Source organism: Pituophis catenifer, unplaced genomic scaffold (genome assembly GCF_029215685.1).
Source record: "Pituophis catenifer annectens isolate HBS135680 unplaced genomic scaffold, rPitCat1.0.hap2 SCAF_7, whole genome shotgun sequence".
NCBI classification, from domain to species: Eukaryota; Metazoa; Chordata; class Lepidosauria; order Squamata; family Colubridae; genus Pituophis; species Pituophis catenifer.
This window is the reverse complement of record NW_027256887.1, coordinates 77,694,176-77,816,071: the sequence shown is the minus strand read 5'-3', so window position 1 is coordinate 77,816,071 and position 121,896 is coordinate 77,694,176. Positions and strand designations below refer to the sequence as shown.

The window sequence follows — 121,896 nt, the reverse complement described above, 5'->3', positions numbered from 1 at the left end:
TCTGCACCTCCACCTCTTTCTCCCCGTGTTTTATTTTGTGCAACACCTGGATTTTTGCAAGGCATCCTTTGGGCCCGCAGGGTAAACAAATTCAACCCAGTAAAATGTTTGTTACGGCCGCCTCGATAGGATAAGAGGCGGGAGGGGGGTATTTTTAGATGGTTGCATCACCCCCCCCCACCCCTAAGAGCCACTGAATCCCAACCCCGACTTTCAGCCCCACCCACCGGAGCGCACCCACCGAAAGGAAAGGGAGGAGCGGAGTCCTGTCGTTTTTAAAAGGCGGCTTTGCTCAGCTCAGCGGACTCGGAGGAAGTGAAGTCAAGCCCCGCGGCGGCAAATCCACAGCTTGGGGCGGAGAAAGGAGGAGGAGGAGGAGGTGGCTGGCGCGGCACCGCTGCACACCGACCGACCAACCTACCTGCGGGTGCGGTAAGCGCTTTCGGAAGCCGCCTTCTCCGTCTCTCGCTCTCGCTCTCGCTTTGCGCGCCTTTCTGCCTTCCCCGCCGGCGAAGCGCGAGGGAAGCCGACGAGTGCGCGTGTGCAAACAGCTCGAGGCCCCTTTCTCCTTGCGCGCGCCAGAGGGGGGGGGGAAAGGAGGGCTTTTCGCGGGGGGGGGGACAACGGACGATAACGTGCGGCGAGCCAACCGAGCCCCCCCTCTCCAATTTTCCCCCCCCCGCCCGCAGGCAGGGATGGGGCGCTGGAGGGAAAAAGGATCCCGCGGACAACGAGGCGGGTGGGGGGTGGGAGCGGGGGGAGGGCGGGGATGCGCCCCTCGCCGAAGCAAAAGGCGTGCGCCTCACCCTCGCCCCTCCCGGGCCAGGAGGAAATGGGATGCTCCGGCTGTGCTTGAGCAAAGCTTGACAAAGAGTTCCCGCCTTTTAGCAGCCGGGGGGGAGAGGAGGGGGGAGAGGAGGGGGGGGACCCCAGAAGTCAAGAAGTGGCCGTTCTTGAGAGACGGATGCCGTTTGTTCGCCATGCCCGGTGTTCCGCCCCTCAGAGCCGGTGGCAGGGGAGAATGGGGAGGGGGCAGCGTCTGGCTGGGCGTGAGGGTCCTGAGGGCTGAGACCAGCCTGGCAACTGGGGTGCCTCCTTCAGTCCACCGCCTATTGACCTCCTGATTTCCGCCAAGGCTCCCGTGCCAGCGGTGCAGGGTGGGGGATGTGTGTGATGTCACCAATAAATGAGATGATGATGATGATGATGATGATTTTTAATTTGATTTATATGCCGCCCTTCTCCGGAGACTCAGGGCGGCTTACAATGCCTTAAGCAATAGCCTTCATTCTTTTGTATATTTTATACAAAGTCAGCTTATTGCCCCCACAAACTGGGTCCTCATTTAACCTACCTTAGAAAGGATGGAAGGCTGAGTCAACCTTGAGCCTTGGAGAGATTCGAACCAGCAGAAATTGCAGGCAGCTGTGTTAATGACAGGGTGCACCAAACCACTGTACTATCAAGGCTATTATTATTATTATTATTATTATTATTATTATTATTATTATTATTATTATTATTATTATTTGGATTTCTATACCGCCCTTCTCCCGAAGGACTCAGGGCGGTGAACAGAATAAGATTTCATATACATATAATATTTTTTTTTTATAAACAGTAAATAATAAATTGAGTCAACTTAGTGTATCTGCTAAAACCTTGGCATAGAATATTTGTAGTCCAGGGTTAAAATTAGCTGGGGTGGTGGTGGTAGTCCTTGGTGTTCTCTGAGCTTGCTTTTTTTTTTTTTTTTTTTTTTGAAAAAAAAATTATTTTTAAACAAACAAAACATAAAAAACATCCATTATCCATTACAATTTCAAACAGTGTGTCGGTGGGTTACAAATCCCTTGTGCTTCTTCCCCATATTCATATTTTAATAATTATCTAATTTCTCATATTATCAACCTGATATATATCTTTATATCATTATCCTCATTTGTCATGTATTTAACAATGGCATTATCATTCCCAAAAAATTATTTTTACATAACATTCATTTTATATTTCATTTCCATGTTTTATTATCTAGCCATTGGTAAAATAAATCCCATATCTTATAATATGGTTTTATCTTCTTGTTCTTTAATTTCAAATGTCAATTTACTCATTTCAGCACATTCCATGATTTGCTTAATAACTTCCTCTTGCGTTGGTATTTTCTCTTTTTTCCAGTTTTTAGCAAACACAATTCTAGCTGCTGTCAATACAGTCAAATCAAATATCTCAATTCTCTATTGTATGTTTCTGGCATAATTCCTAATAAAAGAGCTTGCTTGTTTTCTTGCAGATGTTCCATTACCCCAGAGGTCTTCAAACTTGGCAGCTATGCTGGCTGGAGAATTCTGGGAGTTGAAGTCCACAAGTCTTAAAGCTGCCAAGTTTGAAGACCTCTGCATTATCCTGAACTAGGTAAACATCTCTAGGGTGTGATGTGCTTTGTAAACCATGGTTTGGGATGAGGTGTGTTTCCAGCTATCGATGGTTTGTCTTGCACAGGACGGCGATGAGTTTAACTCAGACCTTTCAGAGGGCTGTGGGTTTTTTTTTTTTTTTTTTAAACTTAGTTTCTCTGGCCTTGCAAGTGCATCATCTCAGAAGAATTGCCCTGGCCTCTTTGCAGTTTTAGGGCAAGCGCTGTGGGACTCATGAAGTCCACTGCCCTTCTGCTGATCTTGGGGCACCCCAGGCTGACAGAAAGGTGTATTATATTTCATAAAGCATGACTGGATGATGGATAGCCCAGATATGCTTTTTTTTAAATATAATTGACAACATTTTTAAAAATATAATCGACTGGGTTTTGCTATGCTCAGGAATTGATTTGCAGAAGAGACTTTGGAATGTACAAAAGTACAAATTTCACATTTCCCAAAACTCATTAAAGTAGCTGTGTCTGTACTTGCTGTGAGGAGGGATCCTCACTGCGCAGCCTTAATAAGTAGGGTATCTTTCATTTCTGTAATCAAAGAGTAGATGGAAATGGGTTTATGCATGTAATGATAATTCAGACAAGACTAGATGAGCTAAAAACTGTTCAGACCATAATTGTGTTTCAAAAATAATGTTCTGTACATTCTCGTAGAGTTGTGATTGTAAACCTACCTTGGATATAAATTAATCTGAAAAACAAGTACTCAGTCTATTTTCTAATTCAACCTTTCTTGACTCCAAATCTTGCTTTGTCTAACTATTCTTGATATTTGCTTCTCCCATTGAGAATCAAGCTAGATTTGATGGGAGGAACAGGGAATTAAAGTGCTTTGCTCAGCCTCATGGGCCTTCCTTCCGATCCTTTCTTTGCTTATAGCTGTAGCAAAGGTATTCAGTGAGGCAACGCCTTAATATGTTTCAATGGGGAGTTTTAAAATATATGTGGGTGATGGGCCTGTATGACTTAAAATCCTGTCCCTGTAAAATTTTAGATGAATAATTATAAAAATATTTTTTTACCTGTTTATTTGCATCTCAAAACAATATACTTGGTTGCTGTGAGTTGGCATACATAATATTAATGTGTTTTATTAATGTTTTTGGAATTAATTTGGATGCTAAGTATGGTCATATCAAGCAAATTGTAAATGGCTGATATGGGCATTTTGTTTGGTAGAATTTTATTTTAAAACGGTCATTCTGTATTTTGAATGGTGATTTGTCACTTATCTTGCTTTTGGCATTACTGTTTTTTGAAGAGTAGCAACTGGCAACATTTTGTGTTTCTGTGTATGAACACATGCATTTTCAAGACAACCCTGTCTCTTGGCAACTGCCTGAACCCCTGGGGGTTTTTTTGGCAAGGATTTTCAGAAGTGGTTTGCCATTGCCTCCTTCTTAGAGCTGAGAGGAAGTGACTGGCCTGAGGTCACTCACCTGACTTTATGCCTAAGAAGGACTAGAACTCAGTCTCCTGGTTTCTAGCCTGATGCCTTTAACCACTACAGATAGTCTTTGAGTTATGATTTTGACTTACGACTTTTGAAGACCGTTTGAAGCTGTGAAGCTCAGAAAGGGTCTCTAAAGCATTCTGGCCATTGTAAAGTGTTGCACTAACTCCCCTTGCTCTGCGCAATCACATGACTGGGATTTGGGTGCTTGGTTAACTTATTACTGGTTGTCAGTGTCCCCCAATGATCATGTAATTTTCCTTTGCAATCTTTTTCTCCTGTCTTCCCCAGAAAGTCAATGGAGAACCCAGCAGGGAATGTTGCAAGCTTCTCCTGCCTTCTGAAGAATTTCCTTTCCCCTCCCCTCCATAAACAGGGGGAGGGAGAAGCTTTTGTTAGGCCTTCAGGATCACCAAACTCAGGCCTTCAGGATCTCCATTTCATCTCCAACAAAAGTTCCCTTCCACACACAGAGGGGAGCTGATTGCCCTCCTTCAGCAGGCATCTGTCTCATTCCATCTACTTAATGACCCAAGCAATCATTTAACAATTGCAACTGGGAGATTTGGCATTGCTGTACTTCAACAAAGCAGTCAAAATGTGTATACCAAATCAGTAGTGGGTTTCAAATCCCGGCACTACCAGTTCGCTATTGATAGTGCATGTGCAGCGCTTCTGCGCATACACAGAGCGTTTTTGATGATATCTGGGCGGGTGGGCGGAGCCTCCCACCACCGCCATTACCGGTTTGCCCGAACTGGGGCAAACCAGGAGCAACCCACCACTCTACCAAAACCCTCTTGGCATCTAACTAGCTAAAATAAAAAATATTGGTAATATATATCTTTTGCAAAATAAAAGATTTCAATGGTTGAACTTACCTCAGTGTTTAATTGTAGTTTTAGAAGTGCTTTTTGCTTAAAATAATTGAAAATTGTGGGGTTTTTTCCCTTTGAATAAAAATAGTATAACTTATTTTTTGATGTAGTGATTAAGATGCTGTCCTAGAAGCTGGATGACTGAGTTCCAGACCTCCATTAGGCATGAAAGTCAATTGAATCACTGGATCAGTCCCTCTTTTTCAGTCCAAACCACCTCACAGAGGCAGGAGTATTAGTATGTGTTCGTTGCCTTGAATTACATGTGAAAAAGATGGGTAAAAACCAGTACAGGTATTCTTCATGAAACAACGGCAACTGGGATCAGAATTTGTCATTAAGCAACACAATAATAAAATATGGTGTCCTGTAACTTTATTTCTGAATAAACCTTTAATAAAATTTATAATTATTTTTAATGTAACTTGTGCCTTAATTCTGTTTGGTTTTATAATTGTATTACTTTATTGACTTATTAACCCTTTGCTATTTTGGAATAGATAGGCATCAAAACCCCAAAGAAAAAATGATTTAAGACAGCACTTGTGGCTTAGCTACAGCTTTTATCTATCACAGTGATTTCCTGTGGCTGTGGCAAGTTTAATTCAGTAAAATTTTCTGAGCCAAAATTCCCCCGTCTTGCTTAAGAAGATTTAATGAACTAAAATAATAAACTTTGCATAGAGTTTTGAAAATAATTCTTTGTAAGATACTTGTACTAAGACCATTTAGCTCTCTTAGCCACATTCAATTTTACTTCCAGGAATAGTTTTCCTGGTACTTAGAAACTGAATCTTATCTAATTCTGACAGTTTATTTCCTTAATAAATCTAGTCTTTGCTATCTGAGTCATGCCATGGAGTTTCTGATTACGATGACCGGTATGGTGACAGATTTTGCACTGTTGTTTCACTTATGTGGCCTAGCTTAATATCTGTCCTATACAATTTGCAATATTTAGAATTGCTTAGAAAATAATGCCTGCAAAAAAAAACGGCAAAATTAGATGACAACAGATTATGGTGGTAATTTAAGTATTGAGTATAAAATAAATATTAAAGTTTTAATACGTTTTGCTTGACTTACTGCTTTATTTTTTTAACCCATTTAAGCCAACCAACAGTTAATAATTGAAGCATTAGTAATGATAGCACTGTAAAACAAAAACAAAAAAATCAGCAAGTTCTCATAATTAAAAGCAGGAAAAGGATCAAGAGAGATAACAAGCAATCTATATATTTCTAAGTCTCATGTCTATGACTTGTAATTGGGTGATACAAATTGCTGTTCCATAACACACTGTTTTTGAACTAAGGTACTTCCAATGGGCTAAATTACAGAATGCGTCAATATTTTGAGACCCATGGCTCCTATGGGATTGAAATGTGGCAAATTTGTGGTCACTTCAGTTCTGCCACACTGCCACCTGGAGGCTCAGTAGACCAGATCTGGACCAGGCCTCTGGAGGCCGGATAAACTGGCCTTTCCTTTGGCACCTGGAGATCAGCTAGACTGGTCTGTCCCTAGCCTTCCACAGCCCAGATAAACTACTCCTACAATTTGCTGCTAAAGAGCAGTTATGGTCAATCTGGCAGGAAGTCAGAAGTCACTTCTGCAGTATGTAAATATTCATGAAGTAAGTTTCTTATTTACTTCTTAATTCTTTGTTCATGAAGTACAGTAGAATGATAGATGATGGGCACAAGAGGTCTTTCAGGATTTTTGCTTGAATTTGGCGGTGACCACTAGCAAGAACTGTTTTGCTATAGTAGCTAAGATAGATTTTTCAGGCCAACACCATGTGATGTACTACATTGCACTTTTAGATTTTTCAGCATTCTTCATGTACCATACATTATTTTTACAACCTTGTGAAGTTACTTCTGTGAAGTTTTTTAAAAAAGTGACCCAGACTATGAAAACAGTTGATGTCTGGGAATTGATAATTGAGGGAGATTCAAATCCACTTCATGCTGTAGCTTCTGCTTGAGAGACACCTTGTTCTACCTGTTATAGTATTACTGGTTTTCTTTTTGATGAAATGCTGATTTCTTATAAGCTCCTAGGGTTTCTTTCTTGAGGATTGATTACAAATTTAAATGACCCTATTGCATTTTTATTCTAGTCTTTTTCCAAGGATTTTAAGAAGATAGTAGATAGTGATCCTTATTTCTCTGTCTGCTTTATCTTTGGAAGAGGGTGGCAAGTCACCCCAATAAATCTCATGACAAGGGGTATGAACTCAGATCTCTCACTTCTCCTAGTTTCGTTCCTCTAACCACTTTATTATATTGTTTGTGAAAGTGTGTAACCCAACAAGAAACTTACGGTTTTTTAGTAATGTGTCATTCGGGTTGTGACTTGTGTACAATTCCTAGAAAAAGGGAATGAATGAATCACAATCTTAATGTAATACAGTAATAATGCCATGTAGGCAGCAGAGCAAATAAATGCTCTGATTTGTATTTAAGTTTACTTAGGAAAAAAAGTACTTTTTTACTTACTTGTGGGAAAAAAGAGTCAACATCTCGGAGACCTGACTCATTTTATGTAGGTTTGGTTGGTCCTAAATATCCATATTGTTGACTGAATTTACTATGATTTTTTTTCATTTTCTGAAATAAGTTCCAGGTGTGAAAGTACTTAGAACTGCCAGTCTGTTTCCCTCAATCCCACTTAGAGAATTAATGAAGCAATAGCAATAGCTCCTTCTTAAAGTTTTACAGCCCTTTCAAGCAGTTTCTATGCATCTTCATCCAAATGACTAGACTCCAACCATCACCCTACTTTTCATTTATATGAGAGCCAGTGTGATGTGGTTAAAGTATTGGTTTAGGAGTAGTGGGAACCAGATACTAGTTCTCCTTTGACATACAAATCAGTTGGGTGACCCTGGACCTACTCTTAGTCCTAATCAGCATCTGGCTCCGGGACTTGTCCGCTGATTAAAAAAAAATCCTTTGCATCACGCATTGATAGCCGTAGAACTAGTGGTAAGTGCAGTAGAAGAACACATGGGTCCTGCATGAAGCAGGACAAATGCAAAAATAATAAAATGAAATATAAAATGAAATGAAAAGATGAAATGAAATGAACACAAAGCAACCCTATTTCTCACATGTTGGTTTCAATGTACACATTACTCCTTTAGTTTAAAATTGTGCCTTTATGTTGATTAATCCTACTTCAAAAAAGAAAATATGAATTTGGATAATTCTAGCACCTTTTTCCTAATAAGTGTGGCCTTAGTAATACACAACAAATGTATTTCAATGTTGTGCTAATTTGTGATTGTTTTACTTAAAAAAAACTTCTAATTTAGAGAGATAGCTGAGAACTTCCCATAAATTCTTACTTAGAAATATAATTCTTTGGAGAGAAGGAATAACTGTTGAATCAATCTAATGCAAAACATGGCTTGTTTCCGTTTGGCTTAGCTTAATATGGATACCCATTCACTGTGGTTTGTAAATTGTGGTTTCTTTGAAAGAGGCTGCATTTTATGCTAAACCATATTGTGGATTTGTCTGACATAATAACTAGCTTTGGTGAGTACAATTTTGCTTTTTATAACTATTCTATGCATCATCCATTTCCTGTATCTGTATTGGTTTAGTTTCCTTTAGTTAGCAATTTGTCTGTTCTGTGATAAACTGAACATGAGATATATAGCAGAAAATGGGATCAAAATGAAGCTTTGAAATACAACTTTGTTTAGAAAACTACATGCTAAATGCTGAGAGTTCAAAACTTCTAAAGTTTCACGTTTTCCATAAGAAAAGATTAGTCACATAAAGAAAATTGCAATCTCCGGAGATGTTCATTCTTACTCACTCAAAAAAATCTACCCACAGAATATTGACTAATGCTTCTCCTTCAAGTTACTTATGTTAAACAATTATTTGTGCTTTTGTTTCTTCACTTAAAAATTGTATATTTTCAGCTTTATATGAATTTCAGGCAGTTTAGACTATTGACTGCATATGATGGTTTCCTCCAGTAATTTCACTTAGAGAATTTGCAAGTCTGTAAATGAAATACCTTGGGTGTATCCCAGCTTTTTCAGTTAGTTTCTTTCCATTTTTTTACGTAAAGTATTTGTGCCTGTCTCATGCATGCATGGAAACTCTCTGGCAAACACAGGCATATCCTATAATAATCACTGAGCTGGATTTATAGTTGTTATTTCTGTTATATTTATTGAGGTTTTTTTCTGGCATTTGGTTGGCATTCTCCTACAGATATTGCACAATGCTTATACTCAAAATTAGTATTTGTGGAATTTAACAAGTAATTTGAAGTTCTGAAATGCTGACTTCATTTTCTGATGCTTGCCAGATATGCAAAGCAATCCACTGAACAAAGTAGTTGTAAACCCCTGACTTGTCAGAGGAAGTGTTTCTAAGCCATATCGTGATGATTGGAATACTCCTCTCCTTTGGTTCTCAGTATCCTCAGAGTTAGGTGCATTTACTGACTGTTCAATTACCTTACATTCCTTCTTGGTTTAATTACCTCCAATTTCTTACCCTTGGGGATGAGCCTGTTAGGGTTACTGAACAATTTGGTTCTGTCAGTAAGAAGAAACTTCATGGAATAATATGAAGTTATCGATGGATGTTACTCTGAGGGCCATTTTTCCCCCCTTCAAAGTAGAGTAGAATAGAATCTTTATTGTCACTTCAAATGTACACTAATCAGCATACATTAAAATGAAATTTCATTGCATTCAGTTCTCAAAAGGTAACCATTATGCATATATCCACATACACACATATATATGACACAAACATTACAGTCTAGTTCGGATGTTTACATATACAAAGAATCCTGCGAGTTTACAAGACGGATGGCATAAGGAACAAAGCTACAACACTGTCAAATAGTTTGCTGTCAAATAATTTCAGAAAAGTAAAACACTAAAAAATATTTAAAAAAATAAAAAACACTGTCAAATAATTTCAAAAAATTCCCACAACACTGTCAAATAATTTACTAAGACTGTATTACTATTATTCTTCTCTTCCTTACTAGTATCTATCTGATACTATCTGATCACACTTATTATTATAACCAAGTTGCTTGTATCTTTCAATTGTATTGTTTTTATTTGTTTCCTAGAACAATTTGATAGCTTATGAGTAACCTTGACTATTACTAAGTGTTGTATCTCTTTATTCTTGAATGTATTTTATTCTCCTTATGTACACTGAGAGCATATACACCAAAGACAAATTCCTTGTGTGTCCAATCACACTTGGCCAATAAAGAATTCTATTCTGTTCTGTCCTATCCTATCCTATCCTATCCTATCCTATCCTATCCTATCCTATCCTATCCTATCCTATCCTCTATTCCATTCCATTCCATTCTAAAGAATTCTATTCCAGTATCTAGTAGTCCTGCTATAGATACTTCAAAACTTCCTCCCAGAGGGGAGCAACAGAAACAAGACCATGAAATGGGTGTGTGGGGTCTATAAGAATACTTCAAGCTCTAAGCACATAGCACTTATAAATTGTATCCTGAATAACAGGAAGTGAGCTTCCTATAATCTTCTCGGCTGTCCTTACCAGTCTCTGTATGGATCTTGTAGCTAAGGCACTGCTGCCCCCAACCAAACAGCGATGCAGTTTCTTAAAACACTCTCAATCATGCCTCTGTAAAAAGTGGCCAGAACAGAAGGAGAAAAATCAGTTTTGACTCCTGGGCAAGATCCTGCCGTTTTCTTGGCAATGTTTTCAGATGTGATTTGCTGTACCTTTCACTCTTCTGAGCGAGAGTACCAGGCCCAAAGTCACCCAGCTGGCTTCATGTCTAAGGCGGGACCAGAACTCAGGGTCTCCTGCTGTCTGGCCTAGAAATTTTTTTCTTATTTATTTTACTTCTTTAGGGTTTTTTTTAAAATGTTTTTATAATTAATATTGATAAAAGGTAGGAGGTAAAGGAGTCCCTGAGGATTTTACTTTGCTTGTTGTTGTTGACTATAGGGGCAGTGCTCATCTCTATCAAGGCCATTGAGCCAGTGCTGTCCAAATTTCCACAGACATGGGACCAGCATGTGATGGAGCACTGTTACCTTCTCACCAAAGTGGTACCTATTTATCTATTTGCATTTGTATGCTTTCGAACTACTGGTTTGGCAGGAGTTCACCCTGTCATGTGGCGCTTGGGTCTTGAACCTGGGCTGCTGGCTTTCCAGCCGACAAACCCAGCATTTTAACTGATGAGACAACATGGATGCTTATTAATTGTGATTATTGATTATTATTAATATATTTATTAATACCGATAAGTGGTTTTATATATTTTATTTGCTTTTAACCTTCTTGTATGCCAAGAAAGTTGAGTCAGTTTGGTGAGTTGGGCAGCTATAAAATGTAAAAAATTTAAAAGATAGATAGATAGATAGATAGATAGATAGATAGATAGATAGATAGATAGATAGATGATGGATAGATAGATGATGGATAGATAGATAGATAGATAGATAGATAGATAGATAGATAGATGATGGATAGATAGATGATGGATAGATAGATAGATAGATAGATAGATAGATAGATAGATAGATAGATAGACAGTTAGACAGTTAGACAGTTAGACAGTTAGATGTGTCCTCCATAAGATTGTCTTCTGTTCTTGCGGAGATATGATTGATAGAAGAACAGATTATCTCCATGTTACTGCCTGTACTTTAGATATTTGAATGGTGCTTGCAGGATACCTTTGGTGAAGAGAGTAATATGGGAAGAAACAAAATTTAACAGAATAGCAGAGTTGGAAAGGACCTTGGAGGTCTTATCATCCACCTCCCTGCTCAGGTAGGAAACCCTATACCAGTGTTGGCAAACCTTTTTGGCACCGAGTGCCAAAACGGGAGCGCATGCGCATGTGCCGGAAACCAGACGAGCAGCCGCCCGGGGCGCATGCGGAGTTTTGTTACTGGGGAAATGATTATATTTGCTCAGCTGTTGTTTTAAAGGATTTTTTTAATGTGGCCCTTGAAACTTTAGTGAAAGTGTTAAATCAGTACTGCTTTTAGGTGACACACAGTGAAAAGTGAATTGGGGAGAGGAGGAAGGAAACAATCGTTACATTATATTGATAGACATTAAAAAGCCTTTAATCTGCCCAACTCCTTTTAACTGCCTTCTGATTTGGAGTCGAAGAAGCCCACCTCTACTCATAAAATAGTGTTTCCTTAAAGGCAATAAAATAGCTGAAATCTAATCAACATTTAAAAGGCTCAGGAATTTAGCACCTCTGCCTGGCCGGGAAGATCTTTCCTGATGAAGGAGATAACAGACAAAATATTTTCTAAGTTCCTCTGACCATAAAAGTATCAGACCTGGGTTTCCTATTTCTTTGTGGCCATAAAACTCATATCACGCTCTTGTGATCTCATGTCTTACACCGAGGGCTCAAAACGATATAAAAACCTTATTGGTGTGCCAGTCTGTGGTCAGTTGTCCCAGAAACAAGCCGTGTACTGTTTCTGATCCAAATAAAAAAGTGAGCCATTTTCCCAAGCAGCTGCCTTTTGCATCTTCTTTCCTTGGTCTTGCTCAGAGAAAGGAACCGAGGGAAATTTCCACGGCAATATATAAAGTTCTAAGCAGCCCATTCTGGATGAGAAGAGAGGAAAGTTGTTGCAATCGCTCCTTTTATGGCTCATAATCTTGAGAGCGAGGAAAGACAACTTTTTGGAGAGGTCTTTGTCCCTCTGGATCAAAGGAATTTAAGAGGTACACTGAAAGCCAGACAGGCTTTTCCAGAGTAGCATTCTGCAGGTAGATGGCACTATTTAAAATTATCTTCTCGAAGATATTTATAGATCATTTTTAAATGGAACACTTGGAAGAGATCCTAGAGGGCAAGGTGGATAAATATGGGAAAGGTCTGTCATCTGCACCTCTATAACTGTCTGGTTTGGTTCTGCAACCAAACAAGACAGACACAGACTTCAGAGGATAATTAGAACTGCAGAAAAAACAATGGCTACCAATCTGCCTTCCATTGAGGACCTGTATACTGCACAAGTCAAAAAGGGGGCTGTGGAAATATTTACAGACCCCTCACATCCTGGACATAAACTGTTTCAACTCCTACCCTCAAAACGATGCTAATAGAGCACTGCACACCAGAACAACTAGACACAAGAACAGTTTTTCCCCGAACACCATCACTCTTGCTAAACAAATAATTCCCTCAACACTGTCAAACTATTCACTAAGTCTGCATTGCTATTGCTATTGGTCTTCTCATCGTTCCTGTCACCCATCTCCTCCCACTTGTGTCTGCATGACTGTAACTTTGTTGCTTGTATCCTTGCGATTTATATTGATATTGATTGTTTCCTAGTATGATTTGATTGCTTATTGTACCGTATGACTGTCACTGGATGTTGTGCCTTGTGGTTCTTGATGAATGTATCTTGTCTTTTTATGTACACTGAGAGCATATGCACCAAATTCCTTGTGTGTCCAATCACACTTGGCCAAAAAAGAATTCTATTCTATTCACTTAATCTTCACTTCTTACCCTCATTTGAGGGATTGAAAGAAAAGTTGGGTTCTTTTAAGGTACCTTCTACTTTGCCCATTGGGATATTCTCAGGGTACAGCCAGAACAGTCAAGATGGCAGCCACAATAGTATAATTGAATCTCCACTTATTTTTAATGTACATCCTATATATGCTTTATGTAAATCCTCACCTTTCTAGTAAACACTGTAGCATGCTCTTATATAGAGCCAATTATAGGACCTGAAGGTAGATTTGGAGAAGTTTGACTTACTACCATTACCAGACAGGTTTTATCCCCCTTTCTTCTAAAATTTGTGGAAACTTGCCCCCTTGTCAGCATTTTCACAACACTTTTTGTTTGTAATTTCTCTTTTCCAGATAGATGATATACGGCTTCTGCAAATCAAAGATAATCTGGTTGCCTTGTTTCAGCAGCTACAATGAATCAGGTTGGATTCAAAATTACTAACAAATATCACATGGGTTTGTCTTTTGATTCAATGCTTATTGTTTATTCAGGAAGAATTTTCTTTTTAAAAGTTGTACAATTTGCTTTCTTCTCAATGTCCAAGGTGTTAGTGGTACTAACGGGCAACATCCCTTCCCACTAGCAGCCAGTTTAGCAAAGACTGAGTCCATTCAGTAGCTATGAAATGAAGAATTAAATATTAGCTGATGAGATAGTGGGGGGGAAAGGAGCTGTTAATGTTCCAATTCAAAATTATTACAGGTAGATTCCTATTTGTTATTAATAATAAGAAATGAATGTTTTGTGTCTCTCCAAACAGAGTGGCCATTATGATAATATAGAAGTTGCCAGTATTGTTCTCTACTCCTTCCTGGAAAACTCCTCGGGTGTTACTTTTGCTTCCAAGCTTTGTAATTTGAAAAAACAGTTGTTAGTACCTTACAGTGTATATGATGATGGGGAGCTTCAGACAGATGGCAATAATTTTGGACGAGTAGAAGACAGAACATTGGGTGAGCAAAGTTCTTTTTCTCCTACTTTTCAGTTTGAATAACAAAGGAACTGTTATTAACACCTGGGTAACAACTTTGTTAGGCTCAACATGTGTCCTCTTTCCAATGATGAAATTCTGCCAAAATTATCAAAACCTCATGAAATTTCAAACTACACCCAAATGTTGAACTCTTAAAGTGGATAGCGGGTGGCATATTTTTAACCATATTTCTATAAAGCAGCCAGTGTTTTGAAGGTAAGTGGACTAACATCTGCCTGTAGATACTAGGTTGTCAATTGTTAAGAGCAGAAAGAAGCAGGTTTCTAGGAGAAGGAGCCCTGTACACATCCATCCTTGCTCACAGATTTTTTTTTTTTTTTGCATTGACGTTAATTTATTGACCGTTGAGCTGAAACACTGGTTCAATGGTACAGTGGCCTTCTACACCTTAATACAGGTAGTCCTCAGCATGCAGCCATTCGTTTAGTGACCGTTTGAAGTTACAATGGCACTGAAAAATTTAATTTACAATTAGTCCTCATACTGACAAACATTGCAGCATCTCCACAGTTACGTGGTTAAAAACTCAAGTCGTTGGCAACCAGCGTGTATTTACAATGGTTGCAACATTGGTCATGCAATCACCATTTGGGACCTTCCCAGCTGGCTTCTGAGAAGCAAAGTCAGTGAGTGGAAGCCTGATTCATTGAATGATCATATGATTTACTTAAAACAACTGTATTGATTTGCATAACAATGGTGGCAAAAAAGGTCATAAAATCAGGCACAACTCAGTAACCAAGAGAAATTCTGGTCCCCAATTGTGATCATAAGTCGAGGACTACCTGAATATTTCTGCAGATGTCTTGAACTCCCACCTAATTTGTTCCTTCCAAAGTATGTGACCTCCAAATGAGATGAACTAAATCAGTGGTCTTCAAACTTGGCAGCTTTAAGATTTGTGGACTTCAACTCCCAGAATTCTCCAGCCAGCATAGCTGGGAGTTGAAGTCCACAAGTCTTAAAGCTGCCAAGTTTGAAGACCTCTGAACTAAATGCTTATTTTCCTCGTGGGTGGGAATTAAGAGTCCTCCACAACTAGAGGACACTATTTTTTTTTGCAAGGGATGGCATTAGAATTCCTTTGCCTCCTTCCAAAATGAAATTAATTTAAAAGCTATCTAATTAATCATTCTCATTAGGTTGTCCATCACTGCAATTTAATTCACTTGCTAATGTTGGAGGGTCTTTAGCTAATGCAAAGCATCAGTGCACTTCCAGCCAAACGCCTGGTTTAAAGCTGGGATGGGCTTTAAAACATCTCCGTGTATTCTGATATAGAAATCATATGCAGTGTCCAATCTTGTCCTAAATCCAGTGTTCTAACGTTAGCTATGATCTGTAGGTTGCACAATGTTCTTGCATGCTTGAAAGCCAATTTGTTCCTTGTTTTTTTCATTCATGGATTTAAATTCAGTGGCCAATGAGGAAACTTTCCGGAAAATAGGAGCGCGGTTGGCTGTAATCGGTGATCAACTGGCTGATGAAATTGAGGACTCATTTGTGAACAATCTGGCACAACAATTCATGATGGAAAATGTGTCCAGTCAGGTGAGAAAAAGAAGAAACTTAGAGTTTAATAAGATAGCACTGGAGGACTTTAATGAGAAAATGAATCCTGTATTTGTGAGGTTTTTTTAAGGGTTTTCTTTTTGTCAGTCGTGACTTCTTTTTTCAAATACCACCTGTGTACCTAGTAAATGGCATTAGGTGATTGGAAGTAGCTCAGTGTTCTGCAACTTAATTGAAGAATGAATTGGGAGGGCAGTTGTGTTGCAGAATACAGCTAAAAATAGAAGTTGAATTTGGATGATCTTTGAAGTATCTCCTTAGCTGATATAAAAGGGATAGAAGACACAAAACTCCAGTGAAGGCATGAGGATACATCCCTCCATTCATACATGCTGGAATGGTACAATTAACTGTAATTAGTAACTGAACGTTGTTACACTTTGTAAATAATTGAAACTATAAGGCTTCTCTCATAGTTAACAGTGACCATTAATTTACATTTTATTTGTAAAGTTTTTTAGTTGTAGTCTTTATTACAGTCAGAAGAAAAATCTAGCATCTGACTGGATTAGAGTTCAAGAGGCCGGAGGAGCAGCATTTTAGAAATATTTGTTCTTCTGCTTCTGTAGGTGATCACAAATAGACACAAGAACAGTTTTTTCTCGAACGCAATCACTCTGCTAAACAAATAATTCCCTCAACACTGTCAAACTAGTTATTAAGTCTGCATTACTATTAATCTTCTCACAGTTCCTATCACCCATCTCCTCCCACTTATGACTGTATGACTGTAACCTGGCTGCTGGTATCCTTGATTTATATTAACTGTTTCCTAATATGATTTGATTGCTTATTCGTTCCCCATGACTATCATTAAGTGTTGTACCTTATGATTCTTGACGAATGTATCTTTTCTTTTATGTACACTGAGAGCGTATGGACCAAAACAAATTCCTTGTATGTCCAATCACACTTGGCTAATAAAGAATTCTATTCTATCACCCAGCATCTGTCTGAAGCAGTGAGGAACGTTGTGGCAAGGATGCCTCCGGATATGGAACAGGAAAAAGCCATGTTAATGGCCGCAATGATTTTGGCCAAGAAAGTAGTCAACGTAGTCCCTGCGTTGTTGCAGCAGGTGTTCAGCACAACAGTGAATTATATCAACCAGAACCTCCACGATTATGTGAACAATTTGGGACCTGAGGTGATTATAGATCAAATCACAGCATTACATTCTAGTTATATTCATCTCCAAATCAGAGGAGATGGTTGGCTGATTGAGGAATTGAGAATATAAGGCCATGTCTTAAAAGCTGCCAAGTTTGAGAAATGCTGATTTAAATACATTTATAAGAGTGATTCTTATGCCTCTTTCAAGGAGGGTTCATTTAAAGTCATATAACCTAATGCTGAAAAGGTGGTGTGGGAAATTTCCCCTTGGGGTTTAGATCCTGCTCAGCCCTCCTACCCAGAAAGCCAAAAAGCGGGAAAACAGTTTCTTAGCTGCAAGGTGTTGGGAAAGCCTGGAAACAGTGGCAGCCTAGGAGTTTTGGCTTGATCCACTTCTACATGTAGTTCTAGATTTATGACCACGATGGAGCCCGAAATTTCCATTGTTAAGCAAGACAGTGGTTAAGTGAATTTTGTGACGTCTTTGCATAGTTGTTAAGTGAATCATTGCAGTTGTTAGGTTAGTAAATTGTTGCTAAGTGAACCTGGCTTCCCCATTGACTTTGCTTGTCAAAAGGTCACCAAAAAAAAGTCACAAAAAGTGATCACATGACCCCAGGACACTACAACCATCATAAATATATGCCGCTTGCCATTTTGATCATGTGACCATGGGGATGTTGCAATGGCCATAAGTCACTTTTTTCAGTGCTGTTATAACTTTGAATGATCACTAAACAAATGTAAATCAAGGACTACCTGTATTACACTGACTCCGTGAGAGCTCTTTGGAGGCCAAGAAGTGGTTCCAATCCCTGTTAAAAGCAGATCCAATACTGTATTGTATATTTAAACGGCTAATTCTGTAGCTGTAAGTGGTATCCTTAAATGACCTAAAACATGTCCTGAATTTGTTGAGAATTAACATTTTATGCAAAACCTCTTCAATACACTCTTAATTAGATCAGGGAGTGATGGACAAAGGTCACAAATTAAACATGGTTTATTCAGTTAATTCAACTCAATGAATTATACATTAACTAAGTAAACTAGGCTTGCACTATGTCCGAGGATAAAATGCAAGTTGTCTATGTCTATTGTGTGATATCTAAGCACTATACAATATATTGGATCTTACAGGGGACAGAATGTGCAATCTTGTGCTGATTTTCAGCTTGTCTTGATACATTCTTGGTTAGCTAGTTTAGAAAATATCTGAAGAATCATTTTCTTAATGTAACAGTTGTAGTGGATGCATCTAATTCTCTTTCTCTCTCTTCTAGAACTGAACAAAATGGATGCACATCTGCATGCACAAAGTAATTTGTTTTTTTAAAAAGTTTTTAAAGATTTAAGAAAAATCGTGTCATTTTGGTATTTTAAGACGTTTTTGAACTTTTTATCAACAGTAACTTCATTATTCTACATAGTTGACTGAAATATGAATTGGCAACCTTTTCTACTTGAAATCTTGGGCCATTTTTTATGTCCCTTGTAGAAAAAAGCAAAGTGGTTTATTATTCTCAGGAATAAAATTAATATTCTCAGGTGTTGATGGCATCTCTCCTTGAAGAATAGAAGCTAATGACCACCTTACAATACCATTAGACAGTCTGTTCTGCCACTTGCTATTTAAGTGAATAGTTGATGGAATATGCTTGATTTATAGTTGCGAATTTTTTTTTAAAGTGCATGCTATTCTGTTCCATTTATCTGCCATTTAAAAATTGCCATAATATAAAGTCTTAAAAAATTAAAATGTGTATTGTTTTTCATATTTAATAGCATTAATGCACAAGCCAGAAACAATTGGTGTTCTCAACTGAGGCTGATTATCTTTACTATGGGTTTTGTAGACATATTAGGAAAGGAAATTGCCTATTTTCAAATGACACCAATACAGTAAAGGTCAATTGCATTTGTAATTCTTTCTGCTTTGGGTTTGGCCATTGCTGGAATATAGATTTTAATGGGGGGGGGGGGGGAGAATAATTGACAGCCATAGTACAATTTTTAAATATTTGATGGTCTCTGTATTAAAGTTAGGAATGAGTTTGGAAATTGTTTACAAAAACATTACATTTTATCAATTGACTTGAAAGGTTTATATACTTGTTTTTGACACTGTGATTTATATTGATAGATGTTTGAAAAGTAAACTGAAAAATTCTAGCGTGTACTGGCAAGAACAATGGAATCTCACTATTTATTGGTTGAGATATTGGGTCATTGGAATGAACATAACTCTAAATATTTAAATAGATATGGCTCTCTTTTTTGTGCTTTGATTTTTCAACTGTGTAGGCTTTCTGACCCAAGTATGGATTATATCTGAGGCAAAACCAACTTGTGGCAGGTCAAAGCCGTTCTTTTTTTACAGCTAATACATTTTTAAAATAGTATATTTTGCGCCAGCTAATAAAAACCCACACTCTTTTTCTTCAAAATTTAACTTTAATAAAATACAAATAAGGGCGTACTCTTACTTGAGATTATTGGTCAAGCAAAAATACACATAATCTTTTATAAACAGTAGGAACACTTGTTTTTAACACTGGAAGCAGTATTTTTCAATTCATACAGTAGAAGCCTGTAACAGTAAGATGGTGATTATGTCTGCCCTCCTCACCGTGTTTCTTAAAATAGCTCCAGGGAAATAATTATGGTCATACAGCTTAAGGAAATACCACTCTGCCTTAACACGTCCAATGCTAAGAAGAGTTGTGCATCCTCATGAAACTGTTAGCGCAAAGTAATAATAGTACTGTAGTTCAAGAAGAAATCATCAAATGGCTTAATTTTTTAACTAGCATGGGTTATTTTAGGGCTCTATGAATTCTTGGTAAGGTTTTCAAGCCATAAATACAGGCAAATCTCTCTTCCTGGATCAGTGTACAAACAAGGTCAGACAGGCAGCTTTCCAACCAGATTAAAAGTCACAATGTAGAAATGCTTCAGATATGCACAAGCGGGTTCTGAAGCATCTATTTGTTAAAATAATTGCTCAGCTCCAGCTTATTGTGCAAAACACTAAGCAAGCATGACACTTATTTTGCTTTCAAGAACTCTTGCAGGTCATCCACAGCAGGTAGTTCAGGAACCAAAAGTATATTCACAGGAAGGAAACGAGTATTTCAGTAGGCAGCAAAACTGTTTTTACTGCGTCTTTACTGCAGCCTTTTTCCCCAATGGAAGCAGCAGGAAGGAGAAAGTAAGTGTAGTTTGCAGCATTTAGTCCAACAACATTGTAGAACTTCTATTGCAGAACTATGAAATATTTTGAAGTGACAGTTATATAACACATATTATTGAAATCCTACTGGTATAACTTTACTTTGTCTTCATTTCACTAGCACTGGGAAGGATATGGTAATGTTTTCTACAGAATTAATGACTGCAGTTCCAAAAAACCAAATACAAGTTTTCACATCTTAACCAAGGTCTAATCCATTATGAAGCACCAATAGTCAAAACTGGAAAATTTGCCCCTTAAATTCAGAAATTAGGTAATCTATAATCAAGTTGTAATATATCCGTATTTGAAAGGGTTAATTCATCATTCTCCCTAATTCTAATCCTTAGCACTCTAACATTTTACTGGCTATGAAAAGTAAATCATCTCACTGTTTATTGGTTAAGATATTGGATCATTTGAATGAGCATAGCTATAACTAAGTAATCATCCTGGAAATGAAAGAGAAGGTATCTCAGGTGTTCAGTCTGTTATCTTCTGTTCAAATAGACACGGCTGAAATTGGACAAAATGGATTGATATTTAACCTTACACTGATTACAGGTAGTCCTCAACTTACGACCACAATTGAGTTCAAAATCTCGTTACTGAGACATTTCTTAAGTGAGTTTTGCTCTATTTAACAATTTTTCTTACAATTTCTTTCAATCAATCTTTCTTAAGTGAATCTTTGCAGTTGTTAAGTAACCTGGTTGTTAAGTGAATCTGACTTCCGCATTGACTTTGCTTTGTCAGGTCACAAAAGGTCATCACATGATCTCAGGACACTACAACCGTCATAAATATGAGTCAGTCTCCAAGTGTCTGAATTTTGATCATGTGACCACTGGGATGCTGCAACAGTTATAATATGAAAAATGGTCATACATCACTTTTTTTCAGTGCTGCTTCGAACAGTCACTAAATGAACTATTGTAAGTCGAGGGCTACCTGTATTTCCTCCGTCATTTACTGTAGATAAGAGGATAAGCTGCAGCCGAAATCTATAGCGATCTTTTAGCAACAATGCTTCTATCAAAACATAATTATTTAATATGTCCAATATCAGTTTCCTCCCCACCCCACTCCCACCCCTACACATTAAAAAAATGTAACTTGTGGTTACAGCTAGATTTTTGATTTTGGGGCAGAAAACAGTTAACCCCACTGGAACACAGAGGCACTTCATTCTGAAAAATGCATGATGAGTACTATGAAAAAGTGCATGTATTTAATCAAGACTTCCTTGTAAATACTTATATATTACACCAAGTGTCCTATAGTATGTGAACACAAATGTTTATAGGTGTAGCCTCTCAGACATGCATACTGACTAGAGATGGGATGTAACTACCGTGTTTCCCCGAAAATAAGGCCGTCTTATATTTTTTTGAACCCTGACATAAGCACTTGGCCTTATTGCCATGCACTCAAAAAGCCTGATTGGGCTTATTATCAGGGGATGTCTTATTTTTGGGGAAACAGGGTAAAACACTCCCAACTCTATCATCAAATTTGATTTTTTTAATAATAGGTTTAATGGGAAGGGAAAGAGGAAATTGTAGCTCATCTCCAAAATATGTAAAAAGAGGCTGCTGCCATGTTACTGTTCAAGTAAAAACCTGTGATACTATGTTACTGATGACAATGTCATCATCAGAGCTTTCCAACACACACAAAATAACAATTTGACATAAATGATCAATTTTATTTTTTTTTCCTGGGCCCAATTATAGCTGATGGAATAAAAAGGAATCGTCTACACATAGAAAAGAAGTTACCTGAAAAGTTACATGAGCTTTACAAGACATGGTTTCAAATCATTTTTCCTCCAGTGGCCAGGAAACTGGAAATTGGAAACAAATGCCATTTCGTGTCTATGGACATTCTCAATCATCCAGGTCATGGTTGCCCCAAAGGCGCTTTTCCAAAAGGCAGCTGGACTTCCTTGGTTTTTTTCCTTGAAAATGTTTTGCTTCTCATCCAAGAACTGAAGAAGCTTGGATGAGAAGCGAAACGTTTTCAAGGGGGAAAAAAAAAGTCCAGTTGCTTTTTGGAAAAAGCACCTTTGAGACAAATGCTATTTCAGTTAACTGCTGAGTCATTTCCTTGAAGATTTTGAATTCATTACAACGATAAAAGTAAATTTAAAAGTGTTCCAATCTTGCAACTGAATTAACAAATCAGATTTTAATCTATAAGTAATCAGATTTTAATCTACTAAATACTGGAATTTCGTAGGGCCATACTGCTTCAAGTTTAGATAGAAAAAGTGTTTTGGAACTTGCAGAAGTGCATCACAGCACTTGTTTTGAACTTTCTAAAGCAACTATCTTTTTCTGAGAAACAGCAAATCTAGAGGGAAATCATCCATATTGCTTTAAAGCACAATTGCTTTAAAGAGTTGCAGACAAGTTTTCTATTTATACTTCATACATTTTGAAACAATTTTGAATTAAATCTGTAGTAGTAGTACTCGACGTATGACCATAACTGGGCCCAAAATTTATGTTGCTAAGCAAAACAGTTAAGTGAATTTTGTCCCACTTTATGACCTTTCTTGCCACAGTTGTTAAGTGAATCATTGCAGTTGTTAGGTTAGTAAATTGTTGCTAAGTGAATCTTGCTTCCCCATTGACTTTGCTTGCCAAAAGTGATCACATGACCCCAGGACACTGCAGCCGCATAAGACATGCTAGCTGCCAAGCACCCAAATTTTGATCATATGACCCTGGGGATGCTGCAGTGGTCGTTAAGTGTGAAAAAATGGTCATAAGTCACTTTTTCCAGTACCATTGTAACTTTGAACAGTCACTAAACAAATGGTTGTCAGGTCGAGGACTACCTATATAGTATTCAATTCTTGACCTTGTACTTTTTTGCTTACTACATGGAAATATTTTCTTCTTTTGCATTCATCAAAATGGTGATAGGTACTTACATGAAAGGAGTGTATCTTTGATAACTAAACTGACACGATAAAGCTGGATGAATGAGGGGATAGGGACAGAGACACAACAATAGCAGATCACAAAAATGCTTAATGTACAATGATAGAAAAAAAAACATTACCTTTCTCCAAAATGCATTATACTTTCATCCTTACATGGAAGGCTTTCATTTCATAGCTTTAGAAGTTTAATCATAAAATTTGGGAGCAATGCAGTACCTGAGGAAGCTGAGACAAAAGGGTATGAAGGAGCCTCATGCTACATGATTAGAGAACCTCTCATTCAAGAGGTGGAGGTGAACAAAGAAGCTGCAATAGCAGCTACATAAAGGAATTCTCCAGGGTTAACAATTAACTTTTCCATTGCCCTGGGATTTCCTGATCCGATTTCCAGTGTATAAGCAACATCCCACCCCCCACCCCAATTTTTTCAGATATATTGAGATACTTAAATGTGCAAGGGAGTTCCAATATTACCCCTATAATTAAAGAGGAAGATCCAGTCCCAGGCCACTAAAAACATGATTGTCCTAGAAATAGCAGTAAACTCATGCCCCACCTTCCTGTCATGTTACACAGATTTCTCATTAACAGGAGGCATAGCAAACCTTAAGTCAATGCAACCAATTCAGGCAGTATTTCCGAAGAGAACAGTTGACTACTTCTTCCTCAGTGTCAGCACTACACCTACTGCGACAGCCAGGATAGCTACTGCAGCTGCCCCACCATAGAGCAGAAGTGATTTGCCTTCTGGCAAAAGAATGGGTTTCTCCTCTCCATCAGACGACTTCTCTTCAGAATAGCTCTCTCTCGGTAGTTTTGCTTCTTCTTCTGGTAGCTGTATTTTCTCAGGCTTGGGGGAAGCCTTTTCACTTGAAGGAGTTAGTTGTTTGGCAGTTTTACTCAACATCAAAGGATCAGGATCAGGATATTCCACTACGCTCCCTTCTTTGTGACCCTCAGTGGGCAAAGGTGCAGAAGGGCTTAGTCTTTCGATCAATAAGCTTTCAGCCTCTGACTCCGTTTTCAGCAATGCAGCTGGGACTTCTGGCAAGCTCAATTTTTTAGCACTTGCTTGCAGGCCCACTTCTGACACTGCTGCCTCAACACTCTCTTGTATCTCTTCCTTTTCAACATGTACAATATCTGAATTTGAAGAGTTGTTTTCACTCCTTTCTTCACCACCTTCATTGCTGTCCAAGCTTTTGATTTCTTCAGGATCCATAGCTACTTGCTGCCACGACTCGGGCCCCAACGAAACTGGCAAGCTCTCTGTATGCCAGCTCTGGCTGGCCGACAAAGAAACAGGTAAGCTCTCCGACTGCCAAGATGTTGTTACTGTGGGTGACTCAGGTGGGCTCACCTGGCCTGAGTTGTCACTAGTTAAGATGTAGATGTCATTGCTGTCTTCAGCAATGATTCCATGGAACTCTTCCTCTTCAGAATCCAAACTAAAAACAGTTCCCTGGGTGGAGGGGAAAATAGCAGTCATCAAAACCATCAGAGTTCAGAACATATACTTTTAAGCAATATATATTATTTAACAGCTAGAGGAATCTGAAATACTGGTAGTGCTCACTTGGCAGTCCCAGAAGTCCTGATTGTGGTCATTCAGTGAAGACTGAACCATATTTAGATGAAGATCTCAAGCTTCTTCAGCCTTGTGCAGATGAGGCCTGGCAGTCTTGCAGTTGCCTCTGCTTCAACTCTCCCCGCTCCCATCTTCCCTCATCTCTTCTCTTTTGGCCACCCCACCCTCTGACCTTCACTGTCTCCTTCCTCCCACTGCTGGCCCAGGATCCAGGCACTGGCCAAAGCTGCAGCCAAAGGATGTAGGTAGCAAGCACAACAGCGCCTTGTCTGCCAAAGGGAACTCACTGAGCCCAGCCAAGGAGGAAGCTGTGGAATGGAGCTAGTGGAGAAGGCAGGATGGTGGTGCAGGCAGAGGTTCCCTGGGTAAAGATGGCAGCAAGTCAGTGCCTCATCACTGCCCTGCCTCTTCTGCTAGCTCCACCCTTGCACAGCGCCTGGATCCCAGGCCAGCAGTGGGAAGATGTCAGCTAGGAATGGCGGGAGTGGGTGACTGTGGTAGAGTATAGAGTGGAGATAGGGGGGGAGAGCAGGTGGGGAGAGTTGAAGTGCTGCACTTGTAAATGACGGCTGGTTTTTTTAATCATGTGACCAACAGGAGCACTGCAACTACTTCAAGCACTGGCCACAACTATCATTCATTCAGCGCCATCAGAACTCTGAATAATCACTGGACAAATGGCTGTTAAGCAAAGACTAACTGTATGTAGTAGCACTTACTGGTATTAGAACCAAGTTCTGAATTTTAATAAACAAATTAGAAGAAAACTATGTTACTACTGAATAGGCAATTTATAGTCATAGAGAAAGTGATAAAACTTTGGAACTATTTTTTACTTTGTAGTGCATTTACGCAAACTCCATGATATGGCATTTAAACCTAAGAATAACTTATTTGTTCTATTTGGGTCAGTACCAGATTTCCAAATCCAACCATGTTTTAATTCTATTTACCGATCAATACATTTGAAGAGATTATTGGGTAACAGAGGATTTAGAGAAATGCAATAATAATACTCAAATGCTTTAGCTGAAAAGACAAAAGCAGGTTAAGTATTTGAATCTCAGCACACAGCTTCAAAGAGCTAGGAACATAGCTGGATTGGTTAGAAATCCTATGGTAGACTTTAAAGCAAATTTATCTTTTCCTAAGCTTACAGTGCTGCCCTCCACTGTTCATATGCAATCCTGAAAAAAAAATCTCAATTTGTACAAGTTATTCCCAATATATACTATGTGCATGTTTAAATTTTATCCTCCATAAATTCACATCTTTGCCCAGCTCTACATTCTAATACCTTCCAAAATTAACAATAATCTCATGATCAAACAAAAAAAGTAACAATGTTTCCTGTTTATTTTTTCCCAATTCTAGAAACCTATTATAAAATTTCATCACAGTTTTAAAAAGTTTAATTTACTTTATTTGAATCAGGAGAACTTAAATAATTATTATGCCAACACAGAAAAATAAGCTAAATGCACAGACTATGCAGTCCTGTTTGCCATTAGGACAGAAACATTCATCCATTATTCAGGGAAAGCTCTTAGAACTTCCACTGATGGCCACTTTTCACATCCATCCATCTGTGCTAATAGAATGTAGCACATTCAGACAGTTGCACTGGGACTGGCCGGCAGCCATCCAGCAAGCATTTATTTGCAAATCCCCTATCATTCCTTTTCAATGATCAAGTTGTCATATGGGCTGAATGGCCTAACAGAGAAAAGTACACGTTATTCACTCATGAACGGTTCCTTTTCCTCTGAGCTCTACATGTTTCTAGGCTGGCTTGCTCTACTCCCTGCTCTACTGCCATGCCCCCCCCCTTGCTTCAGCACAGAAAAACATAAAATGAATGAAGTGCGCAATAGCATTTATAATTGTGACAGCACCTTGTGGGGAAAAGTTCCCATAATTCTCTCTACTTTAGGGCATGGCATGGATAGGTTTTCCCATCAGATATTACTTTTACTAAGGAAAACTAAATCAGAAGAAAACTCAGGAGGGATATGGATAATACATCAGAAAATCTTTTCCTGGAGGCGATATTCTACCACTCTGCTTAATTTGTGAATATATGTAAATCTAGCTATTTTTTAAATTCCACATATCTACTAAAATAGAGTACCACTATAAAGAAGCTTAAAAACAGGTTAATTTTTCAGTACTACTATTTATGTTTTGGAAACAACGCAATTCATTATCCCTAGGAGAACAGTACAGGTAATTCATTTAATTGTTACACATTTCAGGAGCCAGATTCTCAGGGAAAATAGCTTTTTACTATATCAATAAAAATATAGACATAAACATTTATTTCTATGAGATTTATTGCAAAAAATTGAAATGTATTTGGTAAAACACTTGACAATTTATATATATTTAATCAGAATCTCAAATACTCAAATACTTTGGCCACCTAATGAGAAGGAAGGACTCACTGGAGAAGAGCCTAATGCTAGGAAAGACTGAGGGCAAAAGAAGAAAGGGACGGCAGAGAATGAAGTGGCTGGATGGAGTCACTGAAGCAGTCAGCATGAACTTAAATGGACTCCGGGAGATGGTAGAGGACAGGAAGGCCTGGAGGAACATTGTCCACGGGGTCGTGAAGGACACGACTTTGCGACTAACAACAACAAATCAGAATCTAATGTCTATACTTCATTTGTTGATGGGATCCCAACAGACTACTGTACATTTACTGCAAAATCCTCTCTCAATGTAAAAAAAAAAAAAAAAAAGACTAAAGAGGCATGGTGATAAAACAGACATAACTGCAATTCTTACATGCAAATTTGCAGGTTTCATGGCAAGAAATCAAGTAAAATAAGGACGGGAACAGAATCACCTATTCCTTATAGGTACAATATCCCACAAAAAGAGGTTCTATACAAAGTTAAAGTTTGCTAGGGAATCTACAGCCTTTTCTACACAAGTATGCCTAAAGTTTAGAACATTGAAATATGTGTACAACAGATGTACATGAAACGTAAAGCTGAGTAATTTAATGCAAATTATATTTTTGAGGTCACAGAAGAAAGGTGTACAGTTCTTCCATTTCAATTAAAGCTGCATCACAGGCTACAAAAACCTTAATGAACCAAACTACAGGCTTTTTATTGTCTCTAAGATGTCAGTAGAAGAAGATACTGTATCCAAAGATGCCCACAGTAATGTCGCTATCTAACGAACGCAAAAAACTCCAGTGTTCAACTGTAGCTTAACATCAGGAACCGACTATCAGCAAGAGCCAGTAGGATCAGATGTGGGTCATATCCATACGTTTACATAATCATATTGTTGTTGTTTTATGTTATTTATTTTATATCCTATATTACATTTTTACCTCAATGTTTTATGTTTTTAGTATTGTTAGTCAACATTTCTTTAAAAAAATGAATGTAAGGGCAATTAACAAAAGCATAAATATTGTATTTTTAAAAAGCAATATGTCCATCCAATCTCAGGTTGCCTTATTAGAATTTTCTAAACAATTTCAGAAGTGCTGTAATCAAAACATGAGGAATATCTAAATTTATTTAATATTTGCAAGTTATTGTACCCAAAAACAAGATGTTTTCATATAAGTTTGCACAAGAATAAGCTATAATATAGGCTTCTTTCTATCAAATATGATACATCAAGCTGATTAAAATCCACTATCTTCCATTTTAAATCACTGTGTGAAAGAAAGAACTAAACAAATAAATCAATCCCTGAAAAACATGAGTAGCTGTTGGAAACATGTAGTATAAAATATTTCACATGCCAAATGAAAGTCAGGTTTCATACCAATTGTTTCATAACAATATACCAATTTTCCTGAAATAAGTATCTCATTTCCATAGCCAAATTAAACCTGAGTGCATATTATTATTATTCTACTAGTAAGTGCACACTATCCTATCTAAATATCTTCAAAGTATATTGCTATCTTGGTTTAGCATTACCTCTAATAATTTCTGCTGCGTCATTTAGAGTCAAAATCTTAATATTAAGTCTCAAAAAACTCATAATATTGTTAGACCCTGGAAAGTAAACAGATAGAAATAGGAATCAAACAATTATGGTTTAAGTAGAAAATAAATGTTCTCCTTATAATTTACTCACCAGAATTTTAAACACTGTCAATTTTAGAACCAAAACAAACTAAAATAACACATCATATTTAACAATCAACCATACAATCATGTACCAGTGAAGGAATCTTTAGATCATTCTATGAACTTTCATCCAAAAACAAAAAATACTGAATTATGCACTGCCAATTCCATTTTGTCTTTTAAATTCAAATATATTTAAACGTTCCAAAGATTTTAATGATGCAAAGAACTGAAAAGCAGTACAACCCACAAGTAGATACCTGACATTAGAAAAATAACGTTCAAGTAACAATATTTAGTCATTTTCACTCCTGTGCTAATTCTCATGTCCTTTTCCAAAAGTCTATGCAGCACTGAAAATAAGGAAAAGGGTGATATTTAAAGCATGTATCACCTCAGTAGAAAAACCTTACCCAAGCTTACTGTTCCTATTCTGCAGTTTTCCAAGAGAAGCTTCTCATGAAACAGATGCTACCCACAGAGGAGAGTGAGTGAGTGAATGGAATAAGGGAAAGGGAGTGTACGTACATCAGCTTGTGCCTTAATACTGCTTTGGGGCATCTGTGAAGCTAAGCTGCTGCCAAATTAGAGTGGACATTTTTAATTTACCCAAGGAGAAATACTAAACCTTTCCCTTTCTAAGCACTGCTTGCAAAATAACCTTTGTCTATAAAAATGCTAAAGGGCTGGTCTCTTATCTTATTAAATTTCATCTCTGAAAATACTTGCATGCTACCTTAAGAAAAACAAACAAGATGAATGAGTCAACAGAAATCACTCCCCTTCTCTGCTTTTTAAAATCTATATGTTTGGCAACAGAGTAGATTAGTGGACACATTAATTTAGGTCAATACCTACTGCTTACATAGACATGACTGAATTGCAACTACATCTCCGCTGCCCTTCAATATGTAGAGATAGTTTTAAAACCTTTATACTGGTTTATCCTTATTGCTGACTGTTTCTCAATCTTTATGCAACTATTATTTCGGTTCAAAAAATTAAAAGCAAAGCATTTCAGTATAAAGAAACCAATTACAAAGAAAACAAAATGAGTCTTTCTTCTATGAGCTGGGGTCAATTCTGATTGACCTACTATTCCTCCCTTGTCAATTAAAATTAGTTAAGCATGTGGAAAGTACTTGTAGAAATAGTCTTATTTATTTTTTATATCACCACACTTCCAATAGACTCTTGGGGTACACAGCCTAAAACCATTTAATTTTGGTATCTTAAAATACCAAAATCCTACTATCATTGGCAGCTCCAATAAAATATAACTATTAAAAGGTCTTCTAAACAGCATTTTTGAGTACCCTTCAAAATATCAGCACACAATAGGGAACACTGCTGAAAAGAATTAGCTTCTGACCTCTTCCATCTTTTGCTGAGAAAAAAACCTTCAACTTCCCCATATGTGACATTTAAACTGAACAATTATGTTGCGTTTCAAGATGGTCCTTAAAGTACTTGGTCCAAGCCATCTAGGCCATCATAGGTCAAAAATGGCACTTTGAACTGTACCTGAAAGCTTACTGTAACCAATGCAGAATCTGTAACACTGGTGTTGTGAGAAGCAGTTCTCACCCACCAATAAGTGAACTACTGCGTTATGGAAATTGCTAGGAATGGCCCATCTTTGGCCACTTCCTGCCTACCAGACATTCCCCAGCTCCAATGTCTCTTTGTCCTCTGAGAAAGAGCCCTCCCCCGCAACCCCAGACAACATTCCACCACAATTGGGTTTTTGCATAAACAGCAACTTAGTCTTGCTTGGATTCAGCTTCCCCTAGTTTCTTCTCATTCAGACCTCGACAGCCCCTATATGAGAGATCAAAAGTTCCACTGCATCAGTGGCCTGGCCCAAAGTGAAGATCTAAGTAAATGTCAAAAGATAGTGAGAAAAAGAAAAGCCTCATAGCAATCCACATTTGGCACAATCTCCAAACCAACCTCTCTCTTCTCACGCTAACTATTAAAACTCCCATTTAGTAAGGAATAGAAGTGCTACATCAGCACCACCACTAAGCCTCACAAATAATCCAGAAAGTCCAAAGGGTTTAATAATGATAGTCAATTCAGAAGGATTGATTCCACCTGAGTCCTTGAATTGAAGCAAGATTTGCTCCCTTTTTCTATTCCAACATTACTTTCAGCGTTTCTAAGCAGTACTATTAGTTTAAAGTCCTAATTTACAGAAGAGTTTTAGCAAAAGTAGTTACGTGCAAAAGGCTTTAATAATTTCAAAAATTCTGTGAAGCAGTTTATTTCTTTCGGGCATCCAACGTTTTATGAGAATGAAAAAAGTGTGTTTGGAGCCGATAACAGCTTACTCTTTTTCAGTTAACTAAACTTGACAAAGTTGTCCAGATGCTCTAAGTCCAAGTGATAGTAACATCTGTGTGTCTTGTTTATGCTTTGGCTCTTTATCTTACATCCATCCATGCTGGTACAGATGCAGACCAACCCAGCACCTTTGGAAAAGGATTATCTTTAACTACAAGATGAGACTTTTGAGATCACAGCTCTTCTGGAAAGTCTGTCTAACTTGTTAGCTATCCATCCCAGTATAAATAGCCAGTTCATAAAGACATTAAGCAACCCTTGTATTTGAGTGAGAACTGAGATTTAATAATTAAAATAATTAAAACCAAAGTCATTACAAACAGTGTTCGACAGTAAACATTCCTAACTTCTTAGAAGTAAAATTCCCTAAATTTTCATGAACAGCTATGTAGTATAGCACAAATATGGATAAATATATATCAAATATATTGAGGAATGAAAGCGACCTGTAAACCCATCAAAATGAATTATTGAATGGGAGATATGACTGAACAATTACACATTCACACATCTTAATCATTTAACCACATACAGGAAGTCCATACAATCACAATTAGAGGCAGAACTCCCTTCACTAAGTGATGTGGTTGTTAAATGATTTGTAAATCAAGAACTGCCTGGATAGCTAAAATGTCTTACAAGTGACCCACACGGATGAAATAGACGGATGAAATTCACGGATGAATTACTCCCTTCTAATCCAGTAGCAATTGAGTATATCTAATTGCAGATTTATACTGCATGTAGTAAATTAGTTCAATGCTAAATTTTAGTGACCACCCAGATTTTCTCTGGTATGATTTGTCCCTGGTCTGGTCCTTTGGGGTGCTCCAATGGCGAACCTAAAATAGTCATACTGCAAACCACAGCATGATTTGCTTCTGTTGGAAATAGTGTGTGCCCTGCATTTATATTAGAAGCTGCATCTTCTCCAACCATTTGTGGAAAAGACTAGTAGACATTAAGATTGCTAAAATAGTATATTGGCTGCCTAATAATTCTACTGTTAACTATGACATGAACATACAAGCAAGCCCAAAGTTTTATTTGCCTGCCAAAGGCAAACTGGAAGCTAACTTTCATTCAATTTAAAACTCAAGATTGTAGCTGGATATATGAATCCTGCTTTATACTTCAAGGCAGGCGTGAAAACCAGCAGGTTGACAGGTCCTGGAGAACTGGTAGCAGAAATTTTGAGTAGTGCGGAGAACCAGCAAATACCACCTCTGGCTGACCCCAGAGTGGGGAGGGAATGGGGATTTTGCAGTATCCTTCCCCTGCCACGCCCACCGAGCCATGCCCACAGAACCGGTAGTAAAAAAAAATTGAATTTCACCACTGCTTCAAGGGTAGTTTAAAAAATGAAATCTAAATCATGTGTTATACCAAGGCAGGGAAAAAATGGAGGAAGGGGAGAGAATGAGAAAAAATGTATAACAAATCAAATAGAACATAACCTACATAATAGCATAATCTATATTATCAAATATAGAGGGGTTTTAAAACTACTTGGAGATAATTTCACTAATCCCAGATTAATTCTGTTTAAATCTAGTGTTGTTCTGCCTCCCAGTAAGGAATAATCTGGGTGCTCTCAGCTCCACTTCACAATTTTTGCAAAAATAGAAGAGAAAAAGGAGGAAATGAACTGTTATGTTTCAAGCGGGCTTCATTATACATTCAACATTACTTTAAATAACGTTTTAAATGAAACTGATTTCTTGCAGAACAATAACTATCCATATTTTAGAAGGGTAATTTCCTAATATTATAGAAAATTATAATATAATTTTTATAAAAAAAAATTATAGAATTTATCACATTCACAAAATTTTAGTATAAATGGATAAAATAGAATTGCTTTTTGCTGTTTGATACTTCTTCCAAAATCTGAAGATTAGATTAGTTTAAACTCCACAAGAAAAAAAATATTTATTTAGGAATAAGCTTTGTCTCATGCAGAGACCAGTGAGAATTTTAAAGCCAGTTTTAACAAAATCTTTTATCATTCTCTGCTATTTTCAAAAGGAAAGCTATATGCTTTATGTTAAAGCCATTGTCACGCTAAAATAAACATATCTGAAGCTGTCATTTCAGAAGAAATATATAGTCAAATATTATTTGTCTTACCCATCCTCCTTGCTGGATGATGTAATCTGCAACATAATCTTCAAGATAGGTCACTCCAAAATTCACAAGTGCACCAAGTGGTTCTTGGCCCCGTTTGGACAGCTCTACCAAGAACCTCTGAAGAATCACCAAGGGCACTAAAACCTAGAAAAAGTAAGGACCAGGAACTGTAACATTGTGGCATAATGACAAAATTGTCTACATTTAAAGCATTTTATGCATGTTATACATTTGTGTGTGGGCATACAGTATTCATGCAAGCATACCCAGTATACTTACATGAACAAAAGCCCATCAAAATATACATATATTATTTATAAGAGGAGCAAAAGTTAAAACCTTAACATGTTCAAATCTGAAAGAATATTAGAACACTCAATAGAATACTGGTCAATTATGTTATTGTCCAGAAGGCTAATTTATCTCATAATAAGTTTCTTCATTCATTGCTTATCAAAATTAAGCTTTTTTTTTTTTTTTACATTATTTCAGAATTTCCTCCAAGCATTTGTTTTGAGTTTTGCAGGATTATTGGGTTAAAAGTAGCCCCCATTTTTAAGATTACTAAATAGAAAGAAGATAGGACTACATCTAATCAAAATATTACTGACACTTTAACCTAAACCTCTAGATGACTTCTCCAGTCATTTCATGAAGAAAATGAAACAATATTGCCCAAAAGTTGTTTCATTTGTTTTCTGCAGTTAATGCAATGAGGTGTAGGTGAAAGCTACAGCCAACTTACAATTTTTGGGTCAGAAAGCAATGCTAATATTTCTTTGTTGATAAGGCAATAGACTGAAAGCCTTGCCTTAAAAAAAAACCCCACTACTGGAATCAAACAGGACCTTTCTGGATCATAATTTTTAGTTTGCATTACTGATTTCCGTTTATCCTTCATATCACCTACTCCAATGTCTTCAAGCTTCATATATATGCATTAATATGCACTGTAAATAAAACATATTAAATATGTAATGTACTTACTCAACAATTATTTTTCCCAACTAATTATTAGTGAATCGGAGTTGTCTCAAAGATGTCCCTGAAAAGGAATGAATGCTGCAGACATCACTAAATAGCCATGTTAAATAAATCTGTCTGTCCATCCATTCATCCTGAATCTAATTAAGAATTAAGAAATTGGGTATTTTCAGGTAACTCAACTGGCACTGACTCAATATCCACTGAAAAGAAGTTTTAAAAAGTGAGCTGGTCATTCATTACCTTGCTCCATCCACTGGCATGACTTGCTGCTTCCTGCGTCCTCTCTTTATATTCCTGATAATTCACTGATCTGAATGAGAGAAACCAAAAGGGAAGATAATGAAACTAAAGAAAGGCAAAATATAGCATTTTTCATGATATCTGTACACTACTAAACTAATCACATTAACCCAATCAAAAAGGCCAAAGCAGTTCTTTGGTTTCAAGAAGTTGGTCCAATCTATTAACAGCTTAAACCACAAAACTGATGATAAAAATGATGATACAGACTTTGAAAAGCAAACAGCAAAAGTATAACACTGTGTTAACCAAATTTTGCCACGCTTCATGTCTTGAGCAGGTGTCAACTGCCCTCCACTCATAAACGGACATTGTCAGAAACTTAAATATTTTAATTTGCAACCCATCATTCTTATACAGAATTCAGGGTGTAATGACTTCTTAAGAAAAGTTAAATAGTTCACTCAGGAAAAAAATTGGAAGATTCAAATTCTGTTTTTAATATATGTATCTTATGTAACCTAGATTGAATTAGCTACAGTTAAAATCCATTATTTAACCACTATACACCCTAGTTAATTAAAAATCAGGTTCACATTGTGTATTTAGAAGCTGGTTTATTTAGAAGCCAAAATTTTCTGATTTGTATGATAAATCACAGATATTAATACAGTTTAATAATAGAAGCAAACCACTTCAAACTCTTCCAATCACTTACATTTTTGTTACATAGATATAATTCTGCAAGCAACTTAATTTTATTACTTCTACGATATTAACTATCCCATCACATTGTTTTCAAGGTTCTCACAGAATGACCACTTCATGATAATCTATAGAATCTTCCCAAGTATCAGTATCACATGCTCCCTTGCATGAAGATAGGGACAATTCCCACCTCTAGTTTCCCACAATTCATTTGTTTTTCTCTTCAATACAGAATATTTAACCAAACCAACAGCATTTCTTCCATGCTGCAGAATGCAATTCATTTTGCCCCAAGGATTTAAACTCATTCAAAATAAATAAGCATGTCTTGACTGTATTTTTGTTAACTTCAAATTTCAATTCTGCCTACTTGTACTAAGCGTCACACATTCCTATGGGAAGACAACAATCTCATAGTACAGGAATAATATAATACATGAGTGAACAAAGATTTTTCAGTTAAAATTCAATTTGGATGCATCCTTTAAAGACACAGGACACACCAGAAGGAATGTGTTGAGCATAACATGTGGATTTGTATATCAGACACTTTCTGCTTAGAGCAACTAGTTATCAATTTAAATTCCACCATTGCTGTGAGTCAGCTTTAAGCAATACTGAATCTGGATTCAGCTAACTGAACCACAGTGTTATGGCTTCCAATTTGTAGTTTGACATGACCTTCTTCTGGAATATTTTTCCAGTTTCCCAGTCTAACCTTCTGTCCTGTGACTTCCTCCTGAGTTCCCCTCTAATAACTAAATGGCTCTGACATTGCTTAGATTTTCCAGATTAACCAAGTTTGGATAGGTATTGCATCGCCTGTAACATTATATTTAATAGGTCCAGTCCTAATTAAATAAACCAAGTTTACAGTGTCACCTAGTATGCGTCCCAGATTATCTGGACCTATGGGTTTAATTATAACATCTGGTTGACATCAAGAAATGAATATTTAGCCCTATGTTACATATAATTGCTGTTTTTCCAACATAGGGCTTTATGGAATACTGTAGAACATCATTTTCAGCTGTGGAAAGTATTTTTCTGACCAACTGTATGTTTTTCAGAAATTATTTTTCTAATTTATGGAGATTGGCTGTATTACAGGAAGTCCTCAGATTACAATAGCAATTGGGACAGGAATTTCCATCACTAATCAATGTGGTCATAAACTATGATCTCATGTGACTGCATCACTTAATGACAGCAATCCTGGCAGTCCTTGTTGTTATTATTAAGCAAGAACTGTTAGAGTTGTTAAGCAAGGACTTAAATGTGGGAAGAGGCACTGAAACTGTGTCCCAGGCAAGCAGACCAGTGGGTGAGAGCTATGGGCAGGTACTGTGGATGGGCACTACCGAGGGCTGGTTCTGTAGGCAGGTAGACCCAACCAAGTATGAATTCTCCATGCCACCTGGGGCTCCTCAGGATTAAAAATAGCAGGAGCAAGAGCAGAAGCAACCTGTGACCTCCTGCCAGCTTCTCAACTGACTTTGTTTGTGGGAAGGTGGCAGAGAACCTTGCAAAGGGCACTCACATCATCAGAGAATGCTGCGCATTGGTTGCCAAGTGCTAGAATTGCAATCACAAGACCACAGAAATGTGTGACAGCTGCATCTTTGAGGACTGATCAAAACTCCCCCTTACACAGCACCAGCATAACTTTGAACGGTTATGGCATAACCTGAGGACTATCTTTACTTTAAAAAAAAAATTCCTAAAAACAATTTATGAAAACCTTGACTGGCTTGACCCCATCCTTGCGGTTTTAAATTTATAATTGGTTTTAATTGGGTTATTTTAAATTGATGGCCAAAATTATTTAATGTCTTTTAAATTGTTTTTAAATTTTATATGTTGTGTTTTTACCGTGGCTGTTCACCGCCCTGAGTCCTGTTGGAGAAGGGCGGTATACAAAATAAATAAATAAATAAATAAATAAATAAATAAATAAATAAATAAATAAATAAATAAATAAATAAATAAATAAATAAAACAAAACCTAATTACAATATTTAGTATACCTTAGCACATCTTACTGAGAATTTAGTGAGAGAAATAAATTGCCACTTATACTGCATAAATGAGTATATTATAACTGCATAAATTATACAATAGCTACTATATATCAAACACTAGAGACAGGCTTTTGCTGTTGTCAACAAACTGACAGAAAGTATATATACTCTGAAATACTGAAAGTATATATACTATCTGAAATCTGTCAAGTAGTTACTATATTGTAAATCACACAGAGCCATTTGGAATTGAGCAGAATACAAATTAGTGTTTCTTCACTCCAGTGACAATATCAGCCAATAATTCTATTGTGATTTATTTATGTACCTGATTTTAAATGAACAATGCTAATAGAGAATTACCCTAAAGTCATTTGTATGACGGAGAAGAAATCACTATAAAATGGAAAATTGTGTTGATGATCTGTTCTTAAATGCAATATCATTTCTCAAATTTTACATATCATGTTTTTCAGGATAATCAGAGAAATCTCAACTGTAAATCTTCCACTGCCATATTTGGTTCTATAGATGCTTTATAGACTGCAAGCTTGTTTAAGAAAGACATTAGTTTTTCTAGATAGAATAAAACTCCAATGCCTTTTAAAATTCTTTCTTTTACAAATTATTGCAGTTTGAAATTCCATTCACTGCTGTATCTATCTCACAGACCAAAATAAAATGGAATTGAATTTGTAATCTATAGTATTATATAACACAGAGGTGCTATCACATATAGCAAGTTATTGTGATACTTTTTATCTTATCATATTAACATTCATAGTATTAACAACATTAATGCTTGGATTTTATAATATCTCAATTTACATATCAATTTTTTCAACCCAATCAAAGTACGAGTGTACTATATCTGATCATGCTTTGCTTTCTGAGACCAATTTGCCAACGTTATAACTTCTTTAATAAAGTTAGATAAAGACATCAGGATAGGAAAAGGAAACCAACAAGTATGTATATATGACAGGTTCTTGTATATGTAAAGTTTAATAGAATACTTCAATGACCATACTGCATTATCATTGTTTATACCTGATCTATGCAAGCATAAGTAACTAATAAACAGTGTAGTTTTAGCAAAGGTATCAATTTCCTACCTAATATTAACACATATTGATGACCTACATTACAGCAAGTTCCACTTTTCTACTTGATACCTTATTAAATGTCAGGAGTGCTTCCCCTATGAAAATAGAGAAGCAATTTTAATAGAAAACGTACACCCGCTATGTGTTTGGCAACATTTGTGGTTTGTAAAATACAAAGATATCAGTATTAGCCCTACAGTATAGCATCCAGTATTGAATATTTGGGATGAAAGATTCATCTAATATGAATAATAACCTGTATTTTTTTTAATATAAACAATGCTGCACTTCAGTGGTTAGATGCTCTAGACCAGGGGTGTCAAACTGGATTTCTTCAAGGGCCAGATCAGCATTGTAGTTCTCCTCCGTGGGCTGGCAGGGCAGAGAGGGCGGGGGGAATGCCTCCTGCAGCACTCTGCCGGCCAAAATGGGGTGCAGGGAGTCCACATGTGGCCTCCATGCACCTCTGCCGGGGCCGTTTTTGGCTCATTTTTCCAGCCATTTTAAGCTGTTTTTCGGACCATTTTTCAGGTAGTTTTTGGGGCCGTTTTTCAGTTCATTTTCAGGGCCCTTTTTGGCTTATTTTCCAGGCCATTTTCAGGCCATTTTTGGGCCTTTATTGGCCCATTTCCAGGGCTGTTTTTGGCTCATTTTTTGGGCCATTTTCAGCTGGCAGAGTGCTGCAGGAGACCATGGAGGATGAAAACAAGGCACAGGGGGCTGCACGCAGCCCGTTTTAACCGCCAGAGGGACTGCAGGCTGGTTCTTTCATATTTCCAGGCTGGCCTCGCAGGCCAGATTTAGGCACCCCACTGGCCAGATCCAGCCCACAGGCCTTGAGTTTGACAACCCTCTTCTAGACATTGATATTTGAACATAGATCTTTTAAACATTTATATTTTACTAGGTTGTACTTATAGTTGAAACGTTAATATATATTGCTAGTCCATGTATGATATGCCATATGTTAATAAATAACCTTTTATTTTGTTGGCCATTTCATTTTCTTGGCCACTGGGTATGACAAATGTGCTTTCTTTGTGTTGGATCAAAATTCCAGGTTTAAATAATAGAAAAAGTGCTAGTTCATTTCCTGCAATAATCAGCAAGCACATACTTTTGAGAGCAAGTCAATTAAGGTAACAAAAAGCTGTAGCAAAATTCAGTCACATCAGCATTATCAAAATTGTGAGAATTTTAAGAGCAAGTACCTTCCTGCTGAGCAAAGCAAATGAGAACTCACTTGCTAAGTAGGATCTCTAATGCCTTTTCAATGGGTTCTTTCAATTCTTGGAATACTTTCTCTCCAAGATGAGCTAAGCAGTCTTCAATTGAAGTCTCAGGGTTTGCAGGACTAAATACTGGAGACGTGTGGCAGTCAAAGCCAGTTGTAGTGAAAGCTGAAAATAAACAGCAGAATTCATTTAGCAAGGATTTATATCACGAGTGAAAACAATATATTATAAAAAGAGGAATTCATTCAAGTGTACATTATTAAGAATACAACTAGGAAGAATACAATAAAGGTACAGAAAAATAAAAGGTAACCCATCATATAATACTAAAATAAACAGAGTAATAATACGTAGGAATTCTATTTTTATTCACGCCCGCTCAACCTCTAATGAAAATTGTCAAAACAGTTAATTTAAATCTTGTTGGATTATACCTTTATATCAAATATTTCAAAAGCTGTGATTAACAAGTTAAGTGAGTGGTCAAATCATGGTAGTGATTGTTTTAAGAGTCCTTCCTCTGGGAAGAAGGAAAAATAATACCCCCTCATAGCATTAACAATACAGGAAGAAAAGTATACCAATATGTACAGACCTTCCAAAATTTCTTCATCAAGATGTTTCAATTCTTCCTCAATTTCGGCTTTAACTTTCTCCAAGATCTCTTTTTCTACAGCTTGTGAGAACGTAGATGGATCTGTGCATGGATGAGCAGCAAAGATCAATCACTAGTACATATATTTGCACTAAAGCAAATGTACTTTATTTTATCATAAACTTAGAAAGTCAAGACTGTACTTAATACATGGAAAAATTTAAGCAAACTTTTCAAACAGCAAAGCATAACTGAAGAAAACTAATCATAAGGAATACTACACCTATTATTGAATCCTTTTACATTTACATTAGTGGGATAGTGCTGTAAATACATATTTAATAATGGGAACTGCAAGAAAATTAAGACTAATTAAAGTGACGTCTTTGGGGATCAATACCTATAAATATCCGCAAATCTGAGATATTTAATTTCCTGGAAGATTATTTATTTTTAAATTTTTAAGCTATCCATCTCACCAAGGCAACTCTAGGCAGCTTACAGTCCTACAATTAAAATACCATATAAAAAATTAAAACAATAAATAAGAACCATACATTTGAAATTCATTTAATTAAAATAGAAAGGAAGGGAGCAATGTGTGCATGGGGAAGAGGTGGGGTCTGGCTAAATCCATTAACTAACTCCAAGATACCACTTGTTAATTGGGGCTCCAGGTCAGCTAGCCGAACCAGATCTTGAAGCCCTTCCGGAAGGCCAGAAGGAAGGGTATAGATCTCATCTCGGGGAAGGGGGGGCAGGAAGTTCTAGAGGGCAGGTGCCACAGCAGAAAAGGCTCTTCTCCTGAACTCCGTCAGCCAAAGTTCCTTGATCGATGGGGCCCTGCAGTATGCCTTTTCTGCCAATTTGGGTGGGGCAGACTAATCCCATCAGGATGACCTGGTTTCTCAGATAACTTGGACTCATGCCACAAAGGGTAGGGTGTTGCCATTAAGGGCTTCCAATACCTTGAATTAGACCCGGAAGCAAACTGGCAATCAGTGCAGCTCACAATGGTGTAACATGGGCCGTCCTAGGGGCACCAAGAACTGCCTGCACAGCTGTGTTCTATACCAGCTGAAGCTTCCAGATACACTTCAAGGGCAGCTCCATGTAGAGTGTGCTGCAACAGTCCAACTGAGAGATGAAGAGGACTTGAGTGACCGAGCGCAGGGACATTCTTAGAATAATGCACGTTAACTCTTAGAAGTGTTTTACTTGCATTTACTATTTAAATAGTATACTCTCTTAACCAGAATATTCTACTATTCTGTTATTTTTTCCTTCTTATTCATGTTTGCAGAAGAAAACATGCTTCCCACCTCTAGAAAAGTTTCTGACTGCCAGACTGGTGCATATATAGCAGTGTCTCATTTCACAAAAAGCTTAATTTTTTAATTTTTTTTTTTGCTATGAAGAAGAAACACTGATTCTTATGTAACTACAAATTTCTGCAACAGTACTTCCATTTTAGGAGGTCGGTGAAAAGACTGAGACCACAAAGTACCCTTTTTCCACCATGGCACCAATGCTCTAGAAATGTTTTCCTCTAGAACACAGATTGGCTCCTCAGTGGTTGGCTTCTGGAAGTTGCTAAGATCAAACTTTTCTGCAGGACCTTCAAGGAATGGGCATCAACATTTGGATGCTTATTCATTCATTTACTTATTCTTTGTGCATTAATTACTGTTTTTGGTTATGAACCCGAGGTGTTCTGTTCTTTACAACAAAATGTTATTGTGTTTTGCTATGTATCTACTGCCAAGTTTCTGTAATGATTGGGCACCATACAGGTAAAATATTATATAGAACAACCTGCCCTGTTCCAAGGGTATTATAAAATTTCCTCTTCTTATTGTAGGGCAGTACTAAAATAACATTCATCTGCACAATACTCACAAAACTGGAAACAAACTGTTAATGTTCCAGAATTGTTTGATGGTTCCCATGTACAAAATATGTATTAAGGGTATTTTTTCTCTAGAGATAAAGCTAACTCTTACGATTACTACCATAGATGATTTAATAAGTTACACATTACTCATATGCTTAACATTTAGAATTAGTATTAAAATTATTTTGATGACCAATCCCAATGGAATTACTTATTAAAAGTAAAATTAAGATCCTTTCAAATATAGACAATGCTACTTAAGTGAAAAATATCAATACCTTTTTTTCTCGGCACCAGACTTTGGTGTATTATCTTATCATTCAGTAAAATAATGTTCACAATTTACATTTTAAAAATATTTTAAAATTCCATTTATTACATATTTAACTGCAGCTGAACTGAATATCTTACCTTGAGTGGACAGAGAGGGCTGTTCCTGAGGCTTTTCCTGTGACAAGAGACCCAAATAATTGAGGACAACATATTTTGTTTCATAATGAAAACCTACAGGTACAGCAGTAGAGGATGCCATTGAGTTGGCTTCCAAAATTCCGTAGGATTATGACCCACGTAATGTTTTCTTCGTTTATAATCTAAATAAGGAAAAATACAAAAATTTAATTTTTGAAATTTGCAACCACACAAGCAAAATTATGTCAGCACACATTTATTATTATACTTCAGGTTCACATATCAACATAAATATCTAAAGAAATAAGAAATTATATAAACTTTATAGCAAGTTGTCAAATTTATCATTAGATGTATTTTAGGATCACCTGGCTTGCTGACAGGACTTGTGAAAAAAGATCTTGGAATAGCAGTAATAGATTGCAAACTGAACATGACTCATAGGTGTGACAATGTTTTAGAAAAAGCAAATGCAATGTTAGGTTATATTAAAAGATGTATTTTATTCTGTATTGGTCAGATTTTATTCTAATAAGTCTTAAACTACCTGGAATAGTTTAGAGGAGGGTAATAAATGAAAAAAATAAGAGTTTAGGATGAACTGTTTAGGATGAAACAACTTCCCAGAGAGCTGGAACAGCTCTTCATTAAATATGTTCAATCAGGGGCTGGACATCTACTAGTCATGGATAGTTTAATTTGGATTCCTGCATGGAATGTGATAATATAAACAACTCCTTTGAACTCTATTCTACTATAAAATCCTCTACAGATTGACACAGCTTTACTAAACTCTTTGCCTGAATAACATAACAAGAAATTCCATCACAGATTTCTGTTTAGAAATTGATAAACAGGAAAAACATACAAATAGTATGAAAGTCACTTTTTTATGTTTACTATTTCTAATATTCACACTTTCTTACTGTAGGTTTTTTGTAACTGCAATAACATGAAATATAGAAGGACTGGAAAAAATGTGCGTTCAGTTCAAATAGCCTTCTTGAAAATTAATAAGCAACTTGAGATCTGAAATGGTCCTTGGCAAAGAATACTAGTGGATTTCCTAATTAGGTGACTTGCACCTATACCAGCCTCTAAAATACTTCATTACAGAAATTGTAATAATTATATTAAGGTCCTTGTAGATGATTAAAGGTCTTTCCCCACTTGCCTTTCAATACTGTACAAACAATTCCTACTGTGCTTAATTTTGCCATATTTCCATGTTCCTCTTATCCTCAATCTTGCTAAGCAATCTTATATTGTGGTTACAAGTATTGGTGTTAAAGAGTTTCCCTAACAGCAACTGATGACAATTTGCAGATATGCACAATCTGCCTTGTTTTGCCACAGATGAGAGTTACATGACCTATAAGGAACAGGGTGAGTTATAGTGACCTATTGATCACTTTGGGATTGTCTGTTCACATCTGCATTCTCTTCTCTTTAGGTTTTGGGTGTTTGCCTCTGACCCATTCCTCCCCCCCCCCCGATAGGGGCACAGAGGGCACAACTACCAGTTCCATTGTATCTGAGTGTTCCCCACAGCCTGCTGAATAGTTGATCAACAACTGGAGGAACTGAATAGGAAAGCAGGAAAGTCAGCTCTCTGATCAGGGCTTGAGAAAGCCCTTTATAGCAATTAGCTGCCTGGAAATGCTGGTTTAGACACTCTGTACAACTAATAAATTCCAGCCCAAGAATTGCCTGCTGAAATACATTTAAAAAACAGACGTTATGTGAACTATATTTCAAATTTCTAATTAAACAAATGAACAGCATAATATATTTCAATAATACTATCAGCTATTATTCAAGTTATTTTGGAATTTTGTAAAGATAAATCCAATCTGGCCATGTTTGTCATTCTATCACTTATTTTACTGAAGCAGTCTTTAGATGCAGGTATTCCTACCATAATTTGTACTATAAAATTTTCTGTAGGAAATAAATTAGTAATATGTTTGCAGCTTTAATCTAGTAAGACTGCTTTCTCTTCTAGCCCTTAAAGCAGTTATCTTTTTCCTGGAATTGTGTATCTATCCTCCATATATAGGCTGTGGGTTTTAGCCTCAGTTTACATGAAGTCATCTGGGTGACCTCTTACCAGTCACTCTCTTTCAGCCCTAGAAAGCTGTCAATGGCAAAATGTTTGTGAACTCTTGTTAAGAAAACTGCATTAAATAGTCCAGTCAGTTGCCAGGCATCAACACTGACTTGAAGGCATGCATAAACTTATGTGCACACACAGACACATAGTTAACTATTTCATGACACAGAAGTAGTCCTCAGTTAATGACACCATTTGGGACTGGAATTTTTGTCGCTATATGTGATTGTAAAGCAATATACCATGTAATCGCATGACTTAGCAGTCAGTTATTTGAGTTTCAACCAAAAATCATGGATAATCAGATTGACAACTCCAGATGCTGAAAAGAGTTCCAATACCCAAATAATTCACTCAATTATTGTTAAGTTAAAAAAAATACCTATCTGCTAGCTCTCAGTTTAATAGTGTATATAATTTTCCTATTACTATATGACTATATAAAGCTAATTAACATTATGAAGGAAAGTGAGATAGACAAAAAAACCTTTTTAATGTCTAAAGGATCAATTTAAATATATCAAACACTTTGAGATAAGAAATCTGTGGCATGTTTTACAATGATTGTAAAATTTGTTACAATCGTAACAAATTTTGGGATGTTACAAAATGATTACAATAGGGGAAATGGCCAATCACAAAAAAAAAATCCATTTATATGAAAGCAAATATATGAAATTACTTCCCACAACACTTCTAGATTTTTTAACTCACTTCTTCTCGGGATAGGTGGCCTTACTGTTCTATAGATATCATCATTTTTATTTAGGCAGAGCAGGAGAGCTCAGCCTCTATTCCATTCAAAACTTTATACCCATATTCAGTTATCAAGTCACAAACAGCAGTCCTCTTGGTTTTTTTGTTCCTTTTCTGCCCATGCAATTTTTTTTTTTATTTTTTTTTGCCTGCAAGATTGTTCTATATCCCAACTGATTATGGTCAATTATTTTGTCTATCTTGTGCTTTCTTCTAACCAAATGAGTTAGAGTTATTATAGAGAGTAAGAAAGGTTACTTTTACGGAAACATGAGAGAGTTGTTATTTAGGCAAAAAGGAGGACGAGGGATGAGGAAACCAGCAAAATCAGACATGCAAATTTCTGTTATTATGGCCAATAAATTTCTTTCTTTCTTTCTTTCTTTCTTTCTTTCTTTCTTTCTTTCTTTCTTTCTCTTTCTTTCTCTCTCTCTCTCCTTCCTTCCTTCCTTCCTTCCTTCCTTCCTTCCTTCCTTCCTTCCTTCCTTCCTTCCTTCCTTCCTTCCTTCCTTCCTTCCTTCTTTCTTTCTTGTGGTTTCTTGATCTGGTCTACCTGGAGGCCTTGATTAATGGTTAACAGTTACCTCTGCAAAGGTATGTACTGTATGTACTCCCAGCATAATCACAAGGCTATCCCACCAACTGATTCTGCCTCTGCCAGACAAAAACTTATTTAGTCCACAATATTTTTAATCCTTGTGGCAGGCAAAACAGAAACAAGAGCTATCCTATATCAGCCCACAAAGTGGACCACCTTATCCACGTAACCAAATCATAGACCATGTACCCCCTTTTCCATTCCATTCCTTCCCTTTAAGTGAGGAAAGATATGGAGGGGGGGCTCCACAGTCTCCCAAATGGCTGCAGTTCACAGAAACCTTGGGGGGAGGGGGGTTGGCAAGAGGAATGAGCCCCGCCCTTCCCACCGAGGCTCACTGAAGGCACCAGGCCAGGCCAAGTTCCACCTGCTGAGCCCAAACGATGCTCCCACCCCTCAGCACAGAACCGTGACTACTAAACCCATGCTCCACAGTTAACTCTGAGGAGGCCGGGGCGCACAAGAGATGAAGGGAAGCGTTTGGTGACTGGGAAGGGACGGGGGGGGGGTCTCAGCGGGCCTCGTGGGGCGACCTGAGTAAAAGTGGGGAGGGGGAAACCGGGAAAAGGTGGGGGGGAAAGAGAAAGGGAGAAAGATGATAGGGAGTAGCCCTCTCCAACGCACCCACGAATCAGGGCTCCGGCCTCCTCACCCACCCACCCCCGCCTCCCGGGTCAGTCACCCCCTGAGCGCGCAACTAACCGCCCAGCACCCTCGGGGCGGCACGCGACCAAAGAGGAACCACGCGCGAACGAACCCTGAGGCAGCTTTTCTTTCCACTCCCCTTCTGGGAAGTGAACTGGGAGGATGAGGCTTTCCTGGCCGTTCGGCTTCTTACCTGAGTCTCGCGAGGATAAGACCGATTTAAAAAAAAAAAAAAAAAAAAGAGGCAGAGGTCAAAGCGAGGGAAGGCGCGCGACGCTCCCTCGAAAGTGACCCTTGCCGCCTGTCGGTGCTGCGCGCGCAGCAACATCCTCCTTTCTCCTCCCCTTCCCCCCACCCCCACCCCCACCCCCGCCGTCACTCCTCCAGAAAAGCAGCTGCCGTGGCCGCCATGCCGGGCGAGGGCAGAAGAAGGGTTTTTTTTTGAAGGCGGCGGGCGCGCGCGAGGGCGTGTGACGTCACCCGTGGTGAAGCGGAGGAGGTGACTAAGCAGATTTACGCCGCGAGGCTTAGCGAGAACGACGTGGTTTAAACGCTCGGACATAGAGATAGAAATGTAGAGTTGTACGATTTTTTTTTCTTCCTTTCAATAGTCTCAGCGGGCCAGCTTCATACTTGGACGATTTGTTTGTTTATTTCACAGTTTTTGTAACCTATTCCTACTTATACATTTTGCGTCGTGGATAATAAGATGCAAACGCAGTATAGAAGCTAAAAGAGAAGATATGCAATTAATACACACCCACCCACCCCATGATACTCCTAGTTACAGGCACAATTGTTGTAAACTAGTGTTCCTTAAACTTGACAACATTAAGATGTTTGGGCTTCAAATCCCAGAATTCTCCAACCACCATGGTTGAAATCTATATATCTTAAAGTTGCCAAATTTGAGAAACACTGGTAAGTTTTTCAAGTATTTGGAATAGAAAGGCTACTCAAAGCTACAGAAGCAAAACCTCTGAGTCTCCAGGTTAACTTCTGGCCTACGGTCTCCTAGATGTCATTGTCTCTTCAACACTCCACAGTTTGGGGAATCTGCAGTTTCCTGGCCATCCCCAAAGATTGCCCCACTCTAAGCATACTAGCAATCCAGCCCAGGAGCCTCCTGGTTCAAAATGGGTTGTAAGTGGTGCGCCAGCCATTGGTGGTTTCAATTTTTTTTACTACCAGTTCTGTGGGTGTGGCTTGGTGGGCGTGGCATGGTTTGGTGGGCGTGGCTTGGCATGGGCATGGCAGGGGAAGGATACTGTAAAATCTCCATTCCCACCCCACTCCAGGGGAAGGATACTGTAAAATCTCCATTCCCTCCCCAATCCGAGGGAAGGTTACTGCAAAATCCCCATTTCCTTGGTACTACAGTGGTTTAAAGCACCCTGTTATTAACACAGCTGCCTGCAATTTACTGCTGGTTCGAATCTCTCCAAGGCTCAAGGTTGACTCAGCCTTCCATCCTTTCTAAGGTAGGTTAAATGAGGACCCAGTTTGTGGGGGCAATAAGCTGACTTTGTATAAAATATACAAAAGTATGAAGGCTATTGCTTAATGCACTGTAAGCCACCCTGAGTCTCCGGAGAAGGGCGGCATATAAATCAAATTAAAAAAAAAAAAAAAAATTCCTCCCGATCAGCTGGGATTTGGGAGGCAGAGAATAAATGGGGACAGGTACAGTCAGAATTTTTACTACCGGTTCTCCGAACTACTCAAAATTTCCGCTACCAGTTTCTCCACAATTGGTCAGAACTTGCTGAAACCCACCTCTGGCGCTAGCCAATACCGGAAAGCCACTCATGACAGCAATCTACCGGTAAATGTGCAGCTTAAGTGCTCCACCTCCCCATTCACAGGAACTGAGCGTTGAAGCTTTGTCTGCTTATTGACAAAAGACAACCAGGGCTTGGAGAGATTCAGTGTATTTCAACCCATCTGGGCCATGACTGACTCCGGATAAAGGTTCAAACTTTCATAGTATTCCTGTTGCGTGACCTGCAACTGCCTTTCTATTATTCAGACATTAAAAAGCAACAGATGGTTTTCTTCTACTGTCCTCCTACTGGTACTAACAAATCTACATATCTCACAAGGGGCTAATTTTAATAGATTTTAGATTTTGAAAAGTTTTTAGAAGAATCAATTCCTGAAATAGAATAGAATAGAATAGAATAGAATAGAATAGAATAGAATAGAATAGAATAGAATAGAATTATTACAGAATAGAATAGAATAGAATTAACACAGCCTTTACAATTTCCCTATTTATTTTCCCCCCCTTAATTATGTAACTTGGGGAGATCTTGGAAACTCGGTAATGAACAACAGTTTTGCCAATCAACTTGCGTTAACTGTATCCAGATTCAATCTTTAAAAAAAATTAATAAAGGAGGGGAGCGAGGAATTTTTGGACAGCCTTCCATCGCTTTCCTTAATATAGAAAATCCTTAAATTGTCTCGGGCAAAAATTATTTAATTGGGTTTTAATCATGTTTTAACTTTTGTATTTATGTGTTTTATTTCGTGCCTGTTCACCGCCCTGAGTCCTTCGGGAGTAGGGTGGTATACAAATTTAATGAAATGAAATGAAAAATGAGATGGGTTATCCGACATGAGCTGGAAAGGACCTGTATACTGCACGAGTCAAAAAAAGGGCTGTGAAAATATCTACAGACCCCTCACATCCTGGACATAAATTGTTTCAACTTCTACCCTCAAAAAGACGCTATAGAGCACTGCACACCAAAACAACTAGACATAACTAGACAAAAGGACAGTTTTTTTCCCGAATGTCCTCACTCTGCTTAACAACTAATTCCCACAACACTGTCAAATAATTTACTAAGACTGTAATACTATTCTTCTCTTCCTTACTTGTATATATACTGCTCAAAAAAATAAAGGGAACACAAGCAGAAGACATCCGAGATCTGAATGAATGAAATAGCCTTATTAAATACTTTGTTCTTTTACATACAGTAGTTTATACACTGCTCAAACAACTAAAGGGAACACAAAACTACTGTATGTAATGAACAAAGTATTTAATAAGGCTATTTCATTCATTCAGATCTCAGATGTCTTCTGCTTGTGTTCCCTTTATTTTTTTGAGCAGTGTATATCTCTTCCCGCTTATTATTATAACCATGTTGCTTCTATCTTTCAATTAATATTGTTTCTGTTTCCTAGTGCGATTTGATTAACAGATTAACAGAGTTGGAAGGGACCACTTGCAGGTCATGGAGTCCAACCCCCTGCCCAAGCAGGAGACCCTACATCTGCCTCTACCTGGGATCGAACTTACAACTTCCTGATTGTGAAGCAAGAGCTCCATCTCTAGGCCCCCTGGTCTTGAGAGCTTATTAGTAACCTTGACTATCACTAAGTGCTGTATCTTTTTATTCTTGATGAATGTATTTTATTCTCCTTATGTACACTGGGAGCATATACACCAAAGACAAATTCCTTGTGTGTCCAATCACACTTGGCCAATAAAGAATTCTATTCTATTCTGTTCTGTTCTATTCTAATTCTATTATAGTATCTATCTCTTCCCACTTATTACTATAACCATGTCGCTTGTATCTTTCAATTATATGTTTTTATTTGTTTCCTAGTACGATTTGATAGATTATTAGTAAATTTGACTATCACTAAGTGCTGCATCTTTTTATTCTTGATGAATGTATTTTATTCTCCTTGTGTACACCGAGAGCATATGCCACCGAAGCCAAATTCCTTGTGTCCAATCACACTTCGCCAATAAAGAATTCTATTCTATTCTATTCTATTCTATTCTATTCTATTCTATTCTATTCTAGTATCTATCTCTTCCCACTTATTAATATAACCATGTCGCTTGTATCTTTCAATTTATATTGTTTTTGTTTCCTAGTACGATGTGATAGCTTATTAGTAACCTTGACTATCACTAAGTGCTGCATCTTTTTATTCTTGATGAATGTATTTTATTCTCCTTGAGTACACCGAGAGCATATGCCACCGAAGCCAAATTCCTTGTATGTCCAATCACACTTAGCCAGTAAAGAATTCTATTCTATTCTATTCTATTCTATTCTATTCTATTCTATTCTATTCTATTCTATTCTATTCTATTCTATTCTATTCTAGTATCTATCTCTTCCCACTTATTACTATAACCATGTCGCTTGTATCTTTCAATTTATATTGTTTTTGTTTCCTAGTAGGATGTGATAGCTTATTAGTAACCTTGACTATCACTAAGCGCTGCATCTTTTTATTCTTGATGAATGTATTTTATTCTCCTTGTGTACACCGGGAGCATATACACCGAAGCCAAATTCCTTGTGCGTCCAATCACACTTGGCCAATAAAAGAATTCTATCCTATCCTATCCTATCCTAAAGCGCGCTCTTCCTTATTACAAATCCCGAAGTCCCTTGAGTGAAAGACGGCCCCTTCCGCGTTGATGACGTCACCGAGTCCTTCCCATTGGTGTAACGCGAGCAAATGAGGGACCGGGGCCGGGATGACGTAGTATGTCAGCTGCAGTAACCCCTGAGAGTGACTTAAACCGGATCTGATTGGGCCCTTCGATCCCTTTCAGCCTGCGGGAGTCCCGGTTCGAACGGACGCTTCTCCTTCTGTTCCTTTCCTCGAGCCTTCGCTTCTCTAGCCCGCGTTCAACATGGCGCTGAGCGATGCCGATGTTCAGAAGCAGGTACGGCGGAGTGCGGGGTCGGTCCCGGGAGTGGTGGTGGTGGTGGGGGGGAGCCTTTAGCGCCTTTCTCAAGGCGGGCGGTGGTCGTAACCACCGTGAATGGGCTTGTAAATCAGCCCATCCGGAAGGCGAGCCGGTTGGGCTCGGCTGACGGGACGCTGGAGAGGTCCTCCAGCCTGGATCGCAGGCAAGGAGGGGCGGAGAGTCAGCCGAGGGTGCCCGTTAGTCAAGCGCAGTTTACTGCACAGGGATCCCCCACCGGGAAAGGGCATCGTTTGGGAGCCCGGCTGTATCCAGATCTGTCTGTGATTTGAAGAGAAAATCTTCCTCTGCAAATGTCCGTAGAGATTCCGGGTCACCCAGGTCATGGTTGTCCCGAAGGTGCTTTTCCAAAGGCAATTGGACCACCTTGGGTGTTCCTTGCAAGCTAAGGATCGACCTTCACAGTGATAACGGAGCAGAGGACTGCAAAGAATATTATAAACCCACCTATTCCCCCACCATTCAGTCAGGACTAAGGAGCTTCTTGGATGAGAAGCGAAATGTTTTCAAAGAAAAAAAAACAAAAACCAGAAAGTTGAATTGCTTTTTGAAAAGAAAAAGAAAAAAAAAAACACTTTGTGGGACCTTTTCCCCGTTGCAAGCTTTGCAAAAGGACAAGATATATTGTATTTGGTTCCATTTGGAAATGAGCAAAGTTAGTTCTTAAGTCTCTTTTGGGTTTCATCCATTGGGATTGGCTTCTGCATAAAAAAGGTGCAGCATTTAATGTGTGCCATGTCATTTTGGTTATATTTGCACAGGAGTACAACATGTGATTCAGAAGTGATTTTAGAGTTTATTCCCAAACGTGCACAAAATTGAGAGAGTTCCTTTTTCACATGTTGGGATTCTTAAGTAAAATGGGGTTTTTTTTATGGCATTGTCACAACATTTATTTTCTTGAAACTGGTACCTGTTGATTGAGAAGAAAATAGGGCGACACTAGACTTTTCTGGGCCTGTCGTGCAATATCATGCTGGTTAATTCTGCAAATTAATATAGTTGAGCAATGGCTTCTCTAGTTCAATTCAAATAACCTTGTTAATTCTGGTAAGTTTTTGACACACATGAAAAGTGACTGCATTTTATTGTCATGATTGTGAGTATAGAAGTTTGATGGTAATGGGTATGTACTGTCCAACATCTGACCTTGAATTTATGTCCTTGGAGAGTGAAAGATTGTTTTAGAAGAAGACCTCCCAAGAATGTCTTTTGGGCAAGGCTGGGAGAATAGATAGAATGTCAACAACTATTTGAATTCAATCCTGATTACTTTTTTAAAAAATTATCTGGTGTTATATTCAGAATTGTCAATATGGGGTTCTATATGCTATGAAAATCTTATTGAAGGTTAGAATGAAATTTTGAGATGAGGGGAGATGGAAATAGAGATATTCCTGAGTGGCTTGGATTATATATAAATCTGGAAATAGATAAGAAATAGATAAGGTAAAGATTGCTTCTGTTAGGGATTATACTTTAATTAGAAGGGACACGCTTGAATTCCAGTAGCAATTTATTTCACAATAAAGAATCCCCATAAGGAAATCAAATGAGGATTGATTGATATTAGATACGTTTGTTGTGGAATCTGCAAAAGATGTGTTGTCTTGATAGCACAGGGAGAACTGTAAAGGATTAGTTGATCTTGCAGTTAACTTGGATCTAAACTGTGCAATGTTTTGTACATCCAAATGGACACCTTGAACTGGGCTTGGAAAGCAACTGGTAACCAGTACAGTTGTTTATACATAAATGTGATAGACACTTCCACCTCATCGGCTTGGGTTTTGGGACAATTTTGGACCATCAATAACCCACTTGAGATTAAGAAGTTTCAGCATCAGCTATATATTTGTAAACCATCCAGAGACATGCAAATATGATGGATGGTGTAGAAATTTGATAAATATTCCTGTAATGTTATATATGGGTTTGATGCTCACTTGTAAGATGTTTTAATAACAGTGACTTCATATGGAGCATAATTTATATTACTTCTGTATAGAATATTTGATTAATACATAAAACTAGAAGTGACTGGAATAAATCTTGTCCTAACAATTTACCAGGAGAGACCTAAACTGCAAGAGAGCAATGAAAGATCCTCATATCATGGAAAGGAAGAACTGAAAAAGCTAATGATTAATGTTCACATTCATGAGAAAACAGGAAGTTCTGCCTCCACTGAACGGTTGAGGGAAGAACAATCTTGTGAAATTCCGGCATTGTGTTTTTAATTGGTCCCACCGAAGCATTGTTTGATACCAGTATTTATCATTACTAATGCATCTATTGATAATTAAATACTGGAACTGCATATGTGTCACTTAATGGCATATAGAAACCAGTACAAAAGAGGGTACTGTAGGAAGGAAAATATTGTTTAACATATGAATATGTCTTTAGGTGCAATTGTCCCTTCATATGAATGAACTTGAAAATTCAGGCCATAAGATAACTGCTAATTATTAAAACATACTGAAAAAAATAATGGCTTTTGGTTAATGAAGAATGTCGAGGACATCTGCAAAAATATCACTTTTAAGTTCATACTGGCAGACTATTTTTTTTTTAATTTGTAACTTCCCTGCAATGTGGTGGAATTTTACATGATACAATACTGTATGTGTGATTTGGTTGTCCTTTAAAGCTTATCTTGTTGACTGTAAATAATGCCCTTTAGAGTAAAACCAGCCTGAGCTGGGTTTGAGTTGGAATATTTCACTGACTGTTGCAGTGAGCCAGCTGATACTGGTAAAGCAATGTTCTCTTGCAGTCCATAAACTGGCCATACTTGGTTTCCATGAATGTCTTCTTCCTTAGAATTGTTGATGTCTCTCTACTCTCACTGAGAGGTTTTTTAACCTGCACATGGAAGATTCTAAATCTGTGTTTCTCAACCTTGGTAGCTTGAAGATGGGTGGACTTCAACTCCCAGAATCCCCCAGCCAGCAGCGCTGGCTGGGGGATTCTGGGAGTTGAAGTCCACCCATCTTCAAGCTACCAAGGTTGAGAAACACTGTTCTAAATGGATCAGGCTATTTGTCCATCAAATTATTTAGTCCTTTGAAAGCAAAATGTGATATATGGAAATAATTTGTACCCATGTGACCCACAAATCATCCAGGACAGGGATACCAACTTGGCACTGAAATCAATGGGAATTTAAGTATACCTCAGTAGGCAATGTAATCATTATTTGCTTGTAATATTTACAACAGGGTAGATATTTTCTGTTCCAAAAAAAAAAAAAAAAGCCTGCCTATGATGTACCAACCTACACCATCTTTATATGTATAGTAAATGTCACCTAGGATCGTGTAGCAGGTCACAGTATGTAATTTTTGTTTCCCATCTTAATTATTTTTACATATAACTCAACATATCCAATACAACTTCCTCCTCCTATTGTCCCCACAACCTCCTTGTGAGGTGAGTCCGGCTGAGAGAGTTACTGGTCCAAGGTCACCCAGCTGGCTTTCATGGCTAAGATGGGACTTGAACTCATTGTCTCCTGCTTTCCAGCTTGAGGCTTTAAACACTAGACCAAAATGGCTCTCTTTAATTGTGAGTCGCATTCATCTTTAGGGCCCTGTTGCTTGCAAGTGGAAGCAGGCTGGTAACTACAGCAAGTATTTCCTGCTTAAGAACTTCTCATCAGTGGTGGGTTGCTACCGGTTTGCCCCGGATCAGGCAAATCAATAGCGGCGGGAGGCTCCGCCCATCCACCTGGATGCTTTGCGCTTGCGCAGAAGCATCGCGCATGAGCGCCCAAGAGCACCTACGAGCAAACTGGTAGCAATGGGTTTTGAAACCCACCCCTGCTTCTCATCTCTGGAAACTGATGAATCTGTTGTTGAAAGGTTACATTACAGGATGAATTTGGTTTCCCCTGTCCTTTTCCTATAAAGTATTAAATTATCTGCCAGCTGAAATAGTAATCCTATCTCTAAAACTGTAAAGCAATATCGGTTGGAATGCGGTTTCACTTCTTAAGCTTCTGTGAACAATAAATATCTGTAACTACAAGGGTATCCAGTTAATAACAAATTGGTCTTGGAAAGTCTTTTCTTATTATTTTTTAAAAAAATACACCGCTTGTGAACTGGGAAATTCTGTAATGTTCAGCAACAAATATATCTGCTAGTTTCCATGGAAAATATTATTTTTGTTACAGATTAAACACATGATGGCTTTCATTGAGCAAGAAGCCAATGAAAAGGCAGAAGAAATAGATGCTAAGGTAAATGAAAAGCATTTCAATCTTTCCTGTGTATAAAATCCCATAGAGGGCCTGCCTGGTTTCTTCAAATACCTAAAATTCAATTGTGCCCTGCCAAGTTATGATTTTTTTAAAAAATCATTTTATTTACCAGTAGCTAATATGTACTTAAAGCAGTTATATTGTATTTCACATAAGTGAAGGATATTTGTTTTAAAAATTGTCATTCTGTTCTGTCCTAATCTATTCTGTTCTGTTAATCTGTTCTGTTAATCTATTAACACAGATTAAACTCACCAAGTATTTATTCCAAACTAATATGCATGAAATTGCAGTTTAATTGATTACTTTGTCTTTTTGGAAGACAGAACTTGTTCTATATCACTAATGATAACAATTTGAAGCCAGCATTTTTAAAAAAGCATTAAAATGTGACTTTATATTAGCTAAACAAACTTGGTGGTATGGACTTCTATATCTATCTTAGGATATATGATAATAATATGTAAAATTATTCCTATTGGGGTTTAGTTTGTTGGAACTGATTTTGATTGCTAGCGCACTGTATATTGTTAATGAATATTAATTACTATTCCATTCTTTCAGAATTCTAGTCAATGCTTTAGGTTCTTCATATGACTAAATATTTTTTTGAAGTTTTTTATTTTATAGACAAACGAACATACAATACATAATCACTCATTCGGTGCATCATCTGAGTATATTTTTTGTGTCTTCTTCTTACTCCTCCAATGTTTATCATATCTTAATATTTTCATTACATTTATTATAACATTTCCCCCACATTTCTTACTTTTCTATTAATACATTTATCTATCTTCTCTTCACTCATTTCATTACAACATTACCCTATATATTATCTCTTCTCTAACCAATGATAAAATTGCCCCCATATCTTATAATATTCCGATTCCTCTCTTTAATTGTCAAAGTAAATCTATTCATTTCTGCACAATCCAATATTTTCTTAATTACTTCTCCCTCTGTAGGGATTTTCTCTGCTTTCCATCTTTACGCAGATACTATCCTCGCTGCAGTTATTACATGTATTATATGACTAAATCTGTGGGGTTTACTTGAACCTGTCTGCTTTCCTTGTAGGCTGAAGAAGAATTCAACATTGAGAAAGGTCGACTTGTTCAGACACAAAGGTTGAAGATCATGGAGTACTATGAAAAGAAAGAAAAACAAATAGAACAGCAAAAGAAAATGTATGTAATGGAAGATGTCTAAGCTGATTTTAGACTAGGAAAAAAAATAAAAGAACTAGCCATGAGTTTAAACTGATTAGTGAAAGCATACAAACATTTGTTTATTGCTGCCCATTTCCAATGTTTACTGGTTTATATGATATATATATATATATTTTTGCTTAAGACATATTTTAAAATCGGTAACTATGTAGCCCAGGGGTGTCAAACTCACATCGTCACAGTAGTGTCATGTGATATATCAGGACTTTTCCCCCCTCGCTAAACAGTGTGGGCATGGCCAGTGCGTGACACATCCGGCGTAGGCTGGGATTTTGACAGCTTTGTTGTAGCCAATGATGTAGAAAATAACTGAGGTAAATGCTTTCAAGAGACAATTTGGATATCACATGTATAAACAGAATGTTGTTGTTTACACTTTAGGGCTGAAGTTAATAGTTTACAGACTTGAGTCTTTCCCACATTAAAAAATTATGAGATTTTTTTCACTGCAGAAACAGTAATATTTCAGGATACAATTTAGGTTTGCAAGGTTTCTTCATCATCAGTACGCACTGCTAATTAAAACCAGAATGTAGAACCATCATTTTGGGGATTGAGTGGGAATTGAGAGCTTTTAAAAATAGACTAAAGAAGGAAGGCTGGCAGCAAGGTTTAGGAAAGGCTACTTCTGGTCATCACATAGAACTCACAAGAGGCCTACTAAACACCGGCTTTGCTACTTGAGCATTTTGGGAGTTAGTCTGGCACGTGCTTGTGAGAATGCATAATTAGTGTCTGGTGCTTCACTCTTTGACCCCTCTTGTACTCTGTTTCATTTTTTCCATCTGTCTTACAGTCAGATGTCCAACCTGATGAATCAGGCAAGACTGAAGGTTCTCAAAGCAAGAGACGATCTGATTTCAGTAAGTCTGGCCATCTCTTTATAAGAATTTTTTTTCATTGTTTGCCTGAAAAATACACTGCAATTTTTACCTTCATTTGTTCTTCTAATATATCTTTCAAGAAAATATTTGTAATATATGTCTTATTGCGGAGGGCAGATGTGCCAGAAATATAGAATAGTGAAATTATTTCTACATCATTGATTTCGTTTGTTGAAGAAGGGCAGGGGTGAAATCCAGCAGGTTCTGACAGGTTCTGGAGAACTGGTAGTGGAAATTTTGAGCAGTTCGGAGAACCGGTAGTAGAAATTTTGAGTAGTTTGGAGAACCGGCAAATACCACCTCTGGTTGGCCCCAGAGAGGGGTGGGAATGGAGATTTTGCAATATCCTTCCCCCAGGAGTGGGGTGGGAATGGAGATTTTGCAATATCCTTCCCCCAGGAGTGGGGTGGAAATGGAGATTTTGCAGTATCCTTCCCCTGCCACACCCACCAAGCCACACCACACCCACCGAGCCACGCCCACAGAACCGGTAGTAAAAAAAAATTGGATTTCACCACTGAAGAAGGGCAATAGTTAATAGTATCTTTTTCAGCCTATTATTAGCCAGATAGTGACAAACATTTCCACTGAATAAGTACTAGATGTTGCACAAAGGGAAAATTAAGGTTTGGGAATATTAACACTTCGTATAGGATATGTTCTAGTTCTTACTGAGGTTATATGCTTGTTACCTAAATTGTACTACTTCAGGTTAAGATTTTATATGCCTGATTGCTTTACCCTCAAAACAATTCTTTGCCTATAGAAAATATTGCTTAACGCCTCTAATTACTCAAGTGAAGACATAGCTTTGTAATTGTAATTACCAGCACTCTTGAGTGCAACCCAATTAATTGTATGGGGACATATTGAGATGTACAAGTTGAAGGAAAAAGGTTAAGACCGCAAAATAATCCCAAATTATGCTCTACTAGAGGCATTCACTTTTTAAGCTAACCCTAACCCTAACCTTGCATTATAAACCCACTACTTAGAGAAGTAGCTATGTGCAAAAATACAACATCTGGTATTTAAATAATGGCATCCACTGAATTTTGTTTGTGAAACAGAGGCATAAAGGATAAGCAAATTCGGTCTGCTGGATAACATACAGTAAATTCAAGAGACATCACAAATATACTAATAGTCCTCACTTAATAATCCTAATTGGAACCAAAATTGCTGTTCCTCAGCAAAACAATTATTAGGCGAAACTTCATGTGGCCACACTGCTTAGCAACGGCAGTTCCGGTAGTCCCTTTTGTGATCATTAGGTGAGGACTGCACCACAGAGAATCGTAGTCATGTGACCAGAGAATGTTGTGACCGGTTGTAAAGCTGATCTGTCCAATATAGTCATGTGAATAGCAATAGCACTTAGACTTATATACCGCTTCATAGCCCTCTCTAAGCAGTTTACAGAGTCAGCATATTGCCCCCAACAATCTGGGTCCTCCTTTTACCCACTTTGGAAGGATGGAAGGCTGAGTCAACCTTGAGCCGGTGAGATTCGATCTGCTGAACTGCAGCTAGCAGTCAGCTGAAGTAGCCTGCAGTACTTCACTCTAACTGCTGAGCCACCTCGGCTCTTATGCTCGAATAAGTAACAGTTGACCTATGGTGATGAGGTTCATGCTTCTTCCATCCTCAATTCTATTGGTATCATGGTCCCTGAGAGATGTTGCATTCATAGGTATCAATTGCAATTAAATTTCTCACTTAAGGCTGGAGGGAGAATAAGAGTTTTCTCACTTGATTTTTTTTTCCTCCCCATAATATAGGACTTGCTGAGCGAAGCCAAGCAGAGACTGGCTAAAATAGTGAAGGATACAGGCAGGTACCAAACCCTGCTGGATGGCTTAGTACTACAGGTAATGGGATCCTAGATATATAGCAATAGCAGTTAGACTTATATACCACTTCACAGTGCTTTATAGCCCTCTCTAAGTGGTTTACAGAGTTAGCATATTGCCTTCAACAATTTGGGCCCTCATTTTGCCAACCTCAGAAGGATGGATGGCTGAGTCTACCACGAGCCACTGAGACTCAGAACTGCCAAACTGCAGTCGGCCAGCAGTCGGCAGAAGCAGCCTGCAGTACTGCATTCTAACCACTGTGTCACCACAGCACATATGTCAATATCACTAGATGAAACTTATATTGGATGTTATACTGGATGTTAGTTATATCTGCCTTTACTACAGTATTTTTTAATAGTTCGTATTTGTAAAATGCTAAGCTAAAATTTGGAGCTTACTGTGTTTATGTTTGAAACTACATTGAGCTTTCCAATGAAGACATAAATTCTGTTCTCTTTTATAAAGGGATTGTATCAATTACTTGAGCCTAGAATGACTATCCGTTGCAAGAAACAGGATCTTCCCTTAGTAAAGGTAAGGGTTTTATGTATATTAGACAAAACGGAAATGAAATAGAATTTGACCAAAAAAAAAAAATCCTTATAGCTATATTACAAAAACCACAAAATCCCATATCCTATTATTTCTAATTTTTGTTAAAATAAGTAAATGGTGATAGTCCTGTAGTGATGCCCAGGGCATGATCAAAGCAGCAACACAAGTTGTATTGTTCCCATGTGAAGTCCTTGATGCTCACTGAGCTTGATTATTTTCTTGCAGATATTTCATTACCCAACTAGGTAACATCATCAGTGCTAGCAAGGAATGGGGTTTACTCTCACTTTATATTGTATTGTATCCATCCTCCAATTGTTGCTTATTCTGCTAAATGAAAACACATCAATAGGTAAACAGTTCTGGTTCTCTTGGTCTCTGTAGATGTAGTGTGTGCTACAGCTAGCTCTCATTGGGACCTCATCAACAATGTGTTTTATCTGCAATGCAAACAGCATGTGTTAAAAACTGAATTGGATAACCTTACTCTGTTAGATCAGTTCTCTCTCTCCCTGGCAATGGCATTTAAAAATGTTTCTTCATCATTATATGCCTGTGTTGTTTTACTGGAAATATTGACAAGTGATTCTAAGCCTGCAAGGAATGATACAAAGTAGATGTTCTTTTGTTGACCTATTCTTATTATTTATTGAATTTGTATACCGCCCTACTCCCGAAGGACTCAGGGTGGTGAACAGCCGAATAAAATACATATAATATAAATGTTAAAAAACCATTAAAATACAATTAGATAATTGGCCCGGAAAACAAAATTTAAAACACCCCAAGTTCATAAGACAAGTTTAAAATTTAAATTTTTTTTAAAATTTTAAAAACAATTTAAAAGAGAGGTTAGGCCAGTATTTATTATTCTTACATCCCAATCAGTGGTGAAATCTAAAATTTGTTACTACCGGTTCTGTGGGCGTGGCTTGGGGGGGGTAATGTGACTGGGTGGACGTGGCCAATTTTTTTTTTTTTACTTTTAAAACCATTTTTTCTACAACCTCTTCGGCGAAGAGGTTATAAAAAAATGCTTTCAAAAGGTTCTGACGATCCCAGCTGAGTTGCCTGATCGGCAGAGGCTTTTAAAAAGCCTCTGCCGATCAGGCAACTCAGCTTGGATCGTCAGAGGCATTTAAAAGAAAATAAGTTTTTTTTCCTTTTAAAAGCCTGCCGATCCCAGCTGAGCCGCGTGATCATCAGAGGCTTTTTTTTTTTTTTTTACTTTTAAAAGCATTTTTTGGCCGGGCGATCCGGTCCGAACCAGGAGCATTTCACCTCTGATCCAAATCCTTTTGAGAGATCAATGAATAGTTGCTGTCAAACTTTGGAACTTCCATACCAAGAGCTGTTGGCAGGAATAAATAAAGTTAGCAGTTTCTAACTGTTGGAGCTGGGAGCATGTGGGGTATGTGTTGAATTGACAGTATTTATTTATTATTTATTTATTTGTCATATTTCTATGCCATCCACTCTCCGAGGACTCTGGGCGGCTTACACCAAAGACAGTATACTAAATAGCATATTGCCCCCAACAATCTGGGTCCTCATTTTACCCACCTCGGAAGGATGGAAGGCTGAGTCAACCTTGAGCCGGTGAGATTTGATCCGCTGATCTGCTGAACTAGCAGTCAGCTGAAGTAGCTGCAGTACTGCATTCTAACCACTGCGCCACCTTGGTAGTAGAGCTTTAGATAAATTAAATTGTTTGTATACTTTTAGGAACTGGAATAGAATCAAATAATTTTTTGTATAAATGTATGAATCCCGTTTCAGAATGCAGTCCAGAAAAATATTCCAATATACAAAACTGCCACCAAAAAAGATGTCGATGTTCATGTTGATCAGGACAATTTTCTTCCAGAAGACATGTAAGAAACAAACACAGCTAGAAACAAAAAAATAACTTGCTGAAACTGTTTAATATAGTGATGGTCATTGTTTTAAATAGGGCTTGCGTAAGGTAAATGAACTTGGGATTTTCTCGTACGAAATGTAGTTTAGTGGGAATTTGCTCTGTCCTGTACTTGATAGCGTATATTGGGCAGACCCAGTGGCCTTGGTCTTTCATTTAGGTCAGGAGGTTAAACCAACCCTATAGGTAGATTTGTCTGTTGTGGTCTTTATGGATAGATAGACCCTAGGCATCCTATTTTGGATTAGTGGTCTTACTTATGTACCACAGTTTCTCTTATTTTGGTTTTAATTCTCGGTGTACCTCCCAGATTCACTACTGTGAGATAGGGAGCTTCATAAACTGCCTTATTCCTCTCTCCCTCCCTCTCATCAGACTTCTAACCATTGTAATGAATGACAGAATAGTGGGAGTGATTTCATGTACCAGCATGTTCATTAGCATGTATTTTTCTCTTCTAGAGCCGGAGGTGTTGAAATTTATAACAGTGACAATAGAATTAAGGTATCTAATACACTGGAAAGTCGCCTGGATCTCATTGCTCAGCAGGTAGCCCTAGAAATTTCTCTCTTGTATGGATGAAATGTTTTCCATTTAACTCTATGCAGTCAACTCATTCAATTCTTGGGTCAGTCATGGGTTTGCTATGGGACATCATGGCAACTTGAGTGCTGGGGTCTATAAGTCCACTACTACCATCAAACAACAGCCCTGACACCAAGAAAAGCTATCTGGGGGCTACTTGATTTAGAAACCCTCCTCAGTCTTGGATTTCAACCTTTTCTCTTATGTAAGCTCTTTGCCCACGATATAGCAATTTCTGGAAAGACTGTGAGATGTGAGGCTCGGCTCGGCTATGGTTTCTACCATAAGCATTCTTCAGTATTTAGAAGTAGAAGAACTTATTGCCATCTTTTTCTAAGGTGCATGCCTTTTAGCATACTTTTGACTGAATGACTGTTAAGCGTGTTCTAGAAATTTGCTGGATCGTCAAGGAATACTCAGAACTTTTCTTTTTTTTTTCCCCCCAACAGATGATGCCAGAGATCCGGACAGCACTTTTTGGTGCCAACAGTAACAGGAAGTTCATGGACTAAATTCCTTGGAATGCTGGTGGAATTCTCTTCCACCGTTGTGCTGAGGGGAAATGCTGGAGCATTTCCAATAAAACAATGTCCCTTCCTCTAAAATGTACGACATGCTCTATTGTGTTACCTGAATACGTTTTTTTCAGTTAAATTATTAACTTTTGCATACTTGCTGTGCTTAGTCTGAGAGAAAGGCAGGAAGAACTTTTTCCAGAGAGTAATGGTGCGGCATCCAAAAATGAAGGCATTTGCACTCTTTTGAACCAGACCAATGAGAGAAATAATTTGGAGCTCTGTCGTCAGTCTCCAGTATTGTTCTTTCCCCTCAAAGCATACCACCAGTCTGTGCTGCTTATCTATTTTATTCCTTTCCAAAGCTTACGTTTCACGTGCCGATGACTGCAAACCCCACAACGTCCCCAATCTGGTGCTTCCCAGGCCGGGAAAAAAAGCAAGTCAACCAGTTAACTTGGTTTTAGTCCCAGAATTTTGTTCTGTATATGTGATTGAAACTATATATATATATGTGTGTGTGTGTATACGCACTCTCATTGTGCTGGAGTTTATTAAAATGAAAAGCATGCAATCCTGTGTTTGATTTTTTTGTTGTTGTTGGGGACGGACATTACAATCACATGCAGTGTATGAAAACAAATGCATGGCAGCTGTAGTTTGTTAGATATGGGGAACCTGATATGAAGTTAGTTCCTCGTGGAATCAAAAACTTCACATTGACGTTAGGAAAACGTGTATTTCTGAATATCAATGTTGACTAATTAGATGCTTTCTGGAAATGTTGAAGAATAATCATAATTTACAAAATGCTGAAGTACTAGATAGTTTATATCCATCTCTCACCTGTTTTCTAAATACAATGTAATCCTCTTAACTCAAATTAGGATGAGAGTGTTCTGCCAGAATCACTAAGAAGACAAGACCAGGTTAAATATCTTGTGCAAACCAGGTCATAATGTAAGCTATAGGAATGGGTTTAAATTTATCAGTCTTAAATAAAGCCACAACAGGATTATCTCAGTGAATTGGGCAGGTTCATCTATCAATAGATTGGGGATATTTCTCAAAATTTGCTGTAATTTTTGGACAGATTGAAGCTGTTGCTGTTCAGATAACTACCACCGGATTTCAAGCTACGTCCACTGAAGCAAAATTGAACTGAAAGTAGGAGTAAGATCATTACCCCCTTGAGGACTAGAAAAATGAATGCTTCCCAAAAAGAGAAGATGAAAGATATGCAATCACTCATAGATAACTAGTCAGATGAAAATAAGCTGACTTATTTTGAGATATTGGTACAGTGTTTCCAAGTTATTAAGTGAAAATGAGAAAATAAGATTAATCATGAATGTAATAAGACCAAGGAAACATTGGTATGCCTTTTTGAAATCTTTTGAAGTTGAAGAGAAGTTTGATAGTATTGAACTTACTGATACATTCTGATATTTTATACTTTAAAAATAAATATAAAAAATTACCTCCCAAACCTTATGGATATAGGATAATAGTTTTCAAGTTATTCAATTAATTGTTATGGATTTAATCTTTTGTCTATAAAATATACTGAATTTTGTAAAGCATGACCTCTTACATATTAAAGTTTCTTAATTTAACTTATAAGTCTGATAAAATGAATGTTACTCTAAAACTGAAATATTTTTGAGGGGGAATATTACCTTTTTAAGACTAACAGATCTAGCGACAGACATTTTAGTGACAAGAACCTTAGGTTTCCTTTAAAGTATGTCTTTCTTATGGAGAAACAGGTTTTAATTTTTCAGGTATTCAGCCTTATCACTGGGCTTATATTTTGATCTTTATCTCTCGTCAGGAAATTCAAACCATTATTTTTAAAATCTGTTATGTGTACAACTAGAAAGTGAATATTAGTCTCCTTTCCTAGCCAATTCTTTACAGAGACTGATTTGACCTAGCTTTGTTTTCCCCAATCAGTTGTCATTCCTCTATTAAAGGCTGCTGGAGGAACAAGTTTAACTTTGGTCCCAATTCTTGGATAAATCGAGTTTGAAAACTTGAAATAAACATTTAAAAAAAAAAATTCATGGACAAAAAAAACGGCACTAATATTCTGGATCAGTTTATTTTTAATATCCTTTAAAAAACTGGCAGTGCTGCAGGAAGAATTTGTCCCCAATATTAGTGAATGGTAAATCTGTGCAACTAAAACTTCTATACATTTTGGACCAGGCACAAATAAGAGGTATAAAGCCTATGCACGCAATGATAGAAAGGCATAAATATATATATATATATATATATAAACACTTGTTCGAGTCAAATGTGGCTCCACTGAATATAAGCACATAGTTTTTCTCAGCAACAGTATTGAAATGGTTTGCCGTTGCTTTCTTACAGGATGTTTTTCTAACTTCCAGTCTAGCCTAAAGCTCCTTTTGGTGGTGGTGGTGGTAGACCATTCACAATTGGACAGGAACTGATTATGGGTTGCAATGATGTGGCTTAGATGCATCCTTGGAGAAAAATACCATAAAGGCAACTTTGTGCTATTCTAAAAGCAGGTACTATTGTCAGAAGCCTGTAGCGGGTTCCATTTTTAAAATTTTTTTTACAGAGGCTCTAATTTTGGAGAGTGTTTGTGGAGCCTCCTTTAAAATGGAGCCCCCGGCCTATAAGCTCGCAACAATCGTGCCTGCTTGCAGAATACTGTAGCATAAGGTTGCCGTGAGACAGCCTCTGTAGGGAAAGCTGATCCTTGCATCATTCCAGCTCTGAGCCTTTGCAAAAAAAAACCAGATAACTTGGGTGCTGCTGGGCCCTGAAGATGGCTGAGGAACAGGCAGAGTCCTGCAAGTTCCATGGGTGGCTGAGTGAAAAGAAGGCCTCACAGCCCCTGCGTGCCAGTAGCCGTCTTATGCCCCTTTGGGTGAGGGGCTGGGTAAGAAGCAGACAAAGGCCTGCAGGGACCCCAAGAAGCAGAGCATGGGATGCCTTGGGGTAGGGGAGGCTTGGGAAGTCTAGGGCAGGTGGGCCTGGGCCTGTCCCGGGTCTCCCCCCACCCCTGAGGTACCCCGTGCTTTGCTTAACAACTCATGCATTTCATTTAATGGCCTCATCAAGGCAAGCAGATAGTGGAAGTTATTAAGCAAGGCCATCTCACTTAAGAGCTGCCAACATCTGCAACTGTAATGGGCAGGCCCCATTACGGTCTTCAGTTGAATACTACTTGTATTGCATTTGCTATTTCAGTTGTTTTTACAGATGCTATAGCTTTCAAATACGCTTTCAATTAAAGAATGCTCTGTCAGATGTAATTAATCCAATGAAGATTTACCCAGAATGTGTGTATTTAGAAGCACAACTTCTATATTCTAATTTGCTGAAAGTCATCTGCTGAATAATAAAAAAAGAAGCAATGGTGAACACTGGGATTGGTATTCCTTCTAGACCATCTTTCCTGGATGGTGGTTTATGATCCACAAAAATGCTCCCAAGATGGTTCTGTTGGTTTTCAAGTGATTGTTTGGAATTTGTGCAAATTTAATCCAGAGTCGTCTTCAACTGCAAGATGGCGCTATTGGAAAAAGCTCATGATCCATTCTCCAATGCCAATGAAATAGACTCCTTGGGCTATGCCAAAGAGGGGAGCTATCACCAGTGCACGACATCCTGCTCCTTTCATAAAAGCGGAAGGACCCTCATGAATCCAGATCTTCCTGCAGGTAATTCACAGAAAGATAATTTCAGTAAAGATATCCTGAGTAGCAGCTGTTGCTCTCAGCAGCAGAAGTGCATCAAACATTAGGGCTTTTCATATTTCAAAAATTATTTAGAAGAGGTATTCTGGAACCCACAGCATCACATGTGCAGCACTTCTCTTTAAAGCAACTATATCTCTTTTTCAGACTTCCAAGTGAATCTGAAAAAAGACGCATCTTTTAAAATGAGTTGACTCATTAAATCAGCCCTGTCGTTTTAAAGGCTCCCACAGAAGTCTGAAAAGGGCAGTAACCACATTGAAGGGATATCATTGCTTTTGCTCCTATGCATTCCAAATGTGCCGCAGCATTTTTGCAGAAAGACAGAGTCTAATTTTTGTGAATTTCCATCACAGTTTTGCTTTTTGCAGGCAACAGTTGGCATTTGGGACATGGAAGATGCAACATCTGTTGTTTCAGGAATGGCATTAAGAGTTTTAAGGGTAGCACAGAACTATCTTTGGAAACATGCCCTCCACCTCCCATCTCCACCCCAAAGTAAATGTAAACTCAAGGGCAGACTCAAGAACATTTTGTGTGAATTCTACGGTTAGAAAAAGACACATCTTTATCAGTTAACGTTTCATCAAATGATATTGAGTGATTGCTCACACCCACCTGCAGCCATTTTGTGAACCAAGAGAACATCCACAGCTTATTTGTTAAATTCCAAATGTATCCACCAGTTCAGACAAGTTGGGGTTTAAAGCCTTGGCGTACGGGGAATATTTTTCAGAGTTCAAGTGTTTAATGCTTAGGTAATGGTTCACAGAACAGGAATCCTACTTAATTCTGTTTACCTGGCACAGTCAATGATTCCATTGTAGGTATCTTCTCCCAGTCCCTTCTGCAGAGTTTGGATGCGAGTTTTTAGAACTGTAACAAGATAGTTTGTTTAATCTATGTAAAGAAATTTGATCTAAGACTTACACATCTTTACAGATTTACAGATACTGCAGAGCAATATCTTCAAGACTCAGATTTTATTATTTGCTTATTTCTTTCTGGACAAGCAGCTGCCCAATTAAATAAACCTGCAAAAATGCTCATCTCTGATTTGAGTTTTACTACAGTAGTAACTATGTGGTGCTTTCTTTCCCGAACTGCCCCAAACTCTTTTAGTTTTAGATATACTAGCTGGTACCATGTTTTCCCGAAAATAAGACCCTGTCTTATATTTTTTTGAACCCTGAAATAAGTGCTTGGCCTTATTGCCATGCGCTCAAAAGCCCGATTGGGCTTATTATCAGGGGATGTCTTATTTTGGGGAAAACAGGGTAGTAAATTGTGATAGGATGAAGATAAGCCTTTTTTTATTTTTGCAGTAGCATCATCTAATACTCACCATCCAATGGTGTTACTGCAACTGCAGCCAGAGATCCCGCCACACAGCCAGACAGAAATGAATGAAAGAAAGATGCTTTTTCTTCAGAGGTCTTTTGTCCTAACTTGTTAAGATTGGCAAATAGTGGAAAATAAATGATGGAAAAAGGAACATCCCTATTGAGAGAAGTAGAATATTTTAGGTAAGCCTTGGGAGAGATTTTCATATTTCTCACTGAAGCAAGTTGCTAATTTTGCTTCATTAGTAACTCAAGAAATTATGACTAACTTTATATTTATGAAATGTAATTTCCAAGCCACTAATTCTTCTTCTTCTTGTGCCATATCATTGGACGTTGGCGATCATGTTGGCAATCCTATTTTTGTCAACAGCCGTATGAAAAAGTGCTGCTGAGTTTTGTCCAAACCAGTCCCTTAGGTTTTGAAGCCATGATGTTCTTCTTCTGCTTGGACCTCGTTTGCCTTCAATCTTTCCCTGGAGGATTAAGTGAAGGATGCCGTATTTTTCTGGATGTCGCATCACTTGCCACTGATATAGCAAGTATATTGGGTTTTTATTGCCTACTTTCTTGGAAGCATGTAATGCAGCATTTTCAAATCATGTGCTTCCCCTCATTTCAGTGACTCAAGTTACAGTTCTTCCTCAGACAGGTAAAGATTTTAAGATATTCTCAGTGGAGACTTATTTCATTGGCTAATATAGATTTTAACAGCCCCTTTGGCACTTAAGCTACACCTTGTTTCTCCAGCTATTATACATCCATTTCAAGATGGATTTATGTACGACCCACATATTTCCCATAATATAAAATGTCCAATGTTTATATTTGCTTTACATAATATATATTGATGATGAGAAAGCTTTTGATATGTTTTCTTATAAATTACTAAAATAAAATTTGATTTGAATTGGATTTCTTCAAAAAGTTATATTTAGTATTGATCTATTTTATTCAAAATAAAAAGCCAGTTGTAGGGAAACGGACTCCAATTCTGAAGTCAAAGGAGACGTTTTTACGAGTGTAAAATATGTTGAACCCAATCGAGTTCTCTTCTTAGATCATTAGATGTTACTACCATAGAACTTATCAAAAAAGGAGATTCACACACTCTTTTCACCTGAGTAGGGTGGCCCCAAGCCCTTTATACAGGCCTGCTATCCCCTGGGTGCGCAGCAGTTCACTTGCAATTCTAGTGGCAGAAGGGCGTTTGGAGGCCGCCATAGTTCCAGTGGTGTAAGGCTGTCCTTGTGGTGGGTGAGAAGAGGCAGCAGTTCTTTCCTCCAGCCCCAGGGCTTTCTGCTGATGAACAGCTGAAAGACAAAAAGACCTGTCTTTTATCCTACCAATAGGCAACTCTCTTTCATCTTCTGTTGAGTTCTTTGAAACAGAAGATGGTTTCATATTGTTTCTGCACCACGCTTGCAAAAATTTTCATAAAAAATTCTCACCAAAAATTATACATATATCAAATCTTGAACTCTGAAGGCTATATTATTAAAAGTTGTGGGTCTTACACAAGCAGATATTCAACATTTCATGGGTAAAAATAAGGAAAACAAGTCTTGGTTGAGTTAAATGCAATTCTTGGTGAGGTCCCATGCATTTCCCCAGCAATAACATAGATGTAGTTTCTCAATTTTTAAAAAATCTCTTAGTCTAATCTATAGTTTAAAAATTTCTTAGTGGTTGTTCGTTCATATACTAAGCATATGACTCTGCTTAGCTCCCAAAGTCAAGTAAGTTCAACCAGCTGCTCCCATTCCTTCAGGCAGTTGCATATTCCTATTTGCATACAAGCTTCATTATGCATTACTCAATCCACTGCTCTATCTGCCTCAAACTATATTAATTTGCTGCCTGTCCACCCCTGAAAATTTAAAGACAGATGTTTTTCTAACAGTAGCTAAGACAGACACCATGTCTGACATTATGTCATTTAGGATCAGTTAGATTTCACCTGCAGATGTGAAATGAGAAGTTGTGCTCCACAAAAAACAGTCTGTCTCAACCTGGTGCCCTCCAGATGTGTTGGACTTCCGTTCCCAGAATCCCTAGCCAAGATGAGAAAGGTTGATGTAGAGTCTGTTTTTATCACATGTATCACTTATACGTGCATGTACTAAAAACAGCAGCACCTTCCTCTGGGATTTAACTTGAATAACCCAACAGAAGGAAATGAGCACTGGGAAACAGCCTACCCCAAATTGCTGCCCTCTAGATGTGTTTGACTATAAATCCCATCTTCCACACCAAGATAAGCCGTCATCATTGGCATTTGGTTATATCATATAACCCTTTGGTCTCCCCAAAAGTAACTCTGTAACTGTGTTCTGTCCCCTGTCCTCACACAGACAAATGCAATATCAAACACGCCTGCCAATAATTTATTGTATAAACAGACCAGAAATCCTGGCAGATGAGAGTTCTGGCAGCCTGCCCAGTTCAATTAGTACTCCCAAAAAGCAGGAGAGGCCTTATCTGCAGTCCGTTTCCAGAGTGACAAATTATCCACAAGAGTTTAGTCCAAAATATATCTGAGCCGAAGTGCAGGATTCACGATGAGTTTAAACTTTTGTCCGTCACAAAGCCTGCCGAGCAATCACGCCCTCTTTTATCCCTTGTGGGGCATGGCTCAGTGACTCAGCTCAATCCCTGGCCCTCCCATGCCTCTTCCTTTGCTGTGCACGCTTCTCCCTCCGACGCTGCCTGGGATCAAGCCAGGATTCATCATTATCACTCTCTATCAATGGGTGCTCCGAAATGCCTTCCTCCTGGTCCATCCCAGGCTGTTCCTCCTGGCCTTCGGATGGAACCTGAGGCATTGCCAGAGGAGGGTCCTGGAGAGGGAGGCCTTGTCAGTTCCTCCCCTTCACCTTCTGAGTCCTCTTCCTACATGAGGACAGGCTCGGGAGTCGGAGTCACAACAAACAGTACAATTGCAGGAACAGATACTGTTCTGAGGCAGCTTCTGTGCATTAAAAATGGCAAAAGGCAGTGTTTGCCATTTGTAGTGATGAAGCTCTATAGAGTTTGATGAATGAGTTATTTTATCCTAGTTGGAAAGTGCTTTGCTCCACCTCCTAGCTTTGGGTTTGGGTCAGACTTCACCCACTGCCCACAGAGGTTTGGCTACAGTGGCATCATGATGAGATCTTTTAATTTTCCTAGTCTTAAGCATAACAGAGGGATAAATGCAAGGCTTACATCTCCCTCCATAGTAACAATTTATTTTTGGTCTCTCTGGAATTCAAAGGGCAAATGCAAGCAACATATATTAGAAACATAAAATGGGACCAAGATATTGACTGGCTGCTGTTTTTTCCATTCTCTTATTTATTGGCCAGCTGGGAAGGTGACACTTTTTGTTGGTATTTTTGTGGCTGGCAGATAAGAATATAAGAACTGTCCTAGCAAATATGAACATTTATGTATGCAGGAAGCAATTTTGCTACAAAAATGAAGCCAAATTGGTTTTTGTAATCTTTACAGTTTCTAGTATTGAGGCGCTCACCTAACCGTCCAGCATCCTGAAGCTGAATTTTCAACATTTCCATCGGAGTTGTGACCACCACTTGGCATGTCCCAGCTCCACAGCCAGCCAGCATTTCGCTGGCCAATGACAATTCTTTTCTGTTAGGAATAGCACAAAGGTACAGGACCAGTTCAAAAGGGCAGATGGAAACAATGCTCAGACTGGAGCAAGATTACAAACAGAGAACAAATGCTTTTTTCCCCATACCCATCCACGGAGAGCAACTGTCGGAAGAAATCATTGGCTGCCAACTTGATCGCCTTTTCAGGAGTGACAAGAGTGAGGTTTACAGCAGCCCCTTGGAGAGAACAGAAGAGGCATTAAGGAGCCTTGATGGTGACTTTACTGGCTCATCCCTACTCCCAACAGGAAATGCTGATCGCTTTCACTTGCAGACAAGAATCCACAAAAGCAATAATATTTAAATAAAACAAGCTTCAATTATTACTGGATATATATATATATCCGTCTTCCTATATTCTCTGTATAATCTTAAGTAAACATTCCACCAAAATAATAATAAAGCAAATGCAATACTAAATATCATTTATTCAGAAACATTAAGTCTCTGAGTCTAACACAACTCCTGGTGTTTTTCATGTAGTTTTCTTTCCAACGATACAAAAATACCAGCGTTGCCTTGTTTGATCTCCCAGTGTAGCCTACAGCCCTAGGATTTCCTGATCTGAGGATGAGATTTCTCTCATCCAAGTACTAACCCTTAGTGTTTTAGATCACCCAAACTCAACTAAGTATTATCCTCTTAGGGCTTCAGGAAAAAAAAAAAATTAAAGTACCAATTATATAATAACTGTTAAAGTCTTACAGCATGTCCCGATTTTTTTCACGTTTCAAATTCAGTCATGAAGGATGTAGATAGGTTCAACTCAACACATGCTTTTGTATGGATTGGCTGTGTTGAGTAGCAAAGAGAAGTTGGCAGGGGTGAGAGCTAGAGCATTCCTATTTAATGGTTGTGAGCTTTCTGAATGCAGTTGGTTTGGCACTGCAAGATACAAGATGGCCTATTGGCCTTACCCAGCCAGGTCCTCTATGTGTTCTTAGGACTACACCCTTTCCTTACCAAAGCAAGCTTTCTATACTTCTGAAAATGTTTGCACAGGTTGGCTTTAGAGAACATGGGGAAGCTTCTCATCATTCATGTTTTACACCTACAATTATTCCTTTCTTTGCTGCCCCAAAGATACTCTGAAACACTGAAGTCTAAAAAGGATTATATCAGATGATGGTCCACGTGCTCTAAGAAGTAAGGCTGTCAAGTTTTTATGAAAGGAACCAAGAGATTTAAAAAAGGAAGACTATGAATGGCATAAAGCTAGTTTCCAGAATATAATCTCACAAGTGATGGATGGTGGCCAAAGATCCTGGTACCAGAACAAGCCCGAAACTTCCAACGAAATACTGTTTGGGAGACTAATTCTTGAACTGTATAGCATTTGCCTTTGAATAAACATTAATAGAATGCAGCATGTACTTTTATAGTACTTTTTTCTTGAAACTACCTTTAATTACTACACCGGAATTGGCAATCTGGAATCTTCCAGATGCTTTTGAACTAAAGTTTCCAAAAGTTCACCAGATGAGCTGGAATTGACAGGAATTAAGAAAAAACATTCTATATATGTTATTTTTAAATTCCTCCATGCAATGTTATTATTTCATTTCCAATTTTCAACCATCACATACATATATATATATTTACACACAGAGAGACATTTTCAAATCACGTGTTTCACTTTAAATTTAGCTATTGTAAAAAAACAAATTATTAAAATTTCAGAGCAAAGTAAAGCCCTTCCATTTCTATAGGGATTACCTCTATAAATGCCAAACAACCCTTCTGAGCGTATTGTCTTCACCAAACAATCTTGCCTAGAATATGAGAGGGAGAAACAATTACAAAAACTATTTCAAAGTTGATGTTCATGTGCCTAATTATTTCTTGTTCACTGTTCTTCCATCATGTTTAGAATAGAATAGAATTGTTTATTGGCCAAGTGTGATTGGACACACAAGGAATTGTCTTTGGTGCATATGCTCTCACTGTACATAAAAAGACAAGATACATTCGTCAAGAATCATAAGGTACAACACTTAATGATAGTCATAGGGTACAAATAAACAATCAGGAAACAATATCAATATAAATCGTAAGGATATAAGCAACAAAGTTACAGTCATGCCGTCATAAGTGGGAGGAGATGGGTGATGGGATATTCTCCTTAGGGTAGCAAGACCTTCTTAGCTATGGCACCAAGACAGTTGAAAAGCTCAATTACATTCAGCTTTTAGTAAATATGCAACAGGATTCTTTTTCATTATTGATTTTATTTCTGAATGATGGTAACATTATATCATTGACACTCAGGTAATTAGGCTGGCTAGCAACTGTGGGAAATGTAATTTTCCCCATCAACTCTAGCATCTTTCCCAACCTTGTGCTTGTCACAATTGCTGGGTCTGCAACATACAGGTTAGAAATTTTGAGTGTTGCTGCTTTATAAGATATATCAAAAACATTATGGGTGAAGAAAATGGAATTCTGAGGCATACTCAATAGTGTTAGGAAATCAATAGAACTCATTTTGATTCCTTTCAGCTCAAAGTGTAATATTCTGTACCGTCACTCACGCACATGCCTGTGTAGACTGCTCGTCCTTGCTGATTCTGGAGACGGGTTTTGGCCAAATCAATGGGGAATACACAAGTTACCCCCACAAGGCCAGCTATACCTCCATTGATTAATTTTGCTGGAAGGCTGGGAAGAAAGAAATAGAAATAGTTACCAACATTTGTTAAAAAGCATGAGAATGCTTTCAAATCCCATTCCTCTTCTGTGGTATTCTTGGAGGTACACTTAGCAGATTTTGATGATGGTATAGTAAAACCAGACATAAATGCAACATAAATATTATGAAATATTTTATTTATTTATTTTATTTTATTTTATTCAATTTATATTCCGCCCTTCTCCTAGTGGATTCAGGGCGGTGCACAGCTGGAACTAAAACACATACCAATACAAAATTTAAAATTTTTAAAAGAATTATATAACTGTGGCCCAAAATTTAAAACATTAAAACTAAAACCCAATTGACAATTTAAAAGGCTAAAAAAGGCTAAAAAAAAAGGGGGGGGGGTGTTTCACGCCAGCCCTGCTTGATGGAAAAGAAAGGTTTTTAGGGCACGGCGAAAAACCCGGAGATCCGATATCCTTCGTATCTCCGGGGGCAAATCGTTCCAGAGGGCAGGAGCTGCCACAGAGAAGGCCCTCCCCCTGGGGGTCGCCAGCCGACATTGCCTGGCTGACGGCACCTTGAGGAGTCCCTATTATAGAATGGGAGAATGTTGGCCAAAGCAGTTCCAATCATTGCAGTTATTATTAATTTCCACCCTTAGGAAATTTACAGTAGATTGTGAACCCTTTGACCTCCTTCAGTTAAATTTTGCTCTTATCTTCAACATCCTTATTTCTCTCAATAATGACAAACATCACATGAACAGACCTTTGAAAACCAAGCACACAAAGGCACTACTGACCTGATCTTCTTGCTTGTCATTTTCCTTGGGTGATGGCGGCTGCTGCTACAACAGACCCAGGAAATTCTTTGACATTAAGGAACACTGTCTTTGCTGTCTTAATTTAACTGGAGACAGAAAACAATTCCTCTTTCTTTATTGGATAACAAATCACACAGTTCAAAAATAAGAATTGGGTGTTCATAGCTCAATCAAGTCCCGGGGATTTTCAGGAAAGTTTGCTGAATAAATGTGGTTCTTTTCTTCCGTTCTTTTCCCTAATAAGCCAGTTTATACTAGATACTTTCCCTGTCTCCTAACAACCTTCCCTCACACTTACATATGAATGCATCTGAGGTCTATGGAGCTGAAAAATAAGCACTCAGTAACATTAGAGTAAAATGAGATGTGTGATCTTCAGTTAGTTTACTCAAGGTAACGTCAAGCGAGCTTCCGCTCTGCAAGAGGGATGCGAACACCAAAAATTTCAAGGAGTTACAATTCAGTAACATCTGGCTCCAGACCACGAACAAAAAAGAACAATCAGATCCACAGAATTCAGCCCACACCCTGCAAATGTTGAAAAAGACATTTCAGGGAACCTCAGGCCACTGTAGAATCTCTTTGTGAAGTAAGGGAAGGAGAAGTAAACAAACATCCATCTGGAAAAAGAGGAGGCTTGCAAATATTACTCAGGTGTGGCTTTTATCTACCATGGTAGTTAATGTGAAAATAAGAGCTAGAAGAGCTAAAATATTTGTGGTTTGTGATTTTTTTAAAAAAGACAAAATGATTTAAAATTCTCTAGATCTATCCTTCTACATAATTCCAAAATCACTGGAATTAATAAACCGGACCACACCCCACTCTAACCCATGCTAGGTTTTTGGCTAATGTGTTCTGTACCTCCAGACTTTGCATTTATTACACCACATTTATAGTCCAGTGTACTATTTAGCTAATTATAGTTTAAGCATGGCTGACATCTGAACTGAATTGGTGACAGTGGTCATATTTGTAAATTATGATTATGGTCTATTCACCATTGTCGATTGAAAGACCAACTCTTGTATAATCAAGGTTTAAATGTTTGTTTAAAAACTAGTTATTAATTTAAAATAATTTTGGGTAGGCAATGTTTCTGTGCTTTTTCCTTTCTTTTTTATTAATTCAAAGGTAGAAATTGTGGTTTATTAGATAAGTCAGAAACAGCTGGATTTACAAACATTCAGTCATAAAATATGATTTCTAAGCCATAAAGATGGAGTTCTGTAAAACACATTAAGCTAGAACCAAACAACCTACCATAAATGGGTGGAAAAATCTATGCAATCTGTGTTGTATTCTCTGAAACCAACCAGTGTGCTAAATGTAAAGTTAAATATGTCTTTTTGTTTCAACCAGGAAATAGCATCAAGAGAAAATGATGGTATTTTTCTGCTTTCAACTGGATATGGTACAGCTAAAACAAACAAACTCACCCTGGGTATATTTATAAACTTTACTATGTTGTTCAGTCATTATATAATTTTTTTCTAGCAGCCCTACAAACTTTTTTTTTATTTTGCAAAGATAGTACAACATATACAAACGATGAATCATATAACAGAAAAAATTTCACCAATAGTTTTACGATTAGTCATAATTCTTATGTAAACATTTTATATAAGCTTTGGAATTGCAATACTAGCACTGAAAAAGTAAGTCTGCATGATGCGTATTATTGATGTTTTAAACTTCTAGAGCAATCTATCTCCATGCAACTGTGTAAAAAAAATACATAGCGAGCCCTCATATACATTAGTTGTGGCAAAACAAACTATCTTTACATATTTTGAGTGTTATTAAAAAATGGTAATGCCAAACTTCGAAAAAGTACTAAAATATACCTACTCAATTAAAAAAGGTCAAATGTCCACCTGCAATATAAACTTTAAAAAATAGAAATATCATAAACCATTCCTGTGAAATTGACCTGATTTCTCAAATCCACAACCTTTTTCCTCTACTGTAAAAAAAATCCACCTTATTCAAATGTCAAAAATCATACATTAAGTAGCCACTTCAAAATAAAACAGTTTCAGCATTTGGTTGGTGGAATAATTATAATAGTTAGCGCAAATGTATCCGTACAGTGCTTTATAGAGCACAAATGCAGTTTTAATTATACATATAATACACATCAGACACAAATGTTTAGAAACTACAAGAGGTTTTGGAAATAATTACTCCTGTAGCAATGTTAGAAATAAATGGCTATAAACTACCTCCTCCTAATTCACATCTAATTTCACTGAAGAAATGGACTCTCCCTTTCCACTTACACTAATTAGCATTCTCACTAGTTTGTCCCATTTGTTAGACCATTCGTCCCCAAATTCATTTGCACGAAGAATGCCATGAATTTGTAGATTGCTTTTGGAATGATAAATACTGAAATACTTCATGAATGAAATGTAAAGTCAGAAAAGTTGGGAAACTTACCTTCCTTATTTTCAAGCAGTTGGGTTCCTCCCTTCCTCCTCTCTCATTTTTAAGCATCTGACTCACATCTGGAATCCTTAAAAAAAACCACCACTCATGCCTCTTTTAAGGGACTGTCCACAAATTCCCAGTAATATTCAGTGTATATCTGAATATACACAGGAAACCCTTTTTTCTTTCTCGCTGTTCATCTTATTTTAGGTCCAGGAAAAAAAGGAACAAACTCCAGCTCAAGCCTTTTCCATTGGATGAGGACAATTTTAAACAAATGCTGTACATTTCAGTTCATTTAGTCAAGCTCTAATTTCTCAAGCAAGGTTATATTGACTGATAACATTATATTCCATTAATGTGCTATTATGCGATGAGATTTCATACTCCCAAATCAATTACAGATCAGTGAACAATTAGGGGTCTTCCATGACTCTTAATGGGCAAATACAGCCAAGAAACATTTATGATCAGTAAGACTTTTACATAAGATTCATTAAGCCAGTTTCTGGACCAGAAGTTTCTTTACATGGTGACTCATGCCACATCCTGCATGTGGGCAAATGCAATGGGCCTTAGCTTGAAGACAACTCAGAAATAGCTAGTCCACAATGCGACCTCCCACTGCAAGCTGTACTAGTGACCAGTAGGCTTCCAGATACAAATCAAGGTGCTGGTTGTCACCTATGAGGCATATGCTGTATAGTTTAACTACTTGAGGGACAGTCTCTCTCCTGTTTCTACTTATTCAATAAGATTGGACAGAATTTAGCAATGTCACCTGATGCTGTCATAGTCTCTAGTTATTTAGGTATACCTTAAAGACCAAGCTTTTGCTCCAGGCTCTGATCTAGAGTGGGAGGTTAGTTTTTTTTAGTGGATGTTTGCTCCACAGGAATGACTTTCCTTTTCTGCTGTTCGATGTTTTATATCCTTGTTTTTATTTTGCATATACCCAAAGCCAAAGGGTTGAGCGGCCTTAGAAGTATGAAAAAGGTGAAAAAGAAACTTGTAATATGCAGTACAAGCAACCCCCTTCAACTCCTGGTGAACTTAGAAAGTCAGTGCTTCCAAACCTGGCTCTCTATCAGCATTAAGAATAGCAATGCATTACAATTTTAACAACATTTAAGAAACACAGCGGTGTTTAAAGGTAGAGAAGATACCAGCCATTACATCAGCCAGCCTGCCTTTCCCCATCTAGCAGGATCTGTTCTCAAAATCAATCCAGTCTTCCAAGAGGCTAAACACATTCTTTTTGTTTACTACACCTTGTTACACAATTGAAATATTTCATTTTAGAAGTGTTTTGGGATTTTAGTTACCATAGTTTTAATTTTGTAAATTTATTTAAAATATTTTTAATTTTAAAAAGCATTGAAATGAGATGTTGAAGTATAAGATCATCAAAGGGCATGTTTTAACTATAACCTCCTCAGCTCACAAAGATTCAAGGCCAAAGTAGATTAACTACTAAAACCCTTTTGAAACTGATATACAACCTTACCACTTTCAAATATATTTCAGTTGATGTTATCCTTTTAGAAATTTCTCAAATAATGTTGTCTTTCTTGAATAGATTTTGTTGCTCAAAGGCCATTGTGTAAAGGAATAGTATGAGTTTAATCAGTAATGTTTAAATGAGGTAAGATGGATTCTGGTATGTTGCTTGCTTTGGATATTTGTATTTGAAATTATTTTCCTTCTAGTAAACACAAAAATCATTTTAAAAAAAACCATGTCAACTTAATTTTATATTACATTTTGCTATATCCATAACATTGCAAAATGTTGTTTATCAATTTACTGACATTAAAATAATATGCTGTAGAAACTGGAAAAAGCTTTGCCTTCAAAAATGACTTTGGAAACAAAAGAAGCAAATGGATATTTTGACAAAATGTAACTAGTAATCTCTATAGAATAAACAGCACACAAATAGTCTAGTTTTATTTACTGGGGAACTGAAAGCATGCCCAATTAAACAGACTTCATTTAGCTATTAACAGATGTATGTAAGGTTTTTCCTTCTGTATTTGATGTATGTATTGTAAATATTTTTTTAAAAAATGAAAATGAGGGTGAGAAAACAAAACCCTTTTGAAATTAATTCATGAGAATCATTTACAAAAAGTTAGAATTTTAAGATTAACAACAAACTGAACGTATCAGCATAAATGTGACCCTTATCTGACAACTGAAGAATAGTCTAGCTGTCTAAAATAACGTAGGGTGGATTTTAATCGGTTTTCTGGTAAAGGCCAAAAGTTTTTCTGTTAAAACTAGTTGCTAACCAAAAGACTTGGAACCTAGAGGATGGTTCTCAAATATTCCTTTCATAATGTTAGTCATGTATTTATGCATACGTGCATGTTATTTAAAATTGTCCTTTTTTTCCCCTTCCAGAGATTGATTCTCAGAGATTGTCTGGACAAGTACCTGCAGTTATGCAGGTAACATGTAAGAACAGCAGTGCAAGTCGTAAGTTTGAAAAAAGTGTAAAAAAGCAAGCAACATCTTCGCAAGACCCCAGGAAAAAAACAAGCTAAAATTTGTGACACCAATGTAACATGAATACACTTGTAGTAACTCTCCCCACTCCCTAAAAAAATATGGTCCTGAAATACAAAACAGTTATAAGCACAAAATGGTTGTCCAATCCTGTTTTAAAGCTAATAGTTTCCTGTCATGTCCTATTAATCATAGGCCTGATATTAATAATTGGACAAGAACTCAAAGTTTAGCAAGTGTTTTGATCTTAACTAATAATAGGAAGCATTTGATGGAATGAAGATAATTGCTATAGCGAACATTTCCACATAACATACCTGGCTGAAAAAGCCAATGCAGAACTTCCTCATTGTCGCCAGCTGCTGTGTGGGTGCAAAGGAAATTTGCAGTAAAATCTTTTTGAAGCTTTTTGTACTGATTGCATAGATAGCAGAGCAGGCCAGTTATAGTCAGGGTTCCACTTCAGTCAGTGATCTTCGGCAACAACAGATCCAGAGTGAATCTAAGCGTTTTGTAAAAGTAGTCCTTACAGCCACAGAGAAGACACTTTTTAACAGCAGCTTGTATTAATATCAGTGCATGGGAAATACATTCATTGGCAAGACTTCTTTTGAAGAAAAAGACCCTTTGTGGGGGAACCGGTGATTGCTTGCATACCATGCAGCCTGCTCTATGCTAATGAAGAGTTATGGACCACTCCTATTACTATGCCAGGCAGGCACAGAATTCTTGCACTGGCAAAAAAAGATTGCAAACTTTTTACAGTCCCTAAACGCGTAGGCTTTACAATGGAGAGGGAAAAAGGAAACAGCATGTGATTTACTGGCTGGGCTGCTGAAAAAAGGGGGGCAGAGACTGCTCCACCCAACAGGAAAGGAATCACTGCCATAGGCAACTTTGCGAAGGCAGATGAATATTACAGATCTCTTTGGTTACTTTACGCAGAAGAGAAACATGCTACGGCTCTGGCTTTTTAAACAATCATCACTCCCGTTACTTCCTCATTAAGTCTTCCTGAATGGATGATGGGTGCTGTTTCTCCAGAGTTAAAAAAAAAAAACACAACACCTCATGTTTAATATTAGTTTCTCAGATGTGATCCAGAATTCCTGTTGTGGTCATTTTTCCCTCAAAATGTCCCTCTCTTTTTCTTTATTCTGCAGGAACCTTTCAGAGCACTTTGGGGTTTTTTTTGCAAACTGGTATTATAATTATCTATTTGTCACATAAATCTGCTGAAATTAAAGATTTTTCATATGGTATTTTATAAACAACACAACATAATTGCTAAAAGAATATATTTTGAAGGATAACCAAAATACTAACTGAAACAAAGACGGTATAGGTGTATATAGTTGGGTCAGTTTTGCTATTCTGGCCTCAGTAATTTGCACCATTTTATCTCCTGGAAAGGGCAAAACTATTCCCTAAAATCAAAAACAGTTACATACAAATCTATGTCTGATGAGAAGAAAAGAATGCCTTGATCACACCACTAGTTGCTCTCTTGCAAATCCTGCATTGAATAAGTGATTTGACAATGTTAAGAAATTTCCAATTTACTCTAAAATTATTAACACTATACCTTCTACATTTTGTACAACAGAAATTAATAAGTATCATGTAGCAGGATTTTATCACTATTGGCCAAATAAAATTTAATAATAATACAGATCTGGTAGCTCAGTGGTTAAGTCGCATGGTTTTGTATTAAAAAAAAATTCTCAGATTTAATTATCAGCCTCTCCAGGCAAAATTGTCTAAAGTAACTATTTTAGGAAAGGCTACTGTCTGAAAATCTAGAGATGGTGCCAGTCTCTAGAGATAAAGGTGAGACAAACTATTGCTCTGATTTACATAAAGCTATTGTTTAATGTTCCTAATGATTCTCATCCCCATTCCCCACACACTCTCTCAGATACACACAGACCAAATACTATTTTAAGAACATATTTTATACAAAATAACACATTCTTATGGAAATAAAATCTACAGATCTCTAAAGATCAAAACTCTTTTTTTTAAAAAAAATGAACCTTTAAAAATTATCCAAACACACATTATTAAACTAGCTATTGAGGTAACTGTCACTGCCAGGGAATCAGTAGGACAAGAGAAAATATAAACAATATAAAAATAAATAGTATTCCCTTTTCCAGTATTGACCAGGAAAGTTCAAACCTAGCTCTTTGCTGTTTCCAAAGAGGAAAGAAAGGATCCCTGATACTATAGTCCATGGACAAGGGAATTGACCAGGGCTTTTCAGGAGCAATGAGGTACCTGAGCTCCAGGTGATAAATACAGAGGAAGATATGGGGATCGTTGCTTTCATCCATGGTGTTGTCTCTAAACAATGGGCTGATGGTAGCTTCTGCAGCACAAGTTCACTCTGTGGTGGGGTGGAAAGTTCATTGTTGTGCATAGCCCAGACTATGTCAGTCTCTTGCCAGGGTTTGTTAGATATTTTCACAGCTTGATGGTGAGAGATCTCTTACAATAATGACTCATAGTTCTGTAGACTAAAAATTGTATTGATGCTTCATGGAGACTGGGATTTGATGTGCAAGGCTTCCAAGACCAAAAACATTATCTAGATGCTAGCATTCATAAAAAGAAACATTCCCTTTCTCTGACTTTAACAGACAAATTACATTCTTTACAATCTTAATTACAATAAAATAGCTCCTTTCTACCCATACAATGCTTGACCCAAGAAACAAAATTTTAGGAATGGTTATGATTGGTAAAACATTGCCAGCTCAAAATCAGAATATTGACATATTTATACCACAAATATTTTCCCACAACTGGCCTCCATTTCTTTTTTCCTCCAAATTAGAAAACCTTTTTTCCTTTTATTTAGGATGGAAAAATTCAGCTGTGCAGATAAAAAATAAACAGGGCAATTAACAATGAAACAACTGGATACTTTAAAAATGTAGAAAGTTTGGAGAAAAAAATATTTCTATTTCAGTGTTAATATTTCCAATGAGGTTCAACTAACAACTGCCAAATCTAATTTGCAACCTTAAGAATCTTACAAAATGCTTCCCATTTAAATTTTTCAGCTACCTAAGTAAACCAGGAGAAAGCAGCATTATTGTTGTGCTTTGTTGCTAAGTAATTCTTCTAGCTTCTAGCATCAAACTATTATGAAAAAGCAAAATACCAGAATAAGCAGGTCATATAGTGAATTATTACATCTAACTTGCAATTTATACTTCTTGGGAGAATGAATAATTGTCACATTTAGAACCTGATATAATTTAAATGAAGTTGCAGCTAAGTGAAAAATTTACATTTTATGCTCAGCTAAGATGATGGCTAAATGTAAAGGTTTATATAAAGGATTTAAGGATTTTGTCTTATTTTGATGGCGTCATTGATCATGGAGAGCAGCCTTCCTCCAAATTGATACTTTTGGCCATGTCAATTGAGAAATTCTCGGAATAGTAGGTCCATAAATCTGGAGAACATCAGTTAGGAAAGGCTGCCGTTAGAGGTAACGGCTATTCTCTTGATATCCAGGACTGAATGAATTCTGCACTGTAGGACCCGCCAATTACACCTGGCAGATCCGTGCTCAAGACACATATTTGTTTTACCTTTTTACAGCTTATCAGCATCTAAATTCTCTTTAAAAGTATGACAAAGCAAATTGTTGACAAAACCTTTCTTAATAAGAACTCCTCTGACTCAAAAGATTATCATCTGGTTCTAAGATTTTAGCTGGCTTTAGCAGCTAAAATATGTCTTTGAAATTCAGTGTGAAGAGCAGGCTAACCTACGGCTTTTCTTTCAGATTCACAGTACGGTGAGGAAATTATGTATTCAGATATGCTAGGCTTTCAAATCCATCACTGCTTTCAAGTACCCTTGAAGCTCACAGGGAGTATCGAGATGAATGTTCTCACCTTTCTCCTACTTGCACTCATTAAATTATCCTTGTCACTGGCATATGTATTCATGCAGACCTGTTACTAAAGACTCCTTATTGGAATCTCTTATCTTCCATTTTTCTAGGTAGAATTTAAACATCCTATTTTGATGTGCTTCTACATATCTTTTCCTACTTGTTCCCCAGAATGCTTGCCTAGTCTGACATTATAAACTGTCACCTTCTATCACTGCCTCATAATTTCACCACTGCAAATTTAAACATATAGGAAGTTACCTCTGAATCAGGGGAAATAGTTTATATTTTCTTTAAAAACTGAATATAGTAGTAAAGGTGAGCATTAAAAGATGCTTTATACAATGCTCATGCTTCATTGTGAGGAAAGAAAGTCCAGCTTCCTTAACTCTTATAAAGGCCACTACAGGGCATAATTTGGTGAAAACTCAAGAGAACCCAGAAGTTGGGCCTTCTTCCTATTTCCTTCCACCTGTGCTAGATAGAATTTGAATTCAAGCAAAAAACTAATTACATTCTCTGGTGTTTAAGAACTCTTTTCTTAAGGCTCTTTACTTAAAATTTGAAGAAAAATGCAGTGGGACTAATTACATAGAACATATTGTAACATTGACTTATACTGAGAAAACCTTTTAGTAAAATGGTAATAAATCTTGAGTAGGTTCAGAATGATATACTAACAAAGGAGTAATATGTCTATGCATTTATATAACATAATAATTCTTTTTCTTTGAAAGCCAAAAAATCCTGATTTGGGATCAAAGAAAAGTAAACTATCTTATCATTATTCTCTTCCATCAAGGTTTAGAATTCAGAAGCTCATTAAATTAACAGCCACCTCTTGATAAAAGAAAACTTTTAACTTGCCGTTAAGACAATAATCACTATTGAATAGGAGATACCAGTTGGAGTAAAACATATATAACTAACAAAATACTACTGCTGGTAAATAATACCAAAGGTTTATTTTAAAATTTTAACCATGAGTAAGGAGGAAAAACCCTCAAATTGCTAATATGTAAGTAGTTATTTTGGGGAGCAGAGGCGAAACACATTTCAAGTAGTGATTACATGAGTTAACTTTAACCACCAAGACTTTTCATTTTGAAAAGCATTATTCTAAATGATCCCACAATCTTATTTTCTACCATACTCTATTCCCAAAGGTTTAGAGAAAAGCAAACAGGATTTAAAAAAAATATTTCCACATGAAAAGCAAAGATCTTGCACAGGTGAAATATTCTGCACCCCATCTAACTGGTAAGCAGACACAGATAGGTTGGAGTGAGAAGATTATTGCATTAGACGGCTTGTTCATCACAGCAAGCGTAAGGCCTGAACCCATGATCAGACAAGCTCTAGCTGTGTTATTCATTGATCTTGACTGTACAAGATAATTTATTATTTGAAAAGCAAACCTTTTTTAATGAAATAAAGCCAAAACCCTAATTCATTGGCTCCCTAGAAGTAACTAAAAATCACATGCTTAATAGATATGACAGATTACACTGTTACCCTAAATGTTTATGGAGGGATGGTTTTAAGTTCATCCAGATAAGCTGATTGCAGACTTTTCACAACCAAAACCCTGCTTCCTTGTTTTGAGCAGTTGGGTCTTCCCTTTCTAAGCATGCCCCATAACCAACCAATTTGTTTCAAAGAGCAGAATACAATGCCTTTGAAATGTGTTTCCAAACTAACGTACTAGAAGAGATGAAATGGAAGAACAGAATGCTTTAGAATGCTAACTAAAGATGGGCTCTTTGAAATGGGCTCTTTACATCAATTTTATACGTTCTTCGCCTACCAGTTTATAAAATTAGGTTATTCTTTTTAGTTTCTTAGAAATTGGTAAAATAATTAAAAATAATTTGCATGCCAAAGTTACATGGGATGAATAAGGTATATGTAAGAAAACATATTTTTCTTTTCTTTTAACATGTTCCTAGGAAAATTACTGCCCCTAACAGTTGTATTAGTTGCTTAGCAGACAAGATGCTAGCTGTTCTTAACTGCATCAGGTCGTCTGAAATGGTTATGACTGTGAATCTGCTTGTCTTTAATTTGGTTTTGGGACTGCAACAGGGATGGGACACAGAACATTTTTCTCATTTCTGCATTGCTTTTCATGTTTGGTATGAAGTCACTCCAGGTAGAATGCAGCAGAGAAACTCAAATAAATATTGGAACTTTTCTATTTAGTCACAAACAGTGGGAAGAGTAGAGGCTAAGGGATGAGGACAAGCACTGTCTTACCCCGTATCTTTATATAAAATCTAATTAACAATGGAAAAATTATATGTCAATAGAACATTTTAACAATCTCTGGGAGAATTGTTTACCTTTTTCAGATTCATTAAGTTAGAACAAAGCACCATATTAGACTAATCCAAGCATTCACACTGAAATATAAATATCATTATAACAAATTCAAGTATTATCATATAAATTTGCAATGCTACTTTCATTATTTTTGCTTATAGCATGATGTATTTGGCAGATTTTCTATAAGCCATTTGCAAGTAGGTTTGCTATTATTTATGTACTTAGATTTGTTGGCCACCAAACTCCAATTCATTGGTTGATTCAGAAACTTATTTGTGAAAGACTGAGCTAATGTGTAAGCTGTCCTATGATACCTGAAATTATTAAATGAACTGTGTGAATGTATAGGTGATTTCATCGTTTCATTTTCATCTCTTCTAGCATACATGCTTCAATAACCATATATAGAATCAAATGCTGTCTGTCCCCAACAGCGTATCTGGATCCTCTTAGAATGCTGAAATTTAAATGGAGATCTATTTCTGAGTTGCACTAATCAGAGCATGGGGCCAATCACACTTAAATAGTTTAGTATGCATCATTTCCTGTCTAATATTATTATCACTGGGCTTTACTAAAGATGCTGTTGCAAGATTTCTTCCTATCTTAGGATTTTAGAGACAATGGTTTCAATATTGACTGACATATGGGTGAATCTCGGAAATGATGAAACAAATGCTACATCTCACATAAAAATCCCAATATTCTGAAAATTCCAGTTCGTTTCTTCCTACAGCAGTACTGCACACAATCCATGGGCAGGAGATCTAACACTGTGCTTTCTCCTGAATAAATGTGATCCATTAGTAAGTATTCCTCAAATCCAAACTACCAATAGGCAGCACTATCACATTGTAGAGGAAGAATTTTGCCATTTTCTACATCTACCTTCTTAAAAACAAAAAAGGTATGACATGATTGTAAACATCTTTTGATCATCCCAGTGCTATGCTTGCACATGTTGAGTCTACAACCTCAATCCTAATCATGTACAATACATTCACAAACAGATGTTTTTCTTTTGTTTTTTTAAAGGCAATAGGTTAAAAGGTTTAAAAAAACTGTAAACTGGTTTCCATCCCAAGCACACATATTAATACAAGTATTATCCTCTATCTCCAGTCTTTCACCCTGAAAAATATACCTGAGTTTTAGCAGTTAATGAAAGTTTTAAGTCCTTCAAACTTTCCTTAAACCCTGAATGAAATAAACCCTCTGATCAGAAACAAAGCCCTAATTTGAGACCCTCTCTCTTGATTCGCTGTGGGATTGTTTGTGACAGGCATACTGCTGGCTCAGATTCGGGACAATTCCACTGTCAATTGGGCACTGTGTTGCACAGTACCATGGAAGCCAAATCATGCTAGGAAAGAAGGTAAGAATAGAAAGGATGCTCCCTTTGTCCATATCTATTCATATGTGGCTCTTTCTTCTGGGTATTCTTCCGTAGATTAGGTCTAGAAAAGATAAATGAAAGCAATTAATACAAGTTTCAGAAAGATTAAAAACATGAAAATAAAAAACAATTAAAAAGATACTACGTAATATCACAAATATGTGAGTGTGTTTGACTTGTCCGGTTTTGGCTTGTAAAACAGTAGCTTCAGAAGCATGTGAGGAGGATAGCATTACAGACGTCCTTTATAGGGGATGCAAACAGCAGTGTTAGGGTTTGAGTTTAGTGGCATCCCATTTCACTGGAGGAGAAACTGCTAACCTGGCTACCTATTTGCATATTTCCAACAAAAGAGGTTCAGTAAATGTACTCAGATATTTAAGGCGGATATCCAAAAAATTAGCTCTACTGACCTCAGATATAAAATTATATTGTTAATGTACAATCCAGTTGGCTTTCAGACCAACAATTTCAGATAAATCTAACATGGCATTAAATTATTTTACACTAATTTAACCCAAATTTTTGTTGTGTGATTTTGATAAATCACACAGCAGCAAAATCATTAGCCCTGGAAATAAGATAAGGATTCTCATGATAGGCTGCCTTACAAATCTGCTATGTGGATTATCAAGAGGCACTGTGAATAATTGTAAATGCAATATCAACTCAAAGAATTACTGTTCCTCAGTAGGATGTTGAGGACGGATAAACGAAGAACATTGGCAGTGTATGCCAAGAGTAGATAATCCCAGCAGGGTCACATAAGGTATGAAAGGCACTTCAACTGCCCAGTTAAACAAGCAGGTGCCTATGTTGAGTTGCAATGATACAGAAGGGCATGGAAGATTACTTTAGTGATAAAAGTAAAAGCATAATTTTACAAAATAGAAAATCACTCCTGTACTTTACCAAGAAAACACATGGATAGGAAATATGATTAATAATGACACAAAATTATGGGCTCCTCAGTTTGGATGGCAACATGCTACTGAGGAAGGACCAAGGGTCTTTCATAGTACTAATGGTGTTTATGATGAGGCTAGATTAAAACCTTTGAGATGTCTAGTTGATGATGTTGCCATGCAAGGGGAAAAAAATCTGCAAAGAGCTGCAAATAAATAAATAAATAAATAAATAAATAAATAAATAAATAAATAAATAAATAAATAAATAAATAAGTAAGTACAAGGTTTTTAATTCATTTAACTGGGTTCTCATGTTTTCGGTCATATTTAGCAAAAATACTGAAAATTCAAAAAGAGCTCACAAACTTTTAAGGATCACTGCATATGATAGCTACTGTAAGAGTCAACACCAACTTGATGATACATTCAATCAATCAATCACTCACATATCATCTAGAAAGCATCTTATTTACTAGATTAATAACCTTAGCAAAATGCATGCAAGTTGACCTTTACTTCCCACTTAGACAACTAGAAATCTCAAATCTTTCAAAAGGATACGCTATCTTCTAAATGCTATTGTTTACTTGTACTTACTTGATCTAGAGGCAATGCTGGTGGTTTTCGTGGTTGCAGCTCTTCCAGAGTTGAAGTTGATGTAGGCACCTTTGGGAATGGAGTTTGTGGCTGATGTATGTGCATTCTGAAATCACAGAAAACAGAGAAAAAACTATAGTAACCACATACCTTTTCATAAGTATCTTTAATCCAAAAATAATTAAGGCGCCATGTGTTAAGATTTCCTGCAGAAGAGAGACAGATTAACCTGTTTGATTGCTCATAGGTTTTTAATTCATGTGTTGATATTCTCTTGAACTTTCTTTACAAGTTCACTGCATTCACTGGAGGACACTGAATTTAGTGGTTCCACTGCAACTTCTGAGGACAGTCTCAATAAATAGTGTTTTATCAGTATGTTTTTGTATCCTGGCAGCTATGCTGCAAGCTGCCACAAGGTTCCATTTTGTCTCCAATGTTATTTAACATCCCCCACAAAACCCGAGAAGGCCATTGGAGTTCTGGAGCTAGACAACATCAAAATGTTGAACACCCATCTTTGTAAAACAGACTGTATATTTCTGAAGCAAAATATGAACACACTTGTAGAATAAATGAGGATTGTTTAAGTGACCTCTATACAGGTAATCCTCAACTTTTGACCACAATAGAGACCAGAAAATTTGTTGTTAAGCGGTATGGTCATTAAGTGAGGCATCATGTAACCACTTTCAATTTTACAACCTTTTTTGTCATGGTCGTTAGGTGACACATTATGTGACCACAACTTGTGACCTCCTGGCTGGTGATGATGCCTATAATTATAATTATTTAGTTCTTTTTAAAGACCTATCTCTTAACAAGGCGTTCTCTGTATGAATATTTTTGACTTCATTCTTGTTTCGTTTCTCTCACTTTTTAAATTATGTTTTTTAAAATACTGTTTTAACTTACTGGTAGCATTTTAATAATTTATTATAAATAACTGAAATTTTAAATAATGACAGTTTATATAAGATTACATTTAGTAACAACACAATTCCATACATACCCTGGTGTTCTGTACATATCTGTACGTTGCCCTCCCAGGTTAGTTCCACGTCCTGCTTGTTCCATCATTAAGGCCTGAAAATGTCCCACATTCTCATCTTGGCAACGGTACAGAGGTCTTTCAAGAGCAAGACCATTGGATTGACTGGTAGCTTGATGATGTGACAAGTGAGCATTCACTGTTGACCCATAACCTCTGGCCTGGAAATGGGCAGCTGGATGTCGTGATGCATATGGTGACGCTGTCTGCAGCATGATGCCATGGGGTGGGAAAGGGCCAAATCCAAACGCAGAAGAACTCACAGACGGCAAGGAGGTGCCGTACAAATACTCTCCTGCCGCAACTGATCTTTGCCTCTTGGTTGTGGCGTTATGGTTGTCCAAATCAAGGAATTCTTTGGGACTCTCAGGCCTTTCTTGGGGCTCCTCTGCTTTCTCAGATTCAAGGGACAGTTCTTGTCCGTTGGCTGAATCCTCTTTGGTGCCTGCTATGTCTATTTGATTTGGGGAAGCCAAAGTGGCGCTAAGCACTTCACAGTTCTGCATGCCACTGCCCACTGTCCCTCTGTCTGAGAAAGGTGGTCTGGCCACAGGGGACTGGGTAGGTGAATGCCCAGTGGGGCTTGATGGGTGAGGGAAAGGCCTCTGCCAGTCTGAATAGCCTTGTGGACAAGTATAGTAAGGAGGTTGCTGATAATGATGATAAGGAGGCGGCTGAGGATGGTAAGGGTATGGCACTCCCTGGTGAGAACGATAGCGAGGGTAAGTGCCATGTGAACTGTTGCTAGCATGAAAGCCCCGAGCAGAAAAACGTGAATGTGATATTGAAAGGGGTTTTGCTCCCATTATAGCACTAAAACCCTGAAATCCAGAACTGATGTGATATTGTGTGGCTGAATTTGGATATTCCATGTTGGGCATATAAAGAGGGGCAAATTGGCTAGAAGTGCCCCCTATTGGATTTCCATCCACACTAGCAGGGGTACTTGTGCTCTGTCCCATGCAAGCCACAGTTGCTTCTAGCAGATTTCCACCTCCAGTGCAACCAGGCTTTTCTATTATATTAGCAGGTACACCTTTCTCTTCAGTACCACCAGATGACCCTTCACCTATAGCATCATTTCCAGGCAATGGTCCTCTCTCCATAACTGTTACAATATCACCCAGACAACTCTGAGATACAGAACTTGTATAGTTATTCTCTGCTGGCCATGTGCTCTTGTTTTGTGTTGCTTTTGAGCTGTTCTTAGCGTCAGAATTATTTCCCTCCACTTCCTGCGTTAAATTTTGCCGGGAACAGTCCATTTGCAATGGGACTTTAGAATGAGGTAGCAGCTTGGGGTATGTCTCTTCTGGAAGACACTCCATTTTCTGATTCACTTCTGCTAGAAGCTCTAATGCACAAAAAAAAACAGAGGCAGTTTAGAGGAAAAGATTTAATTCAAACTTCTTTCATTATATGAATTGACACCTCTAGCATATATACGGGGTTCTATTTCTCAGTATCTGAGGCACAATATTAATTTAGGAATTAATACAATTCACAATTTGTTTAGGAAATGAATTTACAAGCTTTTCCAGTTTATTATTAATGTGCATGCATATGCATACATGCAGTGCTACACCACAATAAAAGGGGCAGGGAAATTTAATGTGAAACTGCCTTAGTGGATATCAAAACCAAAAACATAATTCCAATTCTTCAGTTAATACCACATTTGCATGCTGCTGAATGTCATACTATCACCAGTTGTAGAAAGTTGTAAATAGAACAAGAATATAAAGAATATAATATATAATAAATCTCCCAAATTTCCTTCACAATTATAGAACAGCAGATAAAAAGGAAAGGTCTTATACAAATTTACCCAAATTATAGCTCTCCAAGTGTGTTAGAATCATAGTTTCCATGGACTATACGGCTCAGCTCAATTTGCTTCATTCCAATGGGGGAGTTAGTAGCATATTAATATTCAATCAGTATTTATGCATGGCAAAGCATCAAAGCTGACAAATTCCAAAGAAAATCCAAAGGACAATAGCAGTTTCTAAATAGGTCCACCACATTATATAACAGAGCAAGTACCTCCAAAACAGCATGCAGTAGTCACCATTTAGCCTCAATGAAGCAAGAATATATAATTACCTTGATTGTTCTCTGAATTAATTGTCTGGCTGCCATCTTCAGAATTCCCATTCCTTAATACTGGTTTTGGAAGCTGAATATTAGCAGTTGCTGCATGAGTTAATTGTGGGAATGGTCCAGATAAATGTGAGGAAGGAGGCTGATGTGAGTGATAAGGCATGCCGGGTGGGCATACCCGGGAGGACAGCTGCTGCATGGCAATCATCTCTGGACTGTCCATCATGGAATCCCCACCTTGGGCTCCTCTCTGAATCTGAGAGATAGATCCAAATAATGAGGCAGGAAGCTGCTGCTGTATTCTTTGATTGGAGGCTTTTCCTGGATGACGGATATATCCTGAGGGTGGAACTCCATGAGGTAGGAAATTAGACTGCTCAGACCATTGATTTGGGGGCAAAGGTTGTCTCACAGTCCGAGGATCCATTATGTGGCTCAAAGCATGGGGCAATATAGGAGAACAAGGGCCCACAGGAGATTTCTTGTCTATTCCCAGGACTATCTGATTTGTTGCATCATGGTTTCCATTCCATACAGCAGGATATTTATAGGATCTGTATATATGGCCAGGGGGAAGCTCTGAGGTCTCTCCTTGTCTCATAGGAGGTCCATTGTGTCTTGAAGAAATAAATCCAGGCTGGAATTGCCCAGAAGAATACATATCGGCATCTGAGGGTGGGCCACTCATTCGACCAAGTTGCAAAGATGTAGAATGTGGTCCTACTGTGGAAACATGCATTGGTGCAGCACATCCTTGCTTCTCTGGAGCTGGAAGCCGAGGTCCTCTATGATCTTTCAGACCAACTGGAGGCTGGAAATAAATATCATTCTTACCATGGACATATTACACAATGAATTTAAAACATAGACATTTAAAAAAAAAATACAGGGTAGATGGTACTCAGTATTATGCAAGGAATTGTTATATACCGCCTCTAAAACTGAGCTTTAGAGTAGCTAATGTACCCATATATACTCAAGCAGCAGTTGTTACCAAAAAGAATGACAATGTTCTTTACATAGGTCTGTCTTTGAAAATAGCATAGAGACCTTCAGCTTTTCTTGGGGTCAGGAAAACTGAAAATTTAGTATCATACATTGGCCATTAATACATTTCCAAACCTGATTAAGCATCAGTATTCAATTTTAATTGGCTTGAAATCAAGTTATCTTGTGATCTTCAATGTATACTTGTAATCCAGTTAGTATGTCCATCGGTAAAATCAACCTTTACATTTTAACTTAAATTATTAAAACCAGGATTCCCCCAGAAGGTTAAAAAAAAAATAAGAATTTGAAATCTTTAAAATTATAAACAAAGTTTCCAGAATCTCAGAGGATAAGGAAACCCCAATCAATGGATAGAATACAACTTGCAGAGCCCTTTTATCCATCTCAGAAACGCTAATGCCATCTACTTCTCACAGCAATAATATTTTTCTATTTCTAATTACAGAGCAGGTGATGCAGCATCACAATTAGTGTTCAGGTTGGACTCGTCATTTCATTTCATTTCATTTCATTTTTCATTTTCATTTTTCATTTTATTTAATTTGTATACCGCCCTACTCCTGAAGGACTCAGGGCGGTGAACAGGCACAGAATAAAACACATAAAATACAAAAATTAAGAGCAGAAGTAAAATTGAATTAAATCAATTTAGCCCAAGACAAATTTAAAACCCCAGGTTAAGAACAAATTAAAATTTATATTAAAATTTACATTAAAAAAAAAGGGAAAGGTTAGGCCAGACCAGCCTGGTGAAATAAAAAGGTCTTAAGAGCGCGGTGGAAGGTGCGTAGATCCGGGATCCTCTGTATCTCCGGGGGGAGCTCGTTCCAGATAGTAGGTGCCCCCACAGAGAAGGCTGTCCCCCTGGGGGCCGCCAGCCGACATTGTTTGGCCGACGGCACCCAGAGGAGTCCCTGTCTGTGAGAGTGTACCGGCCGGTGGGAGGCCGTTTGCGGCAGCAGGCGGTCCCGTAAATAACCAGGCCCTAAGCCATGGAGCTCTCTAAAGGTGGTAACCAAAACCTTGAAGCGCACCCGGAAGACCACCGGGAGCCAGTGCAGCTCGCGTAGGAGAGGTGTTACATGGGAGCGCCACGTCGCTCCCATAACCACCCGCGCGGCCGCACTCTGCGCCAGTTGGAGCCTTCGGGTGTTCCTCAAGGGGAGCCCCATGTAGAGAGCATTACAGTAGTCCAGGCAGGAAGTGACGAGGGCATGAGTGACCGTGTTTAAGGAGTCCCGATCCAGAAAAGGATGCAACTGGCGAATCAGGCAAACCTGATGGAAAATCCTCCCGGTCACGGCCGTCAAGTGCTCTTCTAAAGACAGCCGTGAATCCAGGAGGACGCCCAAGTTGCGAGCCCTATCCGTGGGGGCCAGCGATTCGCCCCCAATAGTCAGTGATGGCGTCAACTGACTATATCGGGACGTCGGAAACCACAGCCACTCGGTCTTGGATGGGTTGAGCCTGAGCCTGTTCCTTCCCATCCAGATCCGCATGGCCTCCAGGCACCGGGACATCACTTCAAGGGCATCGTTGGGGTGGTCCGGGGTGGAGATGTACAGCTGAGTATCGTCAGCATACTGATGGTACTTCACCCCAAAACCACGGATGATCTCACCCAGCGGTTTTACATAAATGTTGAACAGAAGGGGCGAGAGGACCGACCCTTGTGGCACCCCACATATGAGGCGCCTCGGGGTCAACCTCTGCCCCCCTGCCAACACAAACTGCGACTGGTCGGAGAGAAAGGAGGAGAACCATCGCAACACGGTGCCTCCCACCCCAACTCTTCCAACCGGTGGAGCATGATACCATGGTCGATGGTATCAAAAGCCACTGAGAGATCTAATAGGACCAGGACAGAGGAGCAACCCCTGTCCCGAGCCCTCCAGAGATCATCCACCAACGCGACCAATGCCGTTTCCGTGCTGTACCCAGGCCTGAAGCCCGACTGGAATGGATCCAGATACGCCGTTTCATCCAGGTGCTGGGGGAGCTGTCGCGCAACCACACTCTCAACAACCTTTGCAACAAAGCGAAGGTTGGAGACCGGACGATAATTCAACAACACTGCCAGGTCCAGGGAAGGCTTCTTGAGGAGAGGCCTCACCACCGCCTCTTTCAAGGCGGCAGGGAAGTCACCCTCACCCAATGAAGCATTTATAATCCCCTGGAGCCAGCCTCGCGTCACCTCCCGGGAAGCTAGCACTAACCAGGAGGGACACGGGTCCAACAAACATGTGGTCGCATTCAGTCTCCCCAGAATCCTGTCCACGTCATCAGGAGTCACAGGATCAAACTCATCCCAGATAACATTTCTACCCATCCAACCAGTATAGTTTGGAAATATCGTCCCCAAGACTTCCAAATCTAGGGTAACTTGGAGGAATCTAGGCATATGTATGCATGCACTGTGTGTATGTATCTGAGAATGAATGGGATGGTCTACCATTAAACTTGCCCACTTCTATGTAAGTCCCTCAGAAGATTTATGTGAAGCTGCTAGGCAAGATCATCCGTGGCTTTGGGGTGAAGTGTCAACTGTATGCCGATGACACGCAGTTGTACATTTCAACCCCAGGCCACCCCAATGATGCCCTTGACGCGATGTCCCGTTGCCTGGAGGCCGTGTGGATCTGGATGGGGAGGAACAGGCTCAGACTCAACCCCTTCAAGACTGAGTGGCTGTGGTTTCCGACGTCCCGATATAGCCAGCTAACACCATCGTTGGCTATTGGGGATGAGATCTTACCCCCCTCAGAGAGGGCTCGCAACTTGGGCGTCCTCCTGGATTCATGGCTGTCTTTAGATGATCATATGACGGCCATGGCCAGGGGGGCTTTTTATCAGGTTCGCCTGATTTCCCAGTTGTGTCCCTTTCTGGATCGGGACACCTTACGCACAGTCACTCACGCCCTCGTCATTCCCCGTCTGGACTATTGTAATGCTCTCTACATGGGGCTCCCATTGGTCCAAAATGCGGCCACCCGAGTGATAATGGGGGTGATTCATCGCTCCCATGTAACACCCCACTTGCGTGAGCTGCACTGGCTCCTGGTGGTCTTCCGGGTGCGCTTCAAGGTGTTGGTTACCACCTTTAAAGCACTCCATGGCTTAGGACCTGGTTACTTACAGGACAGCATTCTGCCACCGTTTTCCTCCCACCGACCGACACACTCCCACAGAGAGGGCCTCCTCAGGGTGCTGTTGGCCAAACAATGTCGACTGGCGACCCCCAGGGGGAGAGCCTTCTCTGTGGGGGCTCCTGCCCTATGGAATGAGTTGCCCCCAGACATATGAAGGATCCCCGACCTCCGCGCCTTCTGTCGTGCTCTGAAGACCCTATTATTTCAGCAAGCCGGTCTGACGGGATAAATGATTTTAAATTGGGTTTTAAAAGTGGTTTAAAATGGTTTTAATTGGAAGTTTTAATTTTGGCCAAAGATTGAATTGTTTTAATATGTTTTTTAAATTTTGTCTTGTATGTTGTTTTATCATGGCTGTTCACCGCCCTGAGTCCTTCGGGAGAAGGGCGGTATACAAATATAATAAAAACTAAAACTAAACCAGAAGATTCCCTTAAAGAAACAAACTCCTCATACTGGAAAAACATCCTCCATCCGTCCTATACACCTTGCAAAATCTTTCTATCCTTCTTCCTCCTGCCCTTTATTCATTTATTTTGGTACATTAAAAAACATACAACTTTAGAAAAAAGATAGAGATCTAGAAGCAGTATAAAATTGAATAAAATTAGGTCAGTATTGCATACAACATTTATTGTTATTGATTTTAAAATCAGTATTAAGATCAAGTCAATATTCAATAATTTAAAAAGCCAGTACAATATGAATGAACAATCGATAAAAGGTTCTGTCCAGCCTCAAAATTCTATCTTTATTAACAAATCAAGCAGAAGGTAATGTATTGAAATCTTATACTAAAAGAAACCCAAACGTTGGATGTCCTTAATGTTGATTGTCTGACTTGCCTTCACACACTCATCCCAAAATCTTGTAAAAATAAAGAAATACGCAATTATTATAAAACCATAATTAGCGAAGTAGTCATTTCTCACTTGTAAAGATAAAATAGATAATTAATTATCAGAGACTTACATGTTCAGACAGAAGCTTGGCTCATATGTTTCTTACCTGCATGGCAAAGTGCTGCTGACCTGGCTCACCAGGATGTGGTTCTGGTACTCGTGGTGATCCATATGGTTTTGCAGGATCAGATCCCCGCAGAGATTCAAATGTTCCTGGAATAGGTGGTCTCTGGACAGGAAAATAAAATTGTCTATGAGACTTGATAGGCATCTCCTTGACAGGAGATAAAATAGAAGCAGCAAAAAAATGAAACAGATACGGGAAAATAGATGGATTCCATCTTTTAAAAAGAAAATTCTGATGCTTCAGCTGCTGTACCTACAATCTTCTTCTTCCATTCTTCAAAGCAATAAAGATTGTCTCATTTTTAGACAGAACATGGAGTGATGGGGGTCTAACTGTATGTGCTCTTTTTTTTTTTTTTTTTAAAGACTCAGTTACAATGCTCATGCTGAGGAGGAATAATTCACCACCGTATTTGAGAGTATAACTGTTGTGGTCCGACAGCAGCCTGCGGAGCTGGCAGCGGAGTCGGACAGTGAGGAGGCTGGGGAGGAACATGGGCCAGTCCTGGAGTCTGGGGAAGCCTCGGACGAGGGCTCTGCATCGGAGGCAGAGATGGGGCCAGGGCCATCTGGGAGTGATGCGCGGACTCTGGAGCCACCAGAGTCGGACAGCAGAGAGGCAGAGGAACAGGAGGAGCCTGTTCCTAGTACGCGCATGCGCAGAGCTGCCAGAAGGCAAGAACAATTAAAACAAAAGGGATGACTTGGGAGTAAGGCCCAGAGATGATTGGCCCCTCCCATAAGGCATAAAGGAAGAGCAAAGGCATGTGGGACCTTTGCAGGAAAGCAATGTTGTTAATTCTGTTTCCAGTCAGCATCTCTGTTTGATTCTGGACTCTGTATGGCTTTGTCTAGTAGGTCTTTGGCAGCATGTCAAGGGAGATAAAGGTTGGTGATTATCCCGAAGGACTTCTCCCGAAAGACTTTTTGCAACTAATTGGGACTCAGCTGTGAATGAACGTAATTCACAGCTGTTGCAATAAAAGAGGTTTTTGGGACTATTTGTGTGTTTTAATGACTCAGGAAGCCTAGATCACAATAACTGATCATTGTATTAAAGATTAAATTGGATATTTCTCTTCCAGTAGAACATATCAGTGATCTAGACTGTAACCGAGAGTGAAATACATAGAAGGTAGTTCTGCTCTTTATTGAATTATTTGAAGCAACATAGTCCATCGCTACAGGCTTGAAATATATTTCTTTGAAAGTGGGTATAAAGAAATCCATGAAATGATTGTATAAGATACTATTTTTGCTCAAAATCTGATACTTATTCATTTATTTGTAACTGAACTAAGTGTTAAGACTAAAAACAATCTTCTCGTCCTCATATTTTTCAGGAATAGGTACATCATGAAGAAAGGAATCAGCCAGGGGGTGTCAAACTTGCATCACCACAGCGGCGTCACGTGACATATCACAACTTTTTTCCCCCTTCGCTAATCTGGGTGTGGGTGTTGTGGCCCGCTAGCGGCCAGTGGAGCTGGCAGCAGATTCGGACAGTGAGGAGGTTGGGGAGGAACATGGGCCAGTCCTGGAATCTGGGGAAGGCTCTGATAAGGGCTCTGCATCAGAGGTAGAGAGGGGGCCAGGGCCGTATGCCAGTTATCAGCTGCCTTCGGAGTCAGACATCAGTGAGGCAGATGAACAGCTGGAGCCTGTTCCCAGTGTGCGCATGCGCAGAGTTGCCAGATGAAGGAACAGCTAAAGAACAAGGGTCGACTTGGGAGTAAGGCCACAGGTGGACGATGAATGGCCCCTCCCAGAGGGAATAAAAGAGGAGAGAAAGGGGAGTGGAATTTGAAGGAGACAATTAGTTCCCTTAACTGGTTCATGACTCTCTGAGACTCCTTGCCAAGTTTTGAAGATATCAGCCTGGCAGCTCTCCAAGCCAGATAAGATCTGTGACTGTAAATTCTCCCTTGAAAGATTTTGCTGAATGTAAATGAGAAGAATTCACAGTAACTTAATAAAAAGGGGTTTTTGTCGGGACAAGGAGTCTGCTTCATGCTCTTGGGAAGTCTCGGTCAGAACAGTGGGTGTGGTCAGCACGTGACGCATCTGGCCCACAAGCTGCGAGTTTGACAACCCTGAAATAAGCAATGGAAATACTAGAAGACTGCGGTAAAAAAGGACAATACAACAAGCGAATGGAAAAACTAAAGTTAAGATTGGGTACCAAATATTATTTCCTTTCTGCAAAGGGGTATTTTCTTCTCTTGCTAGACAGATACTTACTATGTGCCCAGAATGGGATACACAACTGGGCATTCCACCATAGTGATGTGAATGCAGAAAGCCTCGGCCATTAGAAGATGCCATCTTTCCAGACAATTGAACTGACTGGCTACTTGAATCTTCTGCTGAAGAAGAGACAGATAATGAGGAAGAAATGGGAACACGATGTTTTGCTTTATGAGGTGGAAGTTTTCCTCCATTTTGTACATGTGGTTGTTTTCTGCCCGATCCTTCAGAATCTTTGGATCGAGTCCAAACATTTCCTGTACTGGAACGTATGGTCCGACGGCATCTTTTCTCACGCTTCACATCCTCTCTGATCCAGAACTCATCATCTGTGTCTCCATCTTCTCCAGGAAAGTGCTTCATCATTGCCCGATGAAAGCACCTCTCTAAGTTATAAGCCATTTTAGTATAATCTGTATTTAAAAAAGCAAATGAATAGTCACATGGGTACAAGTTTCTTGGTGTTGACATTTCTTTTTTAATTAGATACTACATACAGAATCTAAATTATTCTCTATTTGTTGGGAGGAAAAATAAAGACTAACGCTTCGTGAAAAGCAAATAGGAATAAATGGTCAGGGTATAAATATTTATTACCATCACAGTTCCCAATCCCTTTTGTAATAAGTTTATGGTTTCCTATTTCTACTTTATTTTCTGTCACTCTATCCACATCATAGATATAAGCTAAAGAGAAAAAAACTTTTGGAAGTAGTTTATTTTTATATTATATGTACAACATGCATATTTTATTTTTAATATATTTATTGTGAATTAATACTTATCAGCTTTCTCCTCTCCTATCTATGACAATATATGGGGTGTTTTCCAATTTATAGGCATCTAAGTGAGATAATTTGTATTTCTATATTCTTACCACTATTTTCACCATTGTATTTAAGGCAGTTCCTGAACATAGTTTTCATATCACCCACAAATTCCTCCTTGGTGTAGTATTGGCCTCCATTTAGCTTTTTCTCTATACTGGAAATATCCATAGGAACCTGAAAATATCACATACGGAAATATACATCCTCATATTTTATCAGATTATTATTATGGCAGATTCTATGCTATCCATTTATAAAAAATGTATTGTTTACCTTAATGATCTGGTAGTAATTTGGAGCATATGATTCATCAACTGGCTCTAGGAATGGCCAAGAGTCCTTGTGAGCTTTTACAACATCTAACACTGTCAAGAAATAAAATGGAATACAGTGTTATTCATACAAACAGGAAGTCCATATTTTATGAATAAACAGATTTTCAAAAACTTAAACCTGGATTTGGAGCTGACCTTTATACATGGCAGTGAATTCATCATCCAATTCAAAGCTGTGAAGATGAAATGCAAAAATAAATACAAAGAACCTCATCTTTCTGTCAACTCTGGAATTTGATATAAAATTAAGTATTAAATATTCAACTCCAACAAATTGCAATTGCCTTTTCAATGCAAATAATTCCATTCATTTTCTACAACTCTCCTTCCTGTCTGTTCTTCTTTGACTTAAATATTTGGGTAAGACTATAAACCATGAAAAATGAAAAACCCATAATCAAATAAAAGTATGATTAGTAAAATACAAATAAGTAAACCGGGTGTGTAAAATATCATGGAACTTACAGTTGTTTAGTGTAACCTTAGTTACTCAAAAGCTTAAGACATTCTTTCCTGTCTCTCACATAAGAAGTAATAATTGCTTTATAGATGATTATATATTTGTATTTATGGAGATTATATATTTGTATTTGTATTTAATATACTTACAAGTCCTTAGTTTTCTCCTCCCTAGCTGGTGAACTGGGATCTAAATGGGAAAGCTCAAGGGGAAGCTCCTTTCCCTGGGCCAGCAGCCATGCCCTCTCTTCTCGAAGTTTCCTTCTCTTGGCTCGTTCTGCTCATGGAGAAGAAAGTCATTATATTCCTAAAGAAGCTTTCTTGCCCCAAAATCCAAGGGGCTGCTCAACTGCAGGAAGGCAAATTTAGAATTAACAGTAACTTACTTTCTTTTCTTCCTATAGAAAAAAAGTGTACAAATACTATATATACTAGGTAGGCTATTTTAAATGTCTCAATATGGAGTAAAGAGATATGTTAAAAGAACAATAGTAAATAAATGTAGGAAAAAGGATTAAAACTGGATGATTTATCTTAATGGTTAAAAAAAATGTTAAAATTCTTGTCTTGTCTATTTTGATCTTACCACTTGCTATACTGAAAAGGATCCCATAAAAATATCTTGAATGCAGCAGTAATAAAATAGGATAATGAGGCCAGTAACATAAGAAAGTAAAGAAGTCGAGTCTGTTTAAGTCTTTCACCTTCCCACCTCACAACTTCAGCATAAGTGGTTGAAAGTCTACTTTTCCCTACCCATGACAGATGTTTTCAAGCTCTCCTTAAAAAAAAAAATGCATGTTTTATTTCAATAAGCTGATCCACATGCCTTCAACAGCCTTGACTTTTTCCTCCATTTCTCGTTTCCTCTCCTCCTTCAGCATTTGTTCTTGTTCCTTTTTCTGAACTGCCAAAAGGATCTGACGTTCTTCCTCTTCTTCTCGCCTTCTCTGCTTCTCCATTCTACTAAACACGACTGGGGTCATCTGAAGAAAGTCATGCATCTATTTAGTTATTTTATTCCTATTTTGTTGCTGTCCAAAGAAATGATGGTGAGGTATATAGTTCTCTGAATTTTATCCTTAAAATAAAACTGTGAGGAAGGTTAGATATTAATATGCCAAGATGAGTTCTAAAGTACCTCAAAGCCACTTTTGTCCATGCATCCGAAGATCCTAACCCAATATCCCACTGATCCTTTCTGTCACTAAAGACAATTGGAGTTGGTATAACAGTTTCAATTATTACCTCAAGAAAGTCCCAAAGGTGCTTTTTTTCAGGAGGCAACTGGACTTTCTTGTTTTTTCTTTTGAAGGTGTTTCGCTTTTCATCCAAGAACCTTCTTTAGTTCTGACAGGATAGTGGGGAATAGAAGGATTGTGGAGAAGGAAGCTCTGACACTATCCTGTCAGAGCTGAAGAAGCTTCTTGGATGAGAAGCGAAACATTTTCAAAAGAAAACACAAGAAAGTCCAGTTGCCTCCTAAAAAAAAGTACCTTTGGGACAACCATGACCTGGATGACTGAGAATCTCTACACACTTTTATCTCAAGAAAGATTAGCAGATTTCAGTGATCCATAATTTGAAAATGAGTTAAAGACAGCAGGGTCTTTGAAAATAGGACAGAAACTTCAAGTACTATATTCAGAATGTGGTAACAAATGTATGATCTGGGTACAGGTATTATTAACTGTAGTAGGTCACCAGCAAATTGCTGGTTTTGAATGGTAGAGCTCTTTAGATTTTGGCTCTTAATATATTTTTCCTTTATGCATCCACTCATACCTGAAGCATTCTTATGTATGATTTCCTTGCCAAATGGGATGGATATCCTGAAAGGCCTTTTGAGTGGGCCTTTCACTGTATTTATAGAAAATATTCTACAGAGATCTTGGTAGTAACAAATTTTAAACACAGTTTTTAATCGTTTTCTCTGGTCTTTTAAATGATGCTATAGGTAAAAGAAAATTGTAGTTATATGCTTTTAATTCCTTTCGTCTGCTGTTGTTATTCTGCTTGAATTGCTCTTATTTTTTTTAAAAAAGAGTGCTATATATTATTCCATTCTATTTATTTTTCTTTAAATTTACTGTTTTGTCTTTTGGGGTGGTCTATACATAGCATACACAAATAAAACCCATTGTACTGGGCATTCCCATTCTAAAGAGATTTCTTACCTCTGGATGCATTGGCTTGATGTTTTGACTATCAGATAGCCACCTGGGAGTAAATTCTGTCTGCTGCAGACGCTTCTCCTAAAAAGCAGTAAAGTTAGGACTAGATCAGAAAAGTCCCTGCTATAGTTTATTACAGAATTCTAGAGTATAGAAATAACTTCAAAATTCAATCCTTGTCTATCAGAAATGACAGGTCTAAGATTTCTGAAAACAGATAAAGAGAAAAGTCCAAAATACCACTGATTTAAAATGCTGCTAGGATTGGCGAATATCTTCCATAACTAATGTGCACCAATATACCCTGCAGTCTAGTCACATGCTGTAAGACAGGTCTCTTTGCCCATCTACTGTATTTATTACTTCTCTAAGAAAGAATGTGTCAAAACAAGAAATGTACATTTTGCAGATATATATCTGACAACAACAAAAAAGCATGCTCCTTCTGTCCAATAATTGATATTAAGGGAATGGGTCTGAAATGTTGTAAAAGAAAACCTCGCGAGTTCAAACTTCTCGAACTCGCGAGAAGGTTTTCTTTTACAACGTTTCCCTGGACACAATGGCGAGGAACGCGACAGAGCTGGAAAGGTAAGACGTGCGTCCCGCCTCGTCCACCCCACTTGCCACCCCCAAATTGCATCCCTAAAGGGGGCAGGTGGCTAAGCAAGGGGTAGGAGCCCTGCCTGCCCGGCGAGAGTGGGGGAGAATAGACAGCAAGGGGAGCGACATCTCGCTTCACGTGTCTCGCTTCTCCCCCACCCCACCTGTCAGAAATGAGTCTTTGTGAGACTCATTGTGCCGCTGCCACCTCGTGGAGTAGGATTCTGCAAGGCTTGTGTCCTTGCACGCACGAATGGCAACACTGCCGCAAGGTTTGACATACCAGTGCAGCCGCAAGTGGCAGAACAACAGCTATGCCAGTATGATGAAGCTCGTGGCGGTGCTGCAGTTTGTGCGTGCAATGGTGCAACGGCACAAGAAGCCTTGCAGAGTCCTGCTCCACGAGGCAGCGGCGGGACAAGTCAGGGCAGCGGCGGCCAGCCACTCGGCCGGCGCAAAGAAGAGAGGGGAGACGGCAGCAACAACGAAACATCTAGTCCCATGCTCACCGCCTCCTCCACCCCCAAAATAGTAACACACCCACCCACCCCAATAAGGCCAAGCCCTTATTTCGGGGTTCAAAAGAAAATAAGACCCTGTCTTATTTTCGGGGAAACACTGTATTTCAAAAGCTTTTTTTCCTTAGATTTATATTCATTTATTTTTCCTTATTCCTGATTCGTTATTCTTACCTTTGTTATTATATTGTATGGTTTTTGATTGAGTATTTTAATTTAAACTACTACTGTTGTGGCTGAAATTGGTTTTAATCTGTCCATGTATATGTTAGTTTTTCTTTGTTATATAGTGTGTAAACTGAAAGTTATTTAATTATAGCAGAGTAAAAGTTTATAGATAAATTTTATTAATCGTGCTGCCACTCCAATGTTATGTATACACTGGACATTTTCCTTCATTTAACTATTTGTGCAAAAAATACCACATACTGCAAATTGGGAAAATTAATATCATTTGAATAATTTAGCAAAACTTTATATTTGTTGTCTAATCTGGTTCCCAGCTGCTTCACAAACACATATTTAAAAAATTATTTCTTACCTTTTGTGTAATCATATTGCAAATCTCTGGTAGGAAATCTTCACTCAGGAGTTTATAAAGCTGCCTTTCTCTTAAAGATGTTCTCTCTCGGAAGCTTTCTGTAACCTGCCTCCACTCTTCTTCTGTCTGGCATATTAACCACCATGTTCCATGGCCCAATCCTTGAGAAACTTTCATAATGGGATAATTTTCTATTAATCTGACCATAATCATATTATTTATATAATTATAATTCAAATTTCTCTATGTTGCATTTTGCAAATTCATTTTATACTTTTGTGTACAGATGGTCCTCACCAATCACGATTGAGACTAGCAACCGTCACTAAAGGGAACAATCATTAGTGTGACATCATGTAGTCGCACTGATTTATGACATCAGTTCTGGTTGTGGTCATTAAGTGAATCACCATGGATTGTTAAGTGAAATGCCACATGACTGCAACTTCTGTTGACTTTGCTTACCAGAGGACAACTGCAAAGGCCACAAAAGGTGATCATATGACTGTCAAGAGGTTGCAATGACCACAGCCTTGGGGGCTGGTCGTAGGTCTTGTTTTTCAGTGCTGGGATAATTTTGAACAGTCACTGGAGTGATTGGTAAGCAAGGACCTGAATAACATCCATAGAATTTCTCATGAATTTTGATTTGATCGTTCCACACCAAGGGTGAGCATACATGAATTAATTTTCATAGGACTAATTATACAAAACTTTAACATGGACATAATGAAAACAATCTGGGGATCTCAACTGATTGAGCTATTTAAGGGAGTTAGATTATTGCCTCCAAGAGTCAGAAGCTCCACTAGCAAAGGATGAATTCAGCTGAAAGGGATAAGGATTCTTCTTTCTCAATGACATAAAAAGCAAAAATAACATGCTCATATATATTTTGCCTCTTGAAAGAGAGTACAGGTAGTCCTCGACTTACAACAGTTCATTTAGTGATCGTTCAAAGTTACAACATCACTGAAAAAAAATATTATTCACACTTATAACCTTTGCAGCATCCCCATGGTCATGTAATCAAAATTCAGACACTCGGCAACTGATTCATATTTATGACCTTTGAAGTGTCCTGGAATCATGTGATCACCTTTTAAGACTTTGTGACAAGCAAAGTCAATGCGGAAACCAGATTCACTTAACAAACGTGTGGTTAATTTAACAACTGCAGTGATTCAGTTAATAACTGTGGCAAGAAAGGTCATAAAATGGGGCAAAACTCACTTAAAAAATGTCTCACTTAGCAACATAAATTTTGGGCTTAATTGTGGTCATAAGTCAAGTCAAGTATTGTAACATTAAACAAATGAATATTTTTACTAGTAGAGCAAGCATCTTTTTGCTGTCAATTCCCATTTTTTTTAAATGGCAAGAACTTTATTACTAAACATGGAAGAAATACTTTTGAACTTATTTTCTAACTGTACAGAATGAAATGAAGAAAACAAAGAAGGCCTCTCTTCCAAGCTGCATTTTTATTTACACTGTATTAAATGGTGAATAAGATGCACTTCCCCCCCGCCCCAAAAGTGGGTGGAAATGCCTGTGCGTCTTATACAGTGAATGTTGCCAAAGTCCCGCCCACCCACCGGCCCCCACCCTTCGGCCCCTGCCTCCCAGCAATTTGCCTCCTTGCAGCAAACAGCAAATAGCCTGGTCAGCTTTAGCACAGCCTGATTTAGCACAAGCAGTTGATTGGCAGTTGGATCTGCCTCCCAGAATACCGCCCATCAGCTCTTCCAGGCTGCGGGGATCACCGCCATTTTCGGCCCATTCCAGGCAGCAGGGATCGCCACCGCTGCCTATCCCTGCCACCTGAAATGGGCCAAAAATGGGACACGCAGAGGCCGAAAATGGGGCGTGTGGAGACAGCGATAGGTGGCAGTGGCAATGGGCAGTGGTGATCCCCGCAGCCTAGAACAGCTGATAGGCAGTATTCCGGGAGGCAGATCCAAACGCCAATCAGCTGCTTGTGCTAAATCAGGCTGTGCAGAAGCTGACCAGGCTGTTTGCTGCAAGGAGGCAAAATGTGCTGCAAATTTTTTTTTTCTTGTTTTCCTCCTCAAAAGCTAGGTGCGTCTTATAGTCTGGAGCGTCTTATAGTCTGAAAAATACGGTAATTGGAACTCAACTATAATCCACACATTCTACTTACAATTTCTGGACTGTGATTCATGAACAAGTGCATTGGCTTCTTCTTTGTCTCTGCAAAAAAAGAAAAAAATAATGCAAAAATTATAAAGAGCAATCTTCAACTAAGGACTATACCGAGGACTGGAATAAATTACACTGATACTAAAAGTCCACAGCAGCTTGTAGTTATATTTTAGCTGTAGAAGACAAAACACTTAGATTCTAATCCTATGGAACTCAATATTCATTATGAGTCTTTCATAGTCTTTAAAAAACAGTAGTTATAATGGATTAGAATTTTTTTTGAAAGTGTAGGGGTGCTTTTCTTTCAAATAAATTCAAGCTCAGAAACAAAACCTGAGACAAGCATGGTAGGACAATACCATAAAATGTAATGCTATGGCTAAGTTCCATTAACATGCTTGCCACTGGTTTCTGGGCTAATTGAAATTGAGAAAAGGTCCAAACTACTGATACTCAGCTGGTCAACTCTTATAAAAGATTGATTGATTATGAGTCCATCCAGATTGCTGCTGGTCACCTTTTCCCTTTTCCCTTTCCTGATTATTGACTTCTCCAGAGATTATGTTTCTGCATAATGTGTCCCAGTTATGATAATTTGAGCCTAGTGATTTTCAGCCCAGAGTGAGAAATTTGGATTGATATGTTCAATAATCCCTGTATTTGTTTCCTGGCTAATCACTGTATTTTCAGTAGTCTTCTCAACACCAAAGTTCAAAAGCATCAGTACACTTCCTATTTTGTAATTTCAATGTTCACTTCCATGGAATGTCTCAGAGAAAACCACTGCATGCACAATTCTGATTTTTGTAGGTGTAAACATAACCCCAAATCTGAATACCTTTTCCAAGACCTTCATGACTAATCTACCAAATAGTCTGTGGCCTATTTTCTTGAGTGCTGGTTCCTTTGCTGTCAATAGATGATCTTAGAAGGAAAAAGCAATCCACCACTCCAGTATCTTTATTGTTAATTCCGATTGCTGAATCTTTTGTCAAGTTTGCTTTTCTTTCTATTTTAGTTCTACTTTTTTATTATGTTCCTTGACTTTCTTTATTAGAACTTGTAGTTCACCTGCATATTTGACTATAGGAACAGTGTCATCAGTTTTGGATGACCCTGCTGGAATTACATATTCTTGAAATATACTCTGAGTATTATTTACTCATTCCTCCCAGAAATAGCCCCTTGTCGCAAGGAGGCAACATAGGAGAATCTGAGGACATATGGAAGATCCCTATGGAATTTATGGGATGGAAAAGTATTCTTACTTGCCATAGCTGCCTAAGAGAGAAAGGGGGGATTAGGGAGGAAGAAAGGGAATATTTTACTCTTATTTACATTAAAAAATGGCATACTTTATTCCATTCCTTTATTATACCACCACTAACTTTCTACCTATACCGTCCAACTTTGCCACAAATATTTAATTATAAGAGCTGAAAAGTATAATTTATTTTGTTCTGCTTTGTATACAATATAAATGTACTTTGATGAAGCAAGCATTGTTTTTATTACTGAGGTGTGCAAATTAATATTCCAGCTATAATATTCATTTACCTTAAGATGTTCTCCACCATTTTTTTTCGTTTTGGAGGTCGCCCCCGTTTTTTTACTACCTTTCCAGTAATGTCTGGAATATTTTTGTGTATCCCGCATTCCCTGGAATATATTGAAATGATACACAAAGTAGCTAAATACATAATAATGGGCCTAGTAAAGCAAAAAGGTAAAAAGTGATCATTGACAATGAAAAGGATTGAAGTAGCAGCTGTGAGCTAAGCTAAGAGACAATAACTCTAAAGAGGAGAAAGTATATAGCCAGATTTGGTGAAAAGTTAATTTGAGCACAACCCAACATTATGTTACCTCTTAAAAAATTGCTTCCTTGGAAAGAAGTACAGGTACTCTCCCACTCAAATAGCAACTTTTTTTGGTGCTACAATAGACTGTGTTTGAAATTAGTTACTCTAAAACATGGGTGTCAAATTCGCTGCATCACGTTGCCGTCACATGACATTTTGCAATGTTTTCCCCATTCGCAGAGCTGGGGCGGGCGTGGTCTGCACATGACTCATTTGGCCCACGGGCTGCCAGTTTGACACCCAGAGTCTAAAGGAACCAGAGTACTTTAGTGGCTACAGTTGAGCTTAAATTAGGAAATGTGGATTCTAGCTCTACCATGGTTTCATTCAATCTTCCCTCATTCAAGAGTGAGCAGCCTTGGAATGGTAACATTTCAAGTTTTAGTTCCCAATCTGGAACCGAAATGGAACTATGAGTGGTCTAATTCGTAAATTGTTGCAAGTAAACAAGACAAAATGGTGAAGAATTTTGAAAACTGTACTACTCTAAAGATAAGGAATTTCATAAACATTTGTTGCCTTTGCAAAAATAGTTTCTTTTTAAATGTTTTTTTTCCTGGTATTCCAATCCCCGTTTCCCTGCAGGCAAGAACAAATCTGTACCTGTTAGTTATTAGGTCTCCATTTGGTTTCACAGGTTCCTCTTTGTACATTCGTGTGCCGTAAAAATACCAGTAGAGGGCACCATTACTATCCTCACCCAATGGTTCCACTCGGAGGCTGTCTGCATCCAAGCCCTGTGTTTGAAAACACATACGCATAAATGTAAGAGCTTAGAAGTTTCTTGTATTCATGTTACTCCTCACCACTGGCCTTTGGAGTAGTAGTTATAAAGATTCAGATCTCTGCTTGCTCCCAAAAATGATCAACTGTTCAACTGACAATGAGAGTTATGTGCTTTAAACTATTCATGAGAAAGAAACTAATTTAAACTTGCTAATGCCTAACAAAAAGTGGCCTCTTATACCTTTAATAGTGAAGCAGCAGGTGGGTACTCTCTCTTCAAGTGGCAGAATTCTAAAGTTCCACAAAGGCAATACCAGGCTTCACACTGCAAGCAGGTGCATCTTTTCCTACCACAGTTTGGCAGTAACAAGAGAAGCCACACCTGCTTAACTTATCCTTCCAAAAGCTTTGAAAGGGTCTCTCTCGATATAATGGTTGCCTGCAGAAGTCTGTTTTAGGGATTATTTCCACTGAGGCATTATGCATAAGGAAACAGTCAGGCAGAAGTGGTTACACTTGTACTTTTTTAAAAAAAGAGATACTATTCTCAAAACTGGATTCCTACTGAAAATGTACAAGGACATTGAAAACGTTCAATTCCGTTTTTCATGCAGATTATTTTTAGAGGCAAAATTTTAAGTGTTGCTAAACTAGCACCTGTGGATGTGATATCTAGCTAATAAACTCACTGTCATCTGTAGAATGTAGAAACATGCAGGACAAGCATTATAGTTCTCTAGCCCCCACAAACATCCCCATGTAGTTCATACTACTCTAGATACTTCAAGTGCTATAATCCTCTAAATTGGTATTTGGATAGCAAACAAATGCCATGCTCACGTTTGCTTCTTCATTCCCGTCACTCTCACTATTTTCATGCACAGGGTTTGGTACTATACTTTCTACTTTAATCAAGCCATGCGCCTTGTCATTTCATCTGATCTCCCAATAGAGGATTCAAATAACAGTTTGCCTATTGCAACATTACAGCGAATTAGGAAAAGATGTTTTAAGCTCAAGTTAGAGAGAATGTATGAATACAGCACTCATTCATGATCTTCCAAATTACATTCTGAAGCCATGGTGAGTTTATAAGCAGATATCTCAATACATATGCCATTCTGGAACCAGCCTCAACAATATTAGGGCATTAGAAATGGTATTAACTCACAAAAACATTTTTTCCAAAGAAAGTTATTAAGTATCTTCAAAAGCTATGTCTCTTTATGCAAATGTCGTTAATTAATTGCACAGTCGAAGGCTACAACTGTTACCTTGCGTCTACTTATTATTACAACTCTAAAAACCATTTACAGTAGATCTTTTTAAAAGGCTCACTTCAAGCTTTATAAGCATTAGCAACAATGACTGTGTTATACTAAAGAGAGTTCTTCAGGTCATTGGCACATCTCAATGGGTAACTAGCTATCAAGGACAATAGCAATTCAATCTCCTCAATTCAAACCAGATTATAAATATGTTTCACCTTCCTCAGCCTGGGAGTTCAGATTGAAAAAAATGACCCAAAACATACACAAAAAATACAATTAGAGACTATAAGGAGACAGAAACAGAGATTCCCAATGTCAGGTATGGTCATTACTAATTATATACAATGGGGGATGCAAAACTGTTGCAATGGATCTTATCTGATAACCCCAAAAAATGTTATCAAGGATCCTTGAGTGTTATTGAGATACATAAATCCTTTGACTAAAACAATACTTGGGACACCAACACAAACCACTGAGCTGGCTAAATACAGACCAGAAAGTAATAAACTAAACTAAACTATTACTGTAGTATTTTAATAATTTAAAATTTAAATCCCCAGAAAACACTTAAAACTTTTTACGGTCAGCTTCTCTACATTGTCCAACTTGGAAAATAATAGACACTCAAAATAATCTAACATTTTAAATAAGGTTATTGGCACAAAGGAACATGGAACATTATTATACTGTATGTGATGTGATGCTTAATGGTGGGAAACGTATATTACATTTTCAATGTTCCTCATCCAGCATCTGTCATCATCCAACATACCTTAAGCAGGTCAAAAACATCATCAGCATCAAGTCGGTAATCACAAAGACGATGTAGTATCTCCACACGGGTTCGTAAGGGGAGTTCCTGAAAAGTACATTCTCGCAAGGGGTTAGGTTTTCCTTCTTCCAATTCCCAGCGATAATTGATTATATCTTCAAGATAGCCATGAAATGTCTGGGTTCTAATAAAGATAACAAATGGCCATACAATTACTATACAGAATTTGACCTATCCATCATTTCACAGATGATTGCATGAAGAAGGCAAGGAAAATATTTCCAGGTTATTCCAGTTATTTGCGCAAAATTGAAGCATGTTTCACATTTTTTTGAAGAATAATTTATCTAAAGCATGATAAAATTTGTTTATCTTTAAGGAAGCAGCAGGATCTAAAGCTCATATAAACTACTGAAGTTACGAATGATAAATGACTGGATTACATAGTCTATAAAATAGTATTAGTGAATAAATTCTAAAAAAAAATACTTCATCACAAAGAAAAAAATAGTCTCTCTCTCTCTCTCTTTCTCTCTCTCTTTTTCCTGGAAATATATGCCTTTGGGGGAACATACTAAATTTTAAAAAGTATTTTAGAACAATTTATAATACCTACTTGTGCTTTTCTGTACATTAAATCTATACCTCTCTCTAGTTTATAAGATTTCTCTCATCTGAACTCACTTCTTCTATTAAAACCAAGATCTGAGATGAAATAGTGGGCTTTTCCTTTTTTAAATTGTTGAACAGACTGATGATAGACTTAAATAAAGAGATGTGCTATTTTCTTTAGTTTAGCTCCTAGAAGTAAGCTGTGATATTAATATGACTTGTTTAGTTTTTATTACATTATATGGACTATGACATAGGTGTCATTATTTAGTAGGACATCTCTATAATTTTTCAAATAAAACTAAATCAAATAGAACTTTTCATCATTTCTGCAATTCTCAGAAACATCATTACATAAAATGAATTAATCTGGACCACACTCATATTCTAAACTATTATATTATTGTTCTAATGTTTATTCAATAGTGATCAGTCAAAATGTTTCCCTTTCTCATCTTTTAAATCCTATAGCAGTGGCTTGAACATGCTGAATTTCTAAATACAAACAAATAACAGAAACAATGTTTATACAAACATGATTAACTTTAAATTCATATAACAGGATCAATCAAAGCAGCTAAAGAATTATGAAGTATATTTGGTATGTGGTACTTCTATCAGGAGAAATTCATCAGTTTACATTTTCAGCTATCTTCCTCAACTGTTATTTTTTCATTAGAATAAAACTAGATAATAAGAGAGAAGGTGCTATAGAATTGAAAAATTAAATTTACACTTTCATTTAAGTAAAATAATCTATATTTTACAGGCAGCACTGCACTTCTATTACTAAACTTCATTTTCACAAAAATGAAAGAGTCACGCTTCCGTAAACACTTACATTTTTCTACATATAAAATTCAGTGATTTATCATCCTCTGAAACTGCTGACATCAGCAAACCAATTAAGACACTCCAGGTGATTTCCTCAAATTTCAAAACCCTCAATGATAAATGACATACACTCTTTCCAAAGCTACTATACTAGTTAAGGGGCATCAATGTGATTGATGTAAAAAGAAATCTAATTACACGACCATTTTTAACTTGGAATCCTTATGTAACCAATTAATTAAAACATTGCTTCCATGTGTTAGGATAGCATTAATGCTCCACCCCATGAGTTGATCAAATTGCAAACTATTTATGTATTGTTCTTAGTTGCACCTGGAACAACAATCAATGGACACTTTTATTTTAGTTAAATGTGTTTTAAAATCCAATTAATTCATTAAATTTAAATTATATTATAAAACCGCATGAACAAAAATGCAGAAAGGAAAAAAATTACACTATATTGCAACAATCAATTGCAAGAAATGAGTTTTTATATTAATCAAATATCCTTAATAGTGCTTTTTAAAAACTGGAATTCCCACCCCCATTTGAATAATTCCTGAGAAAAAGGATCCTTTTGTTAACCTTTTTATAATCTTTTAATTTTCCCCACATTTTATAAGAGCAAGTTTAATCAACTGTGGTAGGAAGAACTAAGAAAAACAGCTGAATAATTGTGAGTTGCTTTTATTTTTTATTAAAAACAAACATTTAAACACATTGCTTTCATATAAATATTTCAGAAGTTTCTATTGGAATAGAAAAAAAATCTTAATTCAAAGAATATATCTTGAAATTAGAAGACGATAGATATAACATGTCTCTCTCTAAAGGAAGAGAGTTTTTCAAGTAATAACAATGGTCAAAAATGCTTTATTCTGATGTGCTTGGCAATATTTTTTAGGAATTAAGAGTACAAGGAGTTTAAGTGACCTAAGTCAAATATCATTAGTAGGTCAGAAGAAGCGACAACTGAATCAGGAAAGGGGGAAAAAATCTAAGGAATGGTTAATACTCTCTTCCCTACAACAATCCATCAAGCATTGTCAAAAAAACAGCTTGCTTCTGATTAAGGTCAACCTAATCTGAGTTACTGCCACAGGTCTGACCTCAAAGAGCAACAATGGAGTTATTTTCTTATCTTTGGTTGGGGAGGGATAGGGTTGCCAAATGCCAAAAGGAATTTCACACAGAAATTATTTATAAAGATGAATATAGAATGATTTCCCTAACATGCCATTGTAGGTACAACTAAGGAAGAACATGTGTTTAATTGATGGAACATGTGTTCACATGCACTTCAGGGTGTCTTCATAAAAAACACCTTTACTGTAATTTTTAACTTTTAAAGGATTCTGAGATGCCACTCTGTGCCTCAGTATTAATCAAACATTTTCCTTTAGAGAAGCCATGAATTAAACAAGATAAGATTGCTCCCTTAGATTCCGATAAGAGAATCATTTACACTGTAGATACAGTAAACAGATAGTCTTTGACTTACAACCATTTGTTTAATGACTGTTCAAAGTTACGATGATACTGTAAATAGTGACTTATGACTATTTTTTTACACAACCTTTGCAGCATCCCTATGGTCACATGATCAAAATTCAGCCTCTTGGTAACCAGCGTGTATTTATGACAATTGCAGTGTCCTGGGGTCATGTGCTCACTATTTGTAACTTTCCCAGCTGGCTTCCAATAGGCAAAATCAATGGGGGAAGCCAGATTCACTTAACAACTGCAGTGATTCACTTACCAACTGTGGCAAAATCCATTTAACAACTGCCTTGCTTAGCAACAGAAATTTTGGGCTCAGTTGTCATTGTAGGTTGAGCACTACCTGTATTTCATTGTCTATTTCCAATGTATACACTCATTCACTCACTTATAGCTCATTCACTAGATAGAGGAAATCTTGGCAAATGGAATGTTGGATTCATAAATATTTTCACTACCCTGTTTCCCCAAAAATAAGACATCCCCTGATAATAAGCCCAATCAGGCTTTTGAGTGCATGGCAATAAGGCCAAGTGCTTATTTCAGGGTTCAAAAAAATAAGACAGGGTTTTATTTTCGGGGAAACACGGTATTCCTTTTTGTTCTACAATGCTCTTCATCTAAACTATTCTGTCACCATCAAATACTAATGCTGGAACTCAATTGTCAGCAAAACAAAAAGCAGAATCAGCATCACATATGAGGCTGATTCTTTAACTAGTAAAAATCCAGATAGAGTAGTTTAGAAAAGTCAACTATCTGTCCATAAATATCTGAAAACTGCTTAGATTTTCAGTGAACACTGCCACTTACTAAAAGGATGAAAAAGGTCTCTTTCATCTTCCCTCTCTCTTATTTATCTTGTTAAACAGCAGCCAAGAAGTCTCTATTGAGCTGTACTACTATGGAACAGAATGTATAAGCAAGAGAAATCACACATACCTGTTACTTTGAAGTGAATTAACAATTTCCTTTCAGACTTAGACCTAAGTATAAGCATAAAGCTTTTCTATTTGCATAGCATTAAACAGGGAAAAGCCATATAACAACAGCAGGTATCTGAGGAGACTTACAGTAGACTTTGTGCTACTTATCATACACATAGTAATCATTTTTTCAAAATTTTTAGAAATATTAATTCACTCATCTGATGGATGATTATGGACCAGAATCAATAGAATTGTTGAATAATTAAAGAAAAAAACTGCAAACAGTGGCATTTAATATAAAGCAAAGTCCAGTACGATGTTGTTAAATTAATCTCAACAGAGACAAAAGAATATTATAGCAGGTGGTAAGTTTTCATACCTGGATTAATACAAAAGCTAAGAATAGAAGGGTCAACAAATGAAATAGTGAATGGATAGAAAAAAATTGGATTGATCGGATTATAAACAATTCTTAGAAGATTGTGTGTGTTGTGTGTGTTTAAATTAGGTCCAATAAATTCAGGATTTCCAGTCTAAGTATTGCTCCAAGGGTTCCAACCACAATTGGTATAATAACAGATTTCTTTTCCATAAGGATTCAACTTCAATCTGTAAGTCCCAATATTTCAATATTTTTCCCCAATTGTTATTCCTCAATCCTAGCATCACCTGAGATGACAAAATCAATGAACTGGGCTTTCTTCTTTTCAATAACTGTTATATCAGGCATTATTGTTACAATAGATTCCATGGCACAACTGAGCCAAACTTATGCAACATCTGTCTTTTCACAGACTGCAAATGGAAGATCAGCAACAGGGGGAAGCCCTATATTTATTTGTTGGTCTGGTTGTTTAATTCTAGACAACCAGAACTAAAAGAAGCTTGTTGAAAGCATCCAAATATTTCAGACCTGTCTGAAAGCAGCAGACAGAATCAAAGTAAAACAGTAGTTCTTCATACTCTAGGGCAGTGGTTCTCAACCTGTGGATCGGGACCCCTTTGGGGGTCGAATGACCCTTTCACAGGGGTCGCCTAAGACCATCGGAAAACACATATTTTCAATGATTTTAGGAATAATTTTATGGTTGGGGGTCACCACAACATGAGGAACTGTATTAAAGGGTCGCAGCATTAGGAAGGCTGAGAACCACTGCTCTAGGGGGAAAAGGCTAGAATTCTCTTTATACTTTTCTTTAGAAGTGAAGGCTGCACTTCATTTCTGCAGAAGGCTTATCTATTTTTTCCAGAAGCATACAATTGGGGCGGGGGGGGGGGGGGGGAATATTTCTTAATTTTAGGAATCTGTAGAATGAGACTACTCACGTAATATCACTGCGCTGGTAGCAGCCCTGAAGAAGACTAGCAATCAGGTCACTGATGAACTCCACATCATCATTGTAAAGAGCTGCTTCAAGTTCCTAATGAGAAAAAGAATGATTAAATAAATTTCTAAATTCCTTGTTGGCTGGTGAAAAAGGATTGGGCAATTACATGCTACTACAATAATTAGCATAAGAATCATAATTATTTTTATACTTTGCACAACATTTTTCTATTCTCAGTATCAACATCAAGAGAAGAACCTGGGGAAAAAATGGAAATGGAAGAAAAAAAGTAATTGAAACAAGAATGAAAACAAATGGATTGCAAAGAAAGAAAATCTGATTATTATATGCAGTATTAGAAAAGAGGTCTCAAACATCACAGTGCAGAAGTTATTACTATTGTACATTAGGCAACATATCTTTGCTTTCATTAAACGTTAATAATGTCATTTTAATTTATTAATTATGTTATTGAGTGAATTAATTATTCATAAGTACATATTAACATTTGTTGCATTATTGTATGTGAATAAATTTGGTCCATCAATCAGTATATTTTATATAATGTGACCCACAGATACATTTGAGAGTTTGATATCCATGTATTAGAAAACAGATTAATCTCCCAGCATAGTTAATGGAAATGGATATGAATATGGAATTGAAGGTGGTCTGAATAATGTAATAATATATTAAATTTATATACTGTTTAACTCCTAGCAACTCTAGACAGTTTACATATTGTTAAAAACATTTCAAAAAAAGTACCAATACAAGAAACAAAGGAATAAAGATGGCAGACAAAATAAACCCAGATGGGTACAAGGAAAAGGAAGAAAACGGGTGTCCACTATCTCACCAAAAGCCTGTGAAAAGAGCCACATCTTCAGGGCTCTTTGAAATGCCAGTAAACTAGGGCTTTCAAATTACAGGGGAAACCTCGTTCCGGGGGTGGGGGGCATGCATAGAAATAAATAGAATGTTTACTGAAAGGTCAGCATTGAGCAGAGAATAAGATACCCTTGTACACTTATGGATAACTGTATAAAGAATGCTTGTAGCCTTATGGGTTGGTTAACAACATGCAATAACATAATTTTGCAAGTAGATTATGCTGTATTGTAGCTGGAGAACCTGAATGATTTGATCATATGATGAAAAAGATATATCTAAAAATAAATATATCGAAGACCATCTTTGCATTTATACCAACAAAAATGGAGTAAGCAAAAGCAAGTTATGTATGCAAAAATGCTGAATAATCAGAGTGGGTGAATCTACTTTGGTAGATTATTTACAAAAAGGATGAGGAAGTGGTTGGAAAAACTTTTAAGAAGAGAATATGATTCTGCGTACTTTGTTACATAGAAATGAGAGTTGGTATGATACAGGGGTGAAATGTAAAATCTGTTACTACCGGTTCTGTGGGTGTGGCTTGGTGTGGGGGGGGTGTAATGTGACTGGGTGAGCGTGGCCAACTTTTTTTATATATATACTTTTCAAAGCATTTTTTCTAATGCTTTGAAAAGCCTCTCTGCCGATCAGGAACTCAGCTGGGATCGTCAGAGACTTTTCAAAGCATTTTTTTACCATCTCTTCGGCCAAGAGGTTGCAGAAAAAAATGCTTTGAAAAGCCTCTGATGATCCCAGCTGAGCCGCGCGATCATCAGACACTTTTTTTTTTTACTTTTAAAAGCATTTTTTCATCGGAAGAGGTTGTAGAAAAAATGCTTTTAAAAGTTAAAAAAAAGTCTCTGATGATCGTGCGGCTCAGCTGGGCATGGTGTGTGGGGGGGGGGAACACAGGGATTTTTGCTACCAGTTCTCCGAACCACCCGCCACCATCACTACCGGATCAGGCAATCTGGTCCAAACCAGGAGCATTTCACCCCTGGTATGATAGGAAAAACATTTGGTAGCGGAAATGATAAAACCAAAAGGAAAAAATAAACGAATTGGTAATCAATTAATATGGACAGAATATAAAAATGAGTAATTAATGTCAAAGAAGGATGTCAAGATGTTCAAAGAAATGAAAGAGCATCAATTTGCAGAACAAATGCAATAGCTTGAGAATTAAAAATAGACCAAGAAGGTTTTGGGTGGACAGTGTTGAGATTCTGAAAAAAGAGCGGCATGAACTATGAAGAACAGAAAACTATATATGAATATAGAAAGATGGACATAGAGAAATAAAAAATTATTTACAAGGATAACTGAACAAGGATAGAATGGAATGGAAAGTATAGTGAATGCTCTAAATAGATTTGGTTAATGTGTTTTTTTCTCTTATCTCTTGCCCTATTTTGCTTTTTTTTATTGTTTTTCTGTGTCTTGCACAATATTGCTTTACTTGAAAGAGATTAACATGAAAGGTATGTAAATTTATTATTGTTGATATTACTGTTTTATTTTAAAATAGCCAGTTTTATAGACATTGAGGCCAGTAGTGGGTTTCAATTTAGTTTGCTACCAGTTTGTTCGTGCGCGCGCATGCGCAGAAGCATCCAGGCAAGTGGGCGGAGCCTCCTGCCACCGCTGCTACCGGTTTGCCCAATCTGGGACAAACCAGTAGCAACCCACCACTGGTTGAGGCACTCGGTTAGAAACCTGGAGACCTTACTTCCGGTTGAACTTCCGGCGCCTTTGGAAGCAAGGTCTGCGAGCTCCGCAGCCCCATTCTGAGCTCTCCCTGTCGGGGGCTTCATTCGAAGCCATAGCTTTGGTTATTTGGCTTATTTATAAAAAAATAATAAAAGTGCGATGAAAAAGTAAGTAAACATAATAAATTATTACTACTACTAAGCATGTCTTTAAAGTTTTCATCCTATTTATCTTCAAATCAATAAAGTTACTCTTGCATTGTGTTTTTTCATTGTTTTCATTTTGCCTTTCCCATTTCCCAGGTTAAACTTTGTTTGTTTAAGGATAAGCATATGCATGAACAAAAAACAAGTCATACATATCCTTTCCAAAATGACCTTCCTCTTCCCATCCCTCTAAGGCAGGGATCTCCAACTCCTAGGCCACCGCCTGTTAGAAACCAGGCCGCATAGCTGGAGGTGAGTGGTAGGTGGATAAGCAAGCAAAACCAAAACCACCACCACCACCACCACCACCACCACCATCACTGGTCCATGAAAGAATTGTCTTCCATGAAACCAGTGCCTGGTGCCAAAAAGGTTTGGGACCGTTGCACTAAGGAAATGTAATATGTACTCTTGAAAAACACTGAGGAAAAAACTCTAAAACTATCTGTATTATTCTGTGACCAGATTTACTCCCATTCTTTTCTTAGTTTATGGATTCTAGCATATGTTTGCAAGTTATTTATAAAGAATATTTAATGACAGATGTTTGATTACAGATGTCCCACTGAAAAATATGGCATATATATTGGTATATTGTTTTCTGTAAATCTGATTTTTAAAATAGAAAGTTCTAGACTTTAGGACAGGGGGTGTCAAACTCGCAGCGTCACATTATCATGTGACGTATCATGACTTCCCCACCCCCTTTTGCTAAACCAGGGGTGGGCATGACCAGCACGTGACACATCCAACTTGCGGTCCACAAATTTGACACCCCTGCTTTAGGACATACATGTGATATGTGGGTAATATTTAAAATCTCAGAAGCCAGAAGAGTTTCTCACCCAATGCCAAATGACAGCTTTCAGTGCTTTTAAAAGTCATCATGTTCTCAGCATGATCAAAAAGTCAGAATGCTTACCTGCAACCGTAGTTCTTCAAGTGGTCATCTGTGCATTCATACAGATGGTTGGTGCACCTGTGCACATCAGAATCTTCTAGAGCTGTGCAGGCCTTTTTAGCAGAAGCTCACTCTCTAGCACACATGCTCCTGGATATTGTTTCCATCCGTCCCCTCAGTTTTTCAAGATCATCATAGCTGCTCTTAGGAAAAAAGGCTCCTTAGCAGAAGTATCTGCAGAGGGGAAGTCGTGTGAATTATGTAAATGCCAGATGACCACTCAAAAACTACACTTAGTTATGCAACCTGGTTTTTTTTTTTCTTCTTCATGATCTTTGTGCATCAGGCATTTGACCCTCAACCATTGCAGCCAAATTGAGAGGAGTTCCTGCCTGGAGGGCTATAATATGAATATGAGTTCTCAATTGCCCAATAACTTTTGTAACTGCTTTTAATTACATTGTTTACTTTTGACTATATGCTGTGCAGAGTCATGATTGTTTGATTGGACAGCCATATAAATCTAAGAAATAAATAATCACAAAGGTGGTATGAACAAAGTTTTAGTCATGTGAGATTAGAGGACTTTCCTGCTAATGTAAAAATTCACTTTTA

General features: G+C 37.8%; 5 protein-coding genes and 1 long non-coding RNA gene across 8 annotated transcripts; 3 read left to right on the top strand and 3 right to left on the bottom strand.

Moving 5' to 3' along the window:
* Positions 1-285: 285 nt before the first annotated feature.
* BID (BH3 interacting domain death agonist) lies at positions 286-18,759 on the top strand. Its single transcript, XM_070947361.1, has 6 exons — positions 286-432; positions 13,672-13,742; positions 14,082-14,274; positions 15,733-15,866; positions 16,834-17,034; positions 18,284-18,759. The coding sequence occupies exons 2-6, from the start codon at positions 13,734-13,736 to the stop codon at positions 18,287-18,289; spliced, it is 543 nt and encodes a 180-aa protein (XP_070803462.1). The 5' UTR covers positions 286-432; positions 13,672-13,733; the 3' UTR covers positions 18,290-18,759.
* Positions 18,760-19,434: 675 nt separating this feature from the next.
* On the bottom strand, positions 19,435-46,962 carry BCL2L13 (BCL2 like 13). 3 transcript variants are annotated; one of them, XR_011600611.1, is made up of 8 exons: positions 46,858-46,962; positions 42,553-42,734; positions 40,248-40,349; positions 39,661-39,817; positions 34,583-34,652; positions 33,356-33,499; positions 23,791-24,647; positions 19,435-23,410 (listed from the first exon to the last, which is right to left on the bottom strand). XR_011600611.1 is itself a non-coding variant. In XM_070946935.1 (7 exons), the coding sequence occupies exons 2-7, from the start codon at positions 42,671-42,673 to the stop codon at positions 23,841-23,843; spliced, it is 1,401 nt and encodes a 466-aa protein (XP_070803036.1). In that variant the 5' UTR covers positions 42,674-42,734; positions 46,858-46,962; the 3' UTR covers positions 19,435-23,840. The 3 variants fall into 3 exon arrangements, 2 of the variants coding, with proteins under 2 accessions (XP_070803036.1, XP_070803037.1); XM_070946935.1 differs by having other exon boundaries at positions 19,435-24,647; XM_070946936.1 differs by lacking the exon at positions 46,858-46,962 and adding an exon at positions 46,777-46,810 and having other exon boundaries at positions 19,435-24,647.
* Positions 24,414-25,540, top strand: LOC139319196 (uncharacterized). The gene is made up of 2 exons (XR_011600612.1): positions 24,414-24,490; positions 25,371-25,540. It is a non-coding gene; the product is annotated as an uncharacterized lncRNA (long non-coding RNA).
* Positions 46,963-51,213: 4,251 nt separating the features above from the next.
* Positions 51,214-63,806, top strand: ATP6V1E1 (ATPase H+ transporting V1 subunit E1). Its single transcript, XM_070946742.1, has 9 exons — positions 51,214-51,375; positions 55,598-55,663; positions 56,765-56,874; positions 57,713-57,779; positions 59,582-59,671; positions 60,125-60,193; positions 61,994-62,088; positions 62,594-62,681; positions 63,167-63,806. The coding sequence occupies exons 1-9, from the start codon at positions 51,343-51,345 to the stop codon at positions 63,227-63,229; spliced, it is 681 nt and encodes a 226-aa protein (XP_070802843.1). The 5' UTR covers positions 51,214-51,342; the 3' UTR covers positions 63,230-63,806.
* Positions 63,807-65,428: 1,622 nt separating this feature from the next.
* SLC25A18 (solute carrier family 25 member 18) lies at positions 65,429-77,916 on the bottom strand. The gene is made up of 10 exons (XM_070946865.1): positions 77,875-77,916; positions 75,412-75,518; positions 74,507-74,629; positions 73,688-73,743; positions 72,058-72,148; positions 71,830-71,948; positions 69,436-69,628; positions 68,318-68,472; positions 67,773-67,848; positions 65,429-66,930 (listed from the first exon to the last, which is right to left on the bottom strand). The coding sequence occupies exons 2-10, from the start codon at positions 75,429-75,431 to the stop codon at positions 66,789-66,791; spliced, it is 975 nt and encodes a 324-aa protein (XP_070802966.1). The 5' UTR covers positions 75,432-75,518; positions 77,875-77,916; the 3' UTR covers positions 65,429-66,788.
* Positions 77,917-88,279: 10,363 nt separating this feature from the next.
* Positions 88,280-110,260, bottom strand: CECR2 (CECR2 histone acetyl-lysine reader). The gene is made up of 16 exons (XM_070947902.1): positions 110,196-110,260; positions 109,288-109,389; positions 107,729-107,778; positions 105,565-105,734; positions 103,906-103,983; positions 102,558-102,714; positions 101,879-102,005; positions 101,405-101,442; positions 101,208-101,299; positions 100,982-101,108; positions 100,099-100,517; positions 97,838-97,960; positions 92,673-93,480; positions 90,528-91,920; positions 89,516-89,621; positions 88,280-88,339 (listed from the first exon to the last, which is right to left on the bottom strand). The coding sequence occupies exons 1-16, from the start codon at positions 110,243-110,245 to the stop codon at positions 88,280-88,282; spliced, it is 3,900 nt and encodes a 1,299-aa protein (XP_070804003.1). The 5' UTR covers positions 110,246-110,260.
* Positions 110,261-121,896: the final 11,636 nt, after the last annotated feature.

Bases quoted from the DNA above. Each gene is read 5' to 3' on its own strand.
- BID (XM_070947361.1), top strand. The intron at 14,275-15,732 runs GTGAGCAAAGTT...ATTTAAATTCAG, and splicing joins AGTAGAAGACAGAACATTGG to TGGCCAATGAGGAAACTTTC. The intron at 15,867-16,833 runs GTGAGAAAAAGA...TCTATCACCCAG, and splicing joins TGGAAAATGTGTCCAGTCAG to CATCTGTCTGAAGCAGTGAG.
- ATP6V1E1 (XM_070946742.1), top strand. From the start codon at position 51,343: ATGGCGCTGAGCGATGCCGATGTTCAGAAGCAG. The intron at 57,780-59,581 runs GTAAGTCTGGCC...CCCATAATATAG, and splicing joins CAAGAGACGATCTGATTTCA to GACTTGCTGAGCGAAGCCAA. The intron at 62,089-62,593 runs GTAAGAAACAAA...TTTCTCTTCTAG, and splicing joins AATTTTCTTCCAGAAGACAT to AGCCGGAGGTGTTGAAATTT.
- SLC25A18 (XM_070946865.1), bottom strand. From the start codon at position 75,431: ATGACAAGCAAGAAGATCAG. The intron at 73,744-74,506 runs GTGCGTGAGTGA...CTCATATTCTAG, and splicing joins CGAGCAGTCTACACAGGCAT to GCAAGATTGTTTGGTGAAGA. The intron at 71,949-72,057 runs GTATGGGGAAAA...TATTCCTAACAG, and splicing joins CAGTTGCTCTCCGTGGATGG to AAAAGAATTGTCATTGGCCA.
- CECR2 (XM_070947902.1), bottom strand. From the start codon at position 110,245: ATGTACAAAGAGGAACCTGTGAAACCAAATGGAGACCTAATAACTAAC. The intron at 102,715-103,905 runs GTAAGAAATCTC...GACTTTCTTCAG, and splicing joins TCAAGCCAATGCATCCAGAG to ATGACCCCAGTCGTGTTTAG. The intron at 101,300-101,404 runs GTCAGCTCCAAA...ATTTCTTGACAG, and splicing joins ATTCACTGCCATGTATAAAG to TGTTAGATGTTGTAAAAGCT.
- BCL2L13 (XM_070946935.1), bottom strand. From the start codon at position 42,673: ATGGCATCCTCTACTGCTGTACCTGTAGGTTTTCATTATGAAACAAAA. The intron at 39,818-40,247 runs GTCTGTACATAT...GTTTATTTTCAG, and splicing joins TGATGAAGAAATTTTGGAAG to CTTTCACTACAACTGGCTTT. The intron at 24,648-33,355 runs GTAAGACAAATA...CCCTCCACCCAG, and splicing joins TCATCCAGCAAGGAGGATGG to GGAACTGTTTTTAGTTTGGA.